General features: G+C 40.1%; 9 protein-coding genes and 1 pseudogene across 9 annotated transcripts; 6 read left to right on the top strand and 4 right to left on the bottom strand.

Moving 5' to 3' along the window:
* Positions 1–4,268: 4,268 nt before the first annotated feature.
* Positions 4,269–19,097, bottom strand: LOC128056469 (olfactory receptor 1J4-like). The gene is made up of 2 exons (XM_052649240.1): positions 18,601–19,097; positions 4,269–5,211 (listed from the first exon to the last, which is right to left on the bottom strand). The coding sequence occupies exons 1-2, from the start codon at positions 19,095–19,097 to the stop codon at positions 4,269–4,271; spliced, it is 1,440 nt and encodes a 479-aa protein (XP_052505200.1).
* An 18,142-nt stretch (positions 19,098–37,239) lies between these two features.
* LOC128056654 (olfactory receptor 1G1-like) lies at positions 37,240–38,184 on the top strand. Its single transcript, XM_052649460.1, has one exon. The coding sequence runs from the start codon at positions 37,240–37,242 to the stop codon at positions 38,182–38,184; it is 945 nt and encodes a 314-aa protein (XP_052505420.1).
* Positions 38,185–49,623: 11,439 nt separating this feature from the next.
* Positions 49,624–50,509, bottom strand: LOC128055740 (olfactory receptor 1N2-like; annotated as a pseudogene).
* A 4,432-nt stretch (positions 50,510–54,941) lies between these two features.
* On the top strand, positions 54,942–63,874 carry LOC128055742 (olfactory receptor 1361-like). The gene is given in 4 exon segments (XM_052648276.1): positions 54,942–55,056; positions 55,059–55,434; positions 59,766–59,780; positions 62,935–63,874. Coding segments are annotated over 4 exon segments (1,446 nt in total).
* Positions 63,875–73,090: 9,216 nt separating this feature from the next.
* On the top strand, positions 73,091–74,035 carry LOC128056913 (olfactory receptor 1Q1-like). Its single transcript, XM_052649738.1, has one exon. The coding sequence runs from the start codon at positions 73,091–73,093 to the stop codon at positions 74,033–74,035; it is 945 nt and encodes a 314-aa protein (XP_052505698.1).
* Positions 74,036–80,866: 6,831 nt separating this feature from the next.
* LOC128055743 (olfactory receptor 24-like) lies at positions 80,867–81,865 on the bottom strand. Its single transcript, XM_052648277.1, has one exon. The coding sequence runs from the start codon at positions 81,863–81,865 to the stop codon at positions 80,867–80,869; it is 999 nt and encodes a 332-aa protein (XP_052504237.1).
* A 10,145-nt stretch (positions 81,866–92,010) lies between these two features.
* Positions 92,011–92,964, bottom strand: LOC128056902 (olfactory receptor 1B1-like). Its single transcript, XM_052649724.1, has one exon. It carries the CDS (start codon positions 92,962–92,964, stop codon positions 92,011–92,013), a length of 954 nt encoding a protein of 317 aa, XP_052505684.1.
* Positions 92,965–109,255: 16,291 nt separating this feature from the next.
* Positions 109,256–110,188, top strand: LOC128056093 (olfactory receptor 1L1-like). The gene has a single exon (XM_052648773.1). It carries the CDS (start codon positions 109,256–109,258, stop codon positions 110,186–110,188), a length of 933 nt encoding a protein of 310 aa, XP_052504733.1.
* Positions 110,189–116,990: 6,802 nt separating this feature from the next.
* Positions 116,991–118,065, top strand: LOC128056087 (olfactory receptor 1L1). The gene has a single exon (XM_052648764.1). It carries the CDS (start codon positions 117,133–117,135, stop codon positions 118,063–118,065), a length of 933 nt encoding a protein of 310 aa, XP_052504724.1. The 5' UTR covers positions 116,991–117,132.
* Positions 118,066–127,904: 9,839 nt separating this feature from the next.
* Positions 127,905–128,882, top strand: LOC128055744 (olfactory receptor 1L3-like). Its single transcript, XM_052648278.1, has one exon. The coding sequence runs from the start codon at positions 127,905–127,907 to the stop codon at positions 128,880–128,882; it is 978 nt and encodes a 325-aa protein (XP_052504238.1).
* Positions 128,883–144,179: the final 15,297 nt, after the last annotated feature.

Raw genomic sequence — 144,179 nt, forward strand, 5'->3', positions numbered from 1 at the left:
TTTAATTAGTGCTTATGTATAATATTGGTAAACATACTACATTTTGCATAGTGCAGGCATACACACACACAAAAGGGCAAGATGGAAAAAAGGGGTAAAAACCTGATGCTCAAAAAGAGACATATCTATGTTGATAAGAGAGATCAAATGAATAGCACAAACTAATCTGAAAAAGCCCAATGAAGAGGGAAAAGTAAAGAAACAATCTTTGTCCAAATCTGTTTGCAATAAGTGAGTTTCCCAAGGTAGCAGCATTACAAAGTTGGTCAATAAAGAACAAAAATCAATGGTGCTTTATATCCGAACAGTGAGCACTGAGAACTGAAAATTTTAATATACTATTTATAACAGGTTAAAAAGCAAAATATACATATGGATGAATTCACCAAAATACCAGTACATTAAAAACTACAAACTCATTCATGGTAAATTTAAAGAGGATGAAAATGAATAGAGATACACTTTGCACATAGACTGGATAGCTCAATATTGTTATGGAGCCAAGTCTCTCCTCCAATTGATCTACAGGGTCAGTACAATCAAAGGCAACGTATCAGTAGCCTACTTGTAGAAGGTGATTCTTAATATTATATGGAAGTCAAAGGGAAGACAAAAATCTTAAAATGAAAAGCAAAATGCCATAATTTATCCAATTTAAAAAACTTTTTATAATCCATCAAAAGGAAAATAAAAATAATTGCATGAGAATAGGAATATAGATCAATAGAAAAGCAAATAATTTTTAAATAGATCAACACAAATAAGGTCAATTAATAGTTTACAGTGGACCAAGGCAATTTAATGTGGCAAGCATAGTGTTTCAATAAATGATACCAGCATGGTTCAGTATCAATATGGCTTAAGTGAACATGGATTCTTGAGCCACATGACATGCAAAGCATAACTCAAAATGGGTCAAATGTGTAAGAACTATAGCTATAAGACTATTTTGAAGAAAACATTGGACAAAATCTTGGTAAAAGTGAGGTAGGTTGCCGGGGTCCAGCCCCGGTGGATCCAGGGAATTCGAAGGTGGGGACGGCGTCGGCGTCTTTGGAAAAATACATATTTAATCACAGATATAGAGAGAGATTAGAAACGGATAGTGTAGTAGGAGATAGTGTAGAAAAAGAGGCTGAATAACTTTGTCTACATGGAATAGCATCCATGCTCCAGATGGGAATTCAGCCAGAAAAACGAGGAGCAAGAAAGAATGACATGGGGGAATCAGTCTTTCTGGAAACTGATCCGATTTCTTTATTTTTAGGTTTGCTTATATACCTTTTGTTACACATAGGGATGAATACAGAGTCACGCGGGGGTCAGCAGTCCTGACCTTTATCAAAATCAGGTGCTTCACATAAAAAGGTCCTAGGGATTTTATGATCCTTTCTTTCTGATAACAGAAAACTCATTTTTCCCAAGGGTGTTTTTTCTTAAACCAGGCACCAGGGTGAGGGTGTAGTAAGTTACAATCAAGAAAGGAATTTATTTAACCCAAGGTTAACATGATTAATCTTAAAGGTTAATACTTATTTCTCCTATATACTTAAAGGTTAATGCTTATTTCTCCTATATGCTAGTTATATTCATTATAAGGGCAGGGAATATGGAGCAAACATCAGCCCAACAAATGAAAATCCTTTCACCAATGTTCACCTTAATATCTATTTAGTCTTAAGATAGTGATAAAGTTACATTTTTACATAGCAAGGACACAGTGATTTATAACAAAGTACAGTGATCTATTACAAAAGAGAAAATTCATTAACTCAAAAGTCTAGTATTGCTAACCTTAAAAACTACTATATTTCCTTTTCTATGTTCCAAATACATTGATTAATATATTCCCAGGTGCCTAAGGATATGGAGGCCAGGCGGCAATCATTGACTCAACAAGAAGAAAAAGCCCTATGCTAATTGAGACTCTCAAAATACTCCAAAACTCTCTGTGCTGTTTATGGTTAAGAGGTAGTAAACAATCATGTGCGTAGTGGCAGGAGTATGGATAATCCTGTCACACAAGCTAGTCTGTCAGCAGAGAGGTTTGACCTGAAACATCCTTGTCTCACCCAGGAGAGGGAATTAGCAGCAATTATTGACACAACAAATGAAAAAACCCTTCACCAATATAATTCCTAACCAACTCACTATACTAATAATTTCTAACTCCCCCAAAGAATTTGCCTTTAGTAAGTCTAAAACATCTCGTGCCTCTCAGGCTGGGAAGCTGTAAACAATCACATGTGGCCGGACGAACCTATACAGTTGGGCTAGATAACCTTCAGAGGAGTCTGTAAGCTGAAACACTCTAGTCATGCCCAAGAATTTTTATTGCCTTGAAGCTGCACATTTATTCCTTCTCCGAGAGAAACGGTTATGGGGGAGAGCCCCTCGTAAAGTCAGAGGTGTAGGTGAGAGCATAAAACAGACTCTGGTTTTGGGGTTAGATGCTCGGGAACAGGGGGTTTCCTGAGACTTGATCACGCCTTTGCATATGCCCAGGCTCCTTGCTCATGACCTTTGCCATGGGCGGAGTTCCTTACGTTGGCCCCGAGCAGTAGGTAATATTTTCTTAAATAGGACACAAAAGTCATGAACACTAAAAGGAAAAGATAGAATCTTGATTTCATAAAAATAAAATGCATTTGCTCCTCCAAAGAACTTTTTTTGTAAGTTGTTGGACTATAGTTGCTTAACAATGTTTTGTTATTTTCTGATCTCAGTAAAATGAATTTGCCATACGTCAAAGCTATGGTTTTTCCAGTGGTCATGTATGGATGTGAGAGTTGGACTGTGAAGAAAGCTGAGTGCCAAAGAATTGATGCTTTTGAACTGTGGTGTTGGAGAAGACTCTTGAGAGTCCCTTGGACTGCAAGGAGATCAACCAGTCCATTCTAAAGAAGATCAGTCCTGGTGTTCATTGGAAAGACTGATGCTAAAGCTGAAACTCCAATACTTTGGCCATCTGATGTGAAGAACTGACTCACTGGAAAAGACCCTGATGCTGGGAGGGATTGGGGGCAGGAGGAGAAGGGGACAACAGAGGATGAGATGGCTGGATGGCATCACCGACTCGATGGACATGGGTTTGGGTAAACTCCCAAAGTTGGTGATGGACAGGGAGGCTTGCCATGTTGCGGTTCACAGGGTTGCAAAGAGTCAGACACGACTGAGTGACTGAACTGAACTGAACTGAGACATATGTATGCCCCTCTTTTTAAAATTTCCTTCCCATTTAGGTCACCACAGAGCTTTGAGTAGAGTTCCCTGTGCTATACAGTATATTCTCATCTGTTCTGTATTTTATACACAGTAGGAAATGTCCACTGACAGAGGAATAGATACAGAAGGTGTGGCACACATATACAGTGGAATACTACACAGCCACAAATAAAACAAGACTGTGCCACTGCAGGACGTGCACGGGTCTACATGGTGTCTGGGTCTGACATACAGAGTGAAAATAGTCAGAAAGAGAAAACTAAATATTTTATGTTAATGTCTACATGCAGAATCTAGAAAGATGGTAGTGATGAACCAATTTGACAGTCAAGAACAGAGAGGCAGACATAGAGAATGAATTTCTGCACACTGTTGGAGGAGTAGTTGTTGTTACAGTTGCTAAGTCTTGTCTGACTGTTTGCAAGCCTGTGGACTGCAGCACACCATTCTCCCCTGTCCTTCACAGAGTTTGCTCAGGGGGAAGGAGAGGGTGGGAAAAACTGAGAGAGTACCATTGACATACATACACTACCATGTGTAAATTAGATTGCTAATGAGAAACTGCTCCATAGCACAGGAAACTCAGTGTGGTACTCTGTGATGACCTAGAGGGCTGCAAAGCATGGGGAGGGTTGGAGGGAGGATGAAGAGAGAGAGAATATATATATACTTAGAGCTTATTCATGTTGCTGTATAGCAAAACCAACAAAATATTGTAAAGCAATTATCCTCCAGTTAAAAATAAATGAATAATTAAATGCATTTTAAAAAAGAAATAAATTCCCAGGAAATGAGAGGAGAGACATAAGTACTAAGAGCTATATAAATTCTCAGCCTAATAGACAAGATCAAAAATCAAGAACCTAAACTCAAAATTCCAAATTTATGCTAATGAACTGTTAGGAAATAGACAATACTTGTAAAAGAAGGCAATTCAACTATCAAACATTTACTGAGTATTTATTCCATGCTGGGATCAAATCTAGGGATATAAGATCTGAGGTTTTGTGAACATACATGTCTTTTACAAAGATGAGCAAACGTCATTGAGACAAGACTTTTGCCCTGTGCAAGAGTCTCTCCAGGGCCCCCTTCATGTCCCTGTTCCTTAGGCTATAAATGAAGGGATTCAGCAGTGGAGTGACCACTGTGTACATCACAGAGGCAACGGTGCTCTTGTCCCTGGAGGTGCTGGATGAGGGGAAAAAATACAGTCCAATAATTGCTCCATAATAAAAAGACACTACAGAGAGGTGGGAGCCACATGTGGACAACGCTTTGCAGATCCCCTTGGTGGAGGGGACCTTCAGGATGGTGGCCCCAATGCATCCATAAGAGGTCAGGATACATATTAATGGAAGGATGATGACGACCACTCCTGCTGTGAAAATGGCCAGCTCATTGAGGGATGTGTCTGAGCAGGAGAGCTTCAGCAGGGCATCAAGGTCACAGAAGAAATGGGGGATGCTGTGGTCAGCACAAAATGACAGCTGGGTCAGAAGGAGGGTGTGACACAGGGCATTGGCACAGGAGAGAATCCAGGACACAGTTACTAGTAAGGTGCACAGCGCCTGTCCCATGACGGTGCTGTAGTGGAGAGGGTGGCAGATGGCCACATACCGATCATAGGCCATTGAGGTGAGCAGGAAATCATCCAGATCAGTAAAAAAGAGGAAGAAATACATCTGTGTTACGCAGCCTGCATAGGGGATGGATTGATCCTGAATCTGCATGTTTATCAGCATTTTAGGGATGGTGACAGAGGAAAAGGAGACGTCAGTGAGGGCCAAGTGGCTGAGGAAGAAGTACATGGGGGTGTGGAGGCGAGCGTCCAGCCTGATGAGCAGGATGATGAGCAGGTTGCCCAGAACCGTGGTCAGGTACATGCCCAGGAACAGGGCAAAGAACATGCCCTGTTGCTCTGGCCAGATGGGGAGTCCCAGGAGGAGGAATTCAGACACGCTGCTATTTTCCTCCCTCTTCATGCTCCTCTCCTGTCTGCTGTGAACAAAAGGATGGTAAAGTAGCACATTTTCACTACAGAGGCAGAAAATAATGAGTCCGTTCTGCTGGTGAATGTCAGTGTCTGCCTGCATTGCCATGTCCCTGCAGAACCCTTAAATGTATGGCGTTACCATGTAAAACAGGGAATTTACCAACCAAGAAGAGGTTTGATACAGAACAGAAACTGGCTCAGTGGCATTTTTCCATCATCTAGGAGAGGGGCCATCTCTAAGTCATAATTTGCAGCTGTGTCTTTTCAACAAAGAGAAAATGTCACAGCATCTTAGTAGAGGGATAGATAGTAAGTTAAAATCTCCCTCATTTCTATTCTGTTTCTGTACATTTAAGAACAACCCTATGGTTTGACTTTCAGATTGTGACATAATGATTTTTCTGAAATCTGACTTTAAAATCCTTTCCTAAGTAAAGTATAGGGAGGAATTTTCAACAACAAATTCTCACAGGGAAGTGGATCAAAAATACATTGCCAAAGTTTAAATTATGTATAAAGGCTGAAGAGAAAAGAATCATATCTCTTGACTGAACTCTGAGGGTCGTATATCTCAGCCTTGCAATATCACTGCTTTACAAAGTAAAAATATTACTGTCAGTCACATATTTTTTTTACTAGTACTCATATTTATCATTATCTAATCTTCTCTTGATCCAACAAACTCTCCTGACCTCATGAATAGGCACACCCATAATAAAAAGAGTTGTCATCAAGAGTCAAAGTGATAAGCCATGATATGCCTTCTCCCCTTGTCTTTAGGTACTAGCATGAGAACTGACATAAATAAGACCGCTTGTGTACATACATACATACACACACACACACACACAAATACACACCTGCTATAGGGAAAGGAAACCAGCTACGCTCTGAACTTTATGCTAATGTGATTTGGCTGCTGAGAGTAAGGACAGGTTTCTCAGTTTCTCCGTAGGACACCTGGAGATCATATGTAGCCAATTCTGTGGTCCTGAACCTCTTACCAGCATCAGAGAGAAAAAAATCCATGAGCCTTGGAGTTCATCTCCAAGGAGTTCATCTCCAAGTTCAGAATGGAGTGTGAACACTATCATCTGCCCAACAGGGAGAAGACTCAAGGGAACAGACCCCAAACTCCTGGTTAGAGACATGCATTAAACAAAGATTAATTGCTCAGTTTTCTTCTTACTCTCTCCAAGACAGATGCCCTCGGGCAGTCGTTCCTAAACTTTGATGTGCCACAGAATCCCCTAGGGAGCTTGTTAAAGTTGCAGATCCCAGCCCCACCTCCAGTGATGCTCTTTCTTGAACTCTGCAGCCAGGGAATTCTGATGCACATGGTCCTAAGGGCAGATTTTGAGGAAACATTGTCCTTAGGAAGAACATCATGGTGATGCCCTGTGGATATGAGTCCCCCCAAAAGATGTAAAAGACCTTCTTACCCTTCCCTTAATGTTACCCTGAATTAAGTCATAGCCTGGTATGTGAGCAGGGATTTATTTTCCAAGTGGAAATTCCCTTTTGATTTTCTGCTTTTCAAATTAATTCTTCTTCATGATGGAAACCCAAATACAATAACATAGATATGAATGGAAAGAAGTACATCAAAGAACTTCACCCTTCCATTATACATTTATCCTTCTAAAGTGGATTTTATTCAAGAAATTTTATATTTACATAAATGGGATTTATTTTATATGGTATTTTATAGCTTTCTTTTCCTATAAGAATATATTGCAATAATATTTGCATATCTACTTCTATGCATATAAATATAAAGAATACATATAACATCAACATGTCAATCTACTTAAAATTTAAAAATTTTAGCTGCACTCTTGCTGAATAGTTCTGATGAACCAACTCATTGCAAAAGACACTGATGCTGGGAAAGATTGAGGGCAGGAAGTGAAACGGGTGACAGAGCATTAGATGGTTGGATGGCATCACCAACTCAATGGACATGAAAAGTGAAAGCAAGTGAAAGCCCTCAGTCATGTCCAACTCTTTGTGACCCCATGGACTATAGCCCGCCAGGTTCCTCTGTCCATGGAATTCTCCAGGCAAGAATACTAGAGTGGGTAGCCATTGCCTTCTCCAGGGGATCTTCCCAACCCAGGTATTGACCCAAGTGCCCTGCATTACAGGCAAATTTTTCACCATCTGAGCCACCAGGGAAGTGCAAGAACACTGGAGTGGGTATCCTATCCCTTCTCCAGTGGCTCTTCCTGACCTAGGAGTTGAACGGGTGTCTCCTGCATTGCAGGCAGGTTCTTTACCAGCTGAGCTACCAGGGAAGAGTTTGAGCAACTGTAGGAGGTGGAGAAGGACAGCGAAACCTGGCATGCTGCAGTCCATGGAGTCACAAAGAGTTGGACACAACTTAATGACTAAACAACAACAAAATTTCTGAATTAACTCAGTGATTCTTTAATAAAAATCTTGAATTCTTTAATAAAGTTAAACCTTACTAAAGATTATACAATGCCTTGAAATCTCTGTGTCAGTTGTCTGATCACGGTTACTTTCACATCTCCAAAGCTTCCAGTTTTACAGGCTCCATTATCATGATTCCCCCATGCCTGTGAGGAACTTCATGCTCCTTTGAAAAGAGAAGAACCTAACTTTGAAATGTCCAGGAAAAATACATGAAGAATGGAAGGTTAAATTGAACTCTGTGAAAAGAGAGGTAATAAAGCCAGACTGTCTTCATTCACCTAAGCGATTGCTTAAGTCAGAGCTTATAGAATGAAATAAATAAACAGTAAAGTAATTTGCTATTGTAATATTCTATACATGTATCAAATATCAAACTCCTTCCAAAATTTTGATTTCCTTCTTTACACCCAAACAGACTAGAGCTGGGGACATACCACAGACTTAAATGTCACTCCAGATGCTGGTTACACATTGTTTAGTCTTACGTTTATGTATAAAGTTGGTAAAGATCTTACATTTTGCATAGCACCAGCACACACACAAAATGACACCATAGAAGGACTGGGATAAAAACCAATGCTAAAAAAGACATATACCTAATAAGATAATAATAGAGATAAAATGAACAAGTAAGAAATAAACTTATCTTTAATAAGGCAGAAAAAGAGGGAAAAGAAAACAAAAAAGAATCTCCCTCCAAATCGGTTTGCATTAAGTGATTTTGCAAGATAGCAGGATTACAAAGCTGATGAACAAAACCCAAAAATCAATGGTACTTTATATCCTAGCATGGAGAATTGAAAACTTTTAATACACTATTTATAACAGTATAAAAACTGAAAAATACATATGGATGAATTTACCAAAATACCTGCAATACTAGTACATTAAAAAGCACAAAATATTTATGGTGAAATAAAGAAGATGAAAATAGAGATATACCTTGCACACAGACTGGATAATTCAATATTATCATAGAGCTGGTTCTCTCCCCCATTTGACCTACAGGGTCAATGCCATCAAAGCCAAAAACATTAGCAGCCTACTTTTTGAAGATACTTCTTAATTTTACACAGACATGAAAGGGAAACCATAATAATTTCAAATGAGAAAAAAACTGCCAGACTTACTTTACCTAATTTCAAAACTTTTATAATCCATAGCAAAGAAAATAATAATATTGACGTGAGAATCGGAATATAGATCAATAGAACAGTGAATAATTTTGAAATCAGTCAATACACACAAGGTTAGTTAATAGTTTATGAATGCACCACGGCAATTTCACGTGGCAACGATATTGTTTCAGAAAATGATGTCAGCATGATTCAGTATCAATATGTCTTAAGTGAACATGGACTTTTGGCTGCACCACATGCAAAACATAACTTGAAACAGAGCAATTGTGTAAAACCTGTAAGTATAAAACCATGGTGTAGGCAACATTTCCTTAGATAAGACACAGAAGTCATGAACTCTTAAAAAAAAAACATAATCTTGACTTCGTAATAATAAAATGCATCTGCAATTCAAAAGAAACTCTTCTTTAAAAATTTTTATTGGAGTATAATTACAATGTTTATTAGTTTCTGCTCTTGAGAAAAGTGAATTAGCCATACGTATACAATTCTGTTGTTGTTCAGTTGATCAGTCATGTCCAACTCTTTGCGACCGGATGGACTGCAGCATGCTAGGCTTCCCTGTCCCTTACCATCTCCCAGTGTTTGCTCAAACTCATGTCCACTGAGTCAATGATGCCATCCAACCATCTCATCCTCTGTTGTTCCATTCTCTGCCTTCAATCTTTCCCAGCATCAAGGTCTTTTCCAATGAGTCAACTCTTCATATTAGGTGGCCAAAGTATTGGAGCTTCAGTATCAGTCCTTCCAATGATTATTCAGGATTGATTTCCTTTAGGATGGACTGGTTGGATCTCCTTGCAGTCTAAGGGACTCTCAAGAGTCTTCTCCAACACCACAGTTCAAAAGTGTCAATTCTTTGGCTCAGCTTTCTTTATGGTCCAACTCTCACATCCATGTATGACTACTGGAAAAACCATAGCTTTGGACGGATCTTTGTTGGCAAAGTAATGTCTCTGCTTTTTAATATGCTGTCTAGGCTGGTCATAGCTTTTCTTCCAAGGAGTAAGGGTCTTTTAATTTCCTGGCTGCAATCACCACCTGCAGTGATTTTTGAGCCCAAGAAAATAAAGTCTGTTTTGATTTCCATTGTTTTCCCATCTGTTTGCCATGTAGTGGCGGGACCGAATGCCATGATCTTAGCTTTTTGCATGTTGAATTTTAAGTCAGCTTTTTCACTTTCCTTTTTCACCTTCATTAAGAAGCTCCTTAGTTCCTCTTGGTTTTCTACCATAAGGGTGGTGTCATCTGCATATCTGAGGTTATTGATATTCCTCTTGGCAATGTTGATTCCAGCTTGTGCTTCATCCATACTGGCATTTCTCATGATGTACTCTGCATAGAAGTTAAATAAGCAGGGTGACAATAAACAGCCTTGAGGTACTCCTTTACCAGTTTGGAGCCAGTCCATTGTTCCATGTCCAGTTCTAAATGTTACCTCTTGACCTGCATTCAGGTTTCTCAGGAGGCAGGTCAGGTGGTCTGGTATTCCCATCTCTTGAAGAATTTTCCAAAGCTTGTTGTGATCCACACAGTCAAAGGCCTTAGTGCAGTCAAAGAAACAGAAAAGAAAGTAGAAAGAAAGTGAAGTCGCTCAGACATGTACAACTCTATGAGACCCTGTGGACTGTAGCCTATCAAGTTCCTATATCCATGGGATTCTCCAAGCAAGAATATTGGAGTGGGTTGCCATTTCCTTTTCCAGGGCATCTTCCTGACCCAGGGATCAAACCCGGGTCTTCCACATTGCAGGCAGATGTTTTACTCTCTGAGCCACCAGGGAATGAAGCAGAAGTAGATATTTTTCTGGAATTCTCTTGCTTTTTCTATGCTTGAACAGATGTTGGCAATGTGATCTCTGGTTCCTCTGCAGTTTCTAAATCCAGTTTGAACATTTTTAAGTTCTTGTTTTACATACTGTTGAACCAGTCTAGCTTGGAGAATCTTGAGAATTACTTTTCTAGCATGTGAAATGAGTGCAACTGTGCAGTTGTTTGAAAATTCTTTGACATTGCCCTTCTTTGGAACTGGAATGAAAACGGACATTTTCCATTCCTATGGCCATTGCTGAGTTTTCCAAATTTGCTGGTATATGGAGCTCAGCACTTTAACAGCATCATCTTTTAGGATTTGAAATAACTCAGCTGGAATTCCATCACCTCCACTAGCTTTGTTTGTAGTGATGCTTCCTAAGACCCACTTGACTTTGCACTCCAAGATGTCTGGCTCTAGGTAAGTGACCACATCATCATGGTTATCTGGGTTATTCAGATTTTTTGGTATAGTTCTCTTGTGTATTCTTGTCATCTCTTCTGAATATCTTCTTCTTCAGTGAAGTCCATACCATTTGTGTTCTTTATTGTGCCCATCTTGGCGTGACATGTTCCATTGGTATTTCTAATTTTCTTGAAGAGATCTCTAGTCTTTCCCATTCTGTAGTTTTCCTCTATTTCTTTGCATTGTTTACTTAGGAAGGCTTTCTTATCTCTACTTGCTATTCTATTTAATATATGGTAGTATTTAACACCATACTTGGAGAAGGCAATGGCAACCCACTCCAGGACTCTTGCCTGGAAAATCCCATGGGCAGAGGAACCTGGTAGGCTGCAGTCCATGGGGTCGTGAAGAGTCAGACATGACTGAGCGACTTCACTTTCACTTTCATGCATTGGAGAAGGAAATGGCAACCCACTCCACTGTTCTTGCCTGGAGAGTCCCAGGGATGGGGGAGCCTGGTGGGCTGCCATCTATGGGGTCTCACAGAGTCGGACATGACTGAAGCGACTTAGCAGCAGCAACACATTACTGATGCTGCTGCTGCTGCTAAGTCACTTCAGTTGTCTCCGACTCTGTGTGACCCCATAGACGGCAGCACACCAGGCTCTTCTGTCCATGGGATTTTCCAGGCAAGAACACTGGAGTAGGGTGCCATCGCCTTCTCCCAACACACAATACTGCTATGTATTAAAATACAAAAATTTAATGTAACACTACTATATTTTATTTTATCATCTTTTAATATGTCCAACCTTGTTTTTCTTTTTTAATATAAATTTATTTATTTTAATTGGAGGTTAATTACTTTACAATATTGTATTGGTTTTGCCATACATCAACATGAATCCGCCACAGGTATACACTGTTCCCCATCCTGAACCCCTCCTCCCTCCTCCCTCCCCGTTTAAATATAACAGTTTAGCACAGGGAACTGTACAGCACGGGGAACTCTTCTCAACGCTCTGTGGTGGGTTTCCTTTCCATTTAGGTCACCACGGAGCACTGAGAAGAGTTCCCTCTGCTGTACAGTAAGTTCTCATTGTTTATCTTTATAATACATAGTACTAAATGTCTGGTTGCTTTTTTTGTTTTTTGATCTCTGGTTCTTCTGCCTTTTCTAAACCCAGCATGGACATCTGGAAGTTCTCAGTTCATGTAATGCTGAAGCCTAGCATGCAGGTTTTTGAGAATAATCTTACTAGCATGGGAGATGAGAACAAATGTCTGGTGGTTTGCAAGGAAAGGAGTAAGACAAGGTTGCTTATTGTCACCCTGTTTATTTAACTTATGGGCTGAGCACACCATGAGAAGTGCCGGCTGGATGAGTTAGATGCTAGAATCAAGCTTGGTGGGAGAAACATCAACAATTTCAGATAGGAGGATGATACTGCTCTAATGGCAGAAAACAAAAAGGAACAAAAAGAACCTCTTGATGAAGGTGAAGGAGGAGAGTGAAAAACCAGATGAAATCTAAATATTAAAAAAAACTGAGATCAAGATTGCCTGGAGAAATATCAATAACCTCAGATATGCAGATGACATCACCCTTATGGCAAAAAGTGAATAGGAACTAAAAAGCCTCTTGAAGAAAGTGAAAGAGGAGAGTGAAAAAGTTGGCTTAACACTCGATATTCAGAAAACTAAAATCATGGCATCTGGACCCATCACTTCATGACAAATAGATGGGGAAACAGTGGAAACCATGTCAGACTTTATTGGGGGGGGGGCTCCAAAATCACTGCAGATGGTGACTGCAGCCATGAAATTAAAAGACGCTTATTCCTTGGAAGGAAAGTTATGACCAACCTAGATAGCATATTGAAAAGCAGAGATACTACCTTGCCAACAAAGGTCTGTCTAGTCAAGGTTATGGTTTTTCCAGTAGTCATGTATGGATGTGAGAGTTGGACTGTGAAGAAAGCTGAGGGTAAAGAATTGATGCTTTTGAACTGTGGTGTTGGAGAAGACTCTTGAGAGTCCCTTGGATTGCAACCAGTCCATTCTAAAGGAGATCAGTCCTGGGTGTTCATTGGAAGGACTGATGCAGAAGCTGAAACTCCAGTACTTTGGCCACCTCATGAGAAGAGTTGACTCATTGGAAAAGACTCTGATGCTGGGAGGGATTGGGGGCAGGAGGAGAAGGGGACGACAGAGGATGAGATGGCTGGATGGCATCACCGACTCGATGGACATAAGTTTGAGTGAACTCCGGGAGTTGGTGATGGACAGGGGAGCCTGGCATGCTGTGATTCATGGGTTTGCAAAGAGTCAGACATGACTGAGCAACTGAGCTGAACTGAACTGAATATTCCATTGTGTATATGTACCACATCTTCTTTGTCCATTCATCTGTTGATGGACATCTAGGGTGCTTCCATGTTCTAGCTATTGTAAATAGTGCTGCAGTGAACACTGGGGGTACATATGTCTTTTTCAATTTTGGTTTCCCTTGGGTATATGCCTAGGAGTGGGATTGCTGGGTCATGTGGTGGTTTTATTCCTAGTTTTTTAAGGAATCTCCATACCATCTTCCATAGTGGCTGTATCAATTTACATTCCCACTAACAATTATGTGCCACATTTTTATCTATTCCTCTGTCATAGACGTTTACTGTTGTTGTCGTTCAGTTGCCCAGTCATGTTTGACTCTTCGTGACCCCGTGGACTGCAGCATGTCAGGCCTCCCTGTCTCTCACTATCTCCTGGAGTTTTCCAGAGTTCATGTCCATTGCATCAGTGATGCTATTGAGACATCTTACCCTTGTCTCACTCTTCTCCTTCTGCCTTCAGTCTTTCTCAGCATCAGGGTCTTTTCCAGTGAGCTAGCTGTTCACATCCGGTGACCAAAGTATTGGAGCTTTTTTCACCCTCCTCTTTCACTTTCATCAAGAGGCTTTTTAGCTCCTCTTCACTTTCTGCCATAAGGGTGGTGTCATCTGCATATCTGAGGTTATTGAGATTTCTCCCAGCAATCTTGATTCCAGCTTGTGTTTCTTCCAGTCCAGTGTTTCTCATGATGTACTCTGCATAGAAGTTAAATAAGCAGGGTGACAATATACAGCCATGATGCACTCCTTTTCCTATTTGGAACCAGTCTGTTGTTCCATGTCCAGTTCTCACTGTTGCTTCCTGACCTGCATACAGGTTTCTCAAGAAGCAGGTCAGGTGGTCTGGTATTCCCATCTCTTTCAGAATTTTCCACAGTTTATTGTGATCCACACAGTCAAAGGCTTTGGCATAGTCAATAAAGCAGAAATAGATGTTTTTCTGGAGCTCTCTTGCTTTTTTGATGATCCAGTGGATGTTGGCAATTTGATCTCTGGTTCCTCTGCCTTTTCTAAAACCAGCTTGAACATCTGGAAGTTCACGGTTCACGTATTGCTGAAGCCTGGCTTGCAGAATTTTGAGCATTACTTTACTAGCGTGTGAGATGAGTGCAATTGTGCGGTAGTTTGAGTATTCTTTGGCATTGCTTTTCTTTGGGATTGGAATGAAAACTGACCTTTTCCAGTCCTGTGGCCACTGCTGAGTTTTCCAAATGTGCTGGCATATTGAGTGCAGCACTTTCACAGCATCATCTTTCAGGATTTGAAATAACTCAACTGGAATTCCATCACCTCCACTAGCTTTGTTCCTAATGATGCTTTCTAAGGCCCACTTGACTTCACATTCCAGGATGTCTGGCTCTAGATTAGTGATCACACCATCATGATTATCTGGGTCGTGAAGCTCTTTTTTGCATAGTTCTTCTGTGACTTCCCTGGTGGCTCAGATGGTAAAGCGTCTGTCTACAATGCAGGAGACCTGGGTTCGAGCCCTGGATTGGGAAGATCCCCTGGAGAAGGAAATGGCAATCCACTCCAGTACTGTTGCCTGGAAAATCCCATGGACAGAGGAGCCTGGTACACTACAGTCTATGGGTCACAAAGAGTTGGACACGACTGAGCAACTTCACTTCACTTCACTTCTGTGTATTCTTGGCACCTCTTCTTAATATCTTCTGCTTTGGTTAGGTCCATACCATTTCTGTCCTTTATCGAGCCCATCTTTGCATGAAATGTTCCCTTGGTATCTCTAATTTTCTTGAAGAGATCTCTAGTCTTTCCCATTCTGTTGTTTGCCTCTATTTCTTTGGATTGATCACTGAAGAAGGCTTTCTTATGTCTCCTTGCTATTCTCTGGAACTCTGCATTCAGATGCTTATATCTTTCCTTTTCTCCTTTGCTTTTTGCTTCTCTTCTTTTCATGGATATTTGTAAGGCCTCCCCAGGCAGTCATTTTGCTTTTTTGCATTTCTTTTCCATGGGGATGGTCTTGATCCTTGTCTCCTGTACAATGTCACGAACTTCTGTCCATAGTTCATCAGGCACTCTGTCTATCAGATCTAGTCCCTTAAATTTATTTCTCACTTCCACTGTATAATCATAAGGGATTTTATTTAGGTCATACCCGAATGGTCTAGCAGTTTTCTCCACTTTCTTCAGTTTAAGTCTGAATTTGGTGATAAGGAGTTCTGATCTGAGCCACAGTCAGCTCTCGGTCTTGTTTTTGCTGACTGTATAGAGCTTCTCCATCTTTGGCTGCAAAGAATATAATCAATCTGATTTTGGTGTTAACCACCTGGTGATGTCCACATGTAGAGTCTTCTCTTGTGTTGTTGGAATAGAGTGTTTTTTATGACCAGTGCGTTCTCTTGACAAAACTCTATTAGCCTTTGCCCTGCTTCATTACATACTCCAAGGCCAAATTTGCCTGTTACTCCAGGTGTTTCTTGACTTCCTTCTTTTGCATTCCAGTCCCCTATAATGAAAAGAACATCTTTTTTGGGTGTTAGTTCTAAAAAGTCTTGTAGGTCTAATTAAGAACCGTTCAACTTCAGCTTCTTCAGTGTTACTGGTTGGGGCATAGGCTTGGATTACCTTGATATTGAATGGTTTGCCCTGGAACGAACAGAGACCACTCTGTCGTTTTAGAGATTGCATCCAAGTACTGCGTTTCAAACTCTTTTGTTGACCATGATGGCTACTCCATTTCTTCTGAGGGATTTCTGCCGGCAGTAGTAGATATGATGATGATCTGAGTTAAATTCACTCATTCCAGTCCCTTTTAGTTTGTTGATTCCTAAAGTGTCAATGTTCACTCTTGCCATCTCCTGTTTGACCACTTCCAATTTGTCTTGATTCATGGACCTAACATTCCAGGTTCCTATGCAATAAATATTGCTCTTTACAGCATCGGACCTTGCTTCTATCACCAGTCACATCCATAACTGGGTATTGTTTTTGCTATGGCTCCATCCCTTCATTCTTTTTTTTTTTTTTTTAGTTTAAACACATTACTAAAACTCCATCAAATTTTATTATAAATGAACAATATTTTCCATATTATGACAAGTCTTGTCATTTTCCTTCAACCAGACATTACTTAAATTTAGAACCTTGTGATTCTTACATGTTAATAACACCACCCACTTACTTATGTCTTCTGGAGTTATTTCTCCACTGATCTCCAGTAGCATATTGGGCACCTACCGACCCAGGGAGTTCCCCTTTCAGTAGCCTATCATTTTAACTTTTCATACTGTTCATGGGGTTCTCAAGGCAAGAATATTGAAGTGGTTTGCCATTCCCTTCTCCAGTGGACCACATTCTGTCAGACCTCTCCATCATGACCCTCCCATCTTAGATGGCCCCCACACAGCATGGCTTAGTTTTTTGAGTTAGACAAGGCTGTGGTCCATGTGATCATATTGGCTAGTTTTTTGCGATTTTGGTTTCAGTGTCTCTGCCCTCTGATGCCCTCTCGCAACACCTACATCTTACTTGGGTTTCTCTTACCTTGGACATGGGGTATCTCTTCACGGCTGCTCCAGCAAAGCGCAGCTGCTGCTCCTTACCTTGGATGAGGGGTATCTCCTCACTGCCACCCCTCCTGACCTTCGATGTGGAGTAGCTCCTCTCAGCCCTCCTTGCCCATGCAGCCACTGCTCCTTGGACATGGGGTTGCTCCTCTCAGCCAGTAATGGAATATTACTCAGCCATAAAAAGAAACACATTTGAGTCAGTTCTAATGAGGTGGATGAACCTAGAGTGCATTATACAGAGTGAAGTAAGTCATAAAGAGAAAGATAAATATCACATACTAATGCATATATATGGAATCTAGAAAGATGGTACCAAATAATTTATTTGTAGGGCAGCAGTGGAGAAACAGACATGGAGAACAGATTTATGGACATGGGGAGAGGGGAGGAGAGGATTTGAGGTATGAAGATGTGGCAGATATATACAATGGAATATTACACATCCAAAAAACTGGATCAAGTTATGCCATTTTCTGAGACATAGACTGACCTACAGACTGTCATATAGAGTGAAGTAAGTCAGACAGAGAAAAAAAATATCGTATGTTAATGCATATATATGGAATCTGGAAAACAGTACTGATGAACCTATTTCTAGGTCAGGAATAGAGATGCTAACAGATGCAGAGAACAGACCTATGGACACACCAGGAAAGGAGAGGGTGGCACAAATTGGGAGAAGGATTGACACATATACACTACCGTGTGTAACATAGACAACTAGTGGGAAGCAGCTATATAACACAGGGAACTTAGCTCAGTGTTCTGTGATGACCTAGATGGGTGAGAAGGCTGGTGGTGGGAGGCAGACTCAAGAGGGAGGAAATACATGTATACTTACAGCTGATTCATGTTGCTGTACATCAGAACCGACACTACATTCTAAAGCAATTATCCTCCATGTAAAGTAAAAAAAATAAAATAAAATAAAATCTGAAAAAAAAGAAAAATATATAAAAAACAAAATTAAATAAAATATGTAAATGAGAGGAGAAACATAAATACTGCCAGCTGTGCAATTTCTCAGTTTAATACACAAAATTTATAATCAAGAATATCAACTCAAAGTTAACAATTTATACTAATGAATTGTAAGGAAGTAGACAATAACTGTCATAGGATGCAATCCAAGTTATAAAATATTAACTGAGAATTTATTCCATGCCAGGATCTGGGATTCTGTTAACACATGTGTCTGTTATAAGATGAGCAAATGTCATTGAGATAAGAGTTTTGCCCTGTGCAAGAGTCTCTCCAGGGCCCCCTTCATGTCCCTGTTCCTTAGGCTATAAATGAAAGGGTTCAGCAGAGGAGTGACCACTGTGTACATCACAGAGGCAACGGTGCTCTTGTCCCTGGAGGTGTTGGATGAGGGGAAAAAATACAGTCCAATAATTGTTCCATAATACAGAGACACCACAGAGAGGTGGGAGCCACATGTGGACAATGCTTTGCAGATCCCCTTGGTGGAGGGGACCTTCAGGATGGTGGCCCCAATGTGTCCGTAAGAGATCAGGATGCATACTAATGGGAGGACGATGACAGCCACTCCTACTGTGAAAATGGCCAGCTCATTGAGGGATGTGTCTGAGCAGGAGAGCTTCAGCAGGGCATCAAGGTCACAGAAGAAATGGGGGATGCTGTGGTCAGCACAAAAGGACAGCTGGGTCAGGAGGAGGGTGTGACACAGGGCATTGGCACAGGAGAGAATCCAGGACACAGTTACTAGTAAGGTGCACAGCCCCTGTCCCATGACGGTGCTGTAGTGGAGAGGGTGGCAGATGGCCACATACCGATCATAGGCCATTGAGGTGAGCAGGAAATTGTCCAAATCGGTAAAAAATATGAAAAAATACATCTGTGTTATGCATCCTGCATAGGGGATGGATTGATCCTGAGTCTGCATGTTTATCAGCATTTTAGGGACAGTGACAGATGAAAAGGAGATATCAGTGAGGGCCAAGTGGCTGAGGAAGAAGTACATGGGGGTGTGGAGACGAGGGTCCAGCCTGATGAGCAGGATGATGAGTAGGTTGCCCAGAACTGTGGTCAGGTACACGCCCAGGAACAGGGCAAAGAACATGCCCTGCTGCTCTGGCCGGATGGGGAGCCCCAGGAGGAGGAACTCGGACACGCTGCTCTGGTTCTCCTTCCTCATGCTCCTCTCTTGTCTGCTGGGGGAGAAACGACAGTTAAAGAAGCAGAAACTAACAATCAGGCAGATCAAAATGAATCCCTAGCATAGCAGAGGGATGTTAAATTAAAATCTACCTCATTTCTATTTTGTTTCTCTACCTTTAAGAACAGTCATAAGGTTTGAACTTTAGGTTGTGACAATTGAACTTTTGAAATTTGAAAATCCTTTAGTAAGTATAGTGAGGAAGTTTCAACAAATTCTCAAAGGAAAGTGGATCAAAAATAGTCAAAGTTTCCATTATGTATAAAGATTGAAGGAAAAAGAAGCTTATCTGCTGGTTGAACTCAGAGTGCCTTAGAGCTCAGTCTTGCAATATCACTGCTTTACGAAGCAAACTTATTACTGGCAGTTGCATATTTTTTCCTAGTACTTGTATTTTTCATTCTCCAGTCTCCTCCTGATCCAACAAGTTCCCATGACCCCTTGAACTTCCACAATTCATAGTAAAAAATGCTGTTGTCAATAGGTGTCAAAGAGATAAACCATGATATGTCTTTTCCTCCACCACCATCTTTAGAAACTTATAATAAGAAATGACATAAGCCAAGAGCACAAAGAGGTGATGACCACCTGTACACACACACACACACACACACACACACACACACACACACACACACTTGCTTTTGGTTGAAAGAGACTAAGTTCTACTCTGAAATTTATGCTCAAGTGATCTAGTTGCAGGGAATAAGGACTGGTTTCTCAGCTTCTCTGGGCCTTCCCTGGTGGCTCAGATGGTAAAGAACCTGCCTGCAATCCAATGGGGGAGACCCAGGTTCAATTTCTGGGTTGGGAAGATCCCCTGGAGAAGGCAATGGCAACCCACTCCAGTATTCTTGCCTGGAGAATTCTATGGACAGAAAAGCCTGGTGGCTACAGCCAGTGGGGTCACAGAGAGTCAGACAAAATGGCTTCAGCTTCTCGATAGGATACTCCAAGACCAGATTAGCCACCACATCTGTGTTCCCGAACCTCTCACCAGGGACTTCCCTGGTGGCTCAGATGGTAAAGCGTCTGTCTACAATGCCGGAGACCCAGGTTCGAGCCCTGGGTTGGGAAGATCCCCTGGAGAAGGAAATGGCAACCCACTCCAGTACTATTGCCTGGAAAATCCCATGGACGGAGGAGCCTCGTAGGCTTCAGTCTATGGGGTCGCAGAGTCGGACATGACTGAGTGACTTCACTTCACTTTCACTTACTTTCTGTGGTCCCAAACCTCTCACCAGCATCAGGGCGAAATAAGCAGACTCCTCAATCCACAGTTTCAGAATTGGAAATATTAAGACTATGCTCTGCCCACCAGGGAGGGGACCACAGGGACTGGGCACCAAGTTCTTGGCTAGAGACATGCATTAAACATCTATTAATTACTCAGTTTTCTTTATACTCCCTTCAGGAAAGATGCTCCCAGGCAGTGGTCCCTAAACTTCAACATTCCCCAGAACCCCTTGGGAGCTTGTTAACGATGAAGATCCCAGCTCCACCTCCAGTGATGCTCATTCATGAGCTCCAGGGCCAGGGAATTCTGAGGCATGTGATCCTAAGGGCCGATATTGAGGAAACACTGTCCTGAGGAAGAACATCAGGGTGATGCCCTGTGGGTGTGAGCCCAAAGGAGATGTGGAAAGATCTCCTTACTGCCCCTTCCCCATGGCTTAATGTTTCCTCTAGTTAGGTCATAGCTTGGATATAGGGATGGATTTTTTTCTCCCAAGTGGGAATTCCTTTTTGATTTGATGCTTTTAAAATTAATTCTGCTTTATGATGGGAATCCAAATACAACAACATAGACATAAAAACAAAGGAGAGAGTCAAAGTACTTCACCCATCCACTATTTATTTATCCTTCTAAGATGGTTTTTTAAATTAATTTATTTAAATTAGAGGGTAATTACTTTACAATATTGTGATGGTTTTTACCTTACATCAACATGAATCAGCCATAGGTATACATATTTCCATAAATGAACTTCACTTTATATGGTAATTTATAGTTTTCTTTTCCTAATGTAATTTATTATAATAATTGTATATATACTTCTATGCATTTCAGTACATAATGCATCTGTTCTTCAAAACAAACCCTTTTGAAAAAAATTTTATTGGACTATAGTTGCTTTACAATGCTGTGTTATTTTCTGCTATACAGGAAAATGAATCAACCATATGCACACGTACACCCCTCTGTTTTTGGATTTCCTCCCCATTTAGGTCACCATAGAGCACTGAGCTGAGTTCCTTATGCTCTACAGTATGTTCTCATTAGTTATCTTTTTTATACATAGTAGTAAATGTCCATCAAGAGAGGAGTAGATAAAGATTTGGTACTTATATACAATGGAATATTAATCAGCCATAAAATGGAACAAAATTGTTCCATATGAGGAGACATGGATGGACTTACAGACTGTCATACAGAGTGAACTAAGACAGAAAGAGAAAAACAAATATCACATATTAACACAAAAAAAGGGAAGGACTGATGTTGAAGGTGAAACTCCAATACTTTGGCCACCTGATGCAAAGAACTGACTCATCGGAAAAGACCCTGATGTTGGGAAAGATTGAAGGTGGGAGGAGAAAGGGATGACAGAGGATGAGATAGTTGGATGGAACCACCAACTCAATGGACATGCATTTGAGTAAGCTGCGGTATTTGGGGATGGACAGGGAAGCCTGACATGTTGCAGCCCATGGGGTCACTAAGAGTAGGACACAACTGAGTGACTGAAATGAGCTGAACTGAACACAAAGGAAATTCAAAATAGAAAGACAGGCTTCAGACTGGCAGAAAATATTCTCAAAATGTATTTCTGATAAAGACTTGAATCCAGAACATATACAAAAGACAAGCAATCCAATTATTTGAAAAAAAAATGTGAAAAATTTAAACAGATATCTCACCAAAGGAAGATATATAGCAAATTAGTGTATATAAAGACACTCAATGTCATTAGTCGTTAGATTAATGGAAATGAAAACCACAATGATATAGGACAACAAACCCACTACAATGGCCAAAATTCAGATAAATGGCAATTCCTAGTGGTAGTGAGGATGTTAGAACTCTCATACGTTACAGGCAGTATTGCATAATATAGAACCGTTTAGGAAATAGTTTGTCAGTTTCTCCTGTAGTTAAATATACCCTTGGCCCTGCAATTCCACTCTTAGGGATTTATGCAAAAGAAACATAAATTTCTCACACAAAGATCTGAATATACAGCTATGTGCTACTGTGCTGTGTTTAGTCAGGCAGTTGTGTCTGACTCTTTGCAGCTCCGTGGACTGTAGTCTGCCAGGCTCTTCTGTCCATGGGGATTCTCTAGGCAAGAATATTGGTGGGGGTTGCCATGCACTCCTCCAGGGGAACTTCACAACCCAGGGATTGAGTCTAGGTCTTCCACATTGCAGGCAGGTTTTTCACTGTCTAACCCACCAGAGAGCCCATGAACACTGGAGTGGGTAGCCTATCCCTTCTCCAGTAATCGAAGCGGGGTCTTCTGCATGCAGGCAGATTCTCTACCGGCTGAGCTACCAGGGAAGCCCACACAGCTATACACATACTCATATATTGGTACATATGACAAAGGTGATCCTGAAATGCCACGAAGAAAAGATGGATTTTCAACAAAGGGTGCTAGGGTAGTTGAATATTCATAGAGAACAAAAATGAATTATAATTCACACCATAGGAGAATCAAAGATGGCGGAGGAATAGGACGGGAAGACCACTTTCTCCCTCACAAATTCCTCAAAAGAACATTTCAACACTGAGCAAACTCCACAAAACAACTTCTGTAGGCTGGCAGAGGACATCAGGCAACCAGAAAAGCAGACCATTGTCTTCAAAAACAGGTAGGAAAAAATATAAAAGACGAAAAAGGAGACAAAGGAGGTGGGGAGGGAGCTCTGTCCCGGGAAGGGAAGCCCGTCCCGGAAAGGGAATTTTAAGAAGAGAGGTTTCCAAACACCAGGAAACACTCTCCCTGCCGAGTCTGTGGCGAGCCTTGGAAACACAGAGGGCAACATAACAGGAAGGGGAAAATAAATAAATAATTAAAACCAACAGATTACAAGCCCAACAGTAACTCCCCCAGCAGAAAAGCAGCACAGACGCCTGCATCCGCCACAAGCAAGTGGGGGCAGGGCAGGGAAGCGCGGGAGGCACGGGCTGCAGAGATTTGTAAGAATTGGGCAGGAATGCCCCATGAGCAACCAGAACAATCTAACTTGGGCTAGCAAACCAGACTGTGGGATAGCTACCGCACAAAAAGCTCGAACATAAGACACCGCCAGGACTGAGCACAGAACAAAGGACGGAATGGAAAAAGCCGGCTGCAGACCATCCCCCGCCGGGGACAGGCAGCCAGAGCAGTAAGGACTGGAAAGGGGCAATTGCAGACCCAGAGGGACCTTACTTACCTAACTGCAAGCAGGCTTCTTTGCTAAGACTTCTGGGGTTGCTGGACAGTCACCATCTGCCTCACAAGGGGCGCCAGCGGTCCACCCAGAAAACTGAGCAGCAGAGGCAGAAAAGGCGACAAGTCGCAGAGATCGCGCTCGCCAAACTCCTGAGCTACTCAGACCTGGGAAGGGCACAAAACGCAGTCCCAACCGAATCTGTGCCTCTGAGGGCTACCTGAGTGCTGAACCTGAGCGGCTTAGACCGGGGAAGTGCACGCAGCCTAGGGCTGGCCTCAGACGGTTCCCAGCTGAGCATCGTAGAGCCCAAGCGGTTTGTGCGCCGCGAGCAGGGACAGATCAAGAGGGCTGAGACACTGTGTGCACATGACAGTGCTATTTGTTTGCAGCATCCCACCTCCCCACAGCGCGACTGAACTAGTGAGGCTAAAAAACCAGCAAACAGAAGAAGTTAAACGGAGGGAACCGCCTTGGAAGTGACCCCACACTGCCCACAACATCAGAGAAGAGCCAGATATATTTTTACTATTTTTAAAATCATTCCTTTTTTTTTTCTAACTTTTTTTTAATTGTTAAGTCTTTTATTTCTCTTCTAATTTTTATTTCTATAACTTACTATTACTATTTTAAAAAAAAGACTCTTTTTTTTTTAAGGCAAACACCATATATAGTCTTTGGGTGGTTGTTGGTGTGTTTTCTTGTTTGTTTGGTTTTTTTTAAATAATTCTTGTTTTTGTTTTTGTTTTTCTCTCTTTTTTTCCTTTCTTCCTTTTTCCTTCTGCTTCTTTTCTTTAATATTGTATTTTTGAAAATCCAACCTCTACTCTAGATTTTTAATCTTTGCTCTTTGATTTTTGTTGTCAATTTTGTACATTTAAAAACCCAAACTTCACTACCCAATTTTACCTGAGAGCGAGATTACTGGCTTGACCACTCTCTCCTCCTTTGGACTCTCCTTTTTCTCCACCAGGTGGCCTCTGTCTCTTCCCTCCCCCATCTCTTCTCTATCCAACTCTGTGAATCTCTGTGTGTTCCAGACGGTGGAGAACACCTAAGGAACTGGTTACTGGCAGGATTTGTCTCTCTCCTTCTCATTCCTCTTTCTTATCCTCCTGGTCACCTCTGTCTACTTCCTCCATCTCCTCTTCCCCGTATAACTCCATAAATACCTCTGAGCGGTCCAGACTATAGAGCGCACATAAGGAAGCGACTACTGGCTAGCTTGCTCTCTCCTCTTTTCATCTCACCCCATCTCATTCCAGTCACCTCTAACTACCCCCTCCATCTTCTCTTCTCCTTGTAACTCAGTGAACCTCTCTGAGTGTCCCTCAATGTGGAGAAACTTTTCATCTTTAACCTAGATGTTTTATCATTAGTGCTGTATAGATGGAGAAGTCTAGAGGCTACTGTAAAAATAAAACTGAAAACCAGAAGCAGGAAGCTTAAGTCCAAAGCCTGAAAACATTAGAGAACTCTTGAATTCAGGGAACATTAAGCAATGGGAGCTCATCAAATGCCTCCATACCTACACTGAAACCAAGCTCCACCCAAGGGCCAACAAGTTCCAGAACAAGACATACCACTCAAATTCTCGAGCAACACAGGAACACTCCCCTGAGCTTCAATATACAGGCAGCTCAAAGTTATTCCAAAACCTTTGATGTCTCATAACCCATTACTGGTCACTCCACTGCACTCCAGAGAGAAGAAACCCAGCTCCACCCACCAGAACTCCAACACAAGCCTTCCTAACCAGGAAACCTTGACAAACCACTGATACAACCCCACCCACAGTGAGGAAGCTCCATAATAAAGAGAACTCCACAAATTATCAGAATATAAAAAGGCCACCCCAAACGCAGCAATATAACCAAGATGAAGAGACAGAGGAATACTCAGCAGGTAAAGGAACAGGAGAAATGCCCACCAAACCAAACAAAAGAGGAAGAGATAGGGAATCTACCTGAGAAAGAATTCCGAATATTGATAGTGAAAATGATCCAAAATCTTGAAATCAAAATGGAATCACAGATAAATAGCCTAGAGACAAGGATTGAGAAGATGCAAGAAAAGTTTAACAAGGACCTAGAAGAAATAAAAAAGAGTCAATATATAATGAATAATGCAATAAATGAGATCAGAAACACTCTGGAGGCAACAAATAGTAGAATAATGGAGGCAGAAGATAGGATTAGTGAAATAGAAGATAGAATGGTAGAAATAAATGAATCAGAAAGGAAAAAAGAAAAACGAATTAAAAGAAATGAGGACAACCTCAGAGACCTCCAGGACAATATGAAATGCTCCAACATTCGAATTATAGGAGTCCCAGAAGAAGAAGACAAAAAGAAAGACCATGAGAAAATCCTTGAGGAGATAATAGTTGAAAACTTCCCTAAAATGGGGAAGGAAATAATCACCCAGGTCCAAGAAACACAGAGAGTTCCAAATAGGATAAACCCAAGGCAAAACACCCCAAGACACATATTAATCAAATTAACAAAGATCAAACACAAAGAATAAATATTAAAAGCAGCAAGGGAAAAACAACAAATAACACACAAGGGGATTCCCATAAGGATAACAGCTGATCTTTCAATAGAAACTCTTCAGGCCAGGAGGGAATGGCAAGACATACTTAAAGTGATGAAAGAAAATTACCTACAGCCCAGATTACTGTACCCAGCAAGGATCTCATTCAAATACGAAGGAGAAATCAAAAGCTTTACAGACAAGCAAAAGCTGAGAGAATTCAGCACCACCAAACCAGCTCTCCAACAATTTCTAAAGGATATTCTCTAGACAGGAAACACAAAAAGGGTGTATAAACCCGAACCCAAAACAATAAAGTAAATGGTAACGGGATCATACTTATCAATAATTACCTTAAACGTAAATGGGTTGAACACCCCAACCAAAAGGCAAAGACTGGCTGAATGGATACAAAAACAAGACCCCTCTATATGCTGCTTACAAGAGACCCACCTCAAAACAAGGGACACATACAGACTGAAAGTGAAGGGCTGGAAAAAGATATACCACGCAAATAGAGACCAAAAGAAAGCAGGAGTGGCAATACTCATATCCGATAAAATAGACTTTAAAACAAAGGCTGTGAAAAGAGACAAAGAAGGCCACTACATAATGATCAAAGGATCAATCCAAGAAGAAGATATAACAATTATAAATATATATGCACCCAATATAGGAGCACCACAATATGTAAGACAAATGCTAACAAGTATGAAAGGGGAAATCAATAATAACACAATAATAGTGGGAGACTTTAATACCCCACTCACACCTATGGACAGATCAACTAAACAGAAAATTAACAAAGAAACGCAAACTTTAAATGATACATTAGATCAGTTAGACCTAATTGATATCTATAGGACATTTCACCCCAAAACAATGAATTTCACCTTTTTTTCAAGTGCTCATGGAACCTTCTCCAGGATAGATCACATCCTGGGCCATAAATCTAAACTTGATAAATTCAAAAAAATCGAAATCATTCCAAGCATCTTTTCTGACCATAATGCATTAAGATTAGATCTCAATTACAGGAGAAAAACTACTAAAAATTCCAACATATGGAGGCTGAACAACACACTTCTGAATAACCAACAAATCACAGAAGAAATCAAAAAAGAAATCAAAATATGCATAGAAACTAATGAAAATGAAAACACAACAACCCAAAACCTGTGGGACACTATAAACGCAATGCTAAGAGGAAAGTTCATAGCAATACAGGCATACCTCAAGAAACAAGAAAAAAGTCAAATAAATAACCTAACTCTACAACTAAAGCAACTAGAAAAGGAAGAATTGGAGAATCCCAGAGTTAGTAGAAGGAAAGAAATCTTAAAAATTAGGGCAGAAATAAATGCAAAAGAAACAAAAGAGACCATAGCAAAAACCAACAAAGCCAAAAGCTGGTTCTTTGAAAGGATAAATAAAATTGACAAACCATTAGCCAGACTCATCAAGAAGCAAAGAGAGAAAAATCAAATCCATAAAATTAGAAATGAAAATGGAGAGATCACAACAGACAACACGGAAATACAAAGGATCATAAGAAACTACTATCAGCAGTTATATGCCAATAAAATGGACAACGTGGAAGAAATGGACAAATTCTTAGAAAAGTACAACTTTCCAAAACTGAACCAGGAAGAAATAGAAAATCTTAACAGACCCATCACAAGCACGGAAATTGAAACTGTCATCAGAAATTTTCCAGCAAACAAAAGCCCAGGTCCAGACGGCTTCACAGCTGAATTCTACCAAAAATTTCGAGAAGAGCTAACACCTATCCTACTCAAACTATTCCAGAAAATTGCAGAGGAAGGTAAACTTCCAAACTCATTCTATGAGGCCACTATCACCCTAATACCAAAACCTCACAAAGATGCCACAAAAAAAGAAAACTACAGGCCAATATCACTGATGAACATAGATGCAAAAATCCTCAACAAAATTCTAGCAATCAGAATCCAACAACACATTAAAAAGATCATACACCATGACCAAGTGGGCTTTATCCCAGGGATGCAAGGATTCTTCAATATCTGCAAATCAATCAATGTAATTCACCACATTAACAAATTGAAAAATAAAAGCCATATGATTATCTCAATAGATGCAGAGAAGGCCTTTGACAAAATTCAACATCCATTTATGATAAAAACTCTCCAGAAAGCAGGAATAGAAGGAACATACCTCAACATAATAAAAGCTATATATGACAAACCCACAGCAAACATTATCCTCAATGCTGAAATATTGAAAGCATTTCCCCTAAAGTCAGGAACAAGGCAAGGGTGCCCACTTTCACCACTACTATTCAACATAGTTCTGGAAGTTTTGGCCACAGCAATCAGAGCAGAAAAAGAAATAAAAGGAATCCAAATTGGAAAAGAAGAAGTAAAACTTTCACTGTTTGCAGATGACATGATGCTCTACATAGAAAACCCTCAAGACTCCACCAGAAAATTACTAGAGCTAATCAATGAATATAGTAAAGTTGCAGGATATAAAATCAACACACAGAAATCCCTTGCATTCCTAATACTAATAATGAGAAAGTAGAAAAAGAAATTAAGGAAACAATTCCATTCACCATTGCAACGAAAAGAATAAAATACTTCGGAATATATCTACCTAAAGAAACTAAAGACCTATATATAGAAAACTATAAAACACTGATGAAAGAAATCAAAGAGGACACTAATAGATGGAGAAATATACCATGTTCATGCATCGGAACAATCAATATAGTGAAAATGAGCATACTACCCAAAGCAATTTACAAATTCAATGCAATCCCTATCAAGCTACCAGCCATATTTTTCACAGAACTAGAACAAATAATTTCAAAATTTTTATGGAAATACAAAAAACCTCCAATAGCCAAAGCAATCTTGAGAAAGAAGAATGGAACTGGAGGAATCAACTTGCCTGACTTCAGGCTCTACTACAAAGCCACAGTCATCAAGACAGTATGGTACTGGCACAAAGACAGAAATATAGATCAATGGAACAAAACAGAAAGCCCAGAGATAAATCCATACACATATGGACACCTTATCTTTGACAAAGGAGGCAAGAATATACAATGGAGTAAAGACAATCCTTTAACAAGTGGTGCTGGGAAAACTAGTCAACCACTTGTAAAAGAATGAAGCTAGATCACTTTCTAACACCATACACAAAAATAAACTCAAAATGGGTTAAAGATCTAAATGTAAGACCAGAAACTATAAAACTCCTAGAGGAGAATATAGGCAAAACACTCTCCGACATAAATCACAGCAGGATCCTCTATGATCCACCTTCCAGAATACTGGAAATAAAAGCAAAAATAAACAAATGGGATCTAATTAAAATTAAAAGCTTCTGCACAACAAAGGAAAATATAAGCAAAGTGAAAAGACAGCCTTCTGAATGGGAGAAAATAATAATAGCAAATGAAGCAACTGACAAACAACTAATCTCAAAAATATACAAGCAACTTATGCAGCTCAATTCCAGAAAAATAAACCACCCAATCAAAAAATGGGCCAAAGAACTAAATAGACATTTCTCCAAAGAAGACATACGGATGGCTAACAAACACATGAAAAGATGCTCAACATCACTCATTATTAGAGAAATGCAAATCAAAACCACAATGAGGTACCACTTCACACCAGTCAGAATGGCTGCGATCCAAAAATCTGCATGTAATAAATGCTGGAGAGGGTGTGGAGAAAAGGGAACCCTCCTACACTGTTGGTGGGAATGCAAACTAGTACAGCCACTTTGGAGAACAGTGTGGAGATTCCTTAAAAAATTGCAAATAGAACTCCCTTATGACCCAGCAATCCCACTGCTGGGCATACACACCGAGGAAACCAGAATTGAAAGAGACACATGTACCCCAATGTTCATCGCAGCACTGTTTATAATTGCCAGGACATGGAAACAACCTAGATGTCCATCAGCAGATGAATGGATAAGAAAGCTGTGGTACCTATACACAATGGAGTATTACTCAGCTGTTAAAAAGAATTCATTTGAATCAGTTCTGATGAGATGGATGAAACTGGAGCCGATTATACAGAGTGAAGTAAGCCAGAAAGAAAAACACCAATACAGTATACTAACACATATATATGGAATTTAGAAAGATGGCAATGACGACCCTGTATGCAAGACAGCAAAAAGACACAGATGTGTGTAACGGACTTTTGGACTCAGAGGGAGAGGGAGAGGGTGGGATGATTTGGGAGAATGGCATTGTAACAGGTATACTATCATGTAAGAATCGAATCGCCAGTCTATGTCCAACGCAGGATACAGCATGTTTGGAGCTGGTGCACGGTGATGACCCAGAGAGATGTTATGGGGAGGGAGGTGGGAGGGGGGTTCATGTTGGGAACGCATGTACACCCGTGGTGGATTCATGTCCATGTATGGCAAAACCAATACAGTATTGTAAAGTAAAATAAAGTAAAAATAAAAATTTAAAAATAAATAAATTAATTAAAAAAAAATAATAATAATTCACACCATAGACAAAAATTGCTTCCAGAAGATTATAGATCTAAAAGTGAAAGGTAAAAACTAAAAGCTTCTTAGAAATAATATACAAGGATATTTTTATATATTTGGCCATATTTTTAAAATCACAAAAACTACAAATCATAAAGGAACAAATCGACAAACTTGACTACCTTAAATTTATGATCTGTTGTTCATCAAAATATATCATTTAGATAGTTAAAAGGCAATGCACAGAGTAGGAAAAGATTCTATCTATCTATCTATCCACCTGTCTATATAGCTGGCTACCTACCTTTCTTCAACAAAAAATCAGATTCAGACTCTATAAAAAATTCTTAATATCAATGGACAAAAAGGGGGAGAAAATGCCATAGAAAAATAAGTAAAACATTTGAATGACTGCTTCACTTAAGATATCCAAATGAACAACATTCATAACAAAAGGTGTTCAAATTCAATTTTTAATGTCCAATAAATACAAATTAAAACCACCATGAGATACTATCACACACCCATCAGCATGACTAAAATTTAGAAGACTAGCAATCTGAGCCTTCCTGGGGTTGTGGAGCAACTAAAACCATCTTATGCCACAAGTGGGAGTACATACTCTGGACCCTGTGGACTACCATTGAAAGTGAAAGTGAAGTTGCTCAATCATGTCTGACTCTTTGCCATTTCCTTCTCTAGGAGATCTTCCCAACCCAGGGATTGAACCCAAGTCTCCCGCATTTTAGGCAGACGCTTTACCATCTCAGCCACCAGGGAAGTCCTGGACTACCATTGGGTGGTATCTTTTCACGTATTCCCGGTAACCTAGCATTTCCATACCTAGGTATGTGCCCCCAAAGAATTACGTATATATGCATATTAACAGATGATAGTTACAAGAATGTCACATCAGCCCTATTTATAATAGTCCCAAACTGGAAAAAAAATCCTAAATGTCCATTTACAGTGTGTGTGTGTGTGTGTGTGTGTGTGTGTGTTAGTTGCTCAGTTATGCCCAATTCTTTTCGACCCCATGGACTATAGCCCACCAGGCTCTTCTGTCCATGGAATTCTCCAGGCCAGAATACTGGAGTGGGTAGCCATTCTCTTCTCCAGGGATTGTTACCAACCCAGGGATCAAAACCAGGTCTCTTGCACTACAGAGAGACAGATTCTTTACCATCTGAGCACCAGGGAGCATTTCATCAATGTTACAATGGATTAAAAATTGTAGTATATTTGTATAATGGAATTCTAAACAGAATGAGAATAAACAAAATACACACTAAACAGTGACGAATCTCACAAACAAAATAAATTTGGTGAACAAAATAAATCAAACAATACTGATAAATTGGTCTACATTAAACTAAAGAATTTCTGTTCCTTAAAAGACACCCTAGTTGCACTTGATGAGGAGAATAACATACAGAAGGGTTGAAATATTTGTCAAGATACTTGGGCTAAGACTGTGTCAAGCCCAGATGAAGAACTAGATTATGCCCAGACTGTTCACCCAAGTTCTTCCTCTGAGCCACAGATATTAGAGAACAGGGCAACAGTAGCAAGCCCAGAACATTGCCTCCCCAGGTGATGGACAAAAGGAACGCTCTCTAAGAGCATGCATGTAGAACAGAAATCCCAACTGGAAAGAGCAGTGCTCCTCCTCTCTTTAGGGATTCAGAGACACTTAGTCTCTATTCCCACTAATGAGGTCACTAGAGTCTCCAAACCTGGAAAATATTCCCAGCAAGAGTCCCCTCAGGCCCTCTCAGTTTCATTTATTGTGATTCTAGAAATCTACTCCATAGTTGCCGACAACACTGGGTTTCATTTCCATTACACAAGGAGAAGAGGCTGAATCTCCTAATGGGGCTGTGATGTGAATTTGTCACTGTCCAAGGAGAAAGTGTTTGAGTGCAGAACCCCATGCTGAGTAACAGCTGAGGTTGGCTTGAGATCAGCCGGGTAAGTGTTGAATCAGATACCCTGTAGTTCAAGTCTGGGTTTTACTGCTCACCTGCCACCTCATCTGGGACAAATTGCTTTACCTCTTTACATCTCAGTTTCCTCATCTGAAAAATAGAGAGTTCATCTAATCAGAGTGAAAATACCATGGTGAGAAAAGTAAAGCACTTTTAGTTCAACGTCTGGCAGGATGAATCAATACTTGTTATTCTTGCTATTGCTGTTGTTGTGATCATTGAGATATTTTGTAATTTATCCCTGGCTCACAGATGAGAGAAGAAATCGATTGCCAGGTCCGTTTTACACTAGAGTCTGCCCTCTTGAGCACTAAGTCATTCTGCCTCCCGTTGAGGGTTGGGGTGGGGTGGGAAAGACTCAGAAGAGTGAAAATAAACTGGAACATCAGAAAGCAGCTGCTCTGGGAAAATGTGTTTTTATTATGTCAATGAGGTGAATTTTGGACCTCATCCAAGGTAGGATCGGGGAAGGCAATGGCACCCCACTCCAGTACTCTTGCCTGGAAAATCCCATGGACAGAGGAGCCTGGTAGGCTGCAGTCCATGAGGTCACTCAGGGTCAGACACGACTGAGCGACTTCACTTTCACTTTTCACTTTCATGCATTGGAGAAGGAAACGGCACCCCACTCCAGTACTCTTGCCTGGAGAATCCCAGGGACGGGGGAGCCTGGTGGGCTGCCGTCTATGGGGTTGCACAGAGTGGGACACGACTGAAGTGACTTAGCAGCGAGGTAGGATGCTGGTTGTCAGGTGACCTTCTGTGGAGGGGAGGGGCTGGGGGTTGAGTGAATAGCCAGTGGCCAATGATTTAAGTCAAAGATTCCAGTGTAATGATGTGCTCAGTCCCTAAGTCTTGTCTGACTCTTGGTGACCCCGTGGACTGCAGTACAACAGGCTTCCCTGTCCTTCACTCTCTCCTGGAGTTTGCTCAAACTCACATCCATTGGTCAGTGTCCTGTGTAAGGAATCCTATATAATGGGCTTCCCAGGTGGTGCATGGTAAATAATCTGCCTACCAATGCAGGAGATGCAAGAGACAGGTGTTTGATTCCTGGGTTGGGAAAATCCCCTGGAGTAGAAAATGGCAACCTGCTCCAATACTCTTGCCTAGAAAATTCCAGATGGATGAACATATTTCTTGAGAGTATAATTACTTTACGATGTTGTGTAATGTCAACTACAAATTGGCACTTGCCAAGAACATTGTCCAGTAATTCAACAACAACAAGGGCATTCGTCATCTGCAGTGGCACTAGTGGTAAAGAACCTGCCTGCTGATGCAGGAACCGCAGGAGAAGCGGGTTCGATCCCTGGGTCAGGAAGATCCCCTAGAGGAGGGTATGGCAACCCACTCCAGTATTATCGTCTGGAGAATCTCATGGACAGAGGAGCCTGGCAGGCTACAGTAAAAAGAGTTAAAAACAGTCAGACAAGACTGAGAGACTTACACACCCACGAACACACAGGGACTTATATTTTCAGAGCCCAAAACTAATGGTTCAAGTCTCTGTATCACTAACTCTGAGTTTTAAATGACAATTCTCCTGACTCAGTTTGACTCATCCAATTCCATGGTTCAACCACCTGTGGCCAAAGAGGTTATATTACATGCAGCTCATTGCCTGCTCACTACCCTCCAGTCACACTGCTTTTCCTCTACCGACCAGCCCTTTCCCTCCTCCAGACCACCACATGTGCTGGAAAGTTTTCATCCCCTCCTCTTCTTTCTTCTACTTCTGATTTTCTCAAAGAAGTTTTCCCTGAACTCCTTTCTAAATTAGGTCCTCTAATTATATGTTCTCAGTGTCACCCCTGTATCTCTCCTTTTCATACTCAGCAGAGTTTTGACTATGTATTTTCTTGTTCATTTGCTTGTTGTCACTCTCTCCAATCAGACTGTACATGCAGAGACTGTGCCTGCTTCAAATAACTTTAAATATCTCATGCCCAGAGGCATTTCTAGTGTAATGTAGACAATCAATAAATATTTGAATAGATGAAAAATTACAAACATGGCTCCCCAGACCCAATGTGGAGGTATTTTAAAGGTTGGATTTATTTCACATGATTACAAAGTTAACAAATATCTCTAGTGAGTGTTTAGTCACCTAGTCATGTCGGACTCTTTGTGACCCCATGGACTGCAGCATACCAGGCCTCCCTGTCCCTCACCATCTCCCAAAGTTTGTCCAAGTTCATGTCCATTGCATCGGTCATTCCATCCAGCCATCTCGTCCTCTGACACCGTCTCCTCCTTCTGCCCTCAATCTTTAACAGCATCAGGGACTTTAGTCCCTCTCTAGTACGCATGAGAAAATAAAGGCCTGCCTTAGGAGGTAGAATTGCATGATGGACAAATTTCCAGATTTGGTTGAAGAGAGATCTTAGTTTGAATACTGACTTATCCCCTCATAGCTGTGTGATCTTAATCTGGTCCCTGAGCTTCTCTGAGCTTTCCTGATCTGGAAGTGCAGGGTAAAGATGCATGGCATAAAGGTTGTATGGATTAAATGATAGACGTCATTGTCACATAGGAAACACATCAGAAATGATTTATATATCTATCCACAGTCCTGCAAATGGTCCCTGAAACCTTTGCCTTTTTAATTCTCCCTCTTCTGGAAATAATTAAGAGTTGTCTGTATCACTGGCACTCTGCTTTTCTTTCTTCCTTTCTTTTTTTTACTTTAAAAGATTTAATTAAAAAACAAAGTTTGAAAACAAGTCAATGATCACCTTAAAAAACTAGAAAGTACTAGAAGTAATACAACTAAAAAGCTTCAGAGAATACAATCAGTAAAGACAAATGCTGAGACTAAATAAATACAGAGTAAAAGAGTAAATATTGCTGGCTAAACTGTAACAGTAATAATTTTCTCAAGAAGGGCAAAGAAAACTAACAGGTAATTTCCATTAATGTTTCCAGGGCATTACAGGGATTTTTGCCATTTGAGAAATATTCTAAAGAAAGACCATTTCTTGGATATTTTAAGCTATATAATTTTTAAACAGATTCCATTGATAAAAGAAATCCCCTTAATCCTTTCCTGTTTGCTTTAGAGAATTTTACTACTTGTACCTCTAAGAATGCAGCTGTAGGAGTGAAAAGCCTTAATCTACTCCATATCTCTGTCTACCACTTCTGGTTTCTTGGGCAAGTCACTAAACTCCCTAAATCATCACCCAAATCCAGCTACTTCATCCTGTCTCTATACCTGGCTGGGTCCTATATGAATTTTCTCTGAAAAATAAACAACAACTTATCTATCTATTTATTTATTTATTGCTGCTTCTGATCTTAGCTGCATCATGTGGGATCTTTCATTGCAGCGTGTGGGGCTCAGTTGTCCTGAGGCATGTGCAGTCTAATTCACTGTCCGCTGCATTGCAAGGTGGATTCTTAACCGCTGGACCATCAGGGAAGTCCCTGAATTTTCTAACTGGTCTCCTTGTACTATATAGTCATTCTTACCCCTACAGTCCTTCTCCCCACAGTAGCAGAATGATCCTTGCACACCCTCAGTCAGATCCCATGATTGATCCCATCTGCAGAGAAGGCAATGGCACCCTACTCCAGTACTCTTGCTTGGAAAATCCCATGGATGGAGAAGCCTGGTAGGCTGCAGTCCATGGGGTCACGAAGAGTCAGACACAACTGAGCGGCTTCACTTTCACTTTTCACTTTTCTGCATTGGAGAAGGAAATGGCAACCCACTCCAGTGTTCTTGCCTGGAGAATCCCAGGGATGGTGGAGCCTGGTGGGGTGCCGTCTATGGGGTCACACAGAGTCGGACACGACTGAAGCAACTTAGCAGCAGCAGCAGCTTTTTAAAGAGCCACCCATGCCAGCAGGTCTCCAACGTTACCAGGAATCTTTACTCCATGGTGTACATGCTCTGTCTACCCCTATATGCCCCTCCCACCCCTCATCCCCTCTCCCAACCCTCTCCCTTCTCCTACCCCTCTCCACCTCCCCTACTCCTCTCCACCTACCATATTTGAGCCCCACTTGCCTTCCTTCTGCTCCTCCAAATATATGTGCTCCTGCCCTGTTTACACTTCCTACAAACACTCTTTCCCACAATTCTTTATTTGGTTGGCTCATTTTTAATCATTTTTAATTCATGGTGAGTTCTTTGCTGACCACAAAATTTAAAGCAACCAGCTAGTGATAGCTATATTTTGCCTTCATTTGAATTATTATTTGTTTTTTTATAAAAGTCTTTGTATATTACAGGACTTCTCTGACTAGCATGTTATCCATAGAAAGGCAGGAACCATTGTTTCTCTGGTAGTTAGTTATAGTCAGTACTCACTGAGTATGTGGAACGAATAAATGAATGAGTTCTGGACACCAAATCAGAGGCAGACTGGTAAGGAGGTTAAGATCGCAAACTCCAAAATCAGAATTGCCAGGTTTAAACTTTACCTTTGACTCTTTCAAAGAAACTCATTCATTTATCAATAAAATGGGTATAATAATAACAGTCTCACAGATCTGTTTAGGTTTAAATGAAATAATGCACAGCTATTAATGTCCTGATTCCATATTTATTTTATGCTTTTGTTTACATCTAGACAATATGAAGGCAAGAAAAGTTTTGGAAGCATCATCCTTCATTTTATTCCTTAGTTTACACCAGTGAGATGAAACCAGGAAACCACACATTCAGTGTCTCTGAATTCCTCCTCCTGGGCCTGTCTGAGCACCAGGAACAGCAGCCTCTTCTCTTTGGCATCTTCCTGAGCATGTACCTGATCACCGTGGTGGGGAACATCGCCATCAGCCTGGCCATTGTCTCTGACCCTCACCTCCACACCCCCATGTACTTCTTCCTGGCCCACTTCTCCCTCACTGACCTGGGTTTATCATCCACCACTGTCCCCAGGATGTTGGTGAACATCCAGGGTCACAGGCATACCATCCCCTATGCTGGATGCCTGTCTCAGATCTACTTCTTCCTGTGGTTCATTGGTCTAGATGTTTTCCTCCTGGCAGTGATGGCATATGACCGGCTGGTAGCCATCTGCCACCCTCTTCACTACACCTTGGTCATGAGTCCCAGATGCTGTATCCTGCTGGTAGTCATGTCCCTAATCCTTGCTCAGGCTTACTCTCTAACCCACACCCTTCTCCTGGCTCAGATATCCTTCTGCACTGACAACATCATCCCCCATTTCTTTTGTGAACTTCTCCCCCTGTTGAAGCTCTCTTGTTCTGATACTTATGCCAACAGGTGTGTGTTGACATACTGGGGAGGGGCATTAACCATCTTGGTCCCCTTGCTGATTGTCATTTCCTATGTCCGCATTGTGGCTGCCATAGTGCACATCCCATCAGCGAGTGGGAAGTGGAAAGCCTTCTCCACCTGCAGCTCCCACCTTTCAGCAATTTGCTTGTTCTACGTGTCTGCTATTGGGGTGTACTTCATTCCCTCCTCTGCGGATTCAGCCAGCAAGGACAGGATTGCAGCGGTGATGTATGCCGTGGTGACTCCCATGCTGAACCCATTCATCTACAGCCTGAGAAACAGAGACATGAAGAGTGCCTTGAAGAGACTCCTGAGCAGAAGGGCACTGCAATCTCCATGAGGTCAAACACATCACTGGGGGGAATTCAGGGGAAATCAGCTTAAAGAGGTATCTTGGTGCCTCCATTCAAATTCTGTATCTGCCACTTGCTAGCTTTCCAACCCAAGGCAAATTAAATAACCTTCAGTCAGTTCAGTCGCTCAGTTGTGTCTGACTCTTTGTGACCCCATGAATCGCAGCATGCCAGGCCTCCCTGTTCATCACTAATTCCTGGAGTTCACTCAAACTCACGTCCATCGAGTCAGTGATGCCATCCAGCCATCTCATCCTCTGTCATCCCCTTCTCCTCCTGCCCCCAATTCCTCCCAGCATCAGAGTCTTTTCCAATGAGTCAACTCTTCCCATGAGGTGGCCAAAGTACTGGAGTTTCAGGTTTAGCATCATTCCTTCCAAAGAACACCTGGGGCTGATCTCCTTGAGAATGGACTGGTTGGATCTCCTTGCAGTCCAAGGGACTCTCAAGAGTCTTCTCCAACACCACAGTTCAAAAGCATCAATTCTTGTATATTTTTGAGATTAGTTGTTTGTCAGTTGCTTAATTTGCTATTATTTTCTCCCATTCCGAAGGCTGTCTTTTCACCTTGCTTAGAGTTTCCTTTGTTGTGCAGAAGCTTTTAATTTTAATTGGGTCCCATTTGTTTATTTTTGCTTTTATTTCCAGTATTCTGGGAGGTGGGTCATAGAGGATCCTGCTGTGATTTATGTAAAGAGTTGGTGAGTGTTGTTGGAGAGTGTTTTGCCTATGTTCTCCTCTAGGAGTTTTATAGTTTCTGGTCTTATGTTTAGAAGATCTTTAATCCATTTTGAGTTTATTTTTGCGCATGGTGTTAGAAAGTGTTCTAGTTTCATTCTTTTACAAGTGGTTGACCAGTTTTCCCAGTCCAGGTTCAATGCATGATACTGGATGCTTGGGGCTGGTGCACAGGGATGACCCAGAGGGATGGTATGGGGAGGGAGGAGGGAGGGGGGTTCAGGATGGGGAACACGTGTATACCTGTGGGGGATTCATGTTGATGTATGGCAAAACCAATACAATGTTGTAAAGTGATTAAGCTCCAATTAAAATAAATAAATTTATATTTTTAAAAAAAACACACACAAAAGCATCAATTCTTCGGCACTCAGGTTTCTTCACTGTCCAGCTCTCGCATCCATACATGACCACTGGAAAAACCATGAGACACAATTTCCTTACTTGCAAAAGGAGGTAATAAAACACTGTCTATCATGCAGGGTTTCTGGAAAGGTTAGAAGAAAAAACTATGTGTGTCTATGCAAATTCACTTTTTATGGTAAACTCTTAGGAAAGTTCATTATTATGTGCATCATCATTTGAGATTTTTCTTTTTTCTTTTCTTTTTTTTTAATTTTTATTTTTACTTTATTTTACTTTACAATACTGTATTGGTTTTGCCATACATTGACATGAATCCACCATGGGTGTACATGAGTTCCCAAACATGAACCCCCCTCCCACCTCCCACCCCATATCATCTCTCTGGACCATCCCCGTGCACCAGCCCCAAGCATCCTGTATCCTGCATCAAACATAGACTGGCGATTCATTTCTTACATGCTAGTATACATGTTTCAATGCCATTCTCCCAAATCATCCCACCCTCTTCCTCTCCCTCAGAGTCCAAAAGTCTGCTCTACACATCTGTGTCTCTTTTGCTGTCTCGCATACAGGGTCATCATTACCGTCTTTCTAAATTCCATATATATGTGTTAGTATACTGTATTGGAGATTTTTCATTTCTATTTTATAATGGAGTACAGTTGATTTACAAAGTTGTATTAGTTTCAGGTATACAGCAAAGTGATTCAGTTATACGTACACATATATCTCTTCTTTTTCAAATTCTTTTCCCATTTAGGTTATTACAGAATATTGAGTAGAGTTTCCTGTATTATACAGTAGGTCCTTGTTAGTTATCTATTTTAAATGGGTGGATGTGTTCAGTTGCTCAGCCATGTCTGAATCTTTGTGATCCCATGGATTGTAGTCTGACAGGCTCCTCTGTCCTTGGCATTTTCCAGACAAGAATACTGGAGTGGGTTGCCATTTCCTTCTACAGGGATCTGCCCAACCCAGGGATAGAACCCGCATCTCCAGCATCTCATCTCCTACATTGGCAGGTGAATTCTTTGCATATATCAATCTCAAAGTACTCTGTGTTGTATAAATTTATTTACATCTTCATTATTTTCAGCAATAGACAACATGAGACTTTGAGGCAAATATTGTGCAGAAGAGAAAGCAAAGGTTCAAACAGGCTAAATTATATACCTGAAATAATTAATTATTACCACAGGAAGTAAGTGGCAGAGTCAGAATTTGAACCGAGATATCTGATTCTAAAATGCATACACTGGAGAAGGAAATGGCAACCCACTCCAGTATTCTTGCCTGGAGAATCCCATGGGTGGAGAAGCCTGGGAGGCTACGGTCCATGGGGTCGTGAAGAGTCAGACATGACTGAGCGACTTCACTTTTGCCTAGAGCCCACATCTGTGAATCTGGATTCTGGCTAAGTGAGATTCCATGTATGTATTGGTGTCAAGATGCAGAGGCCAAGGTTCTTGCTATCAATTTCAACCTGGAAGAAATACTAATAGCCACCACTTATTAAGTGCCTATTGTGCACCAGGCTCTGAACTTGGTGCTTCATATACATTATTCTAAATTCTCACAACCAGTAAGGTAGGTGTTTTAATTCCCATTTTATAGAGCCCCAAACTAAGTCTTTAAGTGGTGTGCCTAGAACCACATGGCTAATGAGTCTTAAAGATAAGGTTTGAGGCAGGTCCCTCTGTGCTTTTTCTGCTAAGCTACACAACCTCTAGTCATATCAAAATCTTCCAAAGTGCAAATACATTCTGATTTACTCCAGGCTACTGAAAGCTTTCACAAGAATATCTCAGTAGCAAATGAACTGATTTATCCTTGACAGTATCTCTCAGTGGTGAATTTAATAAAATATTCTTGTATGCTGTGGAAATTTTGCCAATATAGTATTTCGTCTAGTGACAGGTTTTTATGGGTACTTTTAAACAATCTATAAATTAGCATATGTTTTTCAGATTTATTATTTTAGGAAAACCTGAAGGTTTCTACAACATATTATTTCACTTGTTCACATGTAAAGGAATCAAGATTGTATTTGAATTCCTTCCTTCCTGGTGGGTTAATGTGAAAAGATAGGCTGGCTGATTCCTAGAACTCTGTCAGCTCTGAAATAATCTCCAGGTCCTGGCTGAAACATTCCATGCTGATTCCTGGGAAGGAAGCTTGCTGGCTTGGCCATCAGCGTCTGGGGCCAGTCTGTACTGTGAAGGGGCATCTGTTGTTCCTTGGTGAAATCTACAACTACTGTATATACCAGACAGTTGCATTGCTATCAAGTTTCATACCAAGTATTTGGAAGAATGGTACTGAATCTATAAAACCAGATCTCAGTTTTTATTAAATTCATGGAAAGGCTAATATATTCCAACATAATTATTACAACTAGCTAAAATGATCACATCTTAATTTATTTTAATGTAAATATTTTTATGTTACTGTACTGAGCCAAATTCTAAAGAAAAAATAAATTATTTCCTTGTGGAAATCCTGACATTTTTCTATTTTGTTTTGTTCTTAATTAGCTCATTAGCTAAAAACATTTCCCTCCCCAAGAGATTTGTTATACTGCTTACTATTTGAAGGTCTTATAACTTCTTTAAGGTATTTAACATGGACTTAACAATCCCCCCAAAAAAACCTTGTTAATAGAAAGCATTGTTACATAACTTAAAAAATATATATATTGCAAAATGATCACTGCACTGTTAAGCTAACATCATGACAATCCATAGTTAAAAGTTTTTTTCCTTGTGATAAGGACTTTTAAGATTGACTTTAGTAGCAACTTTCAAATTTGCCTTATGGTGTTATCAACTATAGTCGCCATGCTGTATATTACATCCCTGTGACTTATTTTATAACTGTAAGTTTGTACCTTTTAACCCTCTACACTCATTCCCCACCTCCCAACCCTGTCTGGCAACCACCAATCTTGTTCTCTGTGAGCTGGGTTTTGTTTTTTTGAGATTCCACGTAGCACTTAGATCATATGGTATTTGTCTTTCTTAGTCTGATGTCTTACTTATTTAGTATAATGCCCCCAAGGTCTATCCATGTTTCACAAATGGGAGGATTTCATTTTTTTTTAATGGCTGAATACTATTCTGTCATCTGTATTTACACCAGATTTTATCCACTCATCTGTCGATGGACACTTAGGTTGTTTCCGTTATCTTGACTGCGTAAGTAAGGCTGCATATACTTCTTGGAGTTAAGTGCTTTTGTTTTCTTTAGATAAATACCCAGAATTGGAACTGCTGGATCATATGGGAGTTCCATTTTAAGTTTTTTGAGGACCCTCCATACTGTTTTCCATAGTGGCTGCACCAGTTTACATTCTCACCAACAGTGCGCGAGGGTTCCCTTTCTCCTCCTTCTCTCCAACACTTGTAATTTCTTGTCTTTTTGACAACAGCCATCCTAAGAAATGTGAGGTGGTATCTCACTGTGGTTTTCATTTTCATGATTAATGATACTGAGCACCTTTTTCCTTTACCCATTGGCCAGCTGTATCTCTTCTTTGGATAAATGTCTGTTCAAATCCTCTGCTCATTTGTAAATTGTTTCTATGCTATTGAGTGTATGAGTTCTTCATATATTTTGGATATGAACCCCTTATTGTATGTATGATTTGTAAATATTTTCACCCTTTCAGTAAGTTGTCTTGTTGATAGTTTTCATTTTGCTCTGCAGAAGCTTTTTTGTTTGATGTAGTCCTACTAACTGACCATATACATGTGAGTTTATTTCTGGACTCTCTATTCTGTTTCGTTGATCCATGTGTCTGTTTTTATGCCAATTATTATTTTGATTACTATAGCTTTGTAATACGATTTGAAATCAGGGGGTAATGCTATCAGCTTTGTTCTTTCTCAAGATTGCTTTGGCTATTCAGGTCATTTGTATTTCCATACAAATTTCAGGACTGTTTTATTTTTGTGAACAAAATGCCATTGGAATATTGATAGGCTACATTAAACCTTAGATTGCTTTGGATAGTAAAAAAAATAAAAATAAAAAATAAAATGCATACACTTGGTTAAATGGACATGAAATACACATATTCTTCTCAATTACTAGCTTTCTCTTTTTTTTTCTTCCTTCACATTGTTCACATACACAGTTCTAATCAACAACTTCTCCCAATACGACAAATGATTTGAAAACAAGGTAAAGCAAATAAGAAGCTGGAGAATGAGAGTGTGAAACAGGCCCAGAGATTATCTTTCCTCAGGGGTGCACACCCTCTGCTTGAGCATAAGCCCTTACTTAGATATCCTGTAATGACTTGTGAATCAAGCCCCATGATCAGAGAGAAGGAAACTTGGGACCACATTGTTTGAGACTCTCACCAAGTTTCTTTCATGAAACCATCATCTTTCTTCAGCAATATGGCAACAGTCCACCTTAGATTTGCTTTAAAATGTAACTGTATCAGTTTCATTATTGCATCCCCCCCTAAGGATGCTGCTAAGGATATATCCTAACAATCTGCAGAGGATTTTTAAATAAAATGTATGAGGAAGTTTGGAACCTGTACTGCACCCTGTATTTCTTCCCCACATAACTCAGATTCTACTGAGATCTCACTGATAAACTCAGATTTTTTAAATAGTTTTTTAAATGAAAGTAAAACTTACATTAGTATCAGAAATACTTGGGTTTATAAGTTAGATTTACTGTTCACTGTCTCTGTTTTTTTTTTTTAGTTTTGTTTTTAAATTACTCTTTTGATTTTATTTTATGTATGAATGCTGATCTCTTTGAGGACAAGCACTCTGTCTTATTCATTTTTGTTTCTTTTTTTAAATTTTAAAAAATTTTTATTTTTACTTTATTTTACCTTACAATACTGTATTGGTTTTGCGATACATTGACATGAATCCACCACGGGTGTACACTGTCTTTGTGACTGTCAACAAATTCTCAACATCTCTGAGTCTGCTTCCAAATATAAACACATGAATAGTATTTGCTAGCAACTACAGTAACTATCATCTAAGGCTGCTGTGACAATTCTTATAAATGATAACACATAAAATGCTTATCACAGTGATATGTATAGTCCGCAAATTCTGTGTAAAAAACAAATAATACCGAAATTTCTCTTCTTTTCTCTCTCTTTTTCTCTCCTTCTCTCTTCCTTTCCACCTGCTGTCAGAGAGAAGCTTGACATTTGCCATTGTTAATGCACAAGTGATATGTCCACCCTAACTTTTTCGTAGTGAGTGAATCTCTGGGACCGGGAAATTGCTTCCAAGTTTAAAAAGATATTGGGGATGTGTCTCAATACTAAGGCTCTATCATGACCCTGGACCATCTTCTCCTTGAATGGTGGAAGCAATTATAATTCTGTTATCTCCATGCTTTCTACTGATGCCAATCAGGGTTGCAATAAAGTGGCAAATCCCTGACTTTTCTTGCTACCTGCAGTCTAGACAAATATTGATTTCACCACCCTTCCTTGCTTTTTAGTGTTTGAGGATCAATTGAATCATAAAGCAGACACTAACTAACGAATTAACGGCCAGGAGCCATCTTAAGTGGCAGTTCCCAGTCTGCATACATTATCAAGTTGACATCAAGAGAATGATTGAAGATCCTGGGATCAGGAACATTAGATTCTCATGTTGCCTCATATAGAGGGCAATAGATTCTCATCTTTTCTTGATATTATTCTGTATCTTTTCAGATTTTTCTCCTGCCTTGAAAACTTCTATTTTCTGTTTTATACCCTCACTTCAAGGCCCATTATTAATGTTTCCTTCTGGGTGAAATCCTCCTGGATTCACCCACCCAGAGGGAATTATTAATTTACACCTGTATGTACCCACACACTTTTGCGAAGTTTTCCATAAAATGATTGTAAACAGGTGTTTACATTTAGCTATTTTGGGTCCATGTGTTTAGTTGCCTGAGGATAGATAGTGTGTCTTAAATGCAGTAATTAAAGAGTGTGGAACTGGTGAATGAATCAACAAGTAGGCAAGTGAATAGAATAGAATACTCAGAAATAAAAATTTAGAATATATACAGATAGAACTTCAGAATCGGCAAGTGAACAGAAAAAAACAGAGTAGAATACTCAGAAATAAAAATTTAGAGTATATACAGATAGAACTTCCACGCTTGTACAAAGATGCTTTGTTTAATAAATGTCCTAGACTAAGTGAATTGCCATTTGTCATACAGGTACTAGGAAGAAACATGGTAAATTCCTCTTTAACATCAATATTGAGAATAACTTTCACTCATAATCAAGAGGTAATACAAATTGGATAAATTTGATCATATTAAAACTTAAAACTTTTCATGACAAAGAAATCCTGTAAACAAAGTAAAAGACAGTTGACAAACTGAAAAAAAAAAAAAGATATTTGCAATGTCTGTCACAAATAAAGACAAACAGCTCTTAAACTGAGAGAGAAAAACATACCAACTCTATTCACTTCCTGATAGGATGTAATAAGGAGACACTTGCATTTTTGTGATATGTCAAAGTGGTATCTGCTCAGTCCAATCATGAAGAAACATCTAATGACTCCAAATGAGGGATAAAATTCTACAAAATAACTGTCCAGTATTCTTCATATATATCAAGGACATAAAAGCAAAAGAACTATACAATATTAAAGGAAATTTGACAGTGAAGTATAATGTGTGACCCTGGATTGGCTTCTAGCTTAAAAAGGATATTACTGGGATAAGTAACAAAATTTGAAAAAAGTCTACTGATTATTTAATAGAAGCTTATCAATATTAATACCTTAATTTTGATAAGTACACTAGAGTAATTGGGAAAACTGGTTATCAGGTATATAAGAATATTGTTCAGTATTTTTGCTCTATTTTAAGAGTCTAAAATTATTTCATAATCAAGTGTAAAATAATTAAACACAAAAAATTTTAAAAATAATAAATAATAATGAAATATGTAGGAACCCATAAATTAACCACCATACTTCTAAAAAGAGATCACCAGTCAAAAAAATAAAAGAACCGCTATACACATCTGTGTCTTTTTTGCTGTAAGAATCGAATCGCCAGTCTATGTCCGATGCAGGATACAGCATGCTTGGGGCTGGTGCACGGGGATGACCCAGAGGGATGTTGTGGGGAGGGAGGTGGGAGGGGGGTTCATGTTTGGGAATGCATGTACACCCGTGGTGGATTCATGTCAATGTATGGCAAAATCAATAGAGTATTGTCAAGTAAAATAAAATAAAAATTAAAAATTAAAAAAAAACAAGGGAAATAAGATAATATTTTAAGTTGCAAGATGTAGAAAAGACAACATATCAACATTGACAAGCTTCAGATAAAGCAATGCTTAAAGGGAAATTTATCACTTTAAATACTTACATTGAAAGAGAATAAAAAACATCAACAAAAATAACAAAATGTTCTACCTTAGAAAGCTATAAAAGGCAGGATAAAAGATACCAGAAGTAGAAGGAAGACATACTAAAAATAAATAAAGGAGTACTGAAACACAGTATTGATAAGGGATAGAGAAAATAAAAAGAAACAAGCTGATTCTTTGAAGAATCAGCAGATTCATGTTGATGTATGGCAAAACCAATACAATATTGTAAAGTAATTAGCCTCCAATTAAAGTAAATAAATTTAAATTTTTAAAAAACTGATAAACAGCTACCAGATAGTGAGGGAAAATGAGAGAAAGCAAGTTGAATATATCATAGGAGGAAGAATTCTCACTGATCAGTGGTGGTAAATTTCATATGGATAAAATTGTCCAATTGGATGAAACAGACAAATTCTTTGAAAAAGAATAGCTGAGTCACTTGCTATACAGTAGAAAATCAAGCACAACATTGTAAACCAACTACACTTCAATAATTTTTTTTAAAGATAAATGCCAAAGGTAAATCTGAGGATTGTGAGATTAGTTCACTTTTGCTCCCTTTTCTCATGCAAAGATGAGCTCAATAAAAGACAGAAATGGTATGGACCTAAAAGAAGCAGAAGATATTAAGAGGAAGTGGCAAGAATACACAAAAGAACTATACAAAAAAGATCTTCACAACCCAGATAATCAGGCAGGTATGATCACTCACACTCACTTAGAGCCGGACATCCTGGAATGTGAAGTCAAGTGGGCCTTAGGAAGCATCACTACAAACAAAGCAAGAGGAGGTGATGGAATTCCAGTTGAGCTGTTTCAAATCCTGGAAGATGATGCTGTGAAAGTGCTGCACTCAATATGCCAGCAAATTTGGAAAACTCAGCAGTGGCCATAGGACTGGAAAAGGTCAGTTTTCATTCCAATCCCAAAGAAAGGCAATTCCAAAGAATGCTCAAACTACTGCACAACTGCACTCATCTCACACACTAGTAAAGTAATGCTCAAAATTCTCCAAGCCAGGCTTCAGCAATATGTGAACCATGAACTTCCAGACGTTCAAGCGGGTTTTAGAAAAGGCAGAGGAACCAGAGATCAAATTGCCAACATCCGCTGGATCATCGAAAAAGCAAGAGAGTTCCAGAAAAACATCTATTTCTGCTTTATTGACTATGCCAAAGCCTTTGACTGTGTGGACCACAAGAAACTGTGGAAAATTCTGAAAGAGATGGGAATACCAGACCACCTGACCTGCCTCTTGAGAAATCTGTATGCAGGTCAGGAAGCAACAGTTAGAACTGGACATGGAACAACAGACTGGTTCCAAACAGGAAAAGGAGTACATCAAGGCTGTATACTGTCACCCTGCTTATTTAACTTATATGCAGAGTACATCATGAGAAACGGTGGGCTGGAAGAAGCACAAGCTGGAATCAAGATTTCTGGGAGAAGTATCAATAACCTCAGATATGCAGATGACACCACCCTTATGGCAGAAAGTGAAGAAGAACTAAAGAACCTCTTGATGAAAGTGAAAGAGGAGAATGAAAAAGTTGGCTTAAAGCTCAACATTCAGAAAATAAAGATCATGGCATCTGGTCCCATCACTTCGTGGCAAGTAGATAGAGAAACAGTGGAAAGAGTGGCTGACTTTATATTTCTGGGCTCCAAAATCACTGCAGATGGTGACTGCAGCCATGAAATTAAAAGACACTTGCTCCTTGGAAGAAAAGTTATGACCAACCTAGATAGCATATTCAAAACAGAGATATTACTTTGCCAACAAAGGTCCATTTAGTCAAGGTTATGATTTTTCCAGTAGTCATGTATGGATGTGAGAGTTGGACTATAAAGAAAGCTGAGTGCCGAAGAATTGATGCTTTTGAACTATGGTGTTGGAGAAGACTCTTGAGAGTCCCTTGGACTGCAAGGAGATCCAACCAATCCATCCTAAAGGAGATCAGTCCTGGGTGTTCATTGGAAGGACTGATGTTGAAGCTGAAACTCCAGTACTTTGGCCACCTCATGTGAAGAGCTGAATCATTTGAAAATACCCTGATGCTGGGAAAGATTGAGCACAAGAGGAGAAGGGGAAGGCAGAGGATGAGATGGCTGGATGGCATCACTGACACAATGGACATGGGTTTGGGTGGACTCTGGGAGTCGGTGATGGACAGGGAGGCCTGGCGTGTTGTGTGTGGTTCATGGGGTCGCAAAGAGGTGGACATGACTGAGCAACTGAACTGAAGTGAACTGAACTAGACATACTAATGAAAGACAAAAATTGTTAGCATGGACAGCTAGCCACTAAAGGCATGATATGAAAGCCAAATGGCTCCACATAAGTATTTAAAGAAACCAGCCAAAGCACAGCATGTACTGGAAAATCACACCCACTCCTGTCCTGAATCCCGGGTTCTGATGGGAAAGACTAGACTCGTGGAGCAATATTTGCCACCCCGATTGTCTCCTTGACTTGTCATTTAGTTCAAGTTGACAACAATTACGGCCCAAAAGACTCAGGAAGAACCTCAACCTTTCCCAGAACTCCCTAAAAGAAAGTAGACAGAGGACCTGTTCCAGGAGGGAATCCATCATGGTAGATCACTACAGTATGAACCAGAGGTAGTAGACAGAGAAGAACCGAACAAAGTCTGTTAAAATTTCTCTCTGTGCCCAATGTTTATAAGACAGTACTTGTCGTTAATGAAATACAAGTAGTGTATTTCATTAATGAAATACACAGATGATTCACATTGTAGGATTTGGGGGCTTAAGTGAATGATTTTGAGATCACTTTTCTCAAACATAAGTCAATACGGTAGAGGATGGTATTCTTTTATAAACACATGGGTTCTACAGAGTGAAACTGCAAAATACGGATTTAGGATTAAAGTCCCTGAGAAGACAGTGTGTAAATTCCCAAAGCCTGCTCAATGCCACTTTCTTATTCCTTGTTCCTGAGCCTGTAAATGAAGGGGGTCAGCATCGGTGTCACTACAGTGTAAAACACAGCCACAAGCCTGTACTCACCCCCAGAATTTGATGAAGGAGGACACAGGTAGATCCCGATAGCCATGCCATAGAACAAGAAGACCACCATGGGGTGGGACCCACAGGTGGAGGCCTTTTGCCTGCCAGAGGCAGATGGGACCCTGAGGATGCTGGAGATGATACGAATGTATGACAGGATGATCAGGGAGAGAGGACCACTCAGTATCGTGGAGCCCACAGCGAACAGGGCTACCTGGTTGATGCTAGTATCTGAGCAGGAGAGTTGCAGCAGAGGGACCACATCACAGAAGAAGTGATGGATAGTGTTGTCTGCACAGAAAGAAAGGCTGGCCATGAGCAGGGTGTGTAAGAGGGGCAGCCAGCTTGGTGAGAACCCAGCATGATGCCAAAAGGAGCACACACACACAAGAGGACTCACGAGCGTGGAGTAGTGAAGGGGCCGGCAGATAGCCACATAGTGGTCATACCATCCCTGAGAGGAAGTCATCCAGTGCCCCGAATGTCATGAACAAGGGCATCTGGGCCAATCACCCCCCACAGGATATGGTCTGACTGTGAGTCTGAATGTTCACCAGCATGTTGGGAACCGTGGTGGAAGCAAAGCTGGCATCAGCCAAAGAGAGGTTGGCCAAGAAGAAGTACATGGGGGTGTGGAGGTGGGGGTCAGAGTCAACGGCCAGGATGATAAGCACATTTCCCAGCATGGTGACCAGGTACATGGCCAGAAGGATGCCAAATAGGAGAGGCTGCTGCTCTGGCCTCTCAGAAAGACCCAAGAGGAGGAATTCAGTGGCGCTGGACTGGTTGTTCTGGTCCATGCCACCACTCCTGCTGAAGGGAGAGAAGACAGACATGTCAGAGACTGTACAAAAGGTGGTACTTCTAACTCTCTTTGAAAGAGACACCCCCTCATCCAGTTCATATATGTGCACATCCCAAGTCCTGGATCTTTCCGCCTGGTGCCTATTGTCCCCTATTCATCTGATTTAGGCCTCTTACTCAGGCTTCTCCGCATAATCTAACTTGCACTATCTGCATTTTGGGTTCCTGCCCATAAACAAAGCTCACCAACCACCTTCTCACCACCAAGCATGTTATATTCTTGCCAATTGCTTTATTCTGCGGACCACATGGGGGTCACCAGTGTTGCTCTGGAAGCCACAACATTGTACGACAAAACAAAATAATCAATACCAACCAAGAACTATCCAAAATAATATTTGAATATACTGTTTGCCTGCCACCACCCTTGAAGCCCTGACTGAAAGGCAGTGCTCCCTGGCAATTATGGTTGCTGACAGTCCCTTAGATTATCTGCCATCAGCCAAGCGGACATTTGTCCCCTGAAGGGTACATGTTGTCGTATGTGAATACCCAATACGGAGTTAATCAGAGAGCATAGAACGTGATCTGTCCCTCCAGCAGAACATTTTCCCCAGTCCCACTCCTTAACCACTGAGAGTTCCCAAACCCTCTCTCTACTTTGTCAAAGCCAACCTGCTTGCTCACACCCAGCTCTCCCCAGGAGTCCTTTAGTGTGAGTAATAAACTTTCTCTTAAATTATCTTCCTGTCTTGAGTTATTCAGATGTCTCTGACATATGAGCAAAATCATATGCCTTCTGATATATGTGCTGTTATACCTAAGATTCACAGTGTGAATATTTGATACACACACATATTAATTATAAAGCAAAACATGGTAAAATGTTAGCCTTTCTGGAATGTGGGTAAAGGGCATACAGGAATTCATTTTATCATCTTTACAACATTTTTCTAAGTCTGAAATCATTTAAAAATTAAATTAAAAAATTCTGAGTCCCAGCTGGAACTCTGCCCAAGGTAAGTTTGAACTTGGAACCATGCCCAAGAGGGAAGGAATCCAAGTCAGCCCTGGCATTAGAGACACTCTCCCCTGTGACTCCTCCAGTCCCCTCTGTCTCCTGGACATGCTACTCCCAAAACGGTAGTAAGAAATTGGCTGATTAATCCACAGGAGCTCCTCCTGTACTATGAAGAAAAGCTGAGGATTTAAGCAACAGCCTGAAAGAGGTGTCTGAACTCATGACAAGCACAGGTCAGAAGGACTTGGAAATCCACACTTGCTGAAGGATCTATTTGGGTTTGAGTGTGAGTATGTCTGTGTTCATGAGTGTGTGTGTGTATGCTTGTGTACGAGTTGTCTGATAGTCGTGTGTGTACCGTGTATGCTTGTGTATTTGTTGCTTGGTAGTGTGTGTGTGGGGGCTGTGTATAATTGTGTACGTGTTGTTTGATCATCGAGTGTGTGTGTTTCCTCTGTACCTGACTCAGAGCTTGATTCTCTTCCTGAGCTAGACCCAGTCCAGGCCTGCTTTAGCACACAGAGATCTAGTTACCAGCCTCTTAACATGCAACTGGCAGCTCCTGAGTGGTGCCCATGATCTTAAATATCTGCCTCCTGTTGTCACGATGGGGCATGTCCCGCACCAGGCAGGCATTACAGCTCAGGGTGAGCGCTCAGCACGGGGGCTGCTGGAGCAGATGCCCGACCTCACCAAGGAAGCAAGGTCAGACAGGACTCAACCTCCACTCGGCAGCCAGAGCTGAGTGTGTCCAACCTGTGTGCGTGAGAGCCGCAATGTGTGTTGTTTGCTTCTGTCTGTGCGTGCGTCACCATGGGCACAGGTTGGTGGTGGTGGTGAATAGGCTTAGCCTACCCATGCTAACTGCCTTCACCTCGCAAGGATTTGGGGCACAAGCAAACCTCAGTTAAGGCGTGTGTGTGCTGCTTGTAGTGAGTGTGTGACTGGTGTGCATGTGTGTTGTTGGCGTGTGTCTTGTGAGATTTTGATTGGCAGTGGCCTTGCATGGTTTTTGATGGTGTGTATGTATAGTGATGAGCCATGTGTATGTGGTATGTTTATGTATTTTATCAGGCGTGTCATGCTGTGCCAGTGGTGTGTTGTTGAGTGTATTGTTGGAGGACACATGATTGTGCATTGTATATGTCTTGCTTTGTGTGTTATTTATGACTTGTACATATATGAGTGTTTATGAACTGAACCACAGACTGGTTATCCTTCCCCTGGAATGAGTCTCGGACACAGGTGACAGGAATCCTCAGATCAGCAGGGTGTGTGTATATGCATGAGAGAGAGAGATTTCTATGTGTGTTTGAGGGCTCCTGGCTTACACCCATGACCTCAAATATCTCCTTATGTGACCTTCTTCTAGGGTAACATCCACTGATATAACCAATGCTCCAAGTGACTGTTCCTTGTAAAGGAACCACCCTCATTTTCAGACACCTGACAGTGACTGAGTCTCTCAAAGTTTTGTATCTCTTTGCTTCAGTTAATGTCCCAGCAAAGAGACACAAGGCACCCTGCTGAGTGAAGTTAGAGTGCAGGACCCCTCCCCCCCAAAAAATGGGTGCAAGACCTTGGAAGGCCACTTAATTCTTTTATTTCAGTTTACATGTCTATAAAATGGAAGCTCACAAACTCTCAATAACGATCCATGGCTTAAACATAAGCTAACGTATGTGAGAGCCTTTTGGCATCTGGAAAATATACAAACATGAATGAAAGGAATTATCTAGACAGAGCACTAAGAGAATTCAGGACAGCTTCAGTTTCTTTGCAGCCCTCAAACAACACAGAGTATCTGGCGCCAATGACAATGGTGATGCTTCCATATTAAAGGCATGGAATCTGATCACACGAATAGCATTAGACTGAACTACATGAAGTAACTAATAGTTGACCATTTTTAACCTACAGAAAATGGCAATTTTATATGTGTAATACATATATATTCTTATATATTCTTATTTGTATGCTGCTCCTGCGAAGTCGCTTCAGTCGTGTCCGACTCTGTGTGATTCCATAGACGGCAGCCCACCAGGCTCCCCCGTCCCTGGGATTCTCCAGGCAAGAACACTGGAGTGGGTTGCCATTTCCTTCTCCAATGCAGGAAAGTGAAAAGTGAAAGTGAAAGTATATTCACTTTGTATATACAAATATACTTACTTGTATATTCCTATACATATGTGCAGTATGTTCATGTGTGTGTATGTATGTATATGAATATAGTTCAATCTATATCTGTATGGGATATGCACACATATGTATATGCCCCAGTTTCCATACATGTTTTTATACAGTCGATCTATGTATGTATATATACACACATATTACCATATATACGTGAATATATATGCATCCCATCTCTGACGGCTACATCAGCTACATGCCTGTGAATTGATATCATTTATGTTGTCATTTCCTAAAAGCTTAAAAGCAGAAAGAACACTAATTCTTAATACCATAAAGATTTTGTTGTAAGGCTGACATGTGGATTTAATTAGTAAATGTATATAAAGTGTTAGTCGCTCAGTTGTGTCCAACTCTTTGCTACCCCATGGACTGTAGCACACCAGGCTCTTCTGTCCATGGAATTCTCCAGGCAAGAATACTGGAGTGGGTTACCATTTCCTTCTCCAGGGGATCTTCCCTACCCAGGGGTCAAACCCTGGTCTCCTGCATTGCAGGCAGATTCTTTACCATCTGAGCCACCAGGGAAGGCCAATAATGTATGAAAAACCCTTAGCATCGTGCTGGTAACATAGTATAATCCCTCAAGTGTTCACCATCATTATGAAAGATAATCTGTGGGCTATTTTGTTTTGGGAGCTATCCTGGCATCAAGTGGTGTTAAGCCATTTCTAGAGGACAAATGAGTTTATAGCTATAGGTCAATGGCACTAACCAGGGTCCCAGGAGATGTTTCACATGGCTCAACAACACCACCTCAGCCCAGAAATACCTGAGATCAGTTTATAGAGACTCATTTACTATTTCTGCCACAGTGAAGTATTATGGTTTGGCTCCATCTCATTGGCATAAACTATCCCAGCATGTTTATAGAAAATATTCTCACAGAAGAAGGGACCTTGCCTTTCTTCTTCACTGCTGCATTTTCAATCCTGAGTAGAGGGCAGGGTTCAGACCCAATGTTCAATAAATAATGGTTGAATGAAACAGCAAACATCCTCTGGCATTTGTGCAATGAGGTCTTGTTGGCTACTTCTGGGTGTGATGTTTTCCTGGATCCAGACTAGGATAGAGCAAGGATGCATGCATCCACAGGGGCTAGAAATGAATAGGAAGATAGTTAACAATTCATTGTTTTCTCAGAAAATGCAGTTCAGAATATATCCCTACCATTCTTCCTGATGTTCCTAAACCCCATTTATCCCCAGCACGGTATGAGACCTGAGAACCAGAGCAGCATGTCCAGGTTCCTCCTCCTGGGGCTCCCTACTCAGCCAGAGCAGCAGGGTGTGTTCTTCGCCCTGTTCCTGAGCGTGTACCTGACCACGGTGTGGGCAACCTGCTCGTCCTCCTGCTCATCAGGCTGGACCCTCGCCTCCACACCCCCATGTACTTCTTCCTCAGCCACTTGGCTCTCACTGACGTCTCCTTCTCATCTGTCACCCTCCTTAAGATGCTCATGAACATCCAGACTCGATGCCAAGCTATCACATATGCAGGGTGCATTTCACAGGTGTATTGCTTTATATTCTTCGGTTGCCTTGACAGCTTTCTTCTTGCCGTGATGGCCTATGACAGGTACGTGGCTGTGTGTCACCCTCTCCACTACACTGCCATCATGAGGGATGGGCTTTGTGTCATCCTAGTGGCTGGGTGCTGGCTCGCCGCTTGTGCCCAGGCTCTGTTGCACACCCTTCTTGTGGACCAGTTGGCTTTCTGTGCAGGGACTGTCACCCCTCACTTCTTCTGTGATCTCGCTGTTGTGCTCAAGCCCTCCTGCTCCAATACCTCCCTCAATGAACTGCTCATCCTCATTGAAGGAGGACTGATCTTCACCTTGCCTTTGGGTGGTATCTTGGGCTCCTATATCCGCATGGCAGCCATCATCCTGAAGGTCCCCTCCCTCACAAGAATCTTCAAAGCCTTGTCTACCTGTGGTTCTCACCTCTTCGTAGTGTTTTTATGTTATGGCACAATTGCAGGTGTATACTATTTCCCCTCATCAGGCAACTCCAAAGTCAAGGACATAGTTGCTTTATTGATGTACACGGTGGTCACTCCCATGCTGAACCCCTTCATCTACAGCCTGAGGAATAAGGATATGAAACATGCTCTTCAGAAATTTTTCAGGACCATGGACACCCCCTGGCTATCATTAATTCCTTCCCTATGTCATGGGCACTCCTGAGGCTGTAAAATATGTTTCCTTTAGAAGTTGTAACTTGGACAAATCTTATCACTGACACCATTTTTCTCAGTCTCATTTTATATTTTCTCTCATCTTTTTCTTCACCTGATTTTTTCCCTATCTGCTCTCTGAATTCTATGTATTAATGTTTCTGCACTGAAATTCCAACCCCTCCTATGATGGTCACTGCAAACTGTGAGACTTTGAATCCACTTCCCTGAGATTTTAGTTTTCTTGCCTCCATATTTTTCTTCAGTAATCTTCTCTGTCTTGTACTGATGTCAACACATAATCATATGAATTTTCTTAATACTACCAAATTTCATCATTTCATGTGTGAGGAATTCAGAGGAAGTTACCAAACTGGTTTATCTATGGAATCATCAATTACAGCTGGTATTAATTAATATACAGTTTTAATGTGCAATTTATATAATCCTCAGCACCATCCTCTTTAAGGATGCCAGCATTTTCCAAATTTACAGAGAAGCAAAGAAAAGTCCAGGCTCTCCAGGTGGCACTAGTGGTAAAGAACACGCCTGCCAATGCAGGAGACATACAAGACAAAGATTCTGTCACTGGGTGGGGATGATCCCCTTGAGGAGAGCATGGCAACCCACTCTACTATTCTTGCCTGAAGAATCCCAAGCACAGAGCTGACTGGCAGGCTACAGTCCATAAGGTTGCAAAGAGTCAGACACACCTGAAGCGAATTATCACACACACACGCAGAGGTCCAGAGAAATCAAGTAACCGCCCTTACTTACATGTCTCAGACATGTATGACTTTAGAACCATGTGTTTAATCAGATTATTTTATTGCCATTATTTTGATCTCTAATGCTGTTTATGAGCTTGGATGTTTTTGTCCTTATATAAAGTATATAATAAATACTCTTTTGTGGCCCACTTTTTTGCTTCAGTATCACTATGGCTAATTCAGTCTCAAGACTTTATATTTCAAACGTGTCTATATGTCTTCATGTATTCATCCATTCTAGTTTTCATTGATATTTGGATTGTTTCCAGTTGGGACTTGTATATATACCTAAGAATGGAGTTTGGGGTTCACAATGAATGCATATTTTCAGCCTTAATAGTTTGCATCCGAAAATGAAAGTGTTTGTACCAATCATCCTTGTAACATGTGAAACACTGGTCCACTTCCTCACCACATTTATACCGTCCATCTTTTCCACTGCATGCATTTTTATGGGTTTGCAGAACTGTGTTATGATTTTAATTTACATTTGTCTGATACTCCTATAGTTTGTCCCCTTTGCCTCTGCTTGTTAATCACTTGGGTATCTTCTCTTACAAAGGACCTCTTCCCAGTTCTTTGCTGCTGTTTTATTGGGTAGTCTGCTTCTATAAATTACTTCCCAGGAATTCTTTAAATATGCTAGTTATGACTCCTTTTTCTGATATATATATATATTTATTTATAGAGAGAGAGAGAGTTTTTTTCTTTCATTGTGTTGCTTGCTTGTGCACTGTATTAATGATTCTTTTGTCAAACAGAAGTTCTAATCTTAATGTAATAGATATTTTTCCAATCTGGTTAATTTTGTTTGTGTTCTGTTGAAGAACTCTTTGTTTATCCAAAATTCATAAAGATATCACTCTAAGATTTTTCCTTTCAAGTTTCTTGTTTTATCTTTAATATGCTTTGATATTTGTATTTAAAATCCATCTGGGTTCACTTCTTATGTATGTTTTGGATATGGATTCAGATTAATTTTTTTCTATATGAGTATACAATAGATACACAAGAATTTACTGAAAATTACATCCTTTCTCCACTAAAACTACAAAATCATTATATCATTTTTATTATAAATCAAATGACTGAATATGTTGTCTTGACTATTTTTTCCTTTCATTTAAATTTTAGATTCTGCTTGACAAAAACCAAAACTAAATTATTGTTATTTTATTTGGGAGGTCATTGAACATATGAAACAGCCTGGGGAGAACTGTCATCTTTAAAGTGAGAAAACTGTAGCATACAAACAGTATTACGTTCTTTTTCATTGAGAAATAATATTTCATTTTATGGACAAACCATGTTTTATTTATGCAGTCTTCAGTTGCTAGACATTGAATTCCTTTACAGTTTTTTGGCTATTCTGAATAACGCTGCTCAGAACATAAGTGTAGAAATTTTTGTGGGCCTGTGTTCATTTCTATTGGATTTATACCTAAGACTGGATTTTGAAGGATCGTATGGAGAGTCTATATTTAACTTCTGAGGAACTACCAGACTGTTTCCCAAAGTAGCCACACCATTTTACAATTCCCACCAGGAATATGAGAAGGTTTCAATTTCTCCATATCCTCACCAGGACTTGAAATTGTTTTTCTTTTTGGTTTTCATTATCCTAGTGAGATTGAAGTGGTATCTCATTGTAGTTTTGATTTTTAGTTTTCTAAAGATGCTGAGCATTTTTTCATGTGCTTATTGGCCTTCTTTATATCTTCTTCAGAGAAATGTCTATTCAGATCCTTTGTTCACTTTTAAACTGGATTTTTTCTAACAAGTTGTAAAAATTATACATATATACTTCAGAAGCAAGTCCTTTATTGGATATGTAATTTGCAAATATTTTCCCATTTCTCACTCCCATGAAAAGTGAGCTGACTTTTCATTTTCTTGATAATATTACTTTAAGCAAGAAGGTTTTAATTTTCATGAAATTTAAATATTTTTTTCTTATGGTACTTCTGTCAGGCCTAAAAAGGTCTCGTCAAACTCAAGGTCTTGGAAGTTTAGTCCTATGTTTCTTGAAATAGTTTTATAGTTTAGCTCTTGCTTTTAGGAATATAGTCCATTTTGAGTTAACTTTGTGTATATAGGGGAAAAGGAGCTCAAATTTATTCTTTTGTATATGTTCAGTTTTCCTGGCACCATTTGTTAAGAAGACATTTCTTTCCCACACTGAACTGTCTTGACACCTTACCAAAATTCAAATGTATATAAATGTAAGGGATTACTTCTGGGTTCTCAGCTCAGTTCCAATGATCTACACATCTATCCTTATGCCTGCATCATACTATCTTGATTACCACAGTTTTACATAGTTTCAGAATTGGAAATCAGAACATATGAATCCTGGCACTGTTCTACTCTTTCAAGATATTTTTTGTTAGTTTGAATTCCTTAAATTTGCATATGTAGATTAAGATCAGCTTGTCATTTTCTGCAAAAAAGCCAGCTGAGATTTTGGCAGAAATTATGTTGAATATATAGACCAGTTTGGGGAGCCTTGCTACCTTAACAATATTAATGTTTCTTAAGCTATGAACATAGGTATATTTACACCTTTAATTTATTTCTACAATACTATGCTGTTTCCAGAGAATGAATTTTATACTGAATTTTTTTTGGATAAATTTATTCATAAGCATGTTAATTCTTTTTGTACTATTGTAAGTAGAATTGTTTTGTTAGTTTCATTGTTCCTTGCTAATGTGTAGAAATACCATTGATTTTTGTATATTGTACTTTGCAATCTTTTGAACTTATTATTAGTTCTCATAGTTTGTTTTGGGATTCTTTAGAATCTTATACATATAAAATAACCTGGAAATAAAGTCTTTCTCTCTTCTTTCCAACCTTGATGACTTTTACTTTCTTGCCTAATTGCACTGGCTAGTTCAGTTCAGTTCAGTTACTCAGTCGTGTCCTACTCTTTGTGACCCCATGAATCGCAGCATGCCAGGCCTCCCTGTCCATCACCAACTCCCGGAGTTCACCCAAACCCATGTCCATCGAGTCGGTGATGCCATCCAGCCATCTCATCCTCTATCATCCCCTTCTCCTCCTGCCCCCAATTCTTCCAAGCATTAGGGTCTTTTCCAATGAGTCAGCTCTTTGCATGAGGTGGGCAAAGCATTGGAGTTTCAGCTTCAACATCAGTCCTTCCAATGAACACTGAGGACTGATCTCCTTTAGAATGGACTGGTTGGATCTCCTTGCAGTCCAAGGGACTCTCAAGAGTCTTCTCCAGCACCACAGTTCAAAAGCATCAATTCTTTGGCCCTCAGCTTTCTTCACAGTCCAACTCTCACATCCATACATGACCACTGGAAAAACCATAGCCTTGACTAGACGGACCTTTGTTGGCAAAGTAATGTCTCTGCTTTTGAATATGCTATCTAGGTTGGTCATCACTTTCCTTCCAAGGAGTAAGCGTCTTTTAATTTCATGGCTGCACTCGCCATCTGCAGTGATTTTGGAGCCCCCAAAAATAAAGTCTGACACTGTTTCCACTGTTTCCCCATCTATTTCCCATGAAGTGATGGGACCAGATGCCATGATCTTAGTTTTCCAAGGCAACAATAGAGATGCAGAGAACAAACATTTGGAGACAAGAGGGGCAGGGGAGAGTGGAACAAACTGGGAGACTGGGATTGACATATACACACTACCCTGTGTGAAACAGCGAGTGGAAACTACTATAAAGCACAGGAAGCTCAACTTTATGTTCTGTGATGATGAGGGCTGGAACGGGGGTGATGTGGAGGAGGTCCAAGAGGGAAGGGATATATGTATGCATAAGTCTGATTCACTTCATTGTACAGCAGGAACTAACACAACATTGTAAAGCAATTACATTCCAATTTTTTTTAAGTACAATTTATTCCATAAGCAAAATAAAAGAAAGAGTAATAAAAAATGTAATATGAATCCTAGAAGAACAAAAAATAAAATTGGAGGAAAAGATTTAGAAACATAATGGAGACAAATTTATTCAGAGTTAAATAGTAACAACTTCATATTTCAAGGGTCTGTAAAGTAACAAAAAGGAACAAAAATAAAAACCTCCATAGGCTTAATAGATTTTAAGAATTTCAAAGTCAAAGAGAAAATTCTGAGAGAAAAGGAAGTTTTCCTACAAAGGAACAGTAAGCATATTCACATCAGACTTCTTAATAGCTACCCTGTATGTAAAAATTTGGAAAACTCAGCAGTGGCCACAGGACTGGAAAAGGTCAGTTTTCATTCCAATCCCAAAGAAAGGCAATGCCAAAGAATGCTCAAACTACCACACAGTTGCACTCATCTCACACGCTAGTAAAGTAATGCTCAAAATTCTCCAAGCCAGGCTTCAGCAACACGTGAACCATGAACTTCCAGATGTTCAAGCTGGTTTTAGAAAAGGCAGAGGAACCAGAGATCAAATTGCCAACATCCGCTGGATCATGGAAAAAGCAAGAGAGTTCCAGAAAAACATCTATTTCTGCTTTATTGACTATGCCAAAGCCTTTGACTGTGTGGATCACAATAAACTGTGGAAAATTCTGAAAGAGATGGGAATACCAGACCACCTGACCTGCTTCTTGAGAAATCTATATGCAGGTCAGGAAGCAACAATTAGAACTGGACAGGGAACAACAGACTGGTTCCAAATAGGAAGAGGAGTATGTCAAGGCTATATATTGTCACCCTGCTTATTTAACTTATATGCAGAGTACATCATGAGAAACACTGGGCTGGAAGAAGCACAAGCTGGAATCAAGATTGCCAAGAAAAATTATAAAATATATCCCTTATAAATAGTATTAAAATTTCTATACATCATTATCAAAAGATAATCAACCCAATAAAAATAGGCAGACTCTTCTAAAAAGAAGATATAAGAATGACTAATGGGCATATGAAAATGTGTTCAACATTATTAAGAATTGGAAAGATGAGAAGTAAAACCAAAATGAGGTACCACTTCATGTACTTTTATTATAGAATGGCAAAAATGCACTTCTATTTTGGGAGACTGTTTTTTGAGGGGGAGAATATTTTTGACTTATTTACCTGAAAACCAAAGTTCAGAGAGGATAAGAGAATTTCGAGTCACAGAGTAAGTTCATTTAGAGTTTGAGGATTGGGACTGGGCCAGGAACCAAGGTTTTTCCCGTAATGGGTACTTTAGAGACCGGTATTCCCGGATGTCTCTGCTGCTTCCACCAGGCAGCTCTGGGGATTGTGACAACACTACACGTAGATAACTTCTCTCTTCCTGGGCTTCTCTTCCATCTGGTTGACTAAGCATCTGGAGTGGCCTGCCCTCCTTTCTCCTTCATTGGAGCAGATGAGGGCTCCCTGACCCCTCCTTGAACAGAGGGGAGGAGGCTGTCTTTTCATCTGGCCATCAAACATGGCTTCTCCACTTTTGATAAGTGAGAACTGAGAGCCCAAGAGTCAAACCTCTGTCTTAACGTGAAGAAATGATGACCCTTCCTGGCCCACCTCAGGACAGACAGTAAGTCATTGGCCATACTTCCCCCTTCTCGGTCAGCCGAGGGAAACAGAGTGGTCTGCTGGAAATAGTTGCAGGAAACCTGTTTCTGGTACCAGTTGTAGTGTGGGTCTTCATTACAGCAACTTAAGAGTCTATCATTTTCTCATTCATAAAATGCGAGTGGTATTAGATGGCTTATTGGGCTTTAACATGTGCTCTTGCACTGTTCTTATTCATATATCAACATGCGTGTTTCAATTTTACAAAAATAGTTATAAATACACATGCTATTCTGAAATTCTACCTTTTAAAATTGGAAATTAATTATATAATTATTTTATTTATAATTATTACATGTTATCGTATTATAAACATTATTTTAACTTTTTATTAAGTTAAAAATTGTTTGCTTGATTGTGCTATTACTCAGTGAAAAATGCAAAGTAACATATAAAAAAAAAACAAAAGCAAAGTGCAACTCAAAGAACACTTTCACATGGTACCTGACATGTTTCATGGGGATGGTTAAAATAGTTCAAAGGAGCTTTGGATATCTGATCAAGTGCTGACATCCATCTATAACTTTATAGAGTCTGATCCAAATTGTCTTTTAAAATGTGTGCAATTATAAATCGAAGCTTTACCAAAACAGAAATTGTCAAACTATGTTTATTTTTTTAAACAGGGGTTCAGAGTACTTCCAACACAGCATTATGTCACTTTCTTGCGATTTATAATAACATTTATTTCCTACAGAATTCCAGACTCGGACAGAAGAAACCAGACGGGCACGTATGAATTTCTTCTCATGGGCCTCTCTGAGCACCCAGAGCAGCAGCCTCTCCTGTTTGGGCTCTTCCTGGGCATGTACCTGGTCACCGTCTGGGGGAACCTGCTTATCATCCTGGCCATTGGCTCTGATGTGCACCTCCACACCCCCATGTACCTCTTCCTGGCCAACCTGTCCTTCTCTGACATTGGTTTTATCTCTACAGTCATTCCCAAGATGCTCAATAATATTGGCTCAGGAAGTAGATGGATTTCTTATGGTGGGTGCCTGACACAACTCTATTTCTTTGGCCTGTTTGCAGATCTGGACAACTTTCTCCTGGCTGTGATGGCACTGGATCGCTATGTAGCCATCAGCCAACCTCTCCATTATGCCATTACCATGAACTCCCAACGCTGCGTCCTGTTGGTGGCTGGGTCGTGGGTGGTCACTACCTTCCATGCCCTAGTGCACACCCTCCTGGTGACCAGGCTTTCCTTCTGCGGCCCCAATGTCATCCCCCACTTCTTCTGTGATCTGGTCCCACTCCTAAAGCTGGCCTGCTCCAGTACTTATGTCAATGACCTGGTGCTCATCCTTGTGGCAGGAACACTGTTAATTGGACCCTTTGTCTGCATCCTTACGTCTTACTTTTACATTGCATTGGCTATCCTAGGAATCTATTCCCCAAAGGGTAAGCAAAAGGCCTTTTCCAATTGCACCTCACACCTCTCTGTGGTCTCTCTGTTTTACACCACAGCTATTGGGGTCTATTTATGCCCTCCATCATTCCCTTCAGGTGGAAAGGACCGAGTCTTCTCAGTAATGTACACGGTGGTGACCCCTATGTTGAACCCCTTCATCTATAGCCTGAGAAACAGGGATATAAAGGGGGCACTGGGGAAAATACTCAAAAGAAACATGTTTAACACTCTTTCTTGGGACTGAAAGGTCCAAGTCTCCAAGACTCAGAGCTGAGGGTTGAAAAATGGTCTCCTAAGAGCCTGACCACTATAGTGTCCTTGAACCTGAGACTTCTCTTTTCCTCATATTTACATTTCAGGGAAGGGACCACTGACACCAGTAACCACTAATCATCCCTGTGAAGTGTCCATGCTCTGAGCAGTTTATTACTCACTTTCAAAATGGTTCTTGCTTATTTTTACTAGATGCCTACCTGAAGTCCACAGGTTGGGGGCTTGTGTATATATACGTATATATATATGACATGATGAAAATGAAAGTGAAATTCTTATTTCACTGAAGTCACAAAGGAACTATGGAAGATATCTCTAGTCCAAGAATACAGGAGTGATTGTGGTTGGTAGAATGAAATACAAAGGAAATAATCTGATACTTTATCTTAAACAAACAGTGATCTATAGAAGAATAAGGATGGGGCTATAAGTTCTGTGTTCCAATGCTGGCTTTGACATTATATAGTGCATGACAGCTGGATAATCACTTAACATCTCTGAGCCTTTGTTTTCCTATTTGTAAAATAAAGTGATTGCATTATATGAGTTGAAGCCCCTGCATACATGTTCCCAGTTCTAATAATATGTAGTGTTATAGTAACAAGGATGCAAGACCACGTCCGAAGTTACAAGTCAGAACCAAAGTCCACCACTTCACACTGTAAAACTTTAGGAACATTCTTTCTCTGAGTTTTGCTTTCAGGTGTACAGCAAAGTGATTCAGTTTTACTTATATACTTTTCTGATTCTTTTCCATTATAGGTTATTACAAGATATTGAATATAGTTCCCTGTGCTATACAGTAAACTTCTATTAATTATTTTATGCATAGTAGTTTGTATGGTTAATCCCGTACTCCTAATTTATCCCTCCCCTTCTCCCTTTGCCCTTTGGTAACCATAAGTTTGTTTTCTATGTCTGCGAGTCTGTTTCTGTTCTGTATAAAGATTCATTTGTATTACTTTTTAGATTCCACATATAAATGACATCATAAAATAGTTATCTCTGCCTCTACCAAAGTGCTGCTCCTCTCTTCCCCATAAGGGTAAAAATTATTCTTTGACTTTTTATGTCAATTACTTCCCTTCCTTGCTTTCTGTTTAATTTTTCCACATACACACATGTGCTTAAACATTATAGTTTGGTTTTGCCCATTTTTAATTTTTTTTAAATTTTTCCTGTGCTATTGATGTATAATTGACATATAATGTTTGTGGAAACTTAAGGTATAGAACTTGATGATTTGATATACATCCGTGGTGAAATCATGACTACAATAAAGGTCAGTTAACGCATCCATCACCTCACATAGTTATGTTCTATGTGTGCGGGTATGGGTGTTAGGAACATTTAGCATCTACACTGTTAACAACTTTAAAGTATATGACACAGAATTGTTAACTATAGTTACCATACTGTTCATTATATACCCAGAACTTATTTGTCTTATAAATGGGGATGTATAACATTTTTCCAAACTCTTCCCATTTTACCCACACCCTGGACATCACACATCACACCTGGACATAAGCTCTTTGTTTCTATGAGCTTGGCGTTTTTAGATTTCACACATAAGTGAGATCATACAGTATTTATCTTTTTCTGTCTGACTTATTTCATTAACATCATGCTCTCCAAGTCCATCCAAGTTGTCACAAATGGCAGAATTTTCTTCTTTTGTATAACTGAGTAATATTCCACTCTTTATATATACCACATTTTCTCTATCGACAGTCATTTAGGTTTTTTTTCATATTTTGACTATTGTGGATAATGCTGCAATGAACGTGAGTATAATTAATGTAGCTACTGAAAGGACTGAATGATATAAAAACATTCAGTTCAGTTCAGTTCAGTCACTCAGTTGTGTCCGACTCTTTGCGACCCCGTGAATCGCAGCACGCCAGGCCTCCCTGTCCATCACCAACTCCTGGAGTTCACTCAGACTCACGTCCATCGAGTCAGTGATGCCAGCCAGCCATCTCATCCTCTGTCATCCCCTCCTCCTCCTGCCCCCGATCCTTCCCAGCATCAGAGTCTTTTCCAATGACTCAACTCTTTGCATGAGGTGGCCAAAGTACTGGAATTTCAGCTTTAGCATCATTCTTTCCAAACACTTTAAACAGAATGCCTGGCACATAGTAAACACTCAATATATATAACCTGTTACTGTTGCTAACTATATGCATTCAGTTATGTCTGTGTCCATGTGAGTTTCAGATTTTTGAGAAGTGACAAATATGAGAGATGACAAGAAATGTTCCATTTCATGTTCTAGGGAAACTAATGATTTATGTTTCCAGAATGAACAGATAGTGTAAGTAAAAGAGAAAATGTCTATTTGAGCTGGACATTGAGAACAATTAGAGTTGTAAGTCAGGTCAAGAAGGAAAACCTGAGAATACTTCATAATCAAAGCATAATTCCTGCAAATCAATAATAAAAGGACAGCAACAACATAGGAAAAGGGGGGCAACAATATAGTTGGAAATTTTTTTAAAAATAAGAAACTAAAATGGTTGAAAAATATTTTCTAAATTCCTCCATTAATACTTCCATCTGGCATTTCCACTTCTGGAAAATATATGTACACAAAAATGCCTGTAAAAGAATATCCATGCAGCGTCACTTTTGTAATAACCACCCCTCCCCCACCCCACCAAAAAGGAGATAGGTAAGTGGCATGAGCAGGGAAATGTGTCTTATTAATGGTACATCTATTAATCTATTAAATACTTCAAAAAATAATGAGGTAGATCCCATGGTGATATAGGAGGTCCATGATATATTGGTGAGAGTAACAAAGAAAGCTCCAGAACAAATGATCCCATTTTCGTAAAATCAAAATTCTATATATATATATGGTGCATAGAAAAGTGTCTGAAGGTGTACAGGTCAAAACTCTAACAGTGATTACCCCTGGAGAGAGATGGGAACGATGAGAAACAGATTCTCACTTTTCATTTGATACCTGTTTCAGTGCTGTTTTTTTTTTCTGAGTATTTTTCCCTGCTTATTTATTTATTTGGCTGTGTTGGGCCTGCAGTGTCCAGGCTCTTCGTTGCTTCTCTCTAGTTGTAACACGAGGGCTCAGCAGTTGTGGCACATGTTTATTTGCTCCAGGGCCTGTGGGATCTTAGTTCCCTGACCAAGGGTCAATCCCATGCCTCCTACATTGGAAGGTGAATTCTTACCTACTGGACCTCCAGGGAGGTCCCTAAATATTTTTTTAAAATAAGTGTGTGTTACCTGAAAGAAATGTAAAACGTGAGGCTACATCTTCAAGGACTCTGGGCAAGGACACACCCGTCTATGCCTTGACCATACCTGGATATTTCTGAGCTTCCACCTCACAGTCGAATTTTGGAGCACAGATCAGAGAACTCCAAGTCCAGGATGAGCCCCTAAGTTCTGGCCTCCCCTCCTGGGATCAGCCAAGCTGCCAAGTCGCAGTCACTAATACTAATATTCCCACTAATACTGGAAGCACTACTTCACGGGCTCCAGTCCCCAGAGAAGGCAGTGAGCTTGGATGATGACACACTTGGGACTATGAAGTGATGGGAGCCGTGGAATTCATGCAGAAGCGTGTAATAAAAAAACCTCCCAATGCCTTTCCCAGACATGCCTTCCTGGCCCTGCCAAGCAGAAGCACCCCCCAGGAGTCTTGGTGCTCAACCCCGTCAGCCCTTCCCTAAGGTCTTTCTTCCTTCTGTGCTGGGCCACTTGCTCTGTCTTCCCTGAGCAGACAGATCCGAGCTGCTGCCACAACAGGATGACACACGCCACCTGAGGGATGATGAAAGTGCCAAGCCCAGCCTATTCCAGCCCAGGGAGGGTCCACAGTGAGGTGAGTGTCTGCTGCGGACTCCACACTCACACAGCCCCTCAGACGATTTCTGCACAGGCTCCCTGTAAATTCTGGAGGGACGATCACTTTCTCAAATTTGATCCTTCACACAGCGTTGTATGCATCGTGACGTTCGTCTTTGACCCTGTGGGTCATCTTTTCCCCTTTCTTTCCCTTCACGGTGTCTCTTCCCTATGCCATCCTCAGATATTCTGGGTCTTGGTGAACTCTCTCGCCTCCCCTCATTAAAACAGAACCACAAAAATGAATGGATTTACATAGTCAAAAGTGTTTCCTTTTAGGAACATTTTCTTGAGTGAAAAAGGAAATTATCTAATGGAATTCCAGAGACCTCAGTCAGGTAGGGAGGGATTGTAGGTAATCAGCTTTGAGTGAACCAAAAATCAGCCCCTGTTCAAGGCTGTCTACTTTGTCTTGCTTAACAACTGACCCAGATATTTCTTTTCACATCTGGGCATTAATGTTCCAACAGAGAAACCCAAAGAATAGACTGTCACATTATCCAAATGCTTAGGTCTCTTTAGAATGAAATGCTTTATTATCACCAGTCCATGGATCAGACTGTCACAAGTTATGGGGACCTACGCTAGACAGAAACCAAGTTCCAAGTAGACACGTAAAACAAACTTCTCACTGTCTCATAAGACTTGTTAAAGGACTTGTTATGTCCATAGTCTCCTCTGTTATTTTACAAAGCTTCTGCATGAAAAGCAGGTATTATTCATCCCATTTCCCAAGAAAGAAGAAACTGAGGTTCCCAAGAATGAAGTGATTTTTTCCAAGATCTCAGAGTGTTCATGGCAGACCTGGGGCCAAAGCCCAAATCTTTCAATTTCTGGCACCAGATCCATTCCCACACTCCACCCTGCTTTTTCTTTGTCTACATCTTTCTCTATAAAGCAAGACTTTTCACTTGTAGTTCCCCAGTCTTGACTGCACAGCCCCATGCCCCACACTACATGTCAGGAGCTGACATGCTGCACTGTGGGTCAGGCAGAATGACTTTTGCCAGCCAGAGGAGAGTAAGGACTCCAAGGTTCCAGGAAGTCCCTCTCCCCCCACCTCTGGGGCTTTCTCTACTTCTGAGCAGCTGTCACAGGAGCTATATGGACATTGCCCCAGGTACCAGCCATAGCCTGCTGACTGTCAAGTACAGCTCAGTCCCTTCTCCAGCCCTCCCATGTTTCCTAAGCCATGACTCAGGACCACTGATTCAATCTGGAGAGTTCAATTACAGTGACAGACTAACAAAAGGGACCCAAACGCAGGAAGAGAAAAAAACACAGGGATAAATGGGTGAAGTGGGGCAGAGAGAGCCTTGTTTTGAGTTAGACAGATCTATAATCAACCTGACTCCAACCCTATACCCTGTGTCCCTGGGAAAGCAAGTTCATCCCCCAGCCCTTATTTTCCTGATCTGAAAGTAGGAACAGTAATATCTACTCTCAAGTTCAATAATGAGGATTAAACTAGAAAGGAAAAGTGGGGTAGACATTTATCACTGGCCAAGTGCATAAGACAGCACAGTGGGAAAGGAAGGAACAAAGAGGAAAGTGGGAACTGGAATGGGAAGATGACATTTAAGATATGGTACAGCCCAAGGTTAAGTGCATAGATGTTGAGGTCAGCTAGAACTGAATTCAAATATCAGTTCTACCGCTTACTAACTCAGTGTCTTTGAGCATCTCACAGCATCCCTCTGAGCTTCCATTGATCGTAGACTTGCTGTGATCACCAAATGAGAAACACACATATAAAGCTCTCAGAACACTTCCTGGTTTATAGTTAATGCTCAGTCAATGCGACTACAACTTGTAGTTCTCATTCATCATCATATCCTATTGAAATCAATTCAGGATGGTTCAATGGCATATTACAAATTTCCAAATTTTTGTCGTTGAAACATCTAAAGTTTACTCTTCTGTGTGTGTCCATGGTGACATCCTTTAATCTGGGATATGAAAGCAGATAGACCAGGAGTGATGAATAAATTCATTTTCATGGGGCAGAAGGTTAGGCAATGAAAGGGTGGTGTGGTAGAGCCTTACACATATGAGCACTCAAGGTGTCCAGAAACAAGTCTGAAGTCCAGTCGAACCACCTAACACTGAGTGATGCTGAGCAAATTGTTATACCTCTCTAAGCCTTGGAAGAAAATTTATGACCAACCTAGATAGCATATTCAAAAGCAGAGACATTACTTTGCCGACTAAGGTCCGTCTAGTCAAGGCTATGGTTTTTCCTGTGGTCATGTATGGATGTGAGAGTTGGACTGTGAAGAAGGCAGAGTGCTGAAGAATTGATGCTTTTGAACTGTGGTGTTGGAGAAGACTCTTGAGAGTCCCTTGGACTGCAAGGAGATCCAACCAGTCCATTCTGAAGGAGATCAACCCTGGGATTTCTTTGGAAGGAATGATGCTGAAGCTGAAACTCCAGTACTTTGGCCACCTCATAGGAAGAGTTGACTCATTGGAAAAGACTCTGATGCTGGGAGGGCTTGGGGGCAGGAGGAGAAGGGGATGACAGAGGATGAGATGGCTGGATGGCATCACTGACTCGATGGACGTGAATCTGAGTGAACTCCGGGAGTTGGTGATGGACAGGGAGGCCTGGCGTGCTGCGATTCATGGGGTCGCAAAGAGTCAGATACGACTGAGCAACTGAACTGAACCGAACTGAAGCCTTGGTTTACTCATCTGTGAGATGAGGATAATAAATAACTGGTGTGGCTAGAAGTATGTCGGGATTACTATACGTTACATGTGATAAAACATGTGAAAGTGCCTTCCACCAGGCAGCTCTTAACTCCTTGCACTTTTCCTCCCAACAATTGAATTGTGAAGCTTAAAACTTCTTGGGCTAGCCATGGACACAGCTAGCTTGGACACAGACTGCCAACTTTGATCTCCACCCAAAAAGCTACGAATGATGGCCAGACCAAATCATTATGTTTACCCTGTGATGAGAATCCAGACTCATAGAATTTTGCTCAGTTCTGGAAACCACACTTTAAAGACAGTGACAAGAGACTTCCCTGGTGACCTAGTGGCTAGACTCTCCAGCCCCAATGCAGGGGACCCAGGGTCTCCCTGGTCAGGAAACTATAGCCTATATGCCACAGTCAAGACCTGGCATAGGCAAATAAATAAATGAATATTAAAAAAAAAAAAGACAGTGACAAAGTAGAGTAGGTTTAGGTAGAGGGACCCAGTTGGCAGTGCACTGTCCTCCTAGAAAAATCCATTGACTCGGCGCAGAACACGTCTGAAAAATTGATCAGAATAATTGTCACCATTTACTGAACACTTGCCAAGGACCAGAAAGTATCATTTGATCCTCAGAGCAACTTTATGAGCAATGTGCTATTACCATTCCCCCCATTTTACAGATGAGACGAGTTGGCTCATAGAGGGTAAGCAAATTCCTCTAGGTCATAAAACAATTAAATGGAAGAGCCAGGTTCTAGTCCAGTATCCGGGCTTCAAAACCCACCATGCAGTCCTTCCTCTGTTAACTCATGTTTAGATTTCTTAAGGACTTTTTGTGTCAAAGAATAATAGACTTGTTCTTTGAGATTCCAGAGGACTAAATGCTGTGCAAGTAATATGACAGAAGTTAGTGTCTCATACTAACAAAAATTATTTTAAATGGTGTGCTGACAAGTAGATTAGGTCTCCTTCAACATCTCTCCTTTTTTTATTTTTTTGAGAGCAAAGAACTGGAAGCTCCCTGATCTCAAAATAGACTTGCTATCTGGCCCAAAAAGCCATTCATTTTCTTAATATTGCTGACTATTGCTTCATTTAACTTATTTGAAGTTTTTATTTCCCAAGTCAATACATCTAATAAGATTTGTGATGGATGAAAGTAAGTCTTTTATTTGGCAAGTGATAGACAGGATAATGCATGAGGAGACATATTGAAGACAAAATGATTTTAGTAAAGAGAATAAGTCGGGAATCTAGAAATTGATTCTCCTAAAAGCATGTCTGTGTACTTTGAGAAGTTTGTGGGTACTGCCAAGGGTATGCATTACCCAAAATAGACAATACTTAACCAAATGCCCTTTGAAATCTCTTTTAACAAGGTTATGTAGCCCATTAGCAAGTTTTATTGCCATGAATTAGATGTCTTAGTTTTAATTTGGGAAGTCATATTATATTTTGTCACTAGCATACTCTGGAGTCAGACAAATATGACCTTAAGTTCTGATTTTGCCCTTTATGAGTTTAAACATTCTATGCCTCCATTTTCTAGTTTGTAAAACTGGAATAATAATGAATATGATAATAATAATTGCCTTATGGGGTTATTGTAAGAATCAAATATGATAATGTAGCAAAGTCCTTGATTCAAAATAAGTGCTCTATAAATGTTATCTATGATGATAGTGATGATGCTACTGATAATGAAAAATCCATATCTCATTATTTTGGAAAATAATTAAACACTTGATCCTGTTATCAATACCAAGTTATCCCATGTGTAGTTTACCCTGGAGCACAAAACTAAAAGTAACTAAACAGACTGCTCAGATATCCAGGTCTATAAAAATAATTCTTTTTGGAAAATAGTACGCAGGCTCCATTAAAAATTAAAAATACTATATCATCCAGCAATTCCACTTCTGGATATTTATCCAAAGAAGACAGAAACTCTAATTCTAAAAGATATATGCAGCCTCCAGGTTCATTGCAACACTATTTGCAGTTGCTAAGACATGGAAACAACTTGATGTCGATCATTGGGTAAATGGATAAAGAGGGCATAAACACATACACAGTGGAATACTATGCAGCCATAAAAAGAAAGAAATCCTGCCATTTGCAACAACATGAATGAAGCTTGAGGGTATAATGATAAGTGAAACAGTCAGACAGAGAAAGACAAATGCTCTATGGTCTCACTTACGCATGGAATTAAAGAAAAAACAAGCTCATAGAGAAAAGATTGGAAGCAGGGGAGTGAGGGGATGGACAAGATGGGTGAAAGGGATTCAAAGGCTCAAACTTCCAGTTAATAAAATAAATAAATAACAGGCATGTAATATACAGCTTGGTGACTACAGTTAATAACATCATATTGCATATCTGAGAGTTGCTAAGAGAATAAATCTTAAAAGCCCTCATCATAAGGAAAAACAAAATTTGTAACTATGTATGAGTATGGATAATAACTAGACTTATTGTGGTGATCATTTTATAATGCATGCACTTATTGAATCACTATGTTATACACCTGAAACTAATGTAAAGTTATATATCAATTACATCTCAATTAAAAATAATAATAATCCTGTTTGTTTAATGGTAATAGATGGACAATACCACCTGGACCAGTGTGTCCCATTTTGTTCTCTTGGGCATTTCTACCCACCAGGAAGAGCAGATCCCGCTCTGTCTCCTTTTTCTGCTCATGTATACCATCAACATTTCTGGCAACTCTGTCATCATCATCCTGATTATCTCTGCTCCATGCCTCCAAACTCCCATGTATGTCTTTCTTAGCAACTTGGCCTTGGCAGACATCTGCTTCACCTCCACCACAGTCCCCAAGATGCTGCAGAACATTTTCTCTTCTACCAAGGCCATTTCCTACATGGGTTGCTTAACACAGACTTATTTCTTCATTTGCTTTGCAGCCATGGAGAACTTCCTCCTGGCTGTCATGGCCTATGACAGATACATCGCCATCTGCCACCCTTTCCGCTACTGTATGATTCTGAACAGGAAGCTGTGTTCACACTTGGTGGCCATGTGCCACATCCTCTCCCATCTTCACGCCCTGCTGCACACCTTTCTCATGGGCAAACTGATCTTCTGTGCAGATAACAGGATCCCCCACTTCTTCTGTGACCTCTACCCTCTGATGAAGGTCTCCTGCTCCAGCACCCACCTCAACACCTTGATGATTCACACAGAGGGAGTCATTGTCATCAGTGGCGCTCTGGCCGTCATCATGGCCTCCTACGCCTGCATCATCTCAGCAGTCCTCCAGAGCCCCTCAGCCAAAGGCAAGTGGAGAGCCTTTTCTACCTGTGGCTCCCACCTCACTGTGGTGGCTATATTCTATGGGACCCTCACATGGGTCTACTTCCGGCCCCTTACCAGCTATTCAGTGGCCGGGGGTCGTATCCTGACTGTCATGTACACAGTAGTGACCCCCATGTTGAACCCCTTCATTTATAGCCTAAGGAACAAGGATGTCAAGGGAGCCTTCAGGAAATGGATGAACAGGATCTGGACTTCTTCATTTAGATAAAACCCCAAAACACAGTTTCAAGTTTTATCTATGATTTCAAGATTTATCTATGAAAGATTTTTGTCCCTCAAATATCTGTTTCCTTTAGAACTTCCTAGAAATATTAGGTATGTATCACAGTTTTCTCATGGGATATTGCCTAAAAATATTTCTTAAACCCAATTGTAAAGTAAAATAAAGTAAAAATAAAAATTTTAAAAAAAGAAAGAAAGAAAGAGTCTTTGGCAAACCTAAAAACAAACAAACAAACAAACAAAGTACATGGAGCTATATATTTAGTGTAAATCAGGAACATGATTTTAATTACAGCAGATGGTGTTCTGTGGGCCTGATTTCTAACACCAGGATTGTAACTTTCAGAGTTTTTAGATGCAGGCAACAGAAACTAATTCTGGTTATTCATGGAGGAAACAAGTTTATTGAAAGCATATGTGAAACTCATGGATTTCCAAGAAGACTAAGCCAACAAGTTCAGCAAAATGGACAAGAATAAGAAAGGTCATACAGGCAGAACCATAGTCAAAATCATATCCCAGAACTGGTATGATGAGGTCACCACTGTAGCTACCAAACTCCGTTCCATGCCACCTGAATCCCCACCAACATTACCAGAAACAGTCACTGGTCATAGCCCTTAGAGGCCTGAAAAACAGATGTGATCACCTCCAAAAAGAGCACTCATTTCTTATTCTCTCCATCAACACCTCTAGATTCAAAACAAAGTGGTGCGTCTGATTGGCCAAGTCTTGGTCAGTCACCCAAGCTCTAATTCCCAAGGGAACTGGAAAAACAATACTGCTACTTTTATTTTCCATAAAAATTAGGGAGGTTCTGCCTCCCACCAAGACAAAGGAAATGGGGGGACTCCTCTGGAATGGGAAGAGGGATGTCATGGCAAATGTCCACTATAGGGCTAGGAGTTACAGTTGCTTCAGAACTGATCACCTGTCACAGCTCTCCAACTTGCACTTCCTTAACCTTGAAGAGCTGCATTATTCTGGGATTACTTAACCTCTTTCTGTCTCAGGATTCTTCTAATCTTTTCTATGGTTGAAATGTGGAATTAGCCTATTACTATGTATCTGCTGTGATCCATGAAGGGGTTGCTTCATGGATCACGGGGTTCTTGAGGCAAGAATATTGGAGTGGTTTGCCATTCCCTTCTCCAGTGGACCACATTTTGTTAGAATTCTCCACTATGACCTGTCCATCTTGGGTGGCCCTACAGGGCATGATTAATAGCTTCACTGAGTTATGAAAAGCCCTTTGCCACAAGGCTGACGATACCACTCTAAAGGCAGAAAGTGAAGGAGAAATAAAGAGACTCTTTATGAAAGTGAAAGAGGAAAGTGAAAAGGCTGGCTTAAACCTCAACATTCAAAAAACAAAGATCATGGCATTCAGTGCCATCACTTCATGGCAAATAGATGGGGAAACAGTGGAGACACTGATAGATTTTATTTTCTTGGGCTCCAAAGTCACTGCAGATGGTGATTGCAGCCATGAAATTAAAAGATGCTTGTTCCTTGGAAGGAAAGCTATGACAAACCTAGACAGCATATTAAAAAGCAGAGACATCACTTTGCTGACACAGGTCCATATAGTCAAAGTTATGGTTTTTCCGGTAGCCATATACAGATGTGAGAAGTGGACTATAAAGAAGGCTGAGTGCTGAAAAATTGATGCTTTCGAAATGTGGTGTTGGAGAAGACTCTTGAGAGTCCCTTGAACTACAAGGAGATCAATCCTAAAGAAAATCAGTCCTGAATATTCACTGGAAGGACTGAGGCTGAGGCTGAAGCTGAAGTTCCAACACTTTGGCCACCTGATGAGAAGATCAACTCATTGGAAAAGACTCTGATGCTGAGAAAGATTGAAGGCAGGAGGAGAAGGGGGTGACAGAGGATAAGATGATTGGATGGCACCACTGACTCAATGGACATGAGTTTGAGCAAACTCTGGGAGATAGTGGACAAGGAAGCCTGGTGTGCTGCAGTCCATGAGATTGCAAAGAGTCAGACATGACTTAGCAACTGAACAACAACAATGTGTTTGATGACCAATCAATGCTGGACATGGGGAGCAGGTCCAAGAGCCAAGATGTCTACCAATACGTTGATTCTTGGGCTTCCCAGGTGGGCCAGTGGTTAAGACTCTGTGCTCCCAAGGCAGGGGGCCAGAGTTCAATCCCTGGCTGGGGAATTAAGATCCCACATGATGCGTGGTGTGACCAACAGTAATGTTGATTCTTCAGTTTTGTGGGTATAGGATCAAAAGGAAAAGTGAAAGTGGCCTCCCAGGACCTGAAGCAGATGTCACAAGTACAAGTCAATTTGGTCCATCTGTCTAGATAAAGTTTCTATCATATAATATGGATTGTTATAGGCACAAAGTCAAGAAGGAAATAAAATTGTAATAATTTTTGTGTAATTAGTTAGAGTAAGGGTTTATTATTTTAAAATATATATATATATATATAAGGCTTGGTCAAAATTTAAACCATTGAAATGGGTTTGAGAAGCTATACCGCCTTAGTCTTTGCACCAGGATAATAAATCTTCCAAGGTAATGGGAGCCATCAGTTCAGTTCAGTCACTCAGCTATGCCCAACTCTTTGAGACTCCAAGGACTGTAACACATCAGGCTTCCCTGTCCATCACCAACTCCTGGAGCTTGCTCAAAGTCATGTCCATCAAGTCAGAGACGCCATCCAATCATCTCATCCTCTATCGTCCCCTTCTCCTCCTGCTTTCAATCTTTCCCAGCATCAATCTTTTCCAATGAGTCAGTCCTTTGCATCAGGTGGTCAAAATTTTCGAACTTCAGCTTCAACATCAGTGCTTCCAATGAACACCCAGGACTGATTTCCTTTAGGATGGATTGGTTGGATCTCCTTACTGTCCAAGGGACTCTCAAGAGTCTTCTCCAAAACCACAGTTCAAAAGCATCAATTCTTCAGCCCTCAGCTTTCTTTATAGTCCAACTTTCACATCCATACATGACTACTGGTAAAACCATAGCTTTGATTATACAGACCTTTGTTGGCAGAGTAATGTTTCTGTTTTTTAATATGCTGTCTAGGTTGGTCATAACTTTTCTTCCAAGGAGCAAGCATCTTTTAATTTCATGGCTGCAGTAAATATCTGCAGTGATTTTGAGAGCCATGGCACTTATAAAATGATAAGAAAAGATAAAGCCAACCTGTGGTTAGTTAACTAACATTTGCCAGTAAGCATCTTATATACCAAAAAAAATTTTCCGAATTCCATTTCCTGCCTCCCAGCCCCACCTTCCTCCTTCTCTGTCTTTAGTTTTGTTGCTAATCTTCATTCTTTACCCATGGATTAGCCTCACTTCTTAGCACTCTACCCTCTTCTAAGAATCCGCCCTGCTCCCATGGGAAGAATTTTCTTAAGGTGAAGAAATGGTCAAGAGAGTAAATTAAATATCTTTGAAGAAATGGATAGAATTGGGCACTTCCATCAAAAATTTTGTATTTAGATATCTTCCTCTTCTAGGAGTTTATCACACAGAATAAGCACATGTAATGAATAAACATATATTTTATGAGTAAATACACACATCTATTTTAGGTTCAGTATATTATTGTCTATGACAGTAAAAAATTAGAAACAATCTTCACACATACTAACGGAATTTTTGGTTCATCATGTCCAGTGTTGCTGTTCAGTCGATAAGTCGTGTCTGACTCTGCGACCCCATGGACTGTAGCAAGCCAGTCCTTCACTATCCCCAGACTTTGCTCAAATTCTTGTCCACTGAGTCAGTGATGCCATCCAACCATCTCATCCTCTGTCACCTGCTTCTCCTCCTGCCCTCAGTCTTTCCCAGCTTTTGCAATGAGGGTCTTTTCCAAAGAGTTGGCTCTTTACATCAGGTGTCCAAAGTATTGGAGCTCCAGCTTCAGCATCAGTTCTTCCAATGAATATTGGGGCTTCCCTCATGACCCAGATGGTAAACAATCTGCCTATAATGCAGGGGACTTGGGTTCAATCTCTGGTTTGGGAAGATCCCCTGGAGAAGGGAATAGCTACCCACTCCAATATTCTTGTCTGGAGAATTTCATGGACAGAGGAACCTGGTGGGCTACAGCCCATGGGGTCGCAAAGAATCAGACACGACGGAACAACTAATAGTAACACTATCATATTTAGTAGTTAGATAGTATCTATCTGTTCTTCCTTCTCTTCATATCCTTGCCATGGCTTCACTGAGAACAGAATACACATCTCCATCCCTTTGACTTTGGATTTGCTTTAGCCCACAGTTTATGAACAGGGATAACAAATGCTGCTTCAGATAAAGAGCTTTGAATGGGTTTAGAAGATTTGGTTTGCCCTCTTGAGCTCTGGCTTTCATCATGAGAAGAAAAGCTCACCCTGTGTAGTTAGGGCCGCTTAGCTTGGATCTCAGAATAAGAAATAAATTGAACAGACCTGAACGTGACCTGGGGTCTAACGCATGGTTGGCCCTTTAGCCTCCAGACTTTTGACTGGGAAATAAAAGCTTGTTGTTATAAGCCACTGAGGTTTAGGATTGTTTCTTATTTAGGACTTTGAAGGAAATCCAAACTAATTCAACACACATACTATGAATTGCTGTGCAGTTGATAAAAAGAATGAGGCAGATTAATTTCTGGCCTTTCATTTCATCAAGTCTTTGGATACATACAGATATGCAAACCCTTATCTAGCCATTCTTTGCCCTTTTCTCCCATCATTTCTTCATGTGTATGTGTAGGAGATTTCTGGAGATTATGAGTGAAATGCAATAAAACATACAAGACATACAAGAGACAGATACACTCTGGCCAGAGGAAAAATAATAACTGCGGTGCAAGCAAGCAAGCTCGCGGTTTATTTTTATATAGCCCCCCTGAGCAGAATTCCAGACTGTATGACCAAGCTTGTTCAATACAGCGCATGTGAATAAATGTTATCGTACAGCAAAAGGGAGTGAAATTCCGGCTTACTGCAGAGTCTGTCCAGAGCCCTTATCACAAGAAGGGAATGTTCCCTTATTTGCAAGGGACCATTAATCTCAAGGCTGTGTCCGTCTCCTTAGCAGAACATCCTGTTTGCAAGCAGCACATCTCCACTTTCCCTACTGTGGCCACATTAACCCTTCAGTATGCTATTAATAATAAGTAATAATAATAATGATAGTTAATGTGGACTGGTCATTGTTATGGTGTTTTACATATATTGTACTCATCAAATCCTTATGAACTCTAAACCTTAATTATACATACTATTTCTCTCTTTATAAACGGATAGCTGAGGCAGAGAGTAATTGAATAATTACCAAAGAGGATACACATTTAAACCCTGTGTTTCAATGGAATATTACTCAGCCATTAAAAAGAATACATTTGAATCAGTTCTAATGAGGTGGATGAAACTGGAGCCTATTATGCAGAGTGAAGCAAGCCAGAAAGAAAAACACCAATACAGTATGCTAACGCATATATATGGGATTTAGAAAGAAGGAAATGTATGAGAGACAGCAAAAGAGACACAGATGTATTGAACGGTCTTATGGACTCTGTGGGAGAGGGCAAGGGCGGGATGATATGGGAGAATGGCATTGAAACATGTAAATATCATATGTGAAATGAATCACCAGTCCAGGTTTGATGCATGATACAGGGTGCTTGGGGCTGGTGCACTGGGATGACCTAGAGGGATGGTACAGGGAGGGAGGTAGGAGGGAGGTGGGAGGAAGTTTCAGGATAGGAAACACATGTACACTCATGGTGGGTTCAAGTCAATGTATGGCAAAACCAATACAATATTGTAAGGTAAAATAAATTGAGTAATTAATTTAAAAACAAACAAAAATAAACAAATAAATAAACCCTGTGTTTTTCTTTTTGTGATGCAAGAGCCTGACTTAAGCTTTGATTGAGGAAGCATGCATTTCAAAGGCTACCTGACATACTGCCAGCCACACCCACCTCCTTGGTTTAGAGATCTTGGTTGATTTAGATTAACTGTTTGTTTGGGCCCCTTGATTTTATTCTTCCTGTGATTGAAATTCCCACTCTTGGGTTTTAAATCCATCCATTAAATAGTGAACCTTGAAGATGAATCCCTTATCTTCATCCCCAATAAAAGCAGAACTCTAAGCCCACGCTCTCTCCCTCTATCCATAACCTCATTGGATGGCCCAAGATGTGCTTGTCCTTTCCAGTACTTGTGAGTAATAAACATTTCCTCCCCCCAAATTTCCCCAAAGAGCTGCTGAGGGTACCTTACAATCATAATAAGAATCAAAAGGGCCTGACCAGCTCACTGGTTATCATAGGCACAAAACAATCACACAGCAAGTAATGACAGACCTGGGATACGAATTCACTCTGTCTCCAAAATCCATTCCCTTAACCGCTTACACTATACTACCTTCGAACAAGCCCTAGCATTTTCCCTTGGGCTTTTGAACTCTCTTTCATTCTGACTTCTTTAAGGAAAATAAAATTTCTTGGAGATCCTATGTTTGCACAAAAGAACTCCTTGATTCTATTGTTTCAGTGTAATTATGGATACTACCTCCTTTATCTCTCAAAGGGATGTGTATCTTTACAACAATAGCAATCTATCTGAAAAGAAAAACAAGAAAACAATCCCATTTATAATAACAACAAAAAGAACCAGCTACTTAGGAATAAATTTAACCAAGGAGATTAAAAAAACTGTACAGTAAAACCATAAATCATTGATGAAAGAAAGCAGACACAAATCAAAGGAACAACCTCATGGGCGTGGATTGGAAGAATGAATATTGTTAAAATATCGATGCTACATAAAGGGTTCAGGAGCTGTGCTGCCATTCCCCGTTTGCCTGGGAACCAGGTTGGAAGTTGCTTGAGATACAGAGCTTCCTGAAAAGCCTTCGCAGGGCACCCTTCACCTCCTGGTTTCTTAGGCTGTAGATCAGTGGGTTTAGCATAGGGGTAACGACTGTGTAAAAGATGGCCACCTGACGCTCCTGGTCCAAGTCGTAGCTGGAAGATGGCCGGAGGTACACACAGATCACAGAGCCGTACAGGAGCAGTACAACCAGGATGTGGGAGCTACAGGTGGACAGGGCTTTACGCAGGGCAGCAACTGAGTACATGTGGGTTAGGGCCACACCAATGCGGGCATAGGAACCTAAAATAAAGAAGAAGGGGCTGACCACCACGGCTACCCCCTCAGTAAATATTAACATCTCATTGACCACTGGCCGGGTACAGGAGAGCTTCAGCAAGGGTGTGATGTCACAGAAGAAGTGGGTGACCTGGTTGCCACAGAAAGTTAAGCGGGTGACCAACACACTATAAAGGAGGCTGTTGAGGCTGACAATCACCCACGAGGTCAATGTTATGCGTAAGCAGAGGTGATGGCTGATGATGGCAGAGTATCTTAAGGGGTCACAGATAGCCACATAGCGGTCATAGGCCATGGCAGCCAACAAGTGGCCTTCCATGCTGCCCACAGCCATGAAAAAGAAGAGCTGGAGCATGCAGCAGTTGAAGGAGATGGTTCTGTTCACAGACAGTGTGTGCACCAGCATCTGGGGAACAGTGATGGTTGTCAGAGAGATGTCAATGAAGGAAAGTTGGCTGAGCAGGAAGTACATGGGGGTCTGAAGCTTGGGGTCTGAGAGGGCAGCAGTCATTAACAGAGCATTGCCCATAACTGCCACCAGGTACATGGGAAGGACGATCCCAAAAATAACTGGTTGCATCTCTGGCCAGCTGGACAGGCCCAATAAAACAAATTCTGTTACTTCTGTCCTGTTTCTAGCAGCATAAGCCTCAATCCACATCACCCACAAAGAGCAAGTGTTAAGATCAAATAAGGTTGAAATTTATTCAGAGATAGCTTGCAGGAAACACCTTTTCTTGTGCAGATGTCCCTAGTTTTCCAAAATGAATTTTTTTCTCTTTAATTTTTTTCCCAGGCCATTATTTCTTATTCATCCACTCACCTACCCATTCTTTAGTATATTCCAGGTTCATGTATTGACCACTTACAATCTCTCAATTTGGTTAATACTAATGACAACAGGATATCTCACACACAGTCCTGGACTTTCTGAACTTCACTGTATAACAAGTAATCACTGAACATATAATGTCTTTGGTGCTTGCTGTGTGCATTCTAAATATCAGGCATTTGATTCTCACAACAGTCACTCATGGTAGAAACTGCTTTCAACCACTTAACTACAGATGAGAAAGTTAAAGCATAAAGAATACTCTAGTGAAGGTCTTATGTGATCTGAGCAACAAAACCTGGACTTAATCCTGTACAGTAAGCCCCTTATATACAAACAAGTTCCCTTCCAAGAATGCATTTATAAGTTCAACATTGCCTAGATACCCAACTAACACAATTGGCTACAGAACACTGTACTGCAATATGTTGATAATACATTTTAAAAAAGCAAACAAAAAATAAAGAAAACATTTTAAATCTTACAATACAGTGCCTTAAAAAGTGTAGTAGTACAGTACAACAGCTACCATACAAGGGCTGGCATCAACTGAACAGGAAGAAGAGTTACTGGCTTGAGGAGGCAGATGAGGTGGGAGATGAAGAACTGAAGGATCATCAGCAACAGGAGATGGAGGGCAAGCTGCAGTTTCACTCACGCCTGACAATGATGGCCCAAGTTCTGGTTCCTTGCTGGAACCAGATGCACATTACTTCTTTGAAAGTTCACAGCTTGAAGGTTCACATGTAGGGAACTTACTGTGTAATTTTATCAGCCTCAACCATCACACTTCATTTCTCAGAGCTGGAAGGAGAAGGGAAAGATCCTCAGACTCTGGCCAGATGTCTGAGTCTCTATGTCTTTGCTGAGGCACTGAAATTAAGATCTGGTCCTAGCTTTGCATGTCCAGAAACTCAACTTTTTATTCCCGCAGGAGAGCGCGTATTCCATTAAGTCAAATGAACTTACCTGGGATGAGACTAGCAATGATAAATATAATTGTTGACTTTGTTAATGATTTATTTTCAAGGAATAATATAATCTGCTAGTGGATGAGATTCTTGTGACTTTTCAGCTTAGGTTTTTCCTATAGGTAGATTTATGCAGCACATCAAAGAGGTAACATTTTGAGGTTGTTTTGGGAGCAAGGATATATTTATATATTTTCAGCATTTTCTCATGAATGTGAGTAAAATAATTTTAAAATAGTAGAGTGCAAGAGAACATATACTAAAAAAGCAGAAGTCTCTTACCCTACATTTACACACCTGTGTGTTTAGTTTGACCCCTTCTAGTGATTCACACCTCTCTGCATCTAAATAAAGTGGTACATACTTATATATCTATGTGCCAGTTTTTATTAATTAAAGATAATCTTTTGGCTCTTTATCATAAAAGATAAAGTTTTATCTTATTTACATTATTGCCACTCTTCCTTCTTTTCCTCTATTTTTGATGATATTTTAGCTCTTCAATTAGTTGCTTTTCTGCTTTTAAATGATTTACTTCAATCTACAGTCTATCAGCTTCAGACTCTACTTATCTTCCTCACCTCTGCACCCCCCACCCCAAATTTGGAAAGGTATATCTTTATTTGCATATTGTCAAGATTGAAAACACACAGATTACGGGTTGTAGGCATAGTTAAGTCTTCCAAGTAAATGCTAAAAATCAGTAGACAACATTAACATTAGTCTAACTGTGTAAATTTTTATCATGGCAGTGCCAAATCATGTGTTACAGTTTCTTTTATTCTTTAGTGAGTCCAGTGTTCCACGCACCAAAAGATAATATCCCTAACATTAAGATACAGAATCAAAACCATTTTAAGGCCATCTCTCTTGGTGCTTTCTTTAAAGAAAAGCTCACAGGAGCTTAAAAGATAAAGAAAACTTATGTTTTCCAGTGTCTGTTCTTTTGTCTTTATTTCTTCATGTATTCTTTTCCATGTCAGTGATATGGCTCAAACTATATGCTCTTATGATTCTATTATACATTCAAGCCAGTGAGCACACACAGACATCTACATGGAGGTATAGAAGAAGGTGAGAGGAAAAAAAAAAGATGGGAAGGAAGAAATATTGAACAAGTCCCTTCATGGGGAAAGGGTGAGAGAAAATCATCTTTGAGAAGGAAAGAGTGTCAAAGAGTATAAATTTATCCATCATGGGGATTAAAATGTAATAATATAGAGTCCATTTTCTCTCAAGCAAAGCAAAACTGTATTTGAAAACTGATTATATGCAATAATAGTCATAAGCTGTGGTAGTATTCTTCTGACTTTTTCAATACTCATCTCTATATCTTGGTTATTTTCCAATATTTTAACATTATTCTCATCAGAATCTGAGCTCTGTGAATCCTTTTCAGACAACGTGCAGAGATCAAGGATGCTGATTCTAGAAGACACAGAGAGGAGTAGTTCGTTTAGGAGAGAGATGAAGAAATACACATACATAGATATAAACAACTCAAAACACCAAACTAAACTGAAATTTGGGAGAGAAACAAAACAAAGGGAAGAATTCCTGGAATGAGATAGAAAAACATCTCAGATTTCCCAGTTCCCACCTGTACTTTAGGAACATACAGAGTCCTGAAGAAAGGAGAGAGCTAAAGTGTCAAACTCCAATTGTGCTCTTCTTGTCTTTCTTCTTTAATGAAAGCACCAAGGAACACATAGTCTTCCCTGTTTTATCAATATCTGAATGTTACAGATATGTTTTATATATTACCTTCTTGATTTAAATTCTATTTCTAGGCTTTTCCCCTGTGTTGATGAATCACAAAGGTTGAATCTGAGATGTATAAATCTGAACCTCTTTTTCTCTGTCCCAAGAATATATTGTCAACATTCTCACAAAATAAATTGGGTCCCCTGTCCCACATTTCTTGCACCTGGGGGCTGAAATATCTGTCCATACCCTCTCCAATTACATGACTATATTCTCCATCTAAGCTTTATTATTTTCACTCAAAAACATATCTTTCTGTGTCATCATTGTCAATTCCTCCATCCCATTGCTTTTTTTGACTATGACGTTTGAACCTCACTCTATTCTTGGTATATTTTGAGTACCAGTATCACATTGCTTTCTACAAGAGGATTATGTGTTTACTTATTTCCTATTCCCTTTCTGTTTACTCTTAGGGCACAGTGTAACCTTAATCACACCTTTTCTTTGTACTTAATGTACACTCAGTTTAGAAAATTTGGGTGGAACTGTGTTTCTTCTCCACATTCTCACAAAACTGCTGCCAAGTCATTTCAGTAGTGTCCAACTCTGTGCAACCCCATAGATGGCAGCCCACCAGGTCCCCCTGTCCCTGGGATTCTCCAGGCAAGAACACTGGAGTGGGTTGCCATTTCCTTCACCTCTCGCAAAACTAGGGATTCCCTTTTTGTCATTTTCCATAAAGGCTTTTCTGTAGAACAGCTCACCCCAGTGAGACAGTGCCATTTACATGCACTCATTCTGGAATTCTACCAACCCCAGGAGACTCCAATTTTGTTCAGATGAAATATTATTTAGAATGGTCTGAGCCCTTGTATCTTCCTTTATCAACTGGGATGGTAGCACAGGTGGCTCCTCCTTCTTCCTTATATCTAAATCTCACTGAGGCTAAGACTGTAAAGCATCTAAAAACAACTGTGCCTGTAGGGAAGGTCTATCCCTTAGGGGACACAGTGGCCTTGCATCACATCAACAGTTAGACAAGAAAAACCTTAAGGGGAACTCAATTCCCATATCAGCATCTCAAGAAGAAATACACATATATAGATTTAAACAACTCAAAACGCCAAACTAAACTAAAATTTGGGAGAGAAACAAAACAAAAGGGAAGAATTCCTGGAACTAGATAGAAAAACATTTAACCTAGCCTTTCTATAATTATCGAGTGTTTGTTATCAGTGCTAACATTTTAACTCAGCTGAATTAATGGCAAGACATGAGGGTTTATGATACAGCAGTGGGACAACTTCAGTTCTTATCATGGTTCCATTCTGCTCGCCAATGACTTTCTCAGTTCCTGCCCTCACCCGATTAAATTCTTTTGATGGATTTCATTTAGCCATTTTGCTCTCTCTGTTTCACCTCAGAATACTTGATTTAAACACATCTGTGTGTACAAAACAAACAGAATGATGTAGAGCACCATAATGAGATTATATGAACATTGGGGAGATTCTTGGGAATGCAGAATGTTGAGAACAAGACCAACCATGGGTTGGGTTGGGAAACTTATAAAATTCCATGAAGATCTTCTATCCTGTTTCAGTGATTTTTCTCCTGGTGATTATTTTTTGTTGATGTAAACCTTTACCTATTAGAGGCTTCCCTGATAGCTCAGCTGGTAAAGAATCTGCCTGCAATGCAGGAGACTTGGGTTCAGACCCTGGTTGTGAAGATACCCTGCAGAAGGGAATGGCTACCTACTCCAGTATTCTGGCCTCGATAATTCCATGCACTGTATAGTCCATGGGGTCGCAAGGAGCTGGACACGACTGAGCGACTTTCACTTTCATTTTCACCTATTCAGTCCAGTTCAGTTCAGTTCAGTTGCTCAGTTGTGTCCCACTCTTTGTGACCCCATGGACTGCAGCACGCCAGGCCTCCCTGTCCATTACCAAATCCCAGAGTTTACTCAAACTCATGTCCATTGAGTCAGTAATGCCATCCAGCCGTCTCATTCTCTGTTGTGCCCTTCTCCTCCCACCTTCAATCTTTCCCAACATCAGGGTCTTTTCAAATGAGTCAGTTCTTCACATCAGGTGGCCAAAATATTGGAGTTTCAGCTTCAACATCAGTCCTTCCAATGAACACCCAGGACTGCTCACCTTTAGGATGGACTGGTTGGATCTCCATGCAGTCCAAGGGACTCTCAAGAGTCTTCTCCAACACCACAGTTCAAAAGCATCAGTTTATCAGCGTTCAGCTTTCTTTATAGTCCAACTCTCACATCCATACATGACTACTGGAAAAACCATAACCTTGACTAGATGGACCTTTGCTGGCGAAGTAATGTCTCTGCTTTTTAATATGCTGTCTAGGTTGGTCATAACTTTCCTCCCAAAGAGTAAGTGTCTTTTAATTTCATGGCTGCGGTCACCATCTGCAGTGATTCTGGAGCCCAGAAAAATAAAGTCTGACACTGTTTCCACTATCTATTTCCCATGAAGTGATGGGACCAGATGCCATGATCTTTGTTTTCCGAATGTTGAGCTTTAAGCCAGCTTTTTCACTCTCCTCTTTCACTTTCATCAAGAAGCTCTTTAGTTCTTCTTTGCTTTCTGCCATAAGGGTGGTGTCATCTGCACACCTGAGGTTATCGATATTTCTCCCAGAAATCTTGATTCCAGCTTGTGCTTCATCCAGCCCAACATTTCTCATGATGTACTCTGCAGATAAGTTAAATAAGCAGAGTGACAATATACAGTCTTGACGTACTCCTTTTCCTATTTGGAACCAGTCTGTTGTTCCATGTCCAGTTCTAACTGTTACTTCCTGCATATAGGTTTCCCAAGAGTCAGGTCATATGGTCTGGTATTCCCATCTCTCTCAGAATTTTCCACAGTTTATTGTGATCCATACAGTCAAAGGCTTTGGCATAGTCAATAAAGCAGAAATAGATGTTTTTCTGGAACTCTCTTGCTTTTTCCATGATCCAGTGGATGTTGGCAATTTGACCTTTGGTTCCTCTGCCTTTTCTAAAACCAGCTTGAACATCTGGAAGTTCATGGTTCACGTATTGCTGAAGCCTGGCTAGGAGAATTTTGAGCATTACTTTACTAGCATGTGAAATGAGTGCAGTTGTGGGGTAGTTTGAACATTCTTTGGAATTGCCTTTCTTAGGGACTGGAATAAACACTGACCTTTTCCAGTCCTGTGGCCACTGCTGAGTTTTCCAAATTTTCTGGCATATTGAGTGCAGCACTTTGACAGCATCATCTTCCAGGATTTGAAACAGCTCAACTGGAATTTCATCACCTCCACTGACTTTGTAGTGATGCTTCCTAAGGCCCACTTGACCTCACATTCCAGGATGTCTGGTTCTAGGTGAATGATCACACCATTGTGATTATCTGGGTCTTGAAGATGTTTTTCACCTACTAGAGTCTGAAAATATTGATTCTGATGGCACTGGGTTGGCCAAAAAGTTCATTTGGGTTTTTGCAACATCTTACAGAAAAACCCAAATGAACTTTTTGGCCAAATCAATACTTGCCAGTTTTTTCATGTTTTGAAGGAGGAACTGCCCCCTGGAGATTCATCCTCTTTTTTTCTTTTCTTTCTTTTGTTGTTGTTCCAAATGCCTCTGCTGGCATTCAAAGTCTCCTGGCTTACAGTGTTTGTCCTTCATCGCAACCTGACCTATCGTCCAATGAATTACCTAATTTTATTCAAGTCTTCACAAATTGGCTTCTAAAATCAATGATAAAAATCTCACCAGACTATTTTGTAGAAATGGAAAGCAAATCTAATATTGACTTGAAAGGAACCATGGGTTCCCAAAACAGTCTTGAAAAATACTGAAGAACAAAGGCGAAGGGCTCATGTGTTTCTATTTCAAAATTTATTTTGAAACTACAGCAATGAAAATAATATAGAAGTCCAGTGGTTAAGACTTCATACTTTCACTGCCAAGGGTCTGGGTTTGATCCCTGGTCCGGGAACTAAGATCCCAAACAAGCCACATGGTACAGCTAAAAATTTAAATAAATAAACACTTTGTGAAAAATACACTTAAAAAAGAATATGGTACATAAAAAATGATAGACATATAGGCCAATAAAATATAGTTGAGAGTCTAGAAAAGACCTATTTATCTTTTCAATTGATTTTTTTTTTCTTTGGGCTGCATGTGTCTTAGTTGCAGCATGTAGGACATTTTGATGCAGTACACAGACTCTTTAGTTGTGGCACATGGGTTCAGTAATTGCCAAGGGCTTAGTTGCTCCATGGCATGTTGGATCTTAGCTCCCCAACCAGGGATCAAACCCCTTGCCTGCATTGCAAGGCAGATTCTTAACCACTAGACCACTAGGGAAATCCCTGTCAATTGATTTTTGACAAGGGGACAAAGAATACTCAGTGGAGAAAGGATCATTTCTTAAACAAATGATGTTGGGGAAACTGAACAAACACATATTAAAAAATAATAAAGCTGAACCTTTGTCCTCCACTGTGCACAAAAATTAGCTCAAATGGATTAAATGCTTAAACATAAGTCCTGACACCATAAAACTGCTAGAAGAAGATAGGGAAGAAGGCCCTTCATATTGATCTGGGCAACTGTATATGACAGTGGCTGTATATAACAAAAGCACAAAGAGCAGAAGTAAAAGTCAAGTGTGACTGCATCGGACTAAAAAGCTTCTGCACAGCTAAAGAAACATTGAAAAGTCAACATACAGAATGTGAGAAAATATTTGCAAACCATAATCTGACAGAATTCAATAACAACAACCAAAAACATCTGATTAAGAAAAACCAATATGGTATTGTAAAGTAAAATAAAAAAAAATTAAAAAGGCAAAAAAAAAAGAGAAAGAAATAAGCATAAGGTCTGAGTAGATTCTTTTTAAAAAGACATCCAAATAGCCAACAAGTACATGAAAAGGTGTTCAACATCACTAATCATTGAAAGTGAAAGTGAAAGTCGCTCAGTCGTGTCCAACTCTTTGTGACCTCATGGACTATTCAGTTCATGGAATTCTCCAGCCCAGAATACTAGAGTGGTAGCGTTTCCCTTCTCCAGGGGATCTTCCCAACTCGGGGATCAAACCCAGGTCTCCTGCATTGCAGGCAGATTCTTTACCAGCTGAGCCACAGAGGAAGCCCAAGAATACTGGAGTGGGTAGCCTGTCCCTTCTCCAGCAGATCTTCCTGACCCAGGAATGGAACCAGGGTCTCCTGTATTGCAGGCAGATTCTTTACCAACTGAGCTATCAGGGAAGCCATTGGGGAAATCCAAACTAAACCCACAACAAAACAGCGCTGCACACATGTTTGAATGGCTATCATCAAAAAGACAAGTGTTGGCCAAGATGTGGAGAAAAGGGAAACTCTTGGGCATTGATGGTGTAAATATAAATTAGTATAGCCACTATGGAAAACAAAAAAATTTTAAATATAACTACCATGCAATCCAGCAATCCCACTTCTGGGCATATCCTGGCACTCCCATGTTTATTATAGCATTATTCAACATAACCAAGATAGGGAAACAACCTAAGTGTCAATCAATGGACAAACAGGTAAAGAAAATGTGATACATATATACCATGGAATATTACTCAGCTATGAGAAAGAAGGAAATCCTGCTATTTGCAGAAACACAGGTGAACTATGAAGACATTATGCTACATTAGGTCAGTCAGAGAAAGACAGTGCTGTATGATACCACTTATATGTGGGATCTGAAGAAAATAAAATCACAAAAACAGAGTAAAATGGTGGTTACCAGGAGTTGGGGTTACAGGTAGAATTGGGAAGATGTTGCTGGTTACCAGGAGTTGGGGTTACAGGTAGAATTGGGAAGATGTTGCTTAAGGGAACAAACCTACAACTAGTAGATACATAAGCCTTGGAAATAATGCACATCAGACTAAATATAGACCATACTGTATCATAAACTCCTAAATTTCTAAGCAACTAGATCTTAATTGTTCCCACCACAAAAGAGAAATGATAATTATATGCTAGAGGGGATACTGGTAATCAAACTATAGTATATAAATGTAACAAATGAACACATTGTACACCTTAAACTTACACAATGACATATGTTAATTATATATCAATTAAATATCAATGATTATCACTGTAAATTTAAGAGATCACAAAATAGAGGTCAATGTCTAGTTCTCGAAAATCTAAGTACAACCAATTTATTTTATCTATTGTTTAAATAGTTCACTGTTTCTTGTATTATGCAGCAAAGTATTTAGCTTGCATTTTCTTCATATATTTTACTTTAAGAAATGTAAATTAAAATTAACTGAAAATATTAGTATACAAAACAGAATTCACATGCATCAGAATAGGACATTCATAACATGAGAAGCCCACGGAAACTGGGGCTCAGGTGTGGAATAATAGAATCATGGCCCCCGTTTCACACTCACTTCTGGGCATATATTTGCTCACTTAATGAAAAAGGTAAGAAATTGACATCTCTATTTACCCAAACTTCTCTCCCACTAACTTTCTCACATACAGCAACCCACTCCCCACAAACCAGCTCACAGAATTCAATGTGACGGTAATTAACTTCACTGTCTTTGCTTTAGCTCAGAATTTCACATCATTCCCATATTTCTGCAACTGGAATTACATAACCCAGGCTTAGTGATGCACTTCTATCCTCTGAAGATAAATGGCCAAAGGGAAAATTCTGGAGGCTTGATAATGAGGAAGCCCTGAGCATGTGTGGCATGAATGCGGGAATTTTCACAGCTGTCAGAGCACCAGATCAACAAGAACTAAAACTGGAGTTCCACAAATTGCCCGGGCCATTCCCCGCTTTCAACTCCAAAAGCAGCCCTGCTCAAATCTGCCCACTTCTTTCTTCATCTAACCAACATGGCTGTTTGTTGTTGCTGTTCAGTTGCTCAGTCATGTCTGACTCTTTGCAACCCATGCACTGCAGCACCCCAGGCTTCCCTGCCCTTCATCATCTCCCAGAGCTTGCTCAAACTCATGCCCATTGAGTCAGAGATGCCATCCAACTATCTCGTCCTCTGTTACCCCCTTCTCCTCCTGCCTTCACTCTTTCCCAGCATCAGAGTCTTTTCTAATGAGTCAGCTCTTCACATCAGGTGGCCAAAGTATTGGAGCTTCAGCTTCAGTATCAGTCCTTCCAATGAATATTCAGGGTTGATTTCATTTAGGATTGACTGATTTGATCTCTTGCGGACCAAGGGACTCTCAAGTCTTCTCCAACACCACAGTTCAAAAGCATCAGGCTAATCAGGAGGCCACTCTCCCTCCTCTAAGCAGCCTATGGAATGCACTCTTGACATCCTTGTTGCGAAGGCTGTACACAAAAGGGTTGGCCAAAGGAGTAATGGACGTGTACATCACAGCAGCCACCATGTCCTGATCCTGAGAGTTCTGGGAAGGAGGCTGGAAGTAGACCCAGATGATGGTACCATAGAAAAAGCCAACCATGGTGAGATGGGACCCGCAGGTGGAGACTGCACGGCGGCGACCAGCTGCTGAGGGCAAACGTAGGATGGTGGCCCCAATGCGGACATAGGAGAGTACAATGAGGGTACAAGGGCCCACCATGAGGAAGCCTCCCTCCAAGAATATGGCCAGCTCATTGGAATGGATGTCAGAGCAAGAGGCTCGCAAAAGTGGTCGGTGGTCACAAAAGAAGTGGAGAAGGTGAACGTTGCCTTCGGCATCCGCAGCCCAGGAGAGAGGCAAGAGGAGACCCACATGCAGCATGGTGTGCACCACAGACACCACCCAACACAAGGCCAGTAAGCGGGCACAGCATTGGCGATTCATCACTGAAGGGTAGTGCAGAGGGTCACAGATGGCCATGTATCGATCCAGAGCCATGACAGAAATAACAAGTGTGTCTGTAACACCAAACACATAGAAGAAGAATAACTGGGCCAGGCAGCGGGCAGCAGGAATGGCTGGGTCATGAGTGACCAGATGGGCCAGCAACTGGGGCAGAATGACTGTGGACAGCCCCATGTCTATAACTGAGAGACCACGGAGCAGATAGTACATAGGTGAGTGGAGCCTGGAGTCCCGGGAGATGAGCAGCACTAAAGTCACATTCCCCATCACGGTGGTCAGGTAAATAGCCAGGAACAGGACAAAGAGGACAACGGGGGGGACTTCAGCTCCTGAGAACATGAGAAGCAAGAACACTGGAGAATGTGAAGCATTAGGGGCACAGCCCATGATGAGTGACAAAGAGCCCTCCTGAAAGAGTTTGAATCAAAAAGCAAGTCATGGGTCATAGGTTACAGCTCATAACAATTCTAGTTAATTTATGTATATTCTTCAAGCTCCTTAAAGACTTAAATTCAACTGAGCACTACAGCCCTTCCTAAGTCTATGACTTTACTCCTTGAATTTGTTATAGAATTTTTTCCTTTACTTCTTCCTTTCCATCCATTCTAATAGGTTCTTCTATGTAATCCACATACCCTGATAAAGTCCCTTGTACTATAAAAACCCTTCATTCAATATTGTCTTTTCGCCCAACTACCAATTATTCCTTCCAGTGACAAACTTCACAAAATAATTTCTATACTCACTGCCTCTAGCTCCTCATCTTCTAATCACACTTCATCACCTGGCCATCTTCATGATTTTTTCTGTATGAACCTGTAAGGAACATAATGTATCATTTACTATGTAACATAAAGAAATGGATCTTTATAAGTAGTTGGTTCCTGTAGCAAACTTGCTTCCGGTTGTCATGAACTAGCTTGTTTTCCCCTTTTATTTGATTTGGTTTGTTAACAGCATCATCATTTTCATCCATCTGATGGACCAAACCAAAATCAGGGGGACTCTCCCCATCATCTCCCTATATCCAATCACTCCTTGACTTCTTTTCCCTTACAGTAATCACCTACCTATAAAATCTTCCTCTTGTAGCATCATAAAGACCACTGGAGAGCACCCACAGGCAACGATGGCTGCATTCTTCCCAGAAAAGTCTAATTCAAACCCTTGCTCATCCCTCGGAACCCTCCCTCAGGACTGATACCAGACTGTATCCCTCCAGACTTAATTGTCTAAGATTGTCTAACCCAAACTAGAAGCCTTTCAAGATGACACAGCTCATGCACCCTCCTTGGATCTAGTTATCCCAAGAAAAACTCATAATCTCATTCCAACAAATTCTGGAAATACAGCCTTCTCAAATTGTTCTCCATGCACTGGCAGGAATTGCACATGGACCCTCCCCAAATGTTCATTAAGGCCTTAAATAACACTTTTAGATGTATCTTCAATTCCAAACTTGTTTTCTTAAACTATCTTTTCATTATCGATTTTTAATATAATAACATTGTGATCAAATAATTAAATCTCTATTAGATTATTTCTTAGAAGCATTTTGAAACTCACTTTGTGAACTAAAATGTGGCTAAATGGACCTATGGAATGCAGAAAACGGCCCCAAAACAAACTCAATTTTTAGAATTGACAAGGCATTCTCAGTGAATGATGGATTATTCACCTAAATACTGTACTCTGTATATATATTTTTTCAGTTCAGTTCAGTCACTCAGTCGTGTCTGACTCTTTGCGACCCCATGAACCGCAGCACGCCAGGCCTCCCTGTCCATCACCAACTCCCAGAGTTCACCCAAACCCACGTCCATTGAGTTGGTGATGCTATCCAACCATCTCATTTTCTGTCATCCCCTTCTCCTCCTGCCCTCAATCTTTCCCAGCATCAGGATCTTTTCAAATGAGTCAGCTCTTTGCATCAGGTGGCCAAAGTACTGGAGTTTCAGCTTTAGCATCAGTCTTTCCAATGAACACCCAGGACTGATCTCCTTCAGAATGGACTGCTTGGATCTCCATGCAGTCCAAGGGACTCTCAAGAGTCTTCTCCAACACCACAGTTCAAAAGCATCAATTCTTCGGCGTTCAGCTTTCTTTATAGTCCAACTCTCAAATCCATACATGACCACTGGAAAAACCATAGCCTTGACTAGACAGACCTTTTTTGACAAAGTAATGTCTTTGCTTTTCAATATGCTATCTAGGTTGGCCATAACTTTCCTTCCAAGGAGTAAGCGTCTTTTAATTTCATGGCTGCAGTCACCATCTGCAGTGATTGGAGCACAGAAAAATAAAGTCAGCCACTGTTTCCACTGTTTCCCCAACTATTTGCCATGAAGTGATGGGACTGGATGCCAGGATCTTCGTTTTCTGAATGTTGAGCTTTAAGCCAACTTTTTCACTCTCCTCTTTTACCTTCATCAAAAAAGCTCTTTAGTTCCTCTTCACTTTCTGCCATAAGGGTGGTGTCATCTGCATATCTGAGGTTAATGATATTCGTCCCGGCAATCTTGATTCCAGCCTGTGCTTCCTCCAGCCCAGGGTTTCTCTTGATGTACTCTGCATACATATATTTTAATTGTGATCTACTCATGTTACACAGCACTTGAAACCAGAACCCCGTGCATCAATAAGCTTAAGTCTTCAACACATATTAACTGAAAACTGCCAGTTCAGGATGTTAGAAAAGTACGGCAGATATGAATTTTTAAGATGTGAAAATACTGTGTTATTTTTATAAAACAGATATAATAGATATTATGACTACTTTATTTAGGATAGTGGGTGCCTTCTTTGGGGAAGGAAGAAAGGTAGAGGATAACATAAACAAGTAGTATGGGTTTTAATTGTATCTGTAACAGTTTATATTTTCAAAATAAGAATTGAAACCAAAAAGGGAAAATGTTAAGCTTTGTTAAAGTTAGATATTAAGTGTAGGAACTTCATTGTCTTGGTCTCACTATATTTTTCTATAATGAAACTTTTCCAATTAAAAATATAAACAGTAAAAGCAAGGATAACAACTGAGATATGAGAGTATTTTCCTATATTTTCTTTATTCATTCCATCATAAGACTAAGCACACCATTCTAACTCAAAATAACATCCACCATCGTCAATCCACACATTCAGCATCAGGGCATTTAAGCCAGTATATCACGGAGAATCCAAAATTAGGTAATATTCATCTTAGACCTGGGAGACTCAGGTTTAGCTTCAAAATAATTTTCCAAAACCTTATGGAAAAAGAAAGATGTCACAATACATGTGCACTGAAACTGTCAGACCTACAGTAAGCCAATGACCCACAAAGTTTTCCTAACTTGTTTTTCTGCAATCTAAGGTATATTCCATGTTTCCAGTTACATTCCCATTTCTCTTCTCAATCGAATAAGTTCTACAGTGATTTTCTGATGGAAGCTCTTTGCTTAGAGTTTGATTCTAAAGATCTAGACTGAGAGAGAATTTTTAGGCAGGACTCTTATAATAGCAGGGAGAAATCTTAAACCAAATTGTAAGAAACACAGGTAGAGGAATCATCACTGCCTATGTTCCTCTGGCATCAGGAACTCGGGACTAGGTTCATCATAACACTAGGTTGATGCTATAGCCTCTTCATTGGTCTGAGCATCACGTTCTTGCTTTCTCCTTTGGCTTTGAGTATGATTAAATGAGCATTAACTTACTATTCAACTCAGAAACTAGAATATTGATGATAATTCATACCTACTTCTATGAACATTATCCATCACCTCTCCTTGTCACTCTTCACCTAAGATAACCAAACTCCTGAATCTCAGCTCCAAAGCAGCCTGCTCAAATCTGCCCACTTCTTTCCTCATCTAACCAACACGGCTCTTTGTTGCTGTTTTTCAGTCGCTCAGTCATGTCGGACTCATTGTGATCCTGTGGGCTGCAGCACACCAGGCTTCCCTACCCTTCACCATCTCCCAGAGCTTGCTTAAACTCATGTCCATTGAGTCGGCGGTGCCATCCAACCATCTTATCCTCTGTCACTCCCTTCTCCTCTTACCTCTTTCTTTTGTTAATATATGCTTATATTTGTTATATACCTGCTAGAGGTATTCTGAGAATATTATTAAGTTTCAGATGATCTGAAATTGGTAAAAGAGTAAAAACCCTTAAGTAAGTTGTGGTTATCTGACTTTATGCCTCAATATTATATTACTTAGATTCACTGATATTACTGGCTATAGCTGTTCATTTGTCTTTCATTGCTATGTAACAGCCTTTTGTGTGGATACACCACAATGTATTTAACCATTCGCTGTGATGTGTATTTGTGTTGTGTACTTGTTTCTGCTATACAGTATGGGCCTAGGCTGGCATAAGTTTATATATCTGTGCTCCAAGTTTCTAACTTTTTTACGTGACCAAGTGTCTTGACTAGTCCAAGTCTTGTCCAAGTCTCAGATTCCTTTACCAAAACATGGACATAGAAACGATGTTTGCAAGGTTGTTAGAATACGATAAAATGCCAATTAGTGTTTTTAAATTGTAATTCATATCTTATGCTCTATCAACTATTTGCTCCATTTCATACATTTAGTATAATTAATCTACTTACAAAATAATTCATTTAAAGTTTTGCTGCCAAGGTTATCAATGAACAATCTTCACCATATACAATGATATTTAACAATGTTATTGTTAGTAGTATTAGTAGTAATAGTAGTAATAACAAGTAACATGTCTGGAGTTCTTGCTCCAACACAGCACAATGCACTCTACATGTATGATTTTATTAAATCTGTACTGTATTAGACACTATTTTATTCCTCACTTTACAGATGAGGAAACTGAGGCAGAGAAATTAAGTAAACTAGCTTTAATACTCAGAGAAGGCAATGACATCCCACTACAGTACTCTTGCCTGGAAGTTCCCATGGATGGAGGACCCTGGTAGGCTGCAGTCCATGGGCTCGGAATAGTCAGACACGATTGAGCAACTTCACTTTCCCTTTTCACTTTCATGCATTGGAGAAGGAAATATCAACCCACTCCAGTGTTCTTGTCTGGAGAATCCCAGGGAGCCTGGTGGGCTGCCGTCTCTGGGGTCACACAGAGTCGGACACGACTGAAGCAACTTAGCAGCAATAGCAGCAGCAGCTGTAATACTGCACAGCTAGTCAATGACAGAGCTGAAATTGTAACACAGAGAACTGGACATCCTGACTATTGCTTCTCTCAACTCTTCTTCATTTTCCTTCTCTACTTATGGCATTATTAACCACTATCCATCCCCTATATTCTTGACATTTGTTCTTTTCTAATCTTACTGCTGCAAAACTGTGAATTTCATCTTGCTTCTCCCAATGGTTGGTTCTTTTCTATATACTTGTTTTCTCTTTTCTCATTCCCTTCTCCACAAAGGGTCCCCAAGAGCAAACCTGAAAAAACATGTCTATTCCTAGAGCCTTATTGACCAACTTAATACTGACTATTCATAAATCCATATCTCCAAACCTAGCTGACCTCACTGCTATAGTAAAGAGCTAGAGGACCCATGCTATAGTTCTGATAAAAAAATAAAGTTCACAAGGAAGCAGAGTATATAGGAAGGACTAAGAATATAGATGAAGGAACTAGAGAGAACAGTGAGGATTGGAAGAGAATATGAGAGGCAAGAATCATCCAAAAAAGCACAAAAGGAGGTGGTATATGGAACAAGGAATAAAATACAGGTCTAATTACTACAAATCATCCACATTGGAGACTTTTGATAATTTATAAGAGCAATTCCCAAGACTACTTTTCTCACAAAGCACAGTTATTACTTTATATAATGATGGGCAACTGTAATCTGTGTCTTTGGAAATGTCTGAGAAGAGAGAGAACAGAAGGATTGGGTTTTAAAAGATTCATCTGATACCTGAATTTTCCTATAATTCCCAGGAAATAATTTTGGCTAGATCAAAGGGAGAACGTAATCACATGATCCAGAAGATCATTTACTTATCATCCACTTATTGATTAATTTGTCTATTATACAAATATTTCTTTTCTGTGATAGGACATTAAGACAAACTATACAGACTCTGTCATGAAGAAACCACAGTATGGAAAGAAAGTAAGACTGATATTGGATGAAAAGCAGTGTGGTAAGTGACAAACATAAGCAAAAGGGCTTGTTGTACTTACTTGGAGCAGGTCCGGTCTCAGCCTTAGGTGAGGTCAGGGATGGGATGAGGTGAAGAAGAGATTCCTAGGAGTTAGCAAAATCGTAGCAGGGTGTAACATAAAAACTCTTCTGCATGCAGTGTCAATTCAGTCATGGCTGACTCTCTGCAACCCTAGGGACTGTAGCCTGCCAGGCTCCCCTGTCCATGGGATTCTCCAGGCAAAAATACTGGAGTGGGTTGCCATGCCCTCCTCCGGAGGATCTTCCCGACCCAGGGATAGAACCTGTGTCTCTTATGTCTCCTGCACTGGCAGGCAGGTTTTTTACCACTAGCACCACCTGGGAAGCCTCTTCTAGTTGATACTAAAACTGTCCTCCATTTTACTCAGTGAACAGCTGGCATTCTGTATAAATAAACTGAATGTGATATAACTAACTATGTGTGTGCATGTGTGGGTACATATGTGCATGTTGTATATAAGCTTCATGTATATGACAAAAAGTCAGAAAATAATTATTGAAAAGCAGAATTTACTCTCAAATTGGAGTTTCCTCCAAACTTTTGTTCCTTGACGTTCTTTAGCTCTAAAAATAATTGTGTGGTTTCCATGAAGAGATGATTGAAAGGAATGCCGAGTGTCAGAGACACAGAAACGAAGAAGCAATAGAGAAAAGGATTAATGGGAATGGGAAGCAAAGTAAGAATGCAAAGTAGTGGGAAAGGAAGGATGAAAACATAAGATGAAAGAGTTACAGAGTGAATGAGTGAATGGAAAGAAAATAAGGAAATAAGAGAAGGAACTTTTGAAATGAAAAGAGAGAGAAACATAATTAAGGAGGGGAAACTTTTTAATGATTGGGACAGAGACAAGGAGCAGAAATAAAGATTTGGGGGAGAAAGGAGGAAGGCATGTGGATGACCACTAGGAGAAGGGTGGGAATGTGAAAAGAATAGGAGAGCAGAATGGAGGGGGGTCATGAAATGGTGCAAATGAAAGAGAAGAGTAGGCAGGTGTGAGAAATGGAACATCAAGTGGGAATGAACAGAAAGGAGGGCTAGTGAGAGAGATTGTCATGGGGAGGAGAGAAGGGAATGGGTGTGAGAACATAAAGGAAAAAGGATGATGTTAAACAGGATGTGTCCAGAGTGAGAGAGGGGTTATTGATATAGAAAGATAAGAATTGATTAGGAGAAAACAGGGGCTAGTTTTCCCACTCACACAGTCACCTGGCATAAAGCACTTTGACTTTGCACTTTGTGGCTTCAGCCTTCTGGCAGAGACCAGGGATCTGGCCATGGTGCTGAATAACAGATCCGTGCATGGGGCCGGAAGTCAGGACTAGGGAGGTGAGGTGGGATTTACAGATTGTGGGGCCCTAGAGACCTCTCCTTTAGAGCCACCTGGGGGAAGTCAGGTATATTCCTTGCCATTGCAGAGAGCAAGAAAGTATGGACATACTCGCAAGGGAAGGCTAAATGCACTTCAAGTGCATGCAACTTCATGCCACTGATCCTGATGGGATGGGAGACAACTTGATCAATGTTCAGGCAACACAAATGGCAGACTCTTGTGTCTCATTACCCAAATCACTCACTCAGTCTTCACTGTATTTTCTTCCTGTGATATAATAAGCATGATGTAAGGGCCTAAATTATAGCTCTGGAGACAAATAGAAGTAACTATATTTCTGAGATATACCACTTACAAATTTTGTTCATTTGCAATTATTTCACACTTCTTAACTCTAGTCTGGGCTTTCCTGGTAGCTCAGTTGGTAAAGAATCTGCCTGCAATGCGGGAAACCTGGGTTCGATTCCTGAGTTAGGAAGATCCACTGGAGAAGGGGTAGGCTACCCACTCCAGTATTCTTGGGTTTCACTTGTGGTTCAGCTGGTAAAGAATCCAAGAAAATATAGGAAATTCACAAAACTTAGTTTTAAAACCCCTAAAAACCAAATTTTTACATTGGCAAGAAATTCGAATAGGCATTTCTCCAAAGAATGGGTTTCCCTGAGAGCTCAGCTGGTAAAGAATCTGCCTGCAATGCAGAAAACCTGGGTTCGATCCCTGGGTTGTGAAGATCCCCTGGAGAAGGGAAAGGCTACCCCCTCCAGTATTCCGGCCTGGAGAATTCCATGGACTACCGCCTATGGGGTCACGGAGTGTCAGACATGACTGAGTGACTTTCACTTTACTTCACTAAATCTAGTCTACGTAGAAAGTGCTAATAACACCTAATTTTTAAGTAAGTGATTGCTTTAAAGATTAGAATATTGTATATAAAGTTCTGGTTATAGAGACTGTCATGTAGTGAAAGGCTCAGATAATAATTGTTCTTGTTGCTGCCACCACCACTACTGCTGCAGTCACTGTGGGTGTTACACAACCAAAGTGAATTCAGGTTTTCCAGGCTGGTAGGGTGCACTTTGAAAACCTCAATCCCTCCATTTGACTTTGTGCTCCTGGAAGGACAGGGCTGTGGTTAATTCACCTCTGTATCCAGTGTCGAGCATGGTATCTGGCACAAAACAAGCACTCAAGAAAGAGTGGCTGGATAAATGACCAGCCAGTGACAATCTTCTCTCATTCACCCTGCTTACCTACAGCCTCCCCCCCAAAAATGACCTATCCTGCCTGTCGTTCTCCAACAGAGTATCTACCAAGAGTAAATATTGATGGGATTAAGGAAATTTTTTCCCATTACTTCCTCTGCCTTCACAAAGAATTAGTTAACTCATTCTCCAATCCTATTACTAAGTTACTTAAACATCCATAATCCATAAGAAAGAGGGATCCGTGTGTTATTGAAGCTTTTATAATAATAAAATACACAGTCACACAGGTTTATGGTGCTTTAATCCTTTTCAAGTGAGACAGAACAGACACAATGCTCACTTGATTAAATCATTAGAATCAGGGACTCAGGACCGGGCTTTGATCTCTGGCAGCAAGCAATGTACTGGACTCTGGAGGCCTCTTTTTAGATTTAATGAAATTCCAGAGCTTGTATTCATATATTTATTTCCAATGGCAATTACAACAAAATAAGATAAAAATGAGGTCACCCAATTTTGATGTTGTTAAGTAATTCTGCATACCACTAAAATGGCTTGTCCCAATGTAAGCATGAAATAATTGCCCAACATCTTTAATAATATGGCTGCTGGCGCTGTTTATAATAGCCAGGACATGGAAGCAACCTAGATGTCCATCAGCAGATGAATGGATAAGAAAGCAGTGGTACATATACACAATGGAATATTACTCAGCCATTAAAAAGAACACATTTGAATCCGTTCTAATGAGGTGGATGAAACTGGAGCTAATTATACAGAGTGAAGTAAGCCAGAAAGAAAAACACCAATACAGTATACTAATGCGTATATATGGAATTTAGAAAGATGGTAACGATAACCCTGTATGTGAGACAGCAAAAGAGACACAGATGTATAGAACAGTCTTTTGGACTCTGAGGGAGAGGGAGAGGGTGGGATGATTTGGGAGAATGGCATTGAAACACATATAATATCATATAAGAAACGAATTGCCAGTCTAGGTTCAATGCAGGATACAGGATGCTTGGGGCTGGTGCACTGGGATGACCCAGAGGGATGGTATGGGGAGAGAGGTGGGAGGGGGGCTTCAGGATTGGGAACACGTGTACACCTGTGGTGGATTCATGTTGATGTATGGCAAAACCAATACAATATTGTAAAGTAAAATAATAATAATAATAATAAAATAAAATAAATAATAATATGGCTGCTAAACAATTTAAGTTTAAAGACTAAACTATTGGAATTGAAACACATTTTATAAAATAAGTCCTTAATGTCAACTATTTTTAAGTCATTCAAACTTTGATTTAGCATTAAGAAAGCAATTTAAAGTGACAGAAATTAATTCATAACTTTTACGCTTCTGAACTTATTAGTAAAAAGGTATTTCCTAGTTTACACATTCCAATTTAAAGAAAAATGGAAATAATTATAAGAATTTTGATTTGTTAATTCTTGTTACCATTTCTAATATTTATTTTTTCACTTGAGAGTCAACTAGCAAATTCTATGTTGAAATTTAAAGTGTTTTTCAGTATCTTTCATAAATAAAGATAAATCCAGATGCTATTTTCTGTAATTTCAGAAATAACTAGATTGGATACTATTTAATGTGGATTTATGTAATAGTGCAACCCTTACCTACCTTCCACCAAAAATTGTCGATTGACCTTCATTAAAATTGATTTTATATGATTGATTACTAGAAAGTTTAATTAAGCACCTGTAGTAAATAAAGATTTGAAATTATTAATATCATTTTGTCATATAAAAATCTCTATCTGCATTTACAGTATTGGCAAAATTAAAAACCAGGAAGATTTAAGTTCAGAATTGTACTTGAATTTAAGACCCCACTGATAATGCCACCATTATTGATTTAGTTTCACTTAAACTTTTAGTCTTTTTATTTTAAATGTATCTACAATACTTGGCTTAAATTTAGTTTGTTATCTATATTGAGGTTTTAAAGTTAAAACTGTATATTAGTATATTTATTAAGGCTTATAGTTTTCTGTTCATTCATATGATGCTGATACAACAAAACATGTTAACCCAGGGATTCCAAGAGAATTTTTTCATTTGAAAGGAATTTGTATATTGCATAAGTTTGATGACTACTGTTTTAGATGATTTACCAAAAAGTGATCCAAAAGTGACCATCAGTATATTAATGTATATTGCTTAAATCCCCCGGGAATGGAAAGATATCAGGGGCTAATTTACATCTCTTCTTTCCTCAAGTTGTAGAACATACAATATAGCTTGTGATCACCATGCAGAAGTCAAAAACTTGCTCCAAGCAAAAGTTACACTCAGTGTCCATTACACTAGGCTGTAATTTCCACAAACTGGGACTCACTTTGGGTCCAGCATTCCTGTGGTCAAAACAGCCAGAAAGAAACTCAGGACTCAGGCCAGCTAGAGGAGACTGATCATCAGGTCTGTGAAGGATGGGTGCTGGAGAAGAGTTGGTTGATGACGTGTTGTAAGTTGACCAAGATGAAAAAGGAACACATCTCTCAAGGACAGAAAAGGCTCTGTGAGAAAATAGTAATAACATTGAAGCTGAAGATCCAATACTTTGGCCACTTGATGCAAAGAGCTGACTCATTGGAAAAGATCCTGGTAAAGACTGAAGGCAAAAGGAAAAGGGAGTGGCAGAGAATGAGATGGTTAGATAGTATCACCAGCTCAATGGACATGAATCTCAGCAAACTCCGGGAGATACTGGAGGACAGAGGAGCCTGTCATGCTGTAGTCTATGGGGTCACAAAAAGTTGGACACGACTTAGCGAATAAAACACCAGAATAATAACAAAATACTGGTTAACATGCTGAGTATTGATCATGTGACAGACATCATGCTAAACTATCATATATTTTGTTCATTTTGTACTCACAAGAGCACTTTGGGGTTAGTACTATGAAAGGTAGCTTAGTGTTTAGGCTAATACACTGGGAAGTTGTAACCCCACCTCTATCCCTTACCAACTATGTGATCTTGGGCAAATGTTCTAACCTATACAGACCTCAGTTTTCTCATCAGTAAATGAGGGTAATAACAGTTCATACCTCATGACATCATTAATTAGTAATCAATGAAGATCATGGCATCTGGTCCCATCACTTCATGGGAAATAGACAGGGAAACAGTGGAAACAGTGTCAGACTTTATTTTGGGGGCTCCAAAATCACTGCAGATGGTGACTGCAGCCATGAAATTAAAAGACGCTTACTCATTGGAAGAGAAGTTATGACCAACCTAGATAGCATATTCAAAAGCAGAGACATTACTTTGCTGACTAAGGTCCGTCTAGTCAAGGCTATGATTTTTCCAGTAGTCATGTATGGATGTGAGAGTTGGACTGTGAAGAAGGCTGAGCACCAAAGAATTGATGCGTTTGAACTGTGGTGTTGGAGAAGACTCTTGAGAGTCCCTTGGACTGCAAGGAGATCCAACCAGTCCATTCTCAAGGAGATCAGCCCTGGGTGTTCTTTGGAAGGAATGATGCTAAAGCTGAAACTCCAGTACTTTGGCCACCTCATGCGAAGAGTTGACTCATTGGAAAAGACTCTGATGCTGGGAGGGATTGGGGGGCAGGAGGAGAAGGGGATGACAGAGGATGAGATGGCTGGATGGCATCACTGACTCAGTGGACATGAGTCTGAGTGAACTCCAGGAGTTGGTGATGGACAGGGAGGCCTGGAGTGCTGCGATTCATGGGGTCACAAAGAGTCGGACACGACTGAGCGACTGAACTGTACTGAACTGAACTGAGATTATGTAAAGTGCTTAAAACAAGTCCTTAATCACAGGAAACAGTACCCAAGAATTCTTATTCCTGTTGAAATACTTCAAAAGTAGATAATTGAGGTTCTCTACAGTCTTAACAGAGATTCAGAACTGGACCTAAATTTAAAATCTCCACTATTAGTGCCACCATTTTTATTTGGTTTCATTTAAGCAGCATCATATGTCTTTAAATTAGTGTTCTTATTTGAAATGTGTCCACAACACTTGGCTTGAATTTAATTTGTAGCTCCATTAAAATTGTAGAGTTAAAATAATATGCTAATAAATTTACTAATAAACTTACTATTAATTGTTTCTTTACTCTTTGCTATATAAATAAATGTCTTTGTTAAATTTAACAATGATTCAGTTCTTAGCATGTCTGAAACCAGACCTATCTTCTTAACCACCAACTTTAGCTCTTTCGTATGACTGTGCTAAGTGAAGTTGTAAGAACATATTTCTCCAACTTCCCAGTCTTTCTCTTACTAATTTTTAAAGGAATCTATTCTTGTTAAATATAAAGATTTTGTCATCAGGACATTATTCAACTTACTCATGCTCAAGATACTCTTGGAAAGTAGGGAAAAAGCAGCTCTCATTTATCGGAAAACCTACTTACTTCGACTATGGACTAAATAATTCACTCATCCTGACATTTTGCTTTCAATTTTATTGAAGTATAGTCAGTTTACAATGTTGTGTTAATTTCTGCTGTACAGCAATTTGACTCAGTTATAAATATATATTTTTCATATTCTTTTTCATTATGGTTTATCACAGGATATTGAATATAGTTTCCTGTGCTCTACAGTAGGACCTTATTGTTCATTCTTGTATTTATTTAAATTGATGACCTATTATGTGTAGGGATGAGCTTCCCTGGTGGCTCAGCTGGTAAAGAAGATGCCTACAATGCAGGAGACTTGGGTTTGATCCCTGGGTTGGGAAGATCCCCTGGAGAAGGGAACAGCTACCACTCCAGTATTCTGGCCTGGAGAATTCCATGGACTGTATAACCCATGGGGTCACAAAGAGTCAGACACAACTGAGTGACTTTCACTTTCACTTATGTGTAAAGCATTCTGATGAGTATTAAGGATGTACCAGTGAAAAATAATAAGTTTTACCCCTAATAGATCCTCCATTCCAGAGAGGATGAAAGATTAAACATAATGTCAAGTGTCATGTAAATAAAAGAGAAGTACAGTTACAAATGAGAAAAGTTTCATTAGCATTATTCTACATCATTGAAAGGACTGATGTTGAAGCTGAAACTCCAATATTTTGGCCACCTGATGCGAAGAGCTGACTCATTTGAAAATACCCTGATGTTGGGAAAGATTGAAGGCAGGAGGAGAAGGGAAGGACAAAGGATGAGATGGTTGGATGGCATCATTGACTCAATGGACATGAGTTTGGGTGGACTCCAGGAGTTGGTGATGGACAGGGAGGCCTGGCATGCTGCTGTTCATGGGGTCGCAAAGAGTCGGACACGACTGAGTGACTGAGCTGAACAGAACGTATGGATGACTGAAACTATAAGAATGAAGAGGTTCATTCCTGCCCCCCAATTTGGAGACAATATGCTGAAACTAGCTCAAAACGTCAGTCTGAATCCAATTTCTCCACTAAATCATTGTCTTCTACATGGGAACTCAGTGTCCTGCTAGTTCAAGAATATTCCTTTTCTCTCTGCTCTAACCAGACAGGGTCAATTTCTTGGGGTTCTGACAATGTTTTTGTTCTGAAATTCCACCAAATTCCCTATTATGTCTTACAACTATATTCTCCCTGGAAATACATTCTCAGAGAAGGTACCACTCCCTCTCATCTTCCACGATATCTCTCCATTTTTCCAAGTCCTCCACTGCTATTCACATTTATCTCCTAGGCCAATTGTTTTGAAAACACTGAAGAAATTTTTCAGCTCTTTGTATATATAAAGTACAATAGGGGATCAGGAAGGGACATCTAACTCTAACTTAGGCTTCCAAGGGCTCAGATTGTAAAGAATCTGCTGGCAATGTGGGAGACCCAGGTTTGATTCCTGGGTCAGGAATATCCCCTTGAGAAGGAAATGGCAACCCACTCCAGTATTCTTGACTGGGAAGTCTCCTGCACAGAGGAGCCTTGTGGGCAACAATCCATGGGGTCACAAAGAGTCAAATATGTCTGAGCAACTAACATTTTCACTTTCAACTTTAACTTACATACATTAAGTGTGAGATAGCTAGATATATATCGAATTCTCTTTTTCTATTCATCCATCAATGAACATTTAGTTTGTTTCCACATTTTGGCTATTGTAAATAAATCTGAAATGAACATGAGATGTTCATTTGTGATGAGTCATCTCAGAGATTTTGATTTCCTTTGGCCATACACTCAAGAAATAAGATTGTTCAATCTTATGATCGTTCTATTTTAAATTTTTTAAGGGACTTGCATGCTGTTTTTCATAAAGACTATATCAATTTACATTCCCACCAGAAGTGTTCTTGGGTTCCTTTCTCTCCACATCCTCACCAACACTTGCTGTCATTCATCTTTTGGATAGTAGCCATTCTAATAAGCATGAGGTGATATTTCATTGTGCTTGTTATCTGCATTTTATTGATGACTAGTGAAGTGGAGCGCTTCTCCTTGTTGTCTATTTGGATGTCTTCTTTGGAGAAATGCCTATTCAAATATCTTGCCAGTTTAAAAACTGGGTTATTTGGGGGTTCTAGTACTAGGTTCTATGAGTTTCTTATATTTTTTGGATATTAAGTCTTTATCAGATATGGCTGAAAATGCTTTCTTTCATTCCATAAATTGCTTTTCATGTTGTTGATTGTTTCCTTTTCCAGAAAAGTACAAGCATGCCAAGGATTTTCAGAAACATGGGGACAGACAGGGCTACTTGGAGAAGAAGGCATGAAATATCCGCTTGGTTCCTTAGAGGAATACCTTACTTTCTCAAATATAAGTGAGAAAATTGACTGCCTTTTATTTGTTTTCCAAATTGAACTCTAGGGACTTGAAGACAGGGCACAGGACAAAGGCACAGAGCATGTCACTGTAGCTCATCCGATGGGAAGAGCCCTGCAGTTACCCACAAAGAAATCACTCAGATTCAGGAAGTGTTTCTTAATGATCAGGTAAGTCCTGGGCATCTGCGTCTATGGTTGATATAGTTCTAGGGACAAATTCACACTTAAAAATAAATACATTTGCACATATACAGACAGCAATGTTAGAATCCACAAGGTGGAGGCCTAGCATACAGTAAAAAGATATAAAATAGAGAAGTTCTCTGTCCATGTCATGCTGGATCTATGTCTCTGTTTCCATCTTCTCTTCTCAAACAACTTGCTGAGGCAGGAAGGATATATGTACAACAGCAATGGGAAAGAAAAGCTTGCATGATAATATCAGAATTCAGCATCCAAAGTCCAGGATGAGTGATGGGGGAATCACACAAATATAAAGTACAGATGATTCAAAAATGGACAAGTAATTACCCAGACAAATTTATCCACTAAAATTTCTAAACAAAGACTTTTTCCTGTGCCCCAAACTCTGTCCAAGCCCTACTACAATGAACCATGTTTGGCAGAAACCAACAAAATTCTGTAAAGCAATTATCCTTCCATTTAAAAATAAAATTTTTTTAAGAGTGAACTCTAAGATAAACTATGGGCTTTGGGTGATTATGGTGTGTCCATATAGATTCATCCTTGTTAAAAAATGTTTCACTCTACTGAGTGATGTTGATAACACACAAGGCGAAGCATGTGTGGGAGTAGGGAATATATGGGAAATCTCTGTATCTCCCTCTAAATTTTGTTATAAACCTAAAACTGCTCTAAAAAATATGATTATTGAAGAATGCAGATGTTAAAAAAGGAATTCTCTATCTCTGTCCATTTCTCTCTCTGGTCTTATACCCCTCTTATAACCTATTTTCCCAACATCTCTAAGTAGCTCAGAAACTAAAAACGAGGTAGAAAAATATATTTCACCCTGAATTCTCCACATTATTGGAGGAAAGAAACATCACAGGTAAATATTGTTCTTACCATATCTCAGTGAGAATAAAGCTTAAATGTACTAGGAAAATGCATGCTTCAGATGAAAGGAGAGTCTATTAATTTATATTTTACTTCTCTTTAGCAAAATCAAAACTATGAGATGGGACAACATATCAAGTCCTTCTGAATTTATCCTACTGGGGCTCTCCTCTAGGCCTGAGGACCAGAAGCCTCTATTTGCCCTCTTTGTTACTATCTACCTGGTCACTCTGATGGGAAACCTGATCATTATCCTGGCCATCTATTCAGATATTCATTTGCAGACCCCCATGTACTTCTTTCTGAAAAGCCTGTCATTTGTTGATATTTGCTACACAACAGTTATTATTCCAAAGATGCTGATGAACTTCTTATCAGAGGCAAAGACCATCCTCTATAGTGAGTGCATGACCCAGACATACTTCTGCCTCTCCTTTGGTAATGCAGATAGTTATGTCCTAGGGGCCATGGCCATTGACCGCTACATGGCCATATGCAAAGCCTTTCATTACCTCACCATCATGAGCTATAAATGTTGTGTCCTTCTACTGATAATCTCCCTCACCATCCCATTTCTTCATTCACTCCTTCATGTCCATTTGCTGAATCAACTCACCTTCTGTGCCTCCAACATTATCCATCACTTCTTCTGTGAACTCAAGGCAATGCTGAAGTTGTCCTGCTCATCTACGTATGTCAATGAGATAGTGATAAAGACAGAAGGACTGTCTGTGGTCATGGCCCCCTTTATGTGCATCATTATCTCTTATCTGAGGATTCTCACCACTGTTCTGAAGATCCCTTCAGCTGCTGGGAAGTACAAGGCCTTCTCTACCTGTGGCTCCCACCTCACCGTGGTGAGCCTGTTTTATGGGAGCATCAGCTACGTCTATCTCCAACCTCTGAACAGCTACACCGTCAAGGATCGGATAGCAACGGTTATCTACACTATGTTAACTTCCATGTTGAACCCTTTCATCTACAGTCTGAGAAACAAAGATTTGAAACAGGGCTTGGGGAAACTGATAGGTAGGATAAAGTCACAATGACATGGGTTTTATGCTAAGTCTTGGGCAATTCTGCAGATTCACTATTGCCTGATTGCAAGTTCTTGGTGTTTGTGATCAACTGAGAAATTTTAGTAAAGGTGCTTCATGAATGATGGGAAAATATTAAGTGAATATAATGTTCCCCCTGACATTTCCTACATTGAACCCAATGATATCCATCATTGTTGTTGTTTAGTTGCTAAGTCATGTCTGACTCTTTAGATTATTATATAGGAAAACATCAAAGTATGTGATAGTTTAATAGTATTTTGAACTATACTGAAGTAGGGAAATTAATGAATACATACATTGTTTATGATGGAAAATTGACACAAGGTCTTTGAAATGAAATTTGTCAATATATATAAAGTACACCCTTTGACCAGAAATGCCATCTAAAATTTTAGCCTACAATTGTGCTTGTGGAAGCCAAACAATAGGTAGCTAAATGTCTATCTACTTGTCTCTTATTATATACACATACGGTTGAATGCTATAAAAAAAGAAGCTGTTAAAATGAATGAACCTATATTCATTCATCCAAGAAATCATTGTATGTGCTTATTATGTTCAAGCAGTGTTCTAGGTGCTAGGATACAACAGTGAACACAGAATCCCATCATGGAATGATGCGCCAGTATAAAGTTTAAGTTTTCCATTTACTGACATACAATAATGTTCAATATATATTGTGAACTGAAAAAATTTAAGGAACAGAACCATACACATTTTTAGATATGTGGGTGAGTGAATGTGAATGATTGTAGTGCACAGACTGTCTATTTTCTGGATGCTTACCCTAGAAATTGCTATTTGGTCACCTGCCTCTGGATGGTTCCAGGATGAGAGAAAAACTTGTTTATCACTCTTTAGTCCTCAGCACTATTTGAATTTTTATTCATACATATTTTTAATACATATATTTTAAAAAGTTTTAAATAGCTACTTAGCCACCTAGACTTTTTATGTGTGACTGATTTCAGACCAGATCATCATGCCCAGATTTCTCTTCCATGAAGATATCTTTCATGCAGATTTGGACTGACACAGACTTCCTTCCTAAAAGTTCATGGTGATGGTCAGGTGGTCACATTGCATGCTTTTTTATGTTGTAAATGACATCACGTCTTCCTCCAAGACATCATCATAACCATTGGCAAAGGTCATACAGAAGTTGTAGGATGTTGAGATATGAATAATAAATGTTTGTCATATTCTAAAGACTCTGTCTAGTATAGAGCACTCAAAAATGTTAATAGCTATTATTGTTGTATTAGTGGCTAGATTTCTTCACCTATCTGGGTACACTCCACTGCATATTTCAACATGCTGTTGTTTAGTCCTGAAGTTGTGTCTGACTCTGTGACCTCATGGAATTGCAGCACGCCAGGCTTCCCTGTCCTTCCCTATCTCCCTGAGTTTGCTCAAACTCATCCTCTTTGAGTCGATGATGCTATCCAACCATCTCATCCTCTGTCACCCCTTCTCCTCCTGCCTACAATCTTGCCCAGCATCAGGGTCTTTTCCAGATCCCAATGCTAATCCAAGTGTGATCAGTCTGAGTCTTTCTGGCCCCACAGACTATAGACCACCAAGCTTCTCTTTTCATGGAATCTTCCAGGCAAGAACACTGGAGTGGGTTGCCATTTCTTACTCCAAGGGATCTTCCCAACCCAGGGATTGAACCCCTATCTCTTGCATCTCTCCTGCATTGGCAGGCAGATTCTTTCCACCTGGGAAGCCCATGCTAATAAAACCTTCAAAGAAACAAAACAGATATATGAAGATGTCTAGAAACAACTCATTAAAATTGGCATTTATGAATTGTTAGCTAGCAGAGTTCTGATTTAGTATAATGTTTTAATTTTTCTGCACCAAAAACTAAATTCTTCATTTTATTAATGGCATTTTTACTATCTCCTTATGTAAATGGACATGATCTTCATTAACATGGTTGAAATTCCAATATGAAAAAAGATTAAATAAAGAACTGGATTAGAATTGTATAATACCAACAAAGGTAATTCATCTCATCAATGTAACATTATTCATCAATTACTTTATTTTCAGTTTAAATTGTTAGTATAGTTTACACAACATTTAATTTGTAAAAAAAACTTTATTTTTTGTTGTTTGGAGAGCTGGAGTTTATAAGCAATATAAGAATTAAGAGTAAAGCTTGTTTTAAATTTATACATATCAAGTAACATCACAAAAATATACCTACATAAAACAATAAAAATGTACATATGTTTGTTGTAGTTATGTGCGCTCTTCCTTTAAAACAGACGTTCTGATTGTGTGAGCTTGAGAGACTCTGCTCAATATTCCTCTTTCAGAGAGCCCTTCCCTGACTGTGCTTTCTGAAACACTACCTCCCCTGTCACACTATGTTCACTTGTTGTACATTTTTTTACAATGCCCCATGTGACTTTGGGGTGTATTATATTTTTATTTGTTTAATATCTGCCTTTCCTCACTAAAATTCAAACTCTGTGAGTACATGTGCTTTATTTTATTTACTGCTGTATTTCTAGAACTTACTAAAGTCCCTGGTACACAGCAGACCTTCAGGATATATTTACTGAATGAATGAATGAAAACTTTCCTTACAGTTGTGGGCGGAGCTGGAATTGAATGAATTCTTCACTTTGGACTCTTCATGAATAGCCACATGCAAAAGAATGAATTTGTACCCTAATCTTATACTATATACAAAAATCAACTCAGAATGATATAAAAACTTAACTGTAAATCCTGGAACTGTAAAACTTCTAGAAGAAAACACAGAGAAAATTCCTTGACATTGGTCTTAACAATAATTTTTTTAGTATGACATTAAATGTGTAGACAACAGAAGCAAAAATAATTAAGCAGGACTGTTTAAACTAACAGGTTTCTACACAGCAAAGGAAAGCATCAACAAAATGTAAAAGCAAGCTACATAACGTGAAAAATATTTGCAAACCATACATCTGATGAGGGGTTGATATCCAAAATATATAAGGAGCTCATACAACTTTGTGGAAAAACAAGTAATTCAATTAAAAACTGCTCAAAGCACAACTGAATAGACTTTTTTCCAAAGAAGACATACAAACGTCCAAGAGGTACATGAAAAGATGACCAGCATCACCACTAGGAAAGTGAAAATCAAAACCATGATAAGTTATCATCACACACCTGTTAGAATGGTTATTACTTAAAAAAAAGAAAAACTTTTTTTAAGATAAAAAAAAGGAAACTTTTGTACACTGTTGGAAGAAATATAAGTGGGTAAAGAATCTGCCTGCAACGCAAGAGACATAAGAGTTCTCAGGTTCAACTCCTGGGTTGGGAAGAGTGGGCATGGCAACCCACTCTAGTATTCTCATCTAAAGAATCCCATGGATTGAGGAGCCTGGCAGATTACAGTCCAAAGGGTCATAATGTTTGACAGAAAACAACAGAATTCTGCAAAGCAATTATCCTTCAATTAAAAAATAAATAATAAACTATAAGCAAGGGGAAAAGACAGCCTTCAGAATGGGAGAAAATAATAGCAAATGAAGCAACCGACAAAGAATTAATCTCAAAAATATACAAGCAACTCCTGCAGCTCAATTACAGAAAAATAAATGACCCAATGCATGATACTAGATTCTTGGGGCTGGTGCCCTGAGACGACCCAGAGGGATGGTACAGGGAGGGAGGAGGGAGGGGGGTTCAGGATGGGGAACACATGTATACCTGTGGCAGATTCATGTTGATGTATGGCAAAACCAATACAATTTTGTAAAGTAATTAAGCTCCAATTAAAATAAATAAATTTATATTTTTTTAAAAATTGATTCAGTCACTTCCTAGTTGTGTTACATTGGGCAATATATTTCACCTCTCTGAGTTCAGACTCTTCATCTTCAAAGTAAAGAAAATAAGGCCACCTACCTCATAAAAATGATGCAATAATTAAATGAGATACTACATTTGCTTCAGTTAGGGGAGTGGATAGCACAGAGAAAGTACTCACTAAGTTATTAATTTGTGACATTTCTCTTTTTTTTGGCTGTGCCATGAGACTTGTGGGATCTTAGTTCCCCTGACCAGTGATTGTACCTGAGCCACAGCACTGAAAGCACCAAGTCATATCCACCAGGCCACCAGGAGATTCCCTAATTTGTGACTTTTTAAATTAATGTATAAGCAGTCAGGGACTTCCCAGGTGGCTCACTGGTAAAGAATCCTCCTGTCAATGCAGGAGACACATGTTCAATTCCTGGGTCAGGAAGAATCCCTGGAAAAGGAAATGGCAACCCACACCAGTATCCTTGCCTGGGAAATCCCATGGGCAGAGGAGTCTGGCGGGCTACAAGCCATGGGGATGCAAAAGAGTCAGATACAACTTATCAACTAAACAACAACAATAAGCTGTCGGACAAACAGATTGAGTTATTATGTAGAATGGAAGTCCAAAGTGTTAAAAGAGGACAGAAGACAAGCCCAGTGCAATGGTAGATCACCAAGCAAAGTGTCCCGGAAGAGGCTGATTTTAAGCGTCCCAGGTTAGGCATCAAGATTGCCGGGAGAAATACCAATAACCTTAGATATGCAGATGACACCACCCTTATGGCAGAAAGTGAAGAGGAACTAAAAAGCCTCTTGATGAAAGGGAAAGAGGAGAGTGAAAAAGTTGGCTTAAAGCTCAACATTAAGAAAACGAAGATCATGGCATCTGGTCCCATCACTTCATGGGAAATAGATGGGGAAACAGTGGAAACAGCATCAGACTTTATATTTTGGGGGGCTCCAAAATCACTGCAGATGATGATTGCAGCCATGAAATTAAAAGATGCTTACTTCTTGGAAGGAAAGTTAGGACCAACCTAGATAGCATATTCAAAAGCAGAGACATTACTTTGCCAACAAAGGTCCATCTAGTCAAGGCTATGGTTTTTCCAGTGGTCATGTATGGATGTGAGAGTTGGATGGTGAAGAAAGCTGAACGCCAAAGAATTGATGCTTTTGAACTGTGGTGTTGGAGAAGACTCTTGAGAGTTCCTTGGACTGCAAGGAGATCCAACAAGTCCATCCTAAAGGAGACCAGTCCTGGGTGTTCATTGGCAGAACTGGTGCTAAAGTTGAAACTCCAAATACTTTGGCCACCTCATGCAAAGAGTTGACTCTTTGGACAAGACCCTGATGCTGGGAGGGATTGGGGGCAGGAGGAGAAGGGGACGACAGAGGGTGAGACGGCTGGATGGCATCACCAACTCGATGGATATGAGTCTGAGTGAACTCTGGGAGTTGGTGATGGACAGGGAGGCCTGGCGTGCTGTGATTCACGGGTTCACAAAGAGTCAGACATGACTGAGCGACTGAACTGAACTGAGGTTAGGCATAGTAGATGATGGTAAATAAACAAAGGCATGATAGTATAAATGGGTAAGGGAGCAATGAGTCATGAAGAACAGGATATTCTTGGGTGATGGTTGTACTGGAAGAAGGAGGAATTACCTTGGGAATTCTGCAGTGCACACAAAGTGAGATGGCCCAAATGGAACATGGACTCATGATTCCATAAAGCATAAAATATATTCACCGGGTGGTTTTCCTGACTGGAAAACCAAAGATCATACACCAGTATTTTACAAGTAGACCTGGGGACAGAAGAGTAAAGAGTAAATTCTGGCATCTAAAGTCTTCACCTTATGAGTTTTTATGTTCTGAAGTCCTAAGAACGTTACCCAACCAGGGGCTTCTTCAAAGCCTGGGAGATGGAAAAGTGACTGATGGCATGAAACTTTCAAGTCTTTTTAGTCTAAAGCCATGTGGACTCTGAAAAAATGCCCCCCCCCCCACCTTATATATTGTCTTTTGGTGTGAACAGTACAGAATGATACTAAGGATGATACTCAGGAAGATTGGGAGAGCTAGTCACTGTGGTCTCTGCCAGCATTGCAAGGGTGTTCTTTTTGGCCTGAAGGAGCTGAGTCGAGAGGATGATTTCCAGGAGAGAATGAAAGCACTGACACTCCCCGGCCTCCATGGGGAAGAAACTCCAAAACTTGAATAGTTGTTGCCTTGTTTTCTAGTGTCTCCTCCATGTGAACTTCAGGGACTTCTTGAAAGTCTCCAAGGATGCTCCCTAGAGAGAGGGTGATGTCTATGAGTGTTTACAGTGCCCTTAGCATGTGGAGGGCCCAGAGGAGGCAAGAAAGACACCTTTCAGATTCATGAGGGTTGGAATCCTGTCTAAGATCAGGTGCCTTTCCTGTAGTTTTTCTGGGAGGTCTGTAACTAAGACAGGAAACTGGAAAAGAACTGCACCAACACAAACAAGCACATACCATTTTAGATCAGGGGTTGGGCACCAAGGATGGGATTGATATTATCGTTAAAAAGAAATGTTTTTTATTATCCTATGATCTCTGTCTGCCTATCTTTTATGTCTTCCTGCTTATTGTTTCACTCCAATAAGGTTTCACCAAAAAGTGAAGAGCATGGAATAATTACTGGGTGATCTCCCACTTTGATGTCTTTTCAGATGATTTTCAGCATCTAGAATAATTGACGCAGAGAGAAACATCTGAATTAAAGAAAATCATCATTCTGTTAGCTGGCAATTAAACAGGAGAGCAAACTACTGACCACGCTTCCATGAGTAAGCTCCTGAAAATCCTCAAACAGAAAATAGTTTTTCCACTCTCATTCCCTCTCTCTGTCTCTCTTCTCTTTCCCATTTCTGTAATACTTTTGCTTTACATAGAAAACTGAAAGGAGGTTAAAGTATGTATTGATTTCTGAATTCTCAACATTAATAGAAAGAAGCTACAGTCCAGGTAATGGTAATATTCTTAGTTGTTCTAATTGCTTATAAGAAGAACAAACGGAAAAATTCTTAGAATTTATCATATGTTGGAAGAATCTTTCATAATGATGACTTCTCTTTAGGTGAACTCAAGACTATGGGAAGAACTAACATAACATGGCCCACAGAATTCATCCTCCTGGGACTCTCCTCTCGACCTGAAGATCAGAAGCCACTCTTTGTAATGTTTCTCCTCATCTACCTCATCACAGTGATAGGAAACCTGCTCGTCATCCTGACCATCCACTCAGACACTCGCCTCCAGACTCCCATGTACTTTTTCCTGAGTGTCCTCTCCTTTGTTGACATTTGCTCTGTGACTGTCATCATCCCCAAGATGCTAGCAAACTTCTTAGCAAAGACAAAGACAATCTCTTATGGTGAGTGTTTGACTCAGATGTACTTCTTTATTGCTTTTGGAAATACAGACAGTTACCTCCTGGCAGCCATGGCCATTGACCGTTATGTTGCCATCTGCAACCCCCTCCACTACATCACCATCATGAACCACAGACGCTGTGTCTTGCTCCTGGTCCTCTCCTTCTGCATTCCACACCTCCACTCTCTCTTGCATATTCTCCTGACCAACCAACTCATCTTCTGTGCCTCCAATGTAATTCATCACTTTTTCTGTGATGACCAGCCAGTGCTAAAATTGTCCTGTTCCTCCCATTTTGTCAAGGAAATCACAGTCATGACAGAAGGATTAGCCATCATAATGACCCCCTTTTCATGCATCATCATCTCTTATTTGAGAATCTTCATTACTGTTCTGAAGATCCCTTCAGCTGCTGGGAAGTGCAAAGCATTTTCCACCTGTAGCTCTCATCTCACAGTGGTGACCCTGTTTTATGGAAGCATCAGCTATGTCTATTTCAAGCCCCTGTCTAACTATACAGTCAAAGATAGAATAGCAACAAGTGTCTACACCATATTGACTCCAATGCTAAACCCACTTATCTATAGCCTGAGAAACAAAGACATGAAGCAGGGCTTGATGAAACTCATGCACAGAGTGGAAGGTCAATAAGAGGAGCTGAGGTCTTAGTGAGAGAAAGTCAAGTCGCTCAGTCATGTCCGACTCTTTGCGACCCCATGGACTATAGCCTACAGGCTCCTCTGTCCATGGGATTTTCCAGGCAATAGTACTGGAGTGGATTGCCATTTCCTTCTCCAGGGGATCTTCCCAGACCCAGGGATCAAACCCAGGTCTCCCACATTTTAGACAGACGTTTAACCATCTGAGCCACCAGGGAAGTCCACCAGGAGGTCTTAGTAGAATCCTACAAATCTCTTGCTCTTGACTGAAGGTTTTTAATATGTCTGTGATTAGATTCTGAAGGATGGTATTTTCAATGGTGGTTCATTCCTGATAAAAAGAATGCTTATCGCATGTGTTGAAGCTAGTAGGTTGAAGCTACTCCTGAATATGATGCCTCCTTCCCTGTGGTCTCTAATATCATCTGGCTGGGACAAAGACTACCTGAATCTTGTTCTCTGTGCCTAGATCTAAATCTGAATCAAACTTTCATTCTCCTTTCACTTAAACCTGTGCTCAGTCACTCTGCCATGTTTAACTCTTTGAAACTCCATGGACTGAGGCCTGCCAGGCTCCTCTGTCCATGGAATTTTCCAGGCAAGAATACTGGAGCAAGTTACCATTTCCTGCTCCAGGGGATCTTCTAAACCCAGGGGTTGAACCCCCATCTCCTGCATTGACTGGGAGATTCTTTACCACTGCACCACCTGGGAAGCCCCTCACTGAAATCTAACCCTGCCAAAATCCCTCTTGGACTTGAGTTTAATCACTTCAAACTCCTGAGTATCATTATTCACGGGGCTTCCCAAGTCATGTTAGTGGTAAAGAACCCACCTGCCAATGCAAGAGACATAAGAGACGTGTGTTTGATCCCTGGGTCAGGAAGATCCCCTGGAGGAAGGTACAGCAACCCATTCTAGTATCCTTGCCAAGAGGATGGACAGAGGAGCCCGGCAGGATGAAATCCATAGGGTCACAGAGTCGGACATGACTGAAGCAACTTAGCACACACACGCATCCTTATTCATAAGGCTGAGTTTTCTTACGTAGTCATTTAAACCTGCGTGTGTTTGTGTGTGCGTGAGAGAGAGAGACTTCAGCACATTAGTCCAAAGGCTCCTCAATAACAAGATCTCTCTCTCTGATTATAAAGATCAGAATGACTCCTTCCTCTGCACCACCTCAAAGACTCAGGACCTGATTTCTAAAATTATTATATTTAAAAAAAAAAAAAAAAAAAGCCTACCAGATGACTCTTGATGAACCAGTTCCAGGCCACATCCTTAAGTACCCATCATTCCAGTATTCTTCCTGCTTTCCACCGGTCGCAATTAAAGAAACATTATGCCCTTCCTTATTCATTTAATTTGACCTGAATTCAACTGCACCACTTTCCTAGGCAGTAAATATCAGGTACCAGTTACTCTAGTAGTAGGTGTTTTCAACTACTGGGGATTCTTCTTTCTCAAAAAATTTAAGTCAAGCTACAGAAAAACCAAATTGGGTAGGAGAAAATGCTTTTGTTCATTTGTAAGTTCTGAAAAATATTAAAGTCACTGCTAGTCCATACATTTTTGAATTTGGAAATTTAGAGGTTTGTGAATCTGCTTGTCTGTTCAACTAATTTCTGTTTCTGTCCACCATATGCCAGTCTACCAGACTTGGAAACAAAGATTATGTGCTAGTTCTTAAATCAACAATCTGATGGCCAAAAATCTGTGGGATCCCAAGGAAACAAAATAACAGACAATGCAAGGATTTGGAGCAAAATGTTGTACTATTTGGATTGTTTGAGTTTACAAGGTATAGAAGAACACATGCTTTTTTAATTGAAGTATAATTTTAATTGAAGTTTTATTTATAATGTATTAGTTTCAGGTATACAGCAAAGTGATTCAGTTTATATATATATACACACATATGTCAGATTCTTTTCCATTATAGGTTATTATAAGATATTGAATATAGTTCCCTGTGCTATACAGTAAATCTTTGTTGTTTGTGGACCACGCATATTTTAAAGGAACAGGTGTCAAATTAACAAATATCTTCAGACTTAAGTAAGAAGAGACTTTATTTGAAAGGATTATTGCAAGAGGGAGGAAAGACTTAGGGCAATAGAAGGGAGGCTGCTATTTCAATTGGGAGGAACCCCCACCATGAGATCTGCAGGGGTCTCAAAGGTCAGAAAGAAAGTGATTTTTTTAAAAGGGAGAAGAGAATGAGGCTAGAAAGAACCATGCATAGAAAAGTGGGATGAACCGGTGGCAGCGGTGAGATTGGATAGTTGATCAGGGTAAGTTTTTCCCTGAGGTCAGTGGATGCTACAGAGGAGTCGCTAGGAGGGGTTGTATTCTGACTCTGGCTGAGGGTGGGTTAAAGTTCAGCCATTTTCCATGACACAAAAGGATGGATGGGTTCTTCTAACTTTGTCTTCCAGGAGCACAGGACTTGGGTAAAATTCAACATTGCCAAGGGGATTTCTGTAAAGGGTTATTGTAAAGATTCACAAGGCAAAAAAGTGAGACATAAGTCTCAGCTGCACAAACAGATCTAAGACAATAAATCTCAAGTGTTTTCATCATACACACACAATAACTAGGTGGTGACAGATGTGTTGACTCACCTTATTGTGATAATCATTTCACAATATATAAATATATCAAATCATCACACTACACGTCCTAAATTTACACAAGCTGTCAACTATAGGCTTCCCAGATGGCTCCGTGGTAAAGAATCTGCATGCCAATGCAGGAGCCACAGGAGGCTCGATTCAATGTCTGAGTCCGGAAGACCTCCTGGAGGAGGAAATAGCAACCTACTCCAGTATTCTTGCCTGAATCCCATGAACAGAGGGGCCTGGCGGGCTACAGTCCATGGGGTCGCAAAGAGTCAGATACGACTGAGTGACTGAGCATGCGCACGGCTTATTTGTCAGTACTCCAAAGGGAGCTGATAGCAGAGGGCTGTCTGTCAGCAGCTCCCCACCCTCCAATTACTGGGGCAAATAAGTCCCTCATTCCTAAGAGAGGATCAGGGAAATGCATGACAATATCCATCACAGGTACTTAACACAGCAATTGCTTGTCAGTGTTGTTTACTGTCATTTTTATTAGCAGCAGCAGCAACAACAATATCATCCATAGGTTCTTGTTTTTCCTCCAGACACTGAGGATCAACTTTCCTCTGCTCAGTTGAAAAAATCATTCGTATTGTGATCCCTCTCTTCGATCTTAGCCCTATCCCACTGGTGCTATGTGTACGTCAATCATTGTTAGGCCGTAATAGGTACACATTGAGAAAAACCACTGGGCGTCTACTATACACCAGTCTCTGTCTTAGATGCTGATGATCCAGTAATAAATGAAATGAAATATCTCCCCTCCCTCATGGGTCTTTCAGACCAACTGATATGGAAGAAGTCATTACAAGTAGGATGAACATTGTAAGAAGAAATTAAGGGGGTCTATATCAGCAAGTCTTTTCCTTTTACCATGTGATCTCATTTAATACTCACAATCCAATGAGGTCGACCTTATTAATTCTGTTCTATGGATTAAATATACTGGGGCTCGAAGAGAAATGCCTTGCCTCAAGTCACTCAGCTTATAGCACAGGGAGCAGGAATTCAACGATAGATACACTGCCAACAAGATCATGCTCTCTCAGGTGCCTGGGTTTGTTCCCATGACAGGAGGGGAAATGCAAGTTGCTGGACCCTAATTAAAGCACCAAGGTATATTTAGGTTTAGAAACAGAGTTATTTAATTCAAAATGTCTTTCTTAACTTCATCAGAAGGGGTACACTGACTTGTGATTCTATCTCTAAACTAAAAGTTGCCCCACTCATTTATAATTTGGGGAGAAAGGAAGACCCAGGAGAGTAGAAAATCATTTTTTAAACCAAAGACTTCATCTACAGTTTAGTTATACTGGCAACAATGAATGAAAATGCACTGTATAACAAACCCGCCTACACTGTTAATGAGAATGTAATTTGGCACAGCCACTAAGGAGAGCAATATGGAGGTTCCTTAAAAAAACTAAAAATAGAGCTACCATATGATCTAGCAATGCTACTTCTGGGCATATATCTGGAGAAAATCATAATTCAAAAAGATACATGCACCCCAGTGTTCACTAAAGCACTATTTACAGTAGCCAACACATGGAAGTAACCTAAATGTCCACCAACAGATGAATGGATAAAGAAGATGTGGGGTATGCATATGTATATTCAATGGAATACTGCTGCTGATGCTGCTAAGCCGCTTCAGTTGTGTCCGACTCTATGCGACCTCATAGACGGCAGCCCTCCAGGCTCCGCCGTCCCTGGGATTCTCCAGGCAAGAACACTGGAGTGGGTTGCCATTTCCTTCTCCAACAATGGAATACTACTCAGCCATAAAAAATAATGCCATTTGCAGCAACATGGACAGACCTAGAGATTATCATACCAGGTGAAGTAAGCCAGACAAAAACAAATATTATATGCTATTGCTTAAATGCAGAATCTAAAAAAAAATACAAATGAACTTATAAACAAAACAGAAATAGACTCACATACATAGAAAATAAATGTGGTTCCAAAGGGGAAGTGTGGGAGGGATAAGTTAGGAATTTGAGATTAACATATACACACTACTATGTATAAAATAGATAACCAACAAGGACCTACTGTATAGGACAGGGAACTGTACTCACTATTTTGCAATAACCTATAATGGAAAAGATTCTGAAAAAGAATATATAATTATGTATATATTCACATACATACATACACATATATATATATATATATATATATATATATATATATCACTTTGATGCACTCCTGGAACACACAGCATTGTAAATCAACTACACTTCAATTTCAAAAATGCACTTTGTAAACAGTCATTATCTCCTCTCCTAGTCATGTTTGATGACTTTTTACAGTTATCTAAAACAAATGTTCACTTTTGACGACTGAATAAAAAGCAATTTAAGAGCAGAAAAGTCTTACCTCTAATATTAACTGGAAAGAAAAGGCAACAGAGCAAACCTGCATTTATGATAAGCATAGTTAAGTCTAACTGACATTGAGACCTTCATTTCAATATGATTAATTGGTTAGCAAAAGACCTTTGTTTAGTTCTTTCTATTTTTTATCATTTTATAGACCAACATCTGAAAAATGCTCTTTTAAGTTCAAAGGATAAGTTTCATAATCTCCTCTTGATTAGAGCTAATTATCTCCTTACAGAAAAAATTTTCTGATATTATTTTTTATTCTCAAAGAGGAGCCTTAGATTAGTGTGTTTCCACATTTTCCCTTTGATAATTTACTCTGTCTTATTATGACTTGTCAAATTGCAATTATTAAGAATTTTTGTGCATCTTTTCTTCCTTTAGAACTCTGATATATGAGTATTGTGCCAGTATTTACATCTTCTTGAGGTATTGACTCTTTTACCAATGAATAATGTCCTTCTTTACCCCTTGAAACATTTTTTTTACTTAAAGTCTATTTTGTCTGATAATTACCAAAGCCATCTCAGCTCTATTTTGGTTAATATTTTCACTGAGTATCTTTTTCTACCCTTTCACTTTTATTTGTGTCCCTGGATCTAAAGTGATCTCTTGTAGACAGTTTATGTTTAGATCACATTTGTTTGATTTAATCCAGTCAGCCAATCACTGTCTTTTTAATTAAATAGTTTAATTCATTTACATTTACATTTAAAGTAATTATAGCTAAAGAAGGACTTAACTTCTGCCAATTCCCTGGTGGTGCAGAGGTTAAAGCATCTGCCTGCAATGTGGGAGACCTGGGTTTGATCCCTGGGTTGGGAAGATCCCCTGGAGAAGGAAATGGCAACCCACTCCAGTATTCTTGCCTGGAGAATCCCATGGACGGAGGAGCTTGGTGGGCTGCAGTCCACGGGTTGCAAAGAGTCGGATACGACTGAGTGACTTTTATCTATCTTTATCTACATGTCTTATGTCTTTCTTGTTCCCCAGTTCCCCATTACTTTCTTCTTTTGTATATAATTTATTTTTTTAGTTTACTGTTTTGATTCTCCTCTTATATCCATATATATATATATATATATATATATATATATATATGTATGTATGTATGTATGTGTTTAACTATTTCCTTCATGCTACCCTGAAGATTGCATCTTATATTTATTATACCCCAGTTTGAATTAATATCAATGTTCTGGTATTTAAAACTACTCAATAACAGTAGTAATTAGATAAAGACATATCATTTTGATGATAGTTAAACCTAATTCCTCCATAGCAGTCTGTTTCTTCTTCTCTAGAATAGTAAAATATTTTCCTTAGAAATGAAACCTACCAATTACACCATCTAATTACAGTAGAGTTCTCAGGAGAAGAAGTGACTAGCAGAATGAGTGCTAATTACAATGACCTAGTGGTTTTTATTTATTTAGGTCTCTACTTTGACACAAATATGATAAGAAAAATGAATATTTTACTTTTAAAAAATATAGTCCAGCATTATAGAAATAAATATTGACATTTTAGAATTGGAATGAAATGAATAAGAAAAATATTAAATAACTATAGAACCAAAGAACTAAGGGAATTTTTATTACCATCTTCTAACATTGGAAAATATTGCTTAGGCAGTTAGCTTAGTTCATGCTTAGGTCAATATCATAAATATTTACTGAGCACTCTGCAGTAAGGGCTTCCCTTGTGGTTCAGCTAGTAGAGAATCTGCCTGCAATGTGGGAGAGCTGGGTTCGATCACTAGGTTGGGAAGATCCCCTGGAGAAGGGAATGGCTACCCACTCCAGAATTCTGGCCTGGAGAATTCCATGGACTGTATAGTCCATGGGGTCGCAAAGAGTTGGACACAACTGAGTGTCTTTCCCTTGAACTTGAACCTCTGCAGTAAAGGATGGGTGCTAGGTGCTATGGGATTCTAATCTGTTAGATCCAAGGGGAAATTATGTCTCTTTTACTTAGAGCTGTATATCCTCAGTGGATAACAGAGTGTAGAGCTCATGGTAAAGACATAACAAACACTTATGGACTGATGCACTCATAGATGAACTGAACATTATTCTTACCTCCTTAACTCCAGATTATTGTATATAATTAAATCTAATCTACCATCAATTATAAAATACATTATTTTAATATGCCAGTGAGAAAAAGGCTCCCAATTATTTGAGACACACCATAAACTTAAATGAACCTCAATATGAGATATTAAAGTATAAAAAAAGTGTCTTAAAATTAATAAAATATGGCTTTACTGATGAAATAGCTGGCTCATGAACAATATATAGCACATAGTGTCCACAATAAGAGACTTCCCAGGTGTCTCAGTAGTCAAAGAATCCTCCTGCAATGCAGGAGACATGGGTTCAATCCCTGATTTGGGAAGATCCCTAGGAGAAGGAAATGGCAACACACTCCAGACAGAGGAGCCTGGCGGGCTAGTCAGGGTTGCAAAGAGTCAGACACGACTGAGCGACTGGACACGCATGCTCATCTGGAATAAGGCCTGGATTTGATTCACAGCTCCAAAAGCTTTCATGTTTAATCTGACAAAGAAAAAAGAAGGCAATATTTTAGCTTCCTTAGTAAATAGAAGCCTGTTTCTTAACAGAAAAATTTAAATTTTGTCAAAGGAAACAGAGAGGTCTTTCAGGGTAGTAGTTTAACTATACAGTTTGGCTTCAAAGAGTCCTTGATTCAAGTTATATTTTGTCAGCTATCTTATTTTTTTTAAGTGACTATACAATGAAGAAAATAAGTGCACATGTTATGAGGCTGTTGTGTGGTTTGCGTCAGAGAGACTTATAAATTCCTGAGTACATAAATGTTAGTTGCCTTCCTTTAAGTGAAAGATTATGTAACAATAAACATGATTTGTGTTTAATGAAAATTCATGTGCTGAGGGAGCAGAGAAGACAGATATATTATTCTAATCAGGTCACCAAGGAATGCTCCCTATAGGAGGCTGCATTTGAGCCTGGAGATGCAGGTGAAGGGAGAAATGCAAGACAGTGGGGTGGCTGAATTGTAAGATGTGATCAGGAATCACTAAGTGACAGGACATGAGCAACATGTATTTGGTGAGGCATGTTAAAACCCTGATGTAGGGATTCTGTGTGCTTTCATGAATTAAGAAGAGTCAAAGATCTGAAACTGGTGGTTTTCCATAGTGGTGGCAGCTAAGAATGGTAATCAAATACCTGAGCAGACTTGGGGTCACCACGGAAGGGTGATCTAAGGTTAGGTTCAAAAGCTATGATCCTCCCTTTTGTTAGAGGATAGTGACATACAGCCACAGCTACTGAACTAACAGCTGTATCTAAATTTGGGAGAGATGGAGAGACAGTAGTTGTCCTTTGTTAAAATGGAAGCATTCAGGGAGGCCAAATGGAGACTTTATAGGCTCAAGGGGGATCTTGAATCCAGATGTCCCTGCCTGGTACTCCATCCTCAGTGCTACATGGGACACCGCCCAGGTAAGCCCTCAGAGGGGTTGAAGAGCCAGGGATGGAAAACTATTGTCCCTCTTAGATACCTATGTCAAGCTTAACAGAGGTTACACTAGACACACAGGTTTGAAGAAAGGGACTTGGGGCCATCCTGGGAAGCAGAGCATGTAATTCTTCTGGATCCATGGAGATGATCCCGCACAAAGTTAATGGATGTTTGTTTCCTTATTCTCTCCTCCACCGAACACCAGGGACTTGGTGACACAGTATTAGAGGATGCTCCCAGGAGGGAAGCAAGAGCTGTAAGTATCTGCAGGTTATGAAGGATGATAAGAATCCAGGGAAGGGAGCATCAGATGGAAGAAACATTAGGAAATGGTCTGCAGTCAATCAGGTACCTTTTTGTATGCTGTCTCTTGGCACAGTTTTGTCTTCTTTTTGACAAGTCATTCCATGGAGCATAAGTAAGGGAAGAGTGGAATAAACAGATGAGGCAAGACTTCAAAGTTTTTCCCAGGTAAGCAATCAACTTTGAGAATGCCTGGCAAGAAGTTGTGAATCTCTGATCTCAGAGAGATAATTAGTCATCACTGGATACTAAATAAGTAATTAGTCATCACTAGAGACTAAATATGTTCATGCAAATGTTGAGTTTTTATGTCTATACTCCAAAGTTGAATCTTCCCTAACCCATCTATCTGTGAGTCACATTTCTCTGGCCTCAGGACATGAACTACCAGTCAAGGAACAGGGAGACTGGGGCGTTCATTTTCTCATGCAAGTTCACTCCCTCTTTCTCACTTCTCCTTCCCCATCTCTCTTTTCACTACAATTGTTTACATTCAATTCAGTGTGCTTTAGATGACTTCCTCACTCCATTATCTATGATGTGGAAAGAAGCATCTTGATTCAAAAAGATTCAACTGCAAACTAGATGAGATGACTGTCTTATGATTATCAAGATGTGGGTTAGTCACTGATAATCCTTAATCAGAAGCTGACCTGAACCTGATTCACAGACTGCATCTGTGGTTCCTGTGATTATGAGCCACAGAGTAGGGAAGAGGGAAAGGAAACCAACTCTCAAACCCCTTTTTCTCTCTGTCTCTCTCTCACCAATGCTGCCCCAGATCTGTTTTCTATAGCTCTCCATCACAAAGATTTTTTTTAAAAAACAGTGAAAACATACTTTGACCCTGATTTCTCCATATTCAGGGGAAAAAAATCACATTACATTAAAAACTCTATTTATTAATAACTTCTCAGTGTAAGAACAAGATGGAAAGATGCATGTCCCAGATGACGAGAACCATCCATTGACCTTATTGTTTATCTGCAGGTGCATTCAAGTCCATGGGAATGTCCAACCTAACAAGACTCCCTGAATTCATCCTCTTGGGACTCTCTTCTCGCCCTGAGGACCAGAAACCACTCTTTGCACTTTTTCTCATCATGTACGTGGTCACTTTGATGGGAAATCTGCTCATCATCTTGGCTATCCGCTCTGATCCTCAGCTCCAAAACCCAATGTATTTCTTCCTGAGCATCTTGTCCTTTGCTGATATTTGCTACACAACAGTTATAGTCCCCAAGATGTTAGTGAACTTTTTATCAGAGAAAAAGACCATTTCTTATGCTGCATGTCTGGTGCAGATGTATTTCTTCCTAGTCTTTGGAAATATGGACAGTTACCTCCTGGCAGCCATGGCCATTGACCGCTATGTAGCTATCTGCAATCCCTTGCACTATGTCACTGTTATGAACCATGGACGCTGTATGTTGCTACTGGCCTACTCCACAGCTTTCTGCTACCTTCACTCCCTCCTGCATGTCCTCCTGGTGAATCGGCTCACTTTTTGTGCATCAAATGTTATCCATCACTTTTTCTGTGATGTCAACCCTGTTCTGAAGCTGGCCTGCTCTTCTACCTCTGTCAATGAAGTTGTCGCCATGTCAGAAGGGTTGGTTTCTGTGATGGCCCCATTTGTCTGCATCGTCATCTCTTACCTGAGAATCCTCATTGCGGTCCTCAAAATTCCCTCAGCTGCTGGAAAATGCAAAGCCTTCTCCACCTGCAGTTCCCATCTCACTGTGGTGACTCTCTTCTATGGGAGTATTTGCTGTGTCTATTTCCAGCCATTGTCCAGCTACGCTGTCAAAGATCGAATAGTAACAGTCAACTACACTGTACTGACACCAATGCTGAACCCATTTATCTACAGTTTAAGAAACAAAGACATGAAACAGGGCTTAGAGAAATTGCTAAGCAGGATTAAGTTTCAAATGAATAGGCTTTCTACTACAAATTCCAACAAAATCCATGGAACCTGATTGAAAGGTGTCTGTGTGGGTGTGGTGCACATGTGCACACTCATGCACACACACATCAGCGTCTGAGGGAAGTCTTTTATGGAGAAATACTCTTTCGTCAATTGGGTGCACAGTTTTCCACCCTGTGGCCTCTATCATGCCGTGGTTGGATAGTTCTACCCATGTCCTGGTACCTATGCTAGAACTCTAGACTCACTCCATGATACCTCTCCATTCTAGAAAAATCACATCCCCTTTGTTCCTTCTATATTTACTTGGAACTGTCCATTTTTCCATCTATTTATAACTTCAGCCAAGTTTAGCCATTTGAATTTTTGTACACATCTATGGAGAAATCTATTCACGTGCAAAGATATTTATACATACATAACCACTCTGTTCTATTTAAACTTTTAGGCATTTTTTGCAGGTGTGTCTGTGTGTGTGTATTTGGTCAGGGGGCGGTGACCTCCCTATCAGACGAGCCTCGGGATCTCCTTACCTGTGTGTTTTTCTCTCTGAAAATGCCTATATTTCCATGTCTTTTTTATCTGCTTATTTTTTCAGAATGAAGGAAGATTTGTTTATTCTGTGTAATCAGAAATGCTTCCTGTAGCCCCTGGAGGCAGAATCAAAAATCAATGGATGAATTTCAATTAAAAAAAAAAAGATAAATGGATGTAAACTAATAGTTACAAGCATTTGGTTTAGAATGCCTGATATGAAAGAGCCTTTCAATTTAGGTGGGGAATGAATCATATAGAAAACCAGAATCAGAGAGAGGAAGACAAAAACTAGGGCCTTCATTTATATGTCGAATCCAAAAATCAAAGCTATTGAATAAATAAAACAGAAAAAGACCACAAATACAGAGAACAAACCACTGGTTGCCAGAGGGGAAGGGCGGTTTGGGGCAAGTAGGAATGGGAAAAATAGGTGAAAGGGAATAAGATATAAAATATCTTATTAATAAATGTCAGTTATAAAATAAAGTCACAGGCAAGGGATGTAATGTACAAAATGGAAATATAGTCAATAACATAATAACTTTGTATGGTGTACATTCTATCAGTTCAGTCACTCAGTCATGTCCAACTGTTTGCCACCCATGGACTGCAGCACGCCAGGCTTCCCTCTCCATCACCAACTCCCAGAGCTAGCTCAAACTTATGCCCATTGGCAGATGGTGATGCCATCCAACCATCTCATCTTATGCTATCCCCTTCTCCTCCTGCCTTCAATCTTTCCCAGCATCAGTGTCTTTTCCAATGAGTCAGTTCTTCACATCTGGTGGCCAAAGTGTTATAGACTATAGTGTATAATCTATAAAAATATCAAATCACTATTGTTCACCTGACACTAATATAATATTATAAGTCAACTATACTTCAATAAAAAAAAGGAAAAGAAAGCAGTCAGATGAATTACTATGCATTATGTTGTTATAGGTAAGGACAGTTTGGGTGACTTTCTCTCCTGGTGTTTGTACTTTAACAAGTGGAATTGTTTAAGTCAAACAAATTAATTTCTCATGGTATGTTACACAAGGAATTGATGGATGACCTTAAAGTTTTAAATGATAAATTAAAGAGTGTTTAAATCCCTTTGATTTTGCTTCAATCATCCCTTACACAGGTAAAATTTATGAAATTCATAAATTGAAATTATAATAATCCCCAGGATCTCAGAATGTGACTTATTTGGGGATAAGTTCTTTAAAGAGGCAATTAAGTTAAAATGCAAAGAACTGACTCATTGGAAAAGACCCTGATGCTGGGAAACATTGAAGGCAGGAGGAGTAGGGGATGACAGAGGATGAGATAGTTGGATGGCATCACCAACTCAATGGACATGAGTTTCAGCCAGCTACAGGAGTTGGTGATGGACAGGGAAGCCTGGCATGCTGCATCCCATGGGGTCACAAAGAGTCAGACACAACTGAGTGACTGAACTGAACTGAAGTTAAAAGGATGTCATTAGGATGGACTCTACTACTATATGGTGTCTATAAAAAGAGATTAGGACACAGATACACACAGAAGGAGGACCATGTGGTACTCATTGTCTCAAATGTTTAATCCACAACACAAGAATTCCACATGTCTTCCATTCTGGCAATTACATTAGTTTTTAAAACCTGAAAGTCTCTGATTCATGGATAAATCCAGTGGAATATAAAACTAGGAAATTTCCATAACCTCTAGCTTGCCTGGGAATAAGACCTAAACTTAACTAGTAAGAGACTGGGGTGCAAAAGTCAGAGCAAATTATCAGAATGATTAATAGGTTCCCCACTAAAGCAATGAGGTATACAAAGTGAAAAAGGACAAAGAGAGGCTTCTAGTCCTCAAACCAGAAGAGTCTCTGGAAGATGAAATCAAACTGTATAGTTGAGATTCACTTGTAGATACATAAAAATTTTTAATAAATTCTGCCAGATTAGATTCTTAGCAATTCACAGTCTCCAGAAAAACATGAAGACTACATTTCTCCATATCTCCACCAATACTGTATGCTACTAATTTATAAAGATATAAAATCTCAATCTGATGATGGACAGTGGCACCTTAGTGCATTTCTCCCTACTGAAGCAGAAGAGCAAATTTCCTATCATTATTGAGCTTTTGCACCATCTCTTTAAACTGGACATCCCAGGTGGCTCAAGTGTCTGTCTGCCAATGCAGGAGACACAGGTTTGAACCCTGGGTTGGAAAGAACCCCTGGAGAAGGAAATGGCAACACACTCTAGTATTCTTGCCTGGAAAATTCCATGGACAGAGGAGGTTGGTGGGCTACAGCCCATGGGGTCGAAAAGAGTCAGACACAACTTAGTGGCTGAACACAGCACACTTCCTTAAATTGCCGAAGTATTTTGCCCTTTGGGGAGATTATTGTAATTTTCTTGTCAACTTATAGGGCCTCTGTAAATTGAGAATGTTAAAAGTGTGTTTGCTTATGTATTTACAAGTATTTTTCTTCAAATAAATTATTTGTCCTGTAGTTTCAATTTTAAAAATCAACATTTTTTTTATTTTCAACATAGACTAGTTTATTCATCCTTTCTTTTGCATTCTGAGTGAGAAGGTAGGCTATGTAAATAATAATAAAACTTGTTCTAATATTTTGTAAATATTCTTGATTTGGACTTATATTTTTAATCAAGCTGGAGTAGAGACTTTTGGAGGGCACAAACAAAATCTTGTGTGCACCAGGAGCCAGGAAAAAGGAGCAGTGTCCCCACAAGAGATCAAACCAGTCAATCTTAAAGGACATCAGTCATTGAAAGGATTGATGCTGAATCTGAAGCTCCAATACTTTGGCTACCTGATGCGAAGAACTAACTCATTGGAAAAGACCCTGATGCTGGGAAAGATTGAAGGCAGGAGGAGAAGGGTATGACAGAAGATGGGATGGTTGGATGTCATCACCAACTCAATGGACATGAGTTTGAGCAAGTTCTGGGAGTTGGTGATAGACAGGGAAGCCTGGCATGCTACAGTCCATGGAGTCGCAAAGAGTCGGACATGACCGAGTGACTGAACTGAAGAGTGCAATTTTATATGATCCTTATAAATCTATCTTTCTGATTCCAGGATTATTTTAAAGCACCCTTTCTCACTAAATTAAAAAGTCACCAATATTATATACCTAATAAGATCAGTGAACTAAAATGGGCTGGGATGGGTGAATTTCACTCAGATGACCATTACATCTACTACTGTGGGAAATAGCATTGAAACATGTCTATTATCATATGTGAAATAGATCGCCAGTCCAGGTTCGATGTATGAGACAGGGTGCCCAGGGCTGGTGTACTGGGATGATCCTGAGGGATGGGATGGCGAGGGAGGTGGGAGGGGAGTTCAAGATGGGGAACCCATGGCTGATTCATGTCAATGTATGGCAAAAACCACTACAATATTGTAAAGTAATTAGCCTCCAATTAAAGAAGAAAAGAATCCCTTAGAAGAAATGGGAATAGCCATCATAGTCAACAAAAGAGTCTGAATTGCAGTACTTGGATGCAATCTCCAAAACGACAGAATGCTCTTGGTTCATTTCCAAGGCAAAGCATTCAATATCACAGTAATCTAAGTCTATGCCCCAACCAATAATGCTGAAGAAGCTGAAGTAGAACAGTTCTATGAAGATCTACAAGGCCTTCTAGAACTAACACCCCAAAAAGATGTTCTTTTCATTATAGGGGATTGGAATGCAAAAGTAGGAAGTCAAGAAACACCTGGAGTAACAGGCAAATTTAGCCTTGGAGTACAGAATGAAGCAGGGCAGAGGCTAATAGAGTTTTGCCAAGATAATCCACTGGTCATAGCAAACACGCTCTTCCACCAACAAAAGAGAAGACTCTACATGTGGACATCACCAGATGGTCAATACCAAAATCAGACTGATTATATTCTTTGCAGCAAAAGATGAAGAAGGTCTATACAATCAGCAAAAACAAGACTGGATGTTGACTGTGGCTCAGATCATGAACTCCTTATTGCCAATTTCAGACTTAAATTGAAGAAAGTAGGGAACTACTAGACCATTCAGGTATGACCTAAATTAAATCCTTATGATTATACAGTAGAAGTGACAAATAGATTCAAGGGATTAGACCTGATTGAGTGCCTGATGAACTATGGATGGAGGTTCATGACATTGTACAGGACGCAGTGATCAAGACCATCCCCAAGAAAAAAAATGCAAAAAGGCAAAATGGTTGTCTGAGGAGGCCTTACAAATAGCTGTGAATAGAAGCAAAAGGCAAATGAGAAAAGGAAAGATATACCCATTTGAATGCAGAGTTCCAAAGAATAGCAAGGAGAGATAAGAAAGCCCTCTTCAGTGATCATTGCAAAGAGATAGAGAAAAACAATAGAATGGGAAAGACTAGAGATCTCTTCAAGAAAATTAGAGATACCAAGGGAATATTTCATGCAAAGATGGGCTCGATAAGGGACAGAAATGGTATGGACCTAACAGAAGCAGAAGATATTAAGAAGAGGTGACAAGAATACACAGAAAAACTATCCAAAAAGATCTGCATGACCCAGATAATCACAATGGTGTGATCACTTACCTAGAGCCAGATATCCTGGAATGTAAGTCAAGCGGGCCTTAGGAAGCGTCACTATGAACAAAGCTAGTGGAGGTGATGGAATTCAAGTTGAGTATTTCAAATCCTGAAAGATGATGCTATGAAAGTGCAGCACTCAATATGTCAGCAAATATGGAAAACTCAACAGTGGCCACAGGACTGGAAAAGGTCAGTTTTCATTCCAATCCCAAAGAAAGGCAATGCCAAAGAATGCTCAAACTACTGCACAATTGCGCTTATCTCACATTCTAGTAAAGTAATGCTCAAAATTCTCAAAGCCATGCTTCAACAGTTAGTGAACCGTGAACTTCCAGATGTTCAAGCTGGATTTAGAAAAGGTGGAGGAACCAGAGATCAAATTGCCAACATCCACCTAGATAGCATATTCCAAAGCAGAGACATTACTTTGCCGACTAAGGTCCGGATAGTCAAGGCTATGGTTTTTCCAGTGGTCATGTATGGATGTGAGAGTAGGACTGTGAAGAAGGCTGAGCACCAAAGAATTGATGCTTTTGAACTGTGGTGTTGGAGAAGACTCTTGAGAGTCCATTGGACTGCAAGGAGATCCAACCGGTCCATTCTGAAGGAGATCAGCCCTGGGATTTCTTTGGAAGGAATGATGCTAAAGCTGAAACTCCAGTACTTTGGCCACCTCATGAGAAGAGTTGACTCACTGGAAGAGACTCTGATGCTGGGAGGGATTGGGGGCAGGAGAAGAAGGGGACGACAGAGGATGAGATGGCTGGATGGCATCACCAACTCAATGGGTGTGAGTCTGAGTGAACTCCGGGAGTTGGTGATGGACAGGGAGGCCTGGCGTGCTGCGATTCATGGGGGTCACAACGAGTCAAACATGACTGAGCGACTGAACTAAACTGAACTGATTGGATCATCAAAAAAGAGAGTTTCTGAAAAACATCTACTTCTGCTTTATTGACTATGCCAAAGCCTTTGACTGTGTGGATCACAAGAAACTGTGGAAAATTCTGAAAGAGATGGAATACCAGACCACCTCACCTGCCTTCTGAGAAATCTGTATACAGTTCAGGAAGCAACAGTTAGAACTGGACATGGAACAACAGACTGGTTCCAAATCGGAAAAGGAGTACATCAAGGCTCTATATTATTACCCTGCTTATTTAACTTATACACAGAGTACATCATGAGAAACGCTGGGCTGGATGAAGCACAAGCTGGAATCAAGATTGCCAGGAGAAATACCAATAACATCAGACATGGAAATGACACTACCCTTATGGCAGAAAGCAAAGAAGAACTAAAGGGCCTCTTGATGAAAGTGAAAGAGGAGAGTGAAAAAGTTGGCTTAAAACTCAACATTCAGAAAATGAAGATCATGGCATCTGGTCCCATCATTTCATGGCAAATAGATGGGGAAACAATGAAAACAGCAAGAGATTTTATTTGGGGTGCTCCAAAATCACTGTAGATGGTGACTGCAGCCATGAAATTAAAAGACGCTTGCTTCTTGGAAGAAAAGTTATGAACAACCTAGATAGCATATTAAAAAGCAGAGACATTACTTTGCCAACAGAGGTCCATCTAGTCAAAGCTATGGTTTTTCCAGTAGTTAGGTAAGGATGTGAGAGTTGGACTATAAAGAAAGCTGAGTGCCAAAGAATTGATGCTGTTGAACTGTGGTGTTGGAGAAGACTCTTGAGAGTCCCTTGAACAGCAAGAAGATCAAACCAATCCATTCTAAAGGAAATCAATTCTGAATATTCATTGGAAGGACTGATGCTGAAGCTGAAGCTCCAACACTTTGGCCACCTGATGAGAAGAACTGACTCATTGGAAAAAACCCTGACGCTGGGAAAGATTGAAGGCTGGGGAAGAAGGGGACAACAGAGGATGAGATGGTTGGATGGCATCACCAACTCAATGGACATGAGTTTGAGTAGGCCCTGGGATTTGGTGATGGACAGGAAAGCCTGGCGTGCTGCAGTCCATGGGGTTCACAAAGAGATGGACATGACTGAGTGGCTGAACTGAACTGAACTGTCTATTTCTGGACTCTTCATTCTGTTCCACTAATTTAATTATCTCTATTTTTGTCAAGCCCGAATGTTTAAGGACCATAGCTATATTTAATACATTCTAAAGTACTTCTTTCTTTGAATATAATATTTCAAAATTATTTTTTACAATTCTCACACATTTATTTCTTTATGTGAACTTTCTAAAGGTGATAAACTCTACATTTTTTCTCTTAACCAGTCCTTCTCATGTGTGGGATCACAAACAAATCATAGGATTAAGTGGACTGTATGTAAAGTGCTTAGACCAGTAGCTGGCTATTAATAAGCATTCAATAAATGTTATTTTTGTCATTACTGTCACTTGTCTGTTCTTTTCATAATGCCAAATGAGATGGAACACTCAGATTTGATCACAAGAAGATAAGAACTTGCTTTTTTTTAAGCTATGTAAACAAATCTAGTTTAGAAACAGTGGTGCATCCTGTATCAAACCTGGACTGGCAATTTCTTATATGATATTATACATGTTTCAGTGCCATTCTCCCAAATCATCCCACCCTCTCCCTCTCCCACAGAGTCCAAAAGACTGTTCTATACATCTGTGTCTCTTTTGTTCTCTCACATACAGAGTTATCATTACCGTCTTTCTAAATTCCATATATATGCGTTAGTAAGCCTCCAATTAAAATAAATAAATTTAAATTAAAAAAAAAAAAAGAAACAGTAGTGCAGCAGTAAATGACAGCTTGCAGAAAAGAGCAGTGAGTGGTAGCTGGAAGCAAGATCTTAGTTTCCCAGACCGAGAGTCCTCACTGCTGGATCACAGGCGCCAGCAGTTAGGAGTAGGGTCCTCAGTCCTTGGCTTCCTCATTAAGAACAAATTCAGGCAAGGAGGCAGATGGTAAAGAGTAAAGTAAAACCTTTATTGAAAAGAAGAGTACATGTGGAAAGGCACATAGTCAAGCTCAGAGAGAGAATCACACTTTCGGGAAGCTTAAATCCTTTACAATGGGGCATTTTTCCAGACGTTTGTCTTCCCTCATGCTAATCATCATGCTTTCTCCCCCACCCCCACCTCCCACCCCCGCCTGGTTAATTTGTCTCAGGACTTTCCCCTGGGGTGCGCACTCACACCTTAGCCAAGATGGATCTCAAAGTGAAGGCTTCTGGGAGGAACAAGACTCACTATGGCCTGGAATTATCCTCTGACCTTTGATTCCAGGAAGCCTTTATGCACATGTATAGAGTCTCCCTTATCCTTTGCTCAGGGTTTTTGCCTCTCTTTGTCCCTGCCATGATTATTCCCTTGAGATGTTTACAAGAGAAAGACTGGCTACTTACCCTGTATCTGTTGTTACTTCCATTTTGGAGGGCAAACAAGAGGCTGGTTGTAAATTCCTCAACTGGAGCCCACCTATCTCTTGCCAAAGGAAGTGCAAATAGGAGGCTGGCTGGTTGTAAATGTCCAATCTGGAGCCCATCTATCTCCTACCTCAACAGAATATTCGGTTAGCTGTCCAGAGTCCTCTGCATTAGGATTCTATGCTCAAAATACAAATAACAATAATGTGTTACTTTGCTTCTGCTTTGGCATTTTTCTTTGGGCAGCATTTTCCTTAGAAACCTCATGGAAAGAGGCAGCTGGACCTTTTCAAATTTTCCTGAGTCCCTTGCCCATAATGTCCTCTTAATAATTTCCACCACCTGGTGAGCTAGAATATACTTTTAATCATTTATTTTAATAAATGTATAGGTGCTAGTTGATGTACAGTAGATCATCATAGTAATGAAAAGTAACCAGCACAAATCAATCACCTACAATTCTGACTGATAGGAATTAATCACCTCATTTCAAAGATAAGGAAACCGAAGTTCAAAGAGGTGAAGCGACAAAGTCATGAACAGGTAAGTGGTAATCACAGCTCAAACTCAGAATTGATTAACCCTAAATCCCAACTGCATCCCCAAACGCTATCAGGAGAAATGGTAAATGTCTAAGGCCACGTCTTAACCTGCATGAAGATGTAGTCAAGGCCGTTCCCCAGAGTCCCTCCTGGGTTTGTTTCTGGAAGAGTTCTAAACCAGATGAGCCAATGTTCTGATCAGATTGACACTTCTGCCCTTGAGGAAAGGTATATTTTTCTAACTAGACAGGGGCATGGGTGGGCCTGGATAGTCTGTTTCTCTGACTGACAACTGTGTTGGGATCAGTTGTGACCAAGGTTACACTGAAAGTGACTTGCTGTGCTAAGAGGCTCCAGCCTTAATTCCCAATCAACAATTCACAAGGAGAAGCCAAACTTTTACCTCCAGACTTTATTTAATTAGGCTGTAAGGAGCTGCCCTGAGTGGTTAATTAGCATCAGAGTCAAGTTGCCTAGAGGTTCACTAGCAAAATCTCCCCTGAGTCTTGTTAAGAAAGCTGAGAGTGCACCTGTCCCTCTAAGGGAGCTTCTGCAGTGATAGTAGCTCAGAAACTTTTCTGACACGTTGTCATGAGACAGGTCTCCTGGTTTTCCTCCTGGGCTGCTCTCAAGGTCCTGGTTTTCCTCCTGGGCTGCTCTCAAGGGGCCGTATTCTGCTTTAATTCTAGAAAGAGGAAACCGGATGCCTTAACTCAAAGATTTGCCTCCTGACGCCAATCCCTCAGGGCAACATTGGAGGGAGCTACTAAATAATCACTTTAGAGGAAGGTAGTTTTAAACTGTTCTAGGCATGGCTCTTTCCCTTGTATTCTTTGAATAACATTATCCTTGAGGCATCTAATTCAATTCCCCCATTCTTTTGGGGGGAAATTAAAAACATTTAAAAACATTTGTTAGAGTATCTACTTTTATCTAAAGCAGTGATTCTCTACCTCCCCTGAATCAGCATCAATTGGGAAGCTTTGAAAACAATCATCAAATCCCTTATGACTATACAGTGGAAGTGAGAAATAGATTTAAGGGACTAGATCTGATAGACAGAGTGCCTGATAAACTATGGATGGAGGTTCGTGACATTGTACAGGAAACAGAAATCAACACCATCCCCAAGGAAAAGGAATGCAAAAAAGCAAAATGACTGTCTGAGGAGGCCTTACAAATAGTTGTGAAAAGAAGTGAAGTGAAAAGCAAAGGAGAAAATGACAGATATACCCATTTGAATGCAGAGTTCCAAAGGATAGCAAGGAGAGATAACAAAGCCCTCTTCAGTGATCAGTGCAAAGAAATAGAGGAAAACAATAGAATGGGAAAGACTAGAGATCTCCTCAAGAAAATTAGAGATACCAAGGGAACATTTCATGCAAAGATGGGCTCAATAAAGGACAAAAAAAGTGTAGGGACCTAACAGAAGCAGAAGATATTAAGAAGAGGTGGCAAGAATACACAGAAGAACTGTACAAAAAAGATCTTCACAACTCTGATAATCATGATGGCGTGATCACTCACCTAGAGCCAGACATCCTGGAATGTGAGGTCAAGTGGGCCCTAGAAAGCATCACTACGAACAAAGCTAGTGGAGGTGATGGAATTCCAGTTGAGCTCTTTCAAATCCTGAAGATGATGCTGTGAAAGTGCTGCACTCAATATGCCAGCAAATTTGGAAAACTCAGCAGTGGCCACAGGACTGGAAAATGTCAATTTTCATTCCAATCACAAAGAAAGGCAATACCAAAGAATACTCAAACTACCGCATGATTACACTCATCTCACATGCTAGTAAAGTAATGCTCAAAATTCTCCAAGCCAGGCTTCAGCAATACATGAACCATGAACTTCCAGATGTTCAAGCTGGTTTTAGAAAAGGCAGAGGAACCAGAGATCAAATGGCCAACATCCACTGGATCATGGAAAAAGTAAGAGAGTTCCAGAAAAACATCTATTTCTGCTTTATTGACTATGCCAAAGCCTTTGACTGTGTGGATCACAAGAAACTGTGGAAAATTCTGAAAGAGATGAGAATACCAGACCACCTGACCTGCCTCTTGAGAAACCTGTATGCAGGTCAGAAAGCAACAGTTAGAACTGGACATGGAACAACAGATTGGTTCCAAATAGGCAAAGGAGTACATCAAGGCTGTATATTGTCACCCTGCTTATTTAACTTCTATGCAGAGTACATCATGAGAAACGCTGGGCTGGAAGAAGCACAAGCAGGAATCAAGATTGCCGGGAGAAATATCAATAACCTCAGATACGTAGATGACACCACGCTTATGGCATAAAGTGAAGAGGAATTAAAGAGCCTCCTGATGAAAGTGAAAGAGGAAAGCGAAAAAGTTGGCTTAAAGCTCAACATTCAGAAACCTAAGATCATGGCATCCGGTCCTATCACTTCATGGCAAATAGATGGGGAAACAGTTGAAACAGTGTCAGACTTTATATTTTGGGGGGCTCCAAAATCACTGCAGATGGTGACTGCAGCCATGAAATTAAAAGACGCTTACTCCTTGGAAGGAAAGTTATGACTAACCCAGACAGCATATTAAAAAGCAGAGACATTACTTTGCCAACAAAGGTCCATCTAGTCAAGGCTATGGTTTTTCCAGTGGTCATGCATGGATTTGAGAGTTGGACTATAAAAAGCTGAGTGCCAAAGAATTGATTCTTTTGAACTGTGGTGTTGACGAAGACTCTTGAGAGTCCCTTGACCTGCAAGGAGATCCAACCAGTCCATCCTAAAGGAGATCAGTCCTTGGTATTCATTGGAAGGACTGATGTTGAAGCTGAAACCCCAATACTTTGGCCACCTGATGCAAAGAGCTGACTCATTTGAAAAGACCCTGATGCTGGGAAACATTGAGGGCAGGAGGAGAAGGGGACAACAGAGGATGAGATCATTGGATGGTATCACAGACACAGATTTGGGTAGACTCCTGGAGTTGGTGATGGACAGGGAGGCCTGGCATGCTGTTGTTCATGGGGTCTCAGAGAGTTGGACACATCTGAGCAACTGAACTGAATTGAACATGTATAATATTGTATGGATATATTATATTGTATGTCTACCATATAGATAATAATTTCTACAAATCCTTTGCTTCTGTTTTAACATCATTCCTGGCATCATTTACCATACATCATTTATCACACATGTTTTCACTTTTATATAGTCAAGTCAATCTTTCCCTTTAGAGCTTTAGAATTTATTTTATATTTACATTTTGTGGAAGGTTTAGTCCATCCCCAAGATTCTAAAAATATTCTCCTATATTTTCTCCTTATTTTCTAGATTTTTGCCTTTTTAGACCTCAAATCCATCTGGAATTTATTTTTATACATGGTATAAAGTAGAAATCTAAACTTAAATTATTTATATATTTTTATAGATATTATATAGCTATAAATTTCAATTATATATTCACTTCTTCCAATTGAATATTGTCACACAATTTTCTTTTCTGCCAGATTCAAAAAGGCTAAATGTCTTCTTATGTAGGTCTGTTTCTAAATTCTACTCTGTTCCATCAATTATATTGCATAATCCTATACCAATATTTGGAGAAGGAAATGGCAACCCACTTCAGTACTCTTGCCTGGAGAATTCCATGGACAGAGAAGCCTGGTGGGCTGCTGTCCATGGGGTCGCACAGAGTCAGACACAACTGAAGTGACTTATCATGCATGCATGCATTGGAGAAGGAAATGGCAACCCACTCCAGTATTCTTGCCTGGAGAATCCCAGGGATGGAGGAGCCTGGTGGGCTGCCATCTAAGGGGTTGCACAGAGTTGGAGACAACTGAAGCAACTTGGCATCAGCAGCAGCAGCATACCAATACTATGCCATTTTAATTAACAGAGTTTTATTGTATGTTTTTCTGACTGGGAAGAGAAATTCACCCTGACTGTTTGCTTTGTTTTTCAAAATTATTTTTTACTTGTGTACATTTTCTCTCCTTGATGAGCTTTAGAATAATTTTGACCTATTCTATAAAGATTCCTACTTGAATTTTATGAGTGTATTGAATATAAGAAATGATTTGGGGAACTAACATTTTTACCATATTATCTGCCCATCCAGCAATATGGACTATATGATCACCCTCTACTACCTACTACTTATGGGGCTTTCCTGTTAGCTTTCTTTTAAGAGATACCACTCCTGGTGAGACTTTTTCTATCAGCAAATTATAAACAGAATACCTCTTCACTATTCTCGGGGAAGCCCCTGAACCAGAATATTAGAATTGCAGAGTTTCAGATTGAGGTAGTATGCATTTTGTTATAATATAAATGACCATCTTCACTGGACTGTGGCATCTCTGGGGAGATTACTGATATTAGCTCCTCTGTAGGGTGTCTGAATCTGGAAAACCTACAGTCCTCTGGTGTGTCCAGATATAGTCTGTTACAGACTTGAACTTGGGGAAAATGAGAACATGGAAGAGAGGAATGTCCTCTGCAAGAAACAAATGTGCCTTAAGTTTATGTTGCCAGGATAAGGAAAGAAAAAATCAGAATGGAATTCTCTTAATTTCCAACTCATGGAGTAGGAAATGGCAACCCACTCCAGCTTTTTTGCCTGGAAAATTCCATGGACAGAGGAGACTGGCAGGCTACTGTCCATGGGATCTCAAAGTGTTGGATGTGATTAAGCACATATCTTGAGTTATTTAGAATTCAGAAGCTAATGAATTTAATTCTTTCTAAATCACCCTAATGTCAAGATATTTAATAAAGAATTTTCTGTTTTAAAAAAAAAAAGTGCATAGTCAATGGCATCTATGGACAGTTAACATAAGCATCCACTCTGTTTTTCTGCAGGGCAATCTCTTTGTGTTACCTTCAAATCTTGACAGAGTCTGTTAATACACAGCCCCAAGCAGTGTGTATAATGGTTCCTTGCTGTTGCTAACCAAAGGCACTACATTATCCCCTGACAATTTCCTTAAATTCTACCCCCACCTTTGAAAATAACCCTTTTTTCAATCTCCTCTCACTTGGAGTGTTCCATCTCTTTCCCTCTTTGACTGACTGGCATGAGGCAAAATATGCTAGAGACAAATAATTCACAAAGTGAGAGGTGTTAAGTCCTGAGCTAGGGCAGTGGCAGTGGAGCCTGGGAATTGAGACTAATTTGAGAAGTTCTGAAGAGGAAGTTTTGACCAGACTTAGTGATGGCTGCTGGAGAAGTCACTGGCAACCCACTCCAGTACTTTTGCCTGGAAACTCCCATGGACGGAGGAGCCTGGTGGGCTGCAGTCCATGGGGTCGCTTAGAGTCAGATACGACTGAGCAACTTCACTTTCACATTTCACTTTCATGCATTGGAGAAGGAAATGGAAACCCACTCCAGTGTTCTTGCCTGGAGAATCCCAGAGACGGGGAAGCCTGATGGGCTGCCATCTATGGGGTCGCACAGAGTCGGACATGACTGACGTGACTTAGCAGCAGCAGCAGTGATGGCTGTAGTCCATGGGGTCACAAAGAGTCAGACATGACTGAGTGACTATCACTCACTCACAGTAATTAATTAAATGGGGGAGAAGAAGGATGGTAATAAGAGGGAGAACTTTAAAGTCTATTTTCAAGTTCCTGACTTTAATGACCCAGTGGTTGGCCGTACTAGTCATGGGAAAGAGAGCAATTTTGATGTGTGAGTAGCATTTGATACAGGTAGTAGATAGATAGAAATATAAGTCGCCTCAATATCTGAAGCATATTGATCCTTAAGTGGGCTTTCCTGGTGGCTTGGTGGGTAAAGAATCTACCTGCCAACCAAGAAGACACAAGAGACATGGGTTCAACCCCTGGGTCCAAAAGATGCCCTGGAGAAGGGAATGGCCTGGAGAATTCCATGGCAAGAATACAGACTGCATTCACCTTTTTCTCAAGTGCACATGGAACATTCTCCAGGATAGATCACATCCTGGGCCATAAATCTAGCCTTGGTAAATTCAAAAAAATTGAAATTATTTCAAGCATCTTTTCTGATCACAATGCAGTAAGATTAGATATCAATTACAGGAAAAAGAATTAAAAATATATACATAGGGAAGCTAAACAACACGCTTCTGAATAACCAATGGATCGTGGAAGAAATCAAAAAGGAAATCAAAATATGCATAAAAACAAATGAAAATGAAAATGCAACAACCCAAAACCTATGGGATTCAATAAAAGCAGTACTAAGAGGAAGGTTCATAGCAATACAAGCTTACCTCAAGAAACAAGAGAAAAATCAAATAAATAACCTGTTTACACCTAAAGCTACTAGAAAAAGAAGAAATGAAGAAC

This window comes from Budorcas taxicolor, chromosome 11 (assembly GCF_023091745.1).
Source record: "Budorcas taxicolor isolate Tak-1 chromosome 11, Takin1.1, whole genome shotgun sequence".
Lineage (NCBI taxonomy): Eukaryota > Metazoa > Chordata > Mammalia > Artiodactyla > Bovidae > Budorcas > Budorcas taxicolor.

Coding starts and splice junctions, on each gene's coding strand:
- LOC128056654 (XM_052649460.1), top strand. CDS start 37,240: ATGAAACCAGGAAACCACACATTCAGTGTCTCTGAATTCCTCCTCCTG.
- LOC128055743 (XM_052648277.1), bottom strand. CDS start 81,865: ATGTGGATTGAGGCTTATGCTGCTAGAAACAGGACAGAAGTAACAGAA.
- LOC128056913 (XM_052649738.1), top strand. CDS start 73,091: ATGGACAATACCACCTGGACCAGTGTGTCCCATTTTGTTCTCTTGGGC.
- LOC128056902 (XM_052649724.1), bottom strand. CDS start 92,964: ATGGGCTGTGCCCCTAATGCTTCACATTCTCCAGTGTTCTTGCTTCTC.
- LOC128056087 (XM_052648764.1), top strand. CDS start 117,133: ATGGGAAGAACTAACATAACATGGCCCACAGAATTCATCCTCCTGGGA.
- LOC128056093 (XM_052648773.1), top strand. CDS start 109,256: ATGAGATGGGACAACATATCAAGTCCTTCTGAATTTATCCTACTGGGG.
- LOC128056469 (XM_052649240.1), bottom strand. CDS start 19,097: ATGAGGAAGGAGAACCAGAGCAGCGTGTCCGAGTTCCTCCTCCTGGGG. Junction 5,212..18,600: donor ACCCTCCTCCTGACCCAGCT/GTCCTTTTGTGC, acceptor ACAGGAGAGGAG/CATGAAGAGGGAGGAAAATA.
- LOC128055744 (XM_052648278.1), top strand. CDS start 127,905: ATGGGAATGTCCAACCTAACAAGACTCCCTGAATTCATCCTCTTGGGA.